At 42.3% G+C, this 144,179-nt stretch overlaps 5 protein-coding genes and 1 pseudogene across 5 annotated transcripts in view; 3 read left to right on the forward strand and 3 right to left on the reverse strand.

Annotated features, from left to right (window-relative positions):
* Positions 1 to 1,900: 1,900 nt before the first annotated feature.
* Positions 1,901 to 21,692, reverse strand: LOC134387656 (cytochrome P450 4F2-like; annotated as a pseudogene).
* A 17,299-nt stretch (positions 21,693 to 38,991) lies between these two features.
* LOC134387657 (olfactory receptor 1361-like) lies at positions 38,992 to 42,051 on the forward strand. Its single transcript, XM_063110057.1, has 2 exons — positions 38,992 to 39,015; positions 41,104 to 42,051. The coding sequence occupies exons 1-2, from the start codon at positions 38,992 to 38,994 to the stop codon at positions 42,049 to 42,051; spliced, it is 972 nt and encodes a 323-aa protein (XP_062966127.1).
* A 17,099-nt stretch (positions 42,052 to 59,150) lies between these two features.
* Positions 59,151 to 61,209, forward strand: LOC134387658 (olfactory receptor 1361-like). The gene is made up of 2 exons (XM_063110058.1): positions 59,151 to 59,156; positions 60,262 to 61,209. Exons 1-2 carry the CDS (start codon positions 59,151 to 59,153, stop codon positions 61,207 to 61,209), a joined length of 954 nt encoding a protein of 317 aa, XP_062966128.1.
* Positions 61,210 to 82,743: 21,534 nt separating this feature from the next.
* Positions 82,744 to 83,691, forward strand: LOC134389290 (olfactory receptor 10H1). Its single transcript, XM_063112827.1, has one exon. It carries the CDS (start codon positions 82,744 to 82,746, stop codon positions 83,689 to 83,691), a length of 948 nt encoding a protein of 315 aa, XP_062968897.1.
* An 8,921-nt stretch (positions 83,692 to 92,612) lies between these two features.
* LOC134389405 (olfactory receptor 10H5-like) lies at positions 92,613 to 93,563 on the reverse strand. Its single transcript, XM_063112973.1, has one exon. It carries the CDS (start codon positions 93,558 to 93,560, stop codon positions 92,613 to 92,615), a length of 948 nt encoding a protein of 315 aa, XP_062969043.1. The 5' UTR covers positions 93,561 to 93,563.
* Positions 93,564 to 133,390: 39,827 nt separating this feature from the next.
* LOC134387896 (zinc finger protein 709-like) overlaps positions 133,391 to 144,179 on the reverse strand; it is a 15,715-nt gene continuing 4,926 nt past the window's right edge. Inside the window, exons 2-4 of the mRNA XM_063110482.1 lie at positions 135,534 to 135,660; positions 135,272 to 135,332; positions 133,391 to 134,870 (exon numbers count right to left, since the gene is read on the reverse strand). Coding sequence (XP_062966552.1) covers positions 133,547 to 134,870; positions 135,272 to 135,332; positions 135,534 to 135,660 — 1,512 coding nt within the window. The 3' untranslated portion in view covers positions 133,391 to 133,546. The remainder of the gene's footprint in view (positions 134,871 to 135,271; positions 135,333 to 135,533; positions 135,661 to 144,179) is intronic.

Below are 144,179 nucleotides of genomic sequence, written 5' to 3' on the forward strand. Positions count from 1 at the left end.
CTCCATATTTCTTTCCAGAACTGCTTTTAATGTGTTGTTTCATGAAACACTGCAGGGGAGATTCTACTTTAGACACTTGTAAAATTTGTGTCTTGCACTGAATCTCTTAGTTGAGGTCCAAAAAAACCTTTGGGCCACTTATCCAGTTCTATGCATTGGGCCAGGTTAGCATCAAAGGTCCTTGCACATTCTCATCTTTGATACCATGGATATTTTAGTGTTAGTAAATATTCCACATGATCAACGAATAAACAAGATTATTTTCGATGATGGGACAACCTATAAAATGCAGTGTTGGGATAAAAATGAATGAGGATGGGTCGTACTTGTGTAGGAAAGAAAGAAGCTCTCTGAGGAGGTTACTTTTCAGCCAAGCCCTGAATGAGGAGACTCATGCACAAAAGAGTTGGAGAAGAGCATCCCAAGTACAAGAAAGAGCAAGTGCAAAGGCCCTGAGACATGAAAACAGAGTCTATTAGGAGATCAGAATCTAGGCACAGTGAGGGAAGGAGACCAGCTGGAGAGGAGATTGGAGGGGTCAGCCAGGGGCTCTGTGTTGCAGTCCCTTAGGCTATGAAAAGAGATCAGTGTTCACAGCAGGATATAATTTGAGACATTAACTGAGGATTCTCCTATCCCCTTGCACTTCTGGGTGCCCTCCTCCCCCACACTTTCAGAAACTACTGACTCCTATATGCACAGCTCAAGTGGGGAAGAGCTCACTCCATGAGCACAGAGATTACAATCGTTACCTTTGATTTCCAAGACATACTCTTAGCAGTCACAGCAGAAATAACTATTGAAGGGCAACATGCCTGAATAGCCAGACTTTATGTGAAAGGAAGTAACAATGGCCACATTTATTGTGCATTTACTATGCACAAGGCTCAGCTCTAAATCCTTTGCATGTAGCCCTTGGGACAACCCTGAAATAGGTAGGGCTGTTGTCCTCATATGGTTGAGGAAACTAAGGCACAGAGAGGGGAAGTAACTTACCCAAGTCACACAGCAGAGCTGAGATGAGCCCAAGTAGTCTGGCTCCAGATCTCATGCTGTTGAGGGTGACTTTTGTTTCCAATAGTGTGGCCTTGAATCTCAAGTGTCAAATAGGATGGTTCTACCCCCAACCCACCCTAAGATGGGATAGTGCGGCCTGTGATGGGAATGAACGAGGAACCTGGAGGTGATAGGGCAGGGATGAGGCCTCCCCCCAACACTCCTGTGAGGGTGCCTGGTGGACAGTGTGGGCTCAGCCAGTATTGATTGTCTACGCTGCCTGGGCAGCACCAGGGGGCCCAGAAGGGAAGAGGGAGGGGGCTCTCTGAAGGTAGGGGATGGAGGTCACAGGGAGACCTGACAGAGGCAAACAACTGACAGAGGTGGGACGTTGGCAAGAGCACGAAGGGAACTTGGAATCCTGGAGAGTCTGGCAGGGTGGAAGCTGCAGGCCTCCTCCCCTGTGTTCTGAGCTGTCCATGGGCCTTTGTTGGGAGACACCCACAGCACAGACGAATGGTTCTGTCTCCAGGGGTTCTCGTCCTTCACTCAAAGCCTCAGTCTTGCTCCTTAAATCCATCCTTAACCCTGGTCCCTTTCCTGCTCAAACACCTCCCATAGCTCCCTACTAACTACAGGATAAAGTCCACACGTGGAATCCGGGAGAACCTGCCATCAGGGTGGGGACCCTGTGGTCAGCCAGAGAGGCAGTCGGGGTCTTGGGCTCAGACACACCAGCCCCACATCCACCAACCCGTGCCTGCTGCCTGGATTCCCCGCGGTCCCCCAGCGCCCCCTGCTGGCTCTCGGTGAGGCTCAGGCAGCACAGTTTTATTCCTGGGAATCTGCAGAGGTAGGTGGGTGGGCTCGGTGTGGGTTCCCAGGCCAGGGGGCACTGGGTGCATCACTGCGGGCCCGCGCTCAGCGGCTCCACCCTCAGCCAGAGTCCGCCCTCCGCCCGCAGGATCAGCTCTGGTTTCCTGCGAGGCTCCTCGTCGTCGGGCGGGACACGGAAGCGCAGCAGCGTGAGCGCCAGGGCCACCTTCATCTCAGCCATAGCGAACGTCTGCCCGATGCAGTTCCTGGGGGCCGAGATGGGGACTCTGATTGCGCGAAGGACCCTCCCTCCGGGCCCATCATACCTGAAACCTGGACTAGGACCCCCACCCTGCTCACCCTGAGGGGCACAGAGGGGGGTTAACTGTGCCTGGGACCACGACGTGGGCTTGTGTATCTCCTGAGCCGGGCCCAGAATCCAGCCCCCAACTCAGAATAGCAGATATGGGGGGGGTGAAGCACACCACGGACCCCTCCTGGGCTTACCCAACCAAACTCTATCCCCAGGACTTTGCCCATGACCTCTGGAGGATGGGAGAGAAGGAGAGCTGGAACTCTGACCATCTACGACTTCACCCCTCCCCGTGCCCTTCTCCGCTGTCGTGCCCAGACCCCCACTTCCATCACCCCATCCCCGACAGAAGCTGGCTAGCCTCACCTGGGCCCCACCAACAAGGGTATAAAAGCCATTGGTGACCTCCCCTTGATGTTTTTGGGGTTGAAGTGGAAGGGGTCATCGACCTGGAGGGCAGACCAAGGTAGGGTCACTGAGTGAGGTCTCCCAGGGCAGGCAGCCATGGAGGGATAGATGTGTGTGGTGGGGGAGGTGATGTCTCATTTCCCAAGTTAAAACTCTGCCCCCTTCTCTAGGACCCCTGGAACTAACAAGGACTGGGAGGGGTAGACAGCACCTCAGGGTCTGGCCACACAGCTGGGTTGTGATGGGTCCGGAAAATACTGGGGAGGCAAGTGACACCTGTGGAACAGGAGGGAGCAGTCAGGACAAGGCCCCAGAGTGTGAAGGGCCCCTGTTCCAACCCAAGAGCCTCCTCCCCCTCGTGTTGTGGGCACCTTTGGGGATGACACAGCCTTCTGGGAGCACAAAGTCCTGGGTACAGGGGATGAAGGTGCAGACTCTCCTTGATGCACATGGTCAGGAAGGGCAGCTCCACAGGGTCATCCCTATGAAACTGTCCCAGCCCCCGAACAATTATCCAGAGATCAAAAATCGTCTTTCGGGCCCTCTGTTGCCCAGTGAACCTTTTCTACCTATAACAAAGTAAACTCCAGATGAATCAAATGTTTGAGAATAAAAATGCAGAAAAAAATCAGAAAAGCACAGAATTAGAAAAGTATCAGAGAAAATCTAGATCATTTTTTAAATAATTCTTTTCTGAGCAAAACATCATCGGAAGGAAAGTTAAACATCAACCAGGAAGAGTTAATAAATTTGCTTAAAAGCAAATATTCTTTATGGCCAGAAAGCAAAATCGAAATGTAAATGAGTAAGCAAAAAAATAAAGAAATTCAATGTTTTGCTCTTATTTATCATTGTAGTAGAGATACTACCAAATGCAATTAGACAAGGAAAACGAGGAGAGTAATGAAAGTTGAAATGTATGGGTAAATGTATTATTTGACAGTGATTTTATACTTAGAAAAAACCGGAGAATTCATTGCAAAACTCTTACAAATATTGAAGATACAGTAAGGTACTGAATTTGTTTCTTTAATCTTTATATGGGGTGGTGGCTGTTTAAATTTTAATAGCTGATATGGTTAACTGGTTCAAAATTTGAAAACTATAAAGCATCACCTACCCCTATGGCCCAATACTACCCACTTCCCCTCTCCACAGGTTGTCTAGGTTATGGCTATTTTTTAATGTACCTTTTTAGAGGTACTTTTGAAGTGATGCATATGCTAAATACCCTGATATCATCATTTCACACTGCATAAATGTATGCAAATATCATATTTTACTCCATAAATATCTACAATTAGTATGGGTTGATTAAGAAAATACTTGAAGTTGATACGACAAGCAAACAGAAAGGACATTGTTGGGTGGGAGGGAGGAGAGGGAGGAGGGAGGGAGGTTTTGGTAAGCGGCAACAATAATCAACCACAATGTATATCGACAAAATAAAATTTATAAAAAAAAAAAAAAGAATAGGAAGATAGTTCACAACAAAGGAAATAGGGATAGGTCTTAAGCATTTGAAAAGACACTTGACCTCACCCATAATAAGAAAAATGCAAAATAAAACTTCCTGATACACCATTTATGATCACAAAAAAAAAGAAAAAAAAATAAATTAAAATTTTTTAAAAATTCAGAGACAGAAGTAAATTAGAAGTTACTGGAAACAAGAGGGCTCAAGGAATAATGAGAAGTTATTGCTTAATGGGTACAGAGTTTATGTTTAGGATGATGAAAAAGTTATGTAAATAGGGGTGGTGGTTGCACAGCATTGTGAATATAATTAATTCCATGCAACGCATGCTTTAAAAGGCTTAAAATAGCAATCCTTATGTTATACATGTTTTAGCACAATAAAAAAAGTGGAAAAAAATTAAAAAGTCATAAAAATTATAAAGCAGCATACTATATACTACACACTGGTCTGTGTCTTTTTTCATTAAACACTATATCAATCTCTCCTCGTACATCTCCTGAGATTTGTGACAAAGTGGGTTTTTCCCTACTCTGGAGTTATAAAATAATTTCCCATGGTTTCTGCTACAGCTAAAAAGACTCTTTTAAAAAAAATTTAAATACTTGATTCGTGTTGATATTATCTTGTTATAAGATGTGAGAAGCCAGTTGAGTTCAATTTTTTACAGGCAACTTCCCAGTTGTTTAAAGAGGTTTTACAAAATGATCTATATGTTTTTCTTTTGATATAAGATGCCATCTTTAGCAGGTACTATGTCTATGGGGGAAAAATTTGTATCCATAAATCATTAGTTTTTCTACTTAGAAATAGAAAAGATAATGAAAAATAGATGCTAATAATAATGATATAAAACTCCTAGATTAAATTTAAGAAACATGAAATCTCTCTACTCCAAATGAATATGTACATTTCCCTCAATCCAAATCAAAGATACAATACACCACTGCAACAAAAGTAGCTAAGGGTTACTTGAACAGAACATGCACAACATCTCTAAGCAAATATTTAAACTCTATTAAAAGACAAAAGAGTATTTGAATAGATGGATATCCATTCCACACTCTGGGATAGTATGTGTCAATATTAAGAAGGAATCGGTTTCCCAGAAGTCAATCATATATTCAAATTCACCAAAAGAATATATTCACGTCTAATGAAAAGCTACCGGATTTTTTTTTTTTTTTTGAAACTTGACGGACTTATTCTAAAATATTTCTGGAAGAATAAAAGGTCTTGAAGAGTTGGGTTAATTTGAAAATAAAAGATTAAAGAGGCAGAGAACTCATTCTACCAGATATTAAGACCTGTTGCAAGGGTGCAGTCATACAAATCGTGTGCCACTGCTGCAAGAACAGGAAAAAAGACACACGGAACAGAAGAGAGAGCTCAGAGACAGACACGTGAATAAGTGAAAACCTCACATCTGCTAAAGTAAGCCACACAAAACCCTGAGAATTGTATAGTATGTAGATAGCATGGGGGTAAAAGAAAATGTGGACAAATTTGACTTAGTAAAAATTAACCAAAATTACCCAAAAGTCTAAAGGCAATCCTTAGCAATAAAAGACAGGAAAAAAGATGATTTTTAATACATGTTGTTATAAGTAAATATTTTTTAAAAGGGAAGGACCCCAGAAAAGAGCAAAGAATGTAAGATGAACACTCTCATAAAAAGAAAACCAGTGGTTTATTATCAACATGTGCAAGAGCTTCTTGATCTCACTCTTGTGGAGATACTAACATTAATAAACCAAATGTATTTCACAGGACCTAACTTTTAAAAAATACACATAGAAATGTTAAGCTTGCAAAAAACAGGAAACTTTCTCCAGGCTAAAGTCTCCATTGTAGATAAAGAATTGTAACACAGCAAAATTGCTGGCTCAAAGGGCAGACGTCCTTGGTGCAGGTTAACGTACTGATTGATATGTTGAGAAAGTTACTTCATTGTTACGTAAACATACCGAGGAAATTGCTGTAGGAAAAGAAAGTGTTTGCTAAGTACAAGCTTTTGTTGGTGGATCGACTTAACCTTTTGCAAATTGCCCTATGGAATTTCACTTTGTTTATTTCACTGATGTTATGAGTTTCCCTTGTTAAAACTATACTTAGCCGTAGTGCTGCCCATTTCCTTGTGTTCTTTGTAATGGTTAAATCAACTGAATTTTCTTGTGAAACTTCCTTGTCTTTCCAATAAAAGTGAGAAACTAACTTTGAATCGGGGCTGTCACATTTCAGCTTTCTCCTCCTAATGGGGAAATTATTGAAGTGGAGTTCTTCCAGGCTTCTCAATGCATTCATACTGCTTTGAGTAATCGAGTAGTTCTTTTTTACATCTCCATTACGCAGGGGAAAGTGTAACACACTCTTACTTAAGTAAATGTGTGTTAGAAGAAATATGAAGTTCAGTAAAGATTTAAAATTGAGTAACACAATAGTACTACTGAGAAAGTTATCTGAAGCTGTTGCTGTCAGACTCAGCTAACAAGAATGGATTTGCAGTCATTTTTAAAATTGTGTAATGCAATCAAAAATGGTCTTTGATTGAGCAGCTGCACTTCTGGGAATCTGTCCTGCAGAGATGCTCACACATGCATGTAAGTAACGGTCACCATACACACATGCTGACCAAGCCATGTTTAATTTAAGAAAAGTCTGGAAACAAACCAAATATAAATCTCTGGTAAGGTGTTTAGATAAATTAGGGTACATCCACATGATAGAATACCATACATCTGCCAAAGGGAGGAAATAGGGATCACTTTTCCCATCACACACTGAAGGCTGGAATGTAAATCAGTACAGACTCTGGAAGGTAAATTGACACTATCTATTATAATCAGACACATGTCTTCAACACGAGATGAGCTGGATAAAATATGGAATCCATGCAGCCTGTAAAAAAGAGTTCTGTAAGAAACACTGCTGAGTGGAAAAAATGTTATAAAATGTATGTATATGTCAATGCAAAAGGGCAAAGAGTATATGAACATGTATATGGAGATTAGATAGATTATAGATAGATAGGCAGATAGATAGATAGATGGCAAACTGATAGCTCTGGAGATCTCTTGGAAGGAAATGAGGAGATTAGGTTGGGGGGGAGGAATGTCAAGGATAACCCAAGTCTTCTCTGCAATGTCTCATTCAGTGCATAAAGACCTAGTTCTCATCACCGTTTTTGTAATTCAAAACTCATTTGTCATATGGTATTTATACGAATGGAATACTAAATACCCCTTAAAAAAAATAAAGAAAATTCTGTCATTTGCAGCAACAGGGATGAACCTGGAGATCATTATGCTAAGTGAACTAGGCCAGATATACCAGGACAAATACTGCATGATCTTACTCATCTGTGGCATATAAAATAGTCAAACTCGTAGAAACAGAGGGTAGAATGGTGGTTACAGCAGCTGGATATATAAGGGCAGGAAATGGGAAGATGATGGTCAATGGGTATAAGTTTCAGTTAGAGAAGAGAGGTAAGTTTTTTAGGTTTATTGCACAACATAGTGACCACAGGAAATAATAATCTTTCAAAACTGCTAAGACAGTAAATTTCAAATGTTCTCCCTACAAGAATTATAACTATATGAAGAGATATGTGCCTTTGCTTGATTTAATCATTCCATATTATAGACATATATCATCACATTGTATACCAGAAACATATATAATTAAAATTTCTTAACTAAAAATAAAAATCAAATTCAAAACAAACCCATTTTTCTATTTCTTTTTTTTTCTGTGCCTACATTTTTAAAAAAATTTTATTTTGTTCATATACAATGTGGTTGATTATTGTGGCCCATTACCGAAACCTCCCTCTCTCCTCACTCTCCCCCCTCCCACCCAACAATGTCCTTTCTGTTTGCTTGTCGTATCAACTTCAAGGAATTGTAGTTGTTATGTCTTCTCCCCCGCCCCCTGGTTTTTTTTTTTTGTGTGTGTGTGTGTGTGTGTGTGTGTGTGTGAATTTATTTATTTATTTTTAGCTCCCACCAATAAGTGAGAACATGTGGTATTTCTCTTTCTGTGCCTGACTTGTTTCACTTAATATAATTCTCTCTAGGTCCATCCATGTTGTTGCAAATAGCAGTATTTCATTCGTTTTTATAGCTGAGTAGTATTCCATTGTGTAGATGTACCACATTTTCCGTATCCACTCATCCGATGATGGACATTTAGGCTGATTCCAACTCTTGGCTATTGTAAAGAGTGCTGCAATGAACATTAAGGAACAGGTATACCTTCGACTTCATGATTTTCATTGCTTTAAATATATTCCCAGCAGTGGGATAGCTGGGTCATATGGTAGATCTATCTGCAATTGTTTGAGGAACCTCCATACCATTTTCATAGAGGCTGCACCATTTTGCAGTCCCACCAACAATGTATGAGAGTTCCTTTTTCTCCGCAACCTCGCCAGCATTTATCGTTCAGGGTCTTTTGGATTTTAGCCATCCTAACTGGGGTGAGATGGTATCTCAGTGTGGCTTTGATTTGCATTTCCCAAATGCTGAGTGATATTGAGCATTTTTTCATATGTCTGTTGGCCATTTGTATATCTTCCTTAGAGAAATGCCTACTTAGCTCTTTTGCCCATTTTTTAATTGGGATGCTTGTTTTCATCTTGTAAAGTTGTTTGAGTTCCTTGTATATTCTGGATATTAATCCTTTGTCAGATGTATATTTTGCAAATATTTTTTCCCACTCTGTTGGTTGCCTTTTAACTCTGTTAATTGTTTCTTTTGCAGTGCAGAAGCTCTTTAGTTTGATATAATCCCATTTGTTTATGTTTTCTTTGGTTGCCCGTGCTTTTGGGGTCATATTCATGAAGTCTGTGTCCAATCCTATTTCCTGAAGTGTTTCTACTATGTTTTCTTTAAGAAGTTTTATTGTTTCAGGGTGTATATTTAATTCTTTAATCCATTTTGAGTTGACTTTAGTGTATGGTGAAAGGTATGGGTCTAGTTTCGATCTCCTGCCTATGGATATCCAGTTCTCCCAGCACCATTTGCTAAAGAGACCGTCTCTTCCCCACTGTATAGGCTTGGTGCCTTTGTCAAAGATCAGATGGCTGTAGGTGTGTGGGTTGATTTCTGGATCCTCTATTCTATTCCATTGATCAGTGTGTCTGTTTTTATGCCAGTACCATACTGTTTTGGTTATTATAGCTTTGTAGTATAGTTAAAAGTCAGGTAGTGTTATGCTTCCAGCTTTATTTTTTTTGCTCAGCATTGCTTTGGCTATGTGTGGTCTTTTGTTATTCCATATAAATGTCTGGATAGTTCTTTCCATTTCTGAGAAAAGTGTCATTGGAATTTTGATGGGGATTGCACTGAATTTGTATATCACTTTGGGTAGTATGGACATTTTCACTATGTTGATTCCTCCAATCCAAGAGCATGTGATAACTTTCCATCTTCTGTATCCTCTCTAATTTCTCTCAGCAGTGGTTTGTAGTTCTCATTATAGAGATTTTTCACCTCCTTGGTTAACTCAATTCCTAAGTATTTTATCTTTTTGTGGCTATTGTAAATGGGCAGGCTTTCTTGATTACTCTTTCTGCTTGTTCACTACTTGAGAATAGAAATGCTACTGATTTTTGTATGTTGATTTTGTATCCTGCTACTGTGCTGAAATCGTTTATCAACCCCAAGAGTTTTTCTGTAGAGGCTTTAGGCTGATTGATATATAGGATCATGTCATCTGTAAACAGGGAGTTTAACTTCATCTTTTCCAATCTGGATGCCCTTTATTTCCTTCTCTTCTCTGATTGCTCTGGCTAGTACTTCCAACACTATGTTGAATAGGAGTGGTGAGAGTGGGCATCCTTGTCTAGTGCCTGTTCTTAAAGGAAAAGCTTTCAGCTTTTCCCCATTCAGGATGATATTGGCAGTGGGTTTCTCATATATGGATTTAATTATGTAGAGATACTTTCCATCTATACCTTACTTATAGAGGGTCTTTGTCATGAATGAATGTTGAATTTTATCAAATGCTTTTTCAGCATCTATAGAGATGATCATATGGTCCTTGTGTTTGAGTTTATTAATATGGTGTATCACATTTATTGATTTGCGTATGTTGAACCAACCTTGCACCCCTGGGATGAATCCCACTTGATCGTGGTGCATAATTTTACGTATGTGTTGCTGTATTCTGTTTGCTAGTATTTTAGTGAGGATTTTTGCATCTATATTCATCAAGGATATCAGCCTGTAGTTTTCTTTTTTGGTTATATCTTTACCTGGTTTTGGTATCAGGATGATGTTCACTTCATAGAATAAGTTTGGAAGATTTACATGTGTTTCAATCTTTTGGAATAGTTTGTAAAGAATCGGTGTCAATTCCTCTTTGAATGTTTGGTAAAATTCTGCTGTGAATCCATCCTGTCCTGGGCTTTTCTTTGTTGGGAGCCTTTGGATAACAGCTTCAATCTCCGTTATTGTTATTGGTCTGTTCAGATTTTCTACGTCTTCTTGGCTCAGTTTTGGTAGCTTGTGTGTGTCCAGAATTTTCGTTTGTTATTGATTTCTAGTTTTAATTCATTGTGGTCTGAGAAAATACATGGGATAATTCCAATTTTTTTGAATTTGTTGATTTATTCCTAGCATTTTATTGGTTGGTTGGTTGTCTTAGGTGTCTTTTGTTCCTTGCTTTCTGATTTACTGTTTGGTTTCTGTGTTTGTTGGTTCCTTAGGTTGTAGATAGCGTTTTTGTTTGTTTGTTTTCTCTTCATGAATGCCATTTTTATTATACTAGTGGGTTTTGATTTTTCTTGGGTTTTAATGGCAGTGGTAGTTATTTTTCAGGAACCAAACCCAGTACTCCCTTGAGGATTTCTTGTAAGGGTGGTCGTGTGGTGGTGAACTCCCATAGTTTTTGTTTGTCTGAGAAATATACTATTTGCCCTTCATTTTGGAAGGATAGCCTTGCAGGGTAGAGTATTCTTGGCTGGTAATCTCTGTCTTTCAGTATTTTGAATATATCATCCCAATCCTTTCTAGCTTTTAGGGTTTGTGATGAAAAGTCTGAATTTAGCCTGACTGGGGCTTCCTTATAGGTGATTTGACGCTTCTCTCTTGCAGCTTTTAAGATTCTCTCTTTGTCTTTGAGTTTTGCCAATTTGACTATAACATGTCTTGCAGAAGACCTTTTTGGGTTGAATACGTTTGGAGATCGTTGAGCTTCCTGGATCTGAAGATCTGTGATTTTTCCTATACCTGGGAAGTTTTCTGCCACTATTTTGTTGAATATGTTTTCAATGCAATCTCCTTTTTCCTCCCCTTCTGGAATACCCATGACTCGGATATTTGAGTGCTTAAGGTTGTCTGATATTTCTCTCAGATTTTCTTCAATGTCTTTTATTCTTTTTTCTTTCTTTCTTTCTTTCTTTTTTTTTTTTTTTTTGTCTGCTTGTGTTATTTCAAACAGCCCATCTTCAAGTTCAGAGGTTCTCTCTTCAACGTCCACAAGCCTGCTGGTTAAACTCTCCGTTGTGTTTTTTATCTCGCTGAAAAACTTCTTCAGTTTGGCAAGTTCTGCTACATTTTTTTTCAGGGCATTGATTTCCTTGTACATTTCCTCTTTCAGGTCCTGTATACTTTTCCTCGTTTCATCATGATGTCTAGCTGAGTTTTCTTGTATCTCATTCAGTTTCCTTAGAATTATCACTCGAAATTCTTTGTCAGTCATTTCAAGGGCTTCTTGTTCTATTGGATCTAGAGCTTGAGAGTTATTATCCTTTGGTGGTGTACTTTCTTGATTTTTCATATTTCTGGTATCTTTTCTTTGATTTTTATTCATTGTGGCAAGGGGTTTCACAGTCCACAGGTTTGATACTATTGCCTAACTTAGTTGTTGCTGTGGTTGCCAATTTGGTATGGCTACCTCAGTGTCTACTCAGTTGGCCACTAGTGCCTTCCGTGTGTGGTTGCCTCAGGTCTTGGGCCTCTCCGGGGAGCCACCTGTCTGGTCAGCTTGGACTCTGCCGGGCTGCTGGATCATGGGGCAGTACTGCAGGGTGTGTGTTGTCTGCTGAGCTTCCACCTCCCATGCTGGACTTCTCCCTGTTCCATGCACTCTGGCCCAGGCTGCTGGGATGCACTGAGGCACCACAGAGCGTGTGGTCTCTGCAGAGCTTTCCCTTCCCCTGCAGTATGTCTCCCTGCTCTGTGCGCACTAGGCCGGGCTTGGGATGGAGCTGGGTGGCGGCTGTGAAGCCTACCTGCTGCTGGATCCCATGGCGGTGGCCCCCCCACAGGGTGTGTGGACTCTATGGAGCTTCTATCTCCCTTGCTGGATGACTCTGTGCTCCATACACATTGGGCCAGGCTGCTGGATCGCGTGGCAGCAGTGTGGTCCCCATGGAGTTCCCGCACAAACCCATTTTTCAAAACTCCTGCTATGACAAACAAAAAAGAAAATATCTCAAAATTATATTGTTGGTGTGCAGACCTGTGTCTATTTTATGTACTCTCATTTGTGCAGAAAAAGAGTGTGTGTTTATATAAATGTGCACATGAGGATAGCCATTTTCTGGAAGGACACACAGCAAACCACTGACCTTAGTCCCTGCTAGGGAGGAGCTTAAGAAAGCTCATATTTGTCATAATTTTTTTTCCCACACTTCTTATTACAAGTGCATAATTTTACATGAAGTCTTGATTTTTCAAAGCATAAAAATGCATCTGCACTTAACAGGACTATTGTGCTGAGCAAAGGCTTGGAGGGGAGGACACTACACCCCAAATGCCTGTCCCATCCAAAGCCTCCTCTCTGTCCCCGAGCCTCTGCCTGGCTCAGTCCTCAGAATCCCCTCCCTGTGCGTTCCGTCTACAGCTTGTCCTCTCCAGTATGCCCTCCACACCAGTTCTAGGAAGGTCCTTCTACTACCCAGATCTGACCTGTCCCTCCCCTGCTCAAACACTGCCCATGGCTCCCATTTGCCGTAGGTTAAATCGAAGCCATTACTATTGCTTTGCAAGACTTCCTCAGCCAGCCTCTGCTGCCACCTCCAGTTTCATCATCTCATCATGACTCTGTCTCTCCCTCTTTGCCTCCTTTCTTCTCTCTCCCTCCTCGTTCCTCCCCCCTCTTTCTCTCTCTATGACCCTCTCCCCACTTTCACACAAGCCTCCCCCTCTCCTTTTCCCTCCATCTCTTTTGTTCTCTTCTCTTTTCTCTCCATCTTTGCCTAAACTCTCTTCCTGATCTACAGCACTGTCGTTCAACTGCCCCCAAATATCCATTGACCATCATTACGGGGTTCAACTGAGACACTTTTTTAAAAATTGTAACATAACTTCTTATACCTGTTTTTAGGAAACAGTGTTGACTGTCAGTGTTTGTGTACAATATGTGATGATCGAGTCAATAGTATTGGGATGTTCATTACAACAAATTGTAATTATTCTAACCTAGTTTCTCCCTAGCCCCTCTCCCACTCTGCCTTTGCCACCTCTTGTAACCATAGGTCTGTTCTGAGACACTTTTTTACCCCAGCCTTGCTTCTCTGGGAGCATCCTGACCTGGGACTTGTCCCCCACATGGCTGGGAGCTCCTGGAAGGCAGAGGCCCAGGCTGAGTCCTTTTCGTGTCTCCAGAGCACAGAAAGGGTCTGGGTAAATAATTGCAGATGGGAAGGCTGTGTGGGAGAGTTTGCTGCACAAAGACAGGATGGATGAATGATGCAGGTGTTGTGGACAAGACATGGATTAGTCTTTCTCCCAGGTGTCCCTGGTGAATCCCTTGACTGGTTAGTAGTGTAGGAATTAGGGCACAGAAGAGCAAACATTCAGAGAGTGAAGGTGTTTGAAAAAATTCTATTTTAGGGAGAAAGGGAAGGGACTGGAAGGGAGTTTATTTACTGAATATGTGCTGCATAGCATCATCTGCCCTCATGCATTGTCACTAATTCTCTCAGCAGCACCGACCTTGTGTCCCAAATACTTGCAATCTTTCGCCTCCTAACCAGGCCCTGACTCTGGGCTCTGCTTCTTTTCCCAATATGTCACAATGGCAGAATTAACAAAAACTTCTTCCCTCTTCCCCACCTAAGGAGCCGGGCCAATGAAAGGGGCTCAGGAATAGGCCACGAGGACCTAATTCACCATTCAATCTCTTTAGGCTCACAGTCCCTCAGGAGCTCTCTCACCTCCTGCCGGCAGCGCTCCTGGTATTCCGGGTGCTTTGCAAGGTTGTACAGGACCCAGGAGAGTCCACTGGCTGTGGTGTCATAACCTGAGGGGTAGCCAGGCAGGCCTGGGTCTCTGGGCTGCTTTGTCAATGGATCTGTGGACAGCACCCTTACATTAAGACCCTCAGGGAGGCTGGGGGAGGGGAAGATGGGCAGAATGGAGTGATTCAGGGTACATGCCACATCCCTGGGATGCAGAGACCCCTGTTCCCACTGTAGTCCCACACTGTGACCCTCACCCTCAAACATGAAGGTGTCAGCCTCTGCTCTGATGTCTTCATCTGACAACTCCTTCCCATCTTTACCCTGGAGAGATGACAATGTCCCCAAATCACACTAGCTCGGTGGGCTGCTGAGTCTAATCTGAGACAATCCATGGATATCCATCTTCTTTTCTGACCCCAAGCTCACTCTACACATAGACCTCTCCTGGTCACCATCACCAGAGCCCGACCCCATCGTCTTCCTCCCGGGGTCCCTTGCCTCCTGTTTTGTCCCTGGTGGGAGAAATCAGTGACCCATGAATATTTTCATGATTCTGCACGAAGAGAACTAGTATGAGAACTTACTGGCAACCTGGGTTACAAGATGGTGGAATGGCAATTTGTCTCAGAAGTTAGAGATTAAGTATTGCTCCAAAGATATTTGTGCATATTCTAGGTGGTAGATCCAGAATCTTATCTCCCCTGGAAATATTTGGGTTGTAAAGCTGTAGACATTGCCATCTCATTGGAGAGGATTTCAGAATAAATAAATAAATAAATAAATAAAGTGTTTCTCTCTCTCTCCTCTCTCTCTCTCTCTCTCTCTCTCTCTCTCTCTCTGTGTGTGTGTGTGTGTGTGTGTGTGTGTCTGTGTGTGTGTGTGTGTGTGTGTCTTTCTCTCCCTGAAAGGAAGAAAGGGTTTATGTGCCATCTGTTCTATATCATTTACAAGGCTCATCATGTGGGTGGCCTTCTTATGATGCAAACTCTGCCACACATATAGGAAATACGTTGTGCTGTCCTCAAAGAATTTGTAAATGGGAGCCATATTCCCTAAGCTTAGTGCTTCTCCCCTGTAATTCAATGCACTATATGAACAGACATCTATTGAAGCCCACCTGTATCAAGCCCTTGGGATTCAGTGACTTGGGTAGAGAATAGCTATCAACCAGAAGCCCAGGATGCTTGCCATGCTGTGGGTAAGAAACTGCTCTTTGTCTGTCATCCAGGGGTTTCATGTCTTCTGACAGACTCCACGAAAAATAACAAGCTAATTTTTCAGCTTGCGAGTAAGAAAGAATCCTGGGCACTTTATAAAACCCTTACTCTGAATTCTTCACTTCTCCTAGTTTTCACATTCATGCCAATGTGATTTTTCAGCCACATCCAGTAAGACATGGAGCCTGTTTAATCCCCTTTGATTCTGTGCTGACTTCTGAGTTTCTTTGGCCAACACAACGTGGTTTGAAGGATGAGGTAGTAACTCTAATAAACCTAAGACCCCAGAGGCACTGCAGGCTCCTCTCACTCCCTGGGTCCCTGGCTCTGCCATGTGAACATGCCCGGATGCCTTCTGGAAAAAGACAATCACAGGGAGACAAGTTCACTTGTCCCAGCTGATGCCATTCCTGATTCGCCTGAAACCAGACAAGCCCCAAACATGTGAGAGACCTGAGCCAGGATCAGCGAAGCTGCCTACCTGACCCACAGCTGATCATATACCATGAGTGACCCCATCCAGGACCAGAAGAACCAGTCACTGACCCCACAGATGTGTTGACAATCATAAACCCTTATCACTATAACCCAGTGAATTGTGGAGTAGTTTGTTACTCAGTAATAGCTACTATGCAATCTTCATCATTATCATCAACAGGGTTTCAAGATGCCAGGGATTTGGAGAAGTAAAGCTAGACATTGACAGCTTCTGTGCTCCTGCTATGTGCCCTGGACATGAATACATTACAGTGTCTTGACTGCTATTTAGGTAGGGATTATTATCCCCATTTTACAGATGAGAAACCAAGGCTTGGAAAGGAAGGAAAATGACCCCAAAGTCACCCAGCAGAGCCATAATTCCAGACTAACCCATCTGAGGCTCCTCTCCCTTCCCAAGGCTCCAGCTGGGACCCTGGGTTCATGTGACTCACGTGCATGACATTCACACTGTGGTTGAAAATCTTCACATAGGGCTTCAGGATGTTGAAGTGGAAGGCGGGTGTCAGCAGGCGGCGGTGGCGGCTCCACTTGTCACCAGCACTCAGCAGCAGCCCATCCTCTAGTTTGGTAGCCGTGGCCAGTGGGCAAAGGCATCACCTTCCCCTGGTCCCCCAAGGTTGTCCCCAAACCCCTTCACATGCAGTTACTCACCAAGCCACGGTTTCAGGAAGCCATAGTCATATCCTTGGGTGCGATGGCAGCTGACAGGAAAGAGGACAATCAGGGGTCATGGAGAGGGGGAGAGGAGCGACTTTGGGTGTTGGGTGGAGTATCCCAGCCAGGGGTCTGCACAATCCCCCTCCAAGCCCAGCATAGCAGGGCGGGGGCCGAGGGCAGTGCAAGGAGGTAGGATGGGGGAGTCTAGGGGGAACCAGACGAGGCTGCAGCAGCAGAGTAGAGCATAGGAACACCCTAACATGGCATGACACAGCCCAGCACACCTTGACATGGCTCCTACATGGTCCAACATGTTCAACAGTACTGGAGCACAGCACAGTGCTACAAGGTGCCTTTACAGGGACCTGGGACACCCTGCCTGCCTCAGTATGTCTGACATCACCTGACATGGACCTGGGACATATGACATGGACTAACACATGTTAACATGTCCTGACATGGCCACAACATGCTCTGACATGAACCCAAGATGGTGGAACATGACCTCAACCTGCCCACAGATGGGTTCCAGATGAGATTTAAATATGAACCCCTCAAGGTTTCAGAAGTGGTTCAGATGTGATGCAAACTGGGTCTTAGGTTTGACCAAAGCATACCTTAAGACCTGCCTCAGAAAGACTCAAGTAATGTCCCAGACAATTCACAAAGGAATGCTGAGTCCCAGACCTCAGACAACCCCAAACACGGCCCAGAGGAGAAAAGTTGCAGAACAAGGCAAGCTCAAACAGCACCTCAGAGGAGAACCAGACAGACCCTGACATGTCCCAAATGTCCTTGGCCTCAGCATAGCCCACACTTGACCATCTCCATGTGATCCCAGGAGTAACCCAGGTGTAACCAGGTATAATATGTGGCAGGTATAATGAAGACACAGGTGTAGATGCAAATGTGACAAGATGTGACACAGCAGGTGTCACATGGGCACATTCAGACATTGGTAGACATAAGCAGAGGTCAGACAGGTGGGAGACCGGGTGAGGCAGAGGCTGTGGCATCTCCACCACAGCCCCCACATCTGCACTCAAGTCATCGGACCAGCTGGACACATCACAGTGACTTCAACAGTGGGCAACCTGTAGCCAGTGCAGTGTCTACCTGGAGCAAAGAGCATGGGCTTGATGTAGGTGGGGTGGGAGATACGGACGACCATATGCCAGGGCCCCACCCACAACCAGTGCACACTCCAAAGGGCTTACCAAGCCCTGTGTATACAGGAGACCCTCCTCCCAGCTACAAATCTGGAGAAGAGCAAAGAGGGCCTAATTCATACTCTTCTAGGACAGTAGAGAGAAGGACCTGCAGGGCTGAGACCCCGACCCAGGCCCTGTGTTAAGTCTCCTCCTGGGCTCCCTCCCCACATCCTTGATACATGGCTGTTCAGGTCCCTCAGGAAAGGACAGGAAGGTCTTTGTCCATTTAGATCCACCATGTTCACCTGGGTTCTCCTTCATCGATTTTTCAGATAAAGAAACTAAGGCTCTGAGCAATGAGATACCCATGGTCTGTCAGATAGTAAGTGTCATGCCTCAGATATGAGCGCAGGTCTGTTTGAAGCCAGAGCCTGAGTCCCTAACCATTGACTTGTTTTGTTTCCTTAATACAATAGCTCTAGGATATCCATGTCCACTAAGACTGAGCAATCAGAGTCACTGAGATTAGATGAGGAATCTGTCCTTTGACCCAGGCTAAGATAATAAATTGAATCATAGGCGATTAATGAGAACTCTGGGGGAAAGGTGAGCTTTCCTATGGGTACTGAGCCTTTGGAAATCATCGTTGACACCATGAGGAAAGGGCTTCCTTGGAGGAAAAACAATACAGAGAAAAGTCAAAAGGGGAGAAGGATACAGTTTCCTAATGACACTGTTTGAGGCCTGGATCCAGCCGTGCCTGGAGGCCACAATCAATATATGTCGTTGGTTTGCTTAGACCACACGTGATTGAGCTTCCACCTCTTACAACTGAAGGGGACCTCAGCAGCCAGAGAGAGCTGGGGACCTGCCCAGCATCATCCAGCAGTTTGGTGTAAGAGCCATGCTCTCTGTGGGACATTGTCCCTTCCCCTGGCTTGTCCAATAATGGGAAGGTAAGAGGGCAGAGTAGGGGCACTAGGCTGGGTTGTGGTCTTCTATTGAAGATTCTGGGACCTGGAGCAGGTGGGCAATGAACACACAGTGGACAAGCTAAAGAATGAGGTAAAAGAAACTTACCCACCAGAGGTGGACATCATGGAACTAGCAGCCCAGATCATCCACCAGCTCCAAGCCCTCCTCATTTCTCACGGTCTGGGAATGCACAAGGCTGATGCCAGGCGTGGTGGGGGACCTCAGGTGCTTACAATGCCCCTGCATCCCCTGCCCTCTGCTTTGAAAATTTCTACTCATGCTTCCAACCCAGCTCACGTAACCCCGCCTCCAGGAAGCCTTCCAGCCTGCCCCATCATGAACCTTGTTTCTGCTCTTAGCTGTTGCGGTCCATCTTACTCTGACCCATTTCTGGACACATGACATTGGGGATGCCTGTCCAGGTTCATATCCTCAAGATCAGGGTTTCTCCTGTACAGGTTCTTAGGCTGATGTGTTTTGGTACCTCAGTGGTGCCCAGAACATCAGGGCAGGGAGGCAGAGGGAGATAGAGAGATGAGACACTGAGATGGGGACTGGTGAATACATGTAAGAAAGAGGAAGATGGCTGAGAGAGGAGAGAAAAGGAGGGACCAGGGTCCTGCAGAGGCTGCACAGAATCTTGGGGGTGGAAGCCATCGGGTGTGCCATGGCATCCACCACCACAAGCTCCAATGGCTACCTGAGGCAGTGATGACAAGCCGCATGATGTCAGGGTGGCACAAACTGATGATGGGGAAGATAGGGTCCATCCAGCCCATAAACCCCTGAGGGTAGGTTGACACAAGGTGAGTCAAGTCTCTCATGCCCTGCCCTGTGGGGGTGACCTACAAGCAAGACAAGATGGTCACCTCCTGTGATGGTTCATTGTAGGAGACAACTTGACTGGGCTATGGGATGCCCTGATGACTTTAAAACATTATTTCTTTCTGTGTCTGTGGGGGTGTTTGTAGCAGAGGGTAGCATTTGAATCTGTAGACTGGGTAAGGAAGATCCACCCTGACCAGTGGAGTTGGGCATCATCCAATTCCTTGAGGACCCAGGTAGAAAAAAAAGGCAGAGAAAGAGAGAATTTTCTCTCTTCTGGAGCTGGGACATCCATCTCCTACTACTCTCAGACATCAGAACTCCAGGTTCTGGAGCATCTGGATGCCAGGACTTATACCAGCAGCCCCAGGTTCTCAGTCTTTTCGACGCACAATGAGACACATCACCAGCTTCTCTGGTTGTCAGCATGGCGTGGGACGTCTCAGCCTCCATAATCATGTGAACCAATTGTCATAAAAAATCCCCTCTTCTGTCTGTCTCTCTCTCTCTCTGTACACACACACACACACAAACACACACACACATGCACGCACAATGAACTCTTCAAAAAGTTCAAGGAAAGATTCCTATTACCTTTCAATTCTATTTTTCTTTGAACTTTTTGAAGTATCATTGTGTGTGTGTGTGTGTGTGTGTGTGTGTGTGTGTGTGTGTGTGTGTGTGTGTGTGTGTGTGTGTGTATACATATATGATGACGCACCTGCATTCAGGCTAGCACACCTCCTCAGAAGAGGACAAAGAGTGAACCCCGGAGCCTCTATAATTGGAGCAGCCTCTGCAGTGAACTCCTGTATGGATTCTGCACAGATGGAGGGAATCTCTGCTTCCTGCTGCTCCTTCCCTCCTGGGGCCATCACTAAGTACCAAGGGTGCAGCCCCAGGCAGAGGAGAAGACACCTTGTCTCGAGAGAATGGGTTTTCTCTACTCATGCCTGAGTAGTTCCAGCCTGGGGGCAGCTACAGAGGGGGATGGTGGGCAGCAGTGTGGTCTCCAGACTTGTCCCTGAGGCTGATGCACACATCCTGTCATGTCCTGTATAGCCCAAATGACCTCCAGTTCCTCCCATGGAAAAGGTCTGCACACCAGAGACCTTCCAGCCTTGGCAGAACCTGGGGAGCAGAGGTGAGCTCTGACTGTCCATCAGGATGGTGGCTCCCACCTATCTTCTGCACACCTGGTTCTGGGCACAGGTCGTCTGTGAACAGTCTCCCTGATCATGTGCACACTCATCAATCATGCCTTTTACAATGAGAGCAGGTTAACATCGTAGGTCAAAGTCAGGAGGACAGGGAATCATAAACATCTTCTGGAAGGGGAAATGAGTGGACACCTTTTGTCAGGTTGGGCAACAGGGTGCTATGGTACATCTTAGAGAGGAAGAGTAAGATAAGAGGAAGGTGCCCTATAAAGGGGAGGGGATGGGAAACTGGCCACAGCTCTGTTTTGGCTGGTGTGTGTGTGTGTGTGTGTGTGTGTGTGTGTGTGTGTGTGTGTGTGTGTGTGTGTGTGTGTGTGTGTGTGTGTGTGTGGTCATAGCTAATTTCTGAGGGAACGCGGCAGCCCAGATATGGGCAGACAAGGAGATGGGCAAGGCAAGGGGGCATACTCTGGACACTGCCCCATAGGAGGCCTCAAGTCCAGCAGTGGAGAATGTGGGAACACAAGAGGGTCCCTGCTCTGTGCAGCAGGCCCATGAGCCCTCAGAGGTGCACTAATGTAGGGAAGACAGAAAGCAAATGGATCCAGAGCAGGCTGGAGAGGGGGAGAGCTGGTGAGAAGACTTGGGATGGCACCGCAGAGGTCAGAGTGAGCCACCTCCCTCCCTTCTCTGCTGCCCGAACCCCAGACAACCCCCTGACTCCCAGACTCCTGAGCCCCATTTTTGGTCCCTTGGGAAATCTATGCACCCTGACACCCCAGACCCATCCAGCTCCCTCACTCACTAGGCCCAGGTGACCCCAAAAAACCTCCGTTTTGGAGGCTGTGGGAAACATTGAGGCAGTGAGAGTTGTCATAGAATGTGTAGGTCCAGGACAGGACACGAGCCAGGAGCCAGGTGGCTCCAACCAGCAGCAGTAGCAGCCATGGGGAGGCTGCCATTGGCCCCAGGCCCAGCCAGGACAGGCTCAGCTGCAGCATCCTGCAGGCAGATGGGACAGAGGTGAGGGCCCAAGGCCAAGGCAGGGCCACGGGAGCTCCCGGGACAGTGGAGAGGGGCAGGGAAGGTGGGTGCTGGGGGCAGGGCAGGGAGGGCTCAGAGATGGGAAAACAAGGACTGAGAACAGGGAGGGAGATCCAGGGAGAACCAGGGGAGGAGGCAGAGTGAGCTGGGAGAGAAGGAGAGAGAGAGAGAGAGAGGGAGGGAGGGAGGGAGGGGGAGAGAGAGAGGGGGAGAGAGAGAGAGAGAGAGAGAGAGAGAGAGAGAGAGAGAGAGAGAGAGAGAGAGAGACTGATTAGAGTTCAGAAAGGCCCAGCCTGAATCACTGGGAGGTTGCCAGAAGCTTAGTTACCCAGAAATCACCAGTCTCCTGGGCTTGCTCACTTCCTGTGACCATCCCAGCTTAGGGCAGTGCCCCTCCCCATCTGGGGCTAGGACTCCCCAGTCCCACCTCTCCCAGCCTGGCACTTTCTGTCAGGAGCAGCTTCTCACAAAACCTCCTCTCTCTGTCCTGGGAGGTTCGCCTCTGTCCTCTGATCTAGGGAAGGCTACGGGAGGTTGGGGTGGGCTGGCTGGGCTGGGCTAGCCAATACACAAAGGCCTGGCTGCCTGATCCCTGCCTGGGCAGTTGGCCAAAGCATGGGGTGGGACCTGCTGTGTACAGAGGAACCAACTCAGGGTGACACAGCTTGAGCACTGAACCGTCAGGGCTTAGCACCTCCCGTGTAGGGTGGGGGTAAGTTGTTCAAAGGTGAATCTAGGCTCCAAAGATTACAATGGCCCCTGCCCTTCCAAGGCCAGGGTGCAACAGGTAAAACCATGAACTTGTAAGTTCTGTTGCCAGTTGAGCAGGGCCAGGTCATGACTTGTCCCAGAACAACTCCCGAGCTCCTCTCCATGCATGTGCCAGCAGGATGTCATGCACCATTTCTCAGTGCAGAATTCGGAGGCTGGGAGAAGGAAGCCTCTGGGCTCCAGATGCACAGCCTGGCAGGAGTTCAAGTCCTGTCTCTGGGTGTTGAAGGGCACAGTTGGAGACACAACTGCTAGGGGCAGGGACAAAGAACCCAGCCTCTCTAATGATTACTCAGATCAGATTCTAGGAATACAAAGGCCAGTTGGAAGAGTAAACCTGGAGGATGGTCTCAGCGTCAGAGTTTACAGGACAGATGGGAGGTGCAGGGGGTAAGGGGGAGAGGGGCTATGAGCAGACAGGGTCCAGGCAGGAGAGGGAAGAGCCGGGTGACCCTGAGTGGAATCCTCCTTCTGCCCCATCCTTGCTCTGACTATGGGCAGTGCCAGCCCTTCTGGGCCCAAATTTCCAGTTTGGGATATGGGATGTTGGATGAAGGCCTTAGGGGGAAGAAAGGAGGGAGCCCCAAAAAGAGGGAATAAAAGGAAGGGGCAGGCCACTCGTACTTGCACTGCTGTGTGCCAGGACTCTACGCTGTGCAAAAAACTATGTCAACTACTTCTATTATGTGTTGGGTACTCTGTATAAAGCACACCTGCCATGTGCTGGGCAACTATATAAAGCATATCTACTCTGTACCAGCTACTCTCCATAAAGTGCCAGATACTCTATATAAATCCTGTCTACTGTGTGCCTAGTGTTCTGCATAAAGTAAACTTTGTGCAGAGTACTTCACATAAAGCATACCTATTCGGTGCTAGGCACTCTATAGAAAGCATGCCTACTTTGTGTCTGATGCTCTACATACAGCATGTCTACTCTGTGCTTGGTGACCCACATAAACTGCAGCTACTTCATGCCAAGTACTCTACATAAAGTGCACCTGCTTTGTGTCAGATGCTCACCTGCAGCACAGTGCACATGGCTGCTCTCCCCTCAACTGTTTGGTTCAGAGCCACATGTAACAGCAGACAGAAGAAGGAAGAAGCCCATTTAACAGGATGGCAAACTGAGCCTCAGAGAGGGCAAACCTCTAGCCCCAATTGCAGAGCTCAAAGGAACCCAGTATTGTCAGACCCTCAAGCCCAAACCCTTTTTCTCTGCCTCACTGCTCCACCTCCATTCGGTGGGGACAATGCCTTATTAATCCAGAAACATTTATAATGGTGGAATCTCAAACAACATGGTGGCCCCAGAGGGCAAATATCTTGAAAACTTTCTCTCAGCACCTGGCTCCTCCTCCCATACCCAGGATGCTCCACACATCAGATGTAGTGCTCCCCTCCTGGTCCTCCCTAGATCCTTCCAGAGTTTCCCTGTGGGGTGGTCTCAGGTGAGGGCTTGTAGGATGGGGATCCTTGCAAAACTACTGAGCAGGAGGGTGGGGGAAAGAGTGTACTCCTGACACTGGTAGGATGTCGGGGAGACCCCAAACCTCCCTCTAGCCCCTCCTACTACCGCTTGCAGCCCTATCAGCCAGGAAATTCAGGTGACTGGTCCTAGAGCTCTCAGTAGGGTGGGGTGCACACTCCCCAGAATCTCCTCCCCTCTGTGGGGAGAGACTTCACCTGCTAGCAGGTGCATCCACGTCGGGGTCAGAGGCAAGGCCAGAGTTTGATACATCAGGCAGGGTCCTGGACACTCAGGAGAAAGAGCCCCCAGTGATTAGAGCCACTCACCTCACTGCAGACCTACTATGTGCCAGAGATGGATAGGCAGCCTAGAGCAGAAATTATGGTCACCACCCACGTTTGCCTACACATGTCAATGAACATCTTTACGTCCCTTATGTTTATTCACCTTTTTTTCCATTTTAGGAATGAGGAAACTGAAGCTGAAAGACACTGAAGTGACTGCCCAAAGTCACACAGCTGGTGGAACTGGCTGTGCACCCAGGCTGCCCAACTTCACCTTGTGTGTCCTTAACCACTAAGCTGTGCTCCTTTGCATCTGTAAATGGTCATTTCTGGATCACTCACCTCAGACGACTGTGGTAATAGCTGAAAGAGACAAGACATGTAAAATGCAGAACACAGTAAGAACTCAATAAATGTTACTACTTTTTAGTTATGGTTGTGTGATTACCCAACAGCCCTGCAGTATCACATGGTGGAAGTGGTGAACCAGCTCTCTGGGGTGTCTATTATAAAGGGCACCAACCCCATTTTTCAGGGCTCCCACCTCACGACCTTTTACCTCCTTCAGGCCCCACCTCCTGAAACCATCGCACTGAGTGTTAGGATTTCAACATATGGATTTTGGAGTTACACAAATATTCAATTGATAGCAAATTCAAATCTCTGAACCTGATTTTTTTTCTGCAGATGGTAGTTAGCACTTCCCTACCAGGATGGTTCTGACACAGTTGGCTATGTTCATATGAACACAGTACATGCCACTTCCTGTGCACTCAGAAAATCTGCATGTGGGTTTGTTATTAAAGAACATTGAACACCAGTTTTCACCAGGCTTGAGAGGCTGGACACTGGACAGTAGGAGAAGCTCTGCCATTGAACTCCATATATGAGGCATGTGTTGAGTGGCTACTGTGTGCCCAGCACTATTCTAGGACCTGGAGACACAAATAAATCATATCCAGTCCCAGATCCAAGATCCAGCAGCCACCATGCAATTTAAAGGGCTGTGATGGAGACATTTCTGTATGCTGGGCCTTATGGGAAAACGTAGACAAAGGAGTGTTTGTTTACTTTGAGTTTTAAAGGATCAGTAGGAGTTCTTTGGGCAGATAACAGGTGAAAGGGAATTCCAGGCACAGAGGCTGAAATCAATAAAAGTATAGAGTAGGTAAATGCATGGTTGGGTCCTGTTCACATGGTAGGGCTGTGGGAAAGGGAGAGATTAGCCATAAATGAAGGCTAGACTGTGGGGTTTGTACTGGATCCTATATGGGGTACGGACAAGCTCTTGCACTCTCTTGGAGAAGGGACTTAGAGGTCCCTCCTGTCCATCTGCTCTGTTTGGCTGTAGACAGTGACTAGATGAGCCCCTCTTAAGGACAGGGAAACTTGGTCTGAACCTGGTAGAGTTTTCCGTGGAGATGTAGTAACAGGAACCCTTGAACACCTTCTAGGATTCTGGGGAAAGAGGTCAGCTGTTCTGGTCTGGGAGCTGGATGATCCATGGTGTCCCCTCCCACTCAGTGAAGGGTGAGCCATGAACCACCCCGCTACTGCATCCCTGACAGTCTCTGCTTGAATATGCCCCAGGCAAGGAGAACTCATCACACACACACACACACACACACACACACACACACACACACACACACACACACACACACACACACACACACACACACACACACACACGGCCTTTTTTTTTTTTCTCTTACAGAACAGTAGAAGTTAGATACTCTAATACAGCCTCAAACTTAGTTGTTAAATCAATGACGAGGGGGATTGTTTGAAATGCATCGTCCTCTCTCTCTGTGCTCACGTTAAGGGAGTCAACATACGACATTTGGAAAAACAGCAAGGTACAGAACAGCAGGCATTGTCTGCAACGTTTTCTCTGAAATGGGGTGTAGAGTGAGCAAATACAGACATATACACTCATATTTGTCACATTTGTATAAATAAACTCTGGCAAGAAAAAAAACTTTAGCTTAGAATATATAAAATGTTTATTTTACTCGTTTTTCCTTCGTTTTTGCAACCAACAGGCCTCCTGGGTCTCCACTCCATGGGACCTTGCAAGGCGCTGAGGCCTTGGACTCTTTGCTCCAGAAATGTGCGGGATGCACCTGGGCTAGCACACCCTGCAGCCCAGGAGGTAGAGGATTCTCGGGGTGGCCGCTGTCCCTGGTGCTGAAGGGAGCGGAGCCTCTCCTGTCCAGTCCACCCTCCTCACTGTAGCGGTCTCCTGCGGCCTCCACTTCCCAGCACATGGGTCAGAATGAATTCCTGGCCGCGCTTCCTTTCGGCCAGTTCCTGGGTCACTGGCAGACGCATGGAGGTGTTTCAGGGCCCATAAGGGGTGCTCTTGAAAACTTGGCAAAGTGTCCACTGACTCTCCCCATTTCTGCTCACTTTTGCTGCTCAGAAAGGTGGAGAAGCACCTACCTCAACATTTTCAAAGTCCCCTCTAGTGCCTGACATTTGCCAGGGACATCTTTTTTCCCTGTATCCGGAACCTTTAGGGTTCTGTTCACACTCAAACCTACCCACGGTGTTGACCAGAAAACTTAGAGGGTTGAGCTTTGCACCTGTGCCCTGTTGACAGGCCATTTATTTTATGTGAATAACTGGGATTTGGCAGCTAGGCAGTGCTGATGTTCTATTTGAAGGTCACTCTTCATAGATCTACGCTGAGTTCATGGCGCTAGGAAAGAGATGGATTAACAACAATCCTTTGGTGTGAATTTCTGTGCATCTGTGCCTCTGTTTTTGTGTGTTCATTTTCAGGTGTTGTCTCTGGTCTGTTGTATCCACAAGAGTAGGGATGGCAACAGGAGTCCTTTCTCTTGTATGCCTCCTGCTCTTGGTTCCCAGTGCAACAACTTCAGGGTCTGCACCACTTATCTTCCCATCCTTGAAATGTGGCCACCCCTCTCTTCTCCAAGTTTTTTTGACACTGTCATTTGGCAATTTCAGTAGATCCTTCCATAGCATGTACTCACTTGTCTCCAACCGATGATGAATTTCTGTTGCTCTGGTTTGGTCTTTGGCTTTGTCAGATAAGGAATGGTTACTCCTTTGACAGTGGGACTGCTCTTCTGCTGCTGCTCATGGATCCTTCACCTGTGCTTCTTGCTGGTGCTGATGTGTGGAATGTCGTCACTGAAAGAGATCACATTTTAGTAAAGCAGAGATTACAGCCTTAAAAAGTCAGAAGATGCAGAAGATGGCATGGTTGGAAGATGTTTTATCATATGTTTATGTAAAAGATGTTTTATCATATGCTATAAAATCCCAAACAAAAAACAAATTAGGGGTTACTCGATTGTTTACAGCACAGCATTATAAAACCAGGGTCATGGGTTTGGATCCCCATAACAGCCACTAAACAGGCAAAAATCAAATTATTTTCCACATTGTTATCTAAGACTTACATGGGTGGTCATCATTACTGAATAATCGTAGCAACCACTGAGGAAGCCTCTGAGAATTATGATCACAGGTGATAAAGTGTCATGAGGGATGATGTAACCAGCATTAAATAAATCCTAGTGAAGAACTGCAGGTGCAGAATTTCCTATAAAAACAAACCAAAGAGGTTCCCATGAGGCAAGGTATTGTGAGTATTAACCACTTTGCTACCTTTTTCTCATAGGGGGAGAAATGAAATTTGCCAGGAACCAAATGCTTGTTCAGTAAAGAACCTGTAAGTCCCAAACAATCTTCACATGTACTGGTTGGACTAGAAATAAGCCCCCAAATTCCATTCTGTACCAGTTATGTGTGTTTCATCAATACATGACTAAAGGCTCATGAAATGTCAATACAATTATGATCACGCTGTACATATTGTATATATTTTTCATGCTTCTCCATAATCTTTATATTGGTTAAGAATGCATAATATTCCACAATTATTGTACTGCCATTCACAAATGAATTGTCTCTCCCTGTCCAATGGAAAGAGAGGCAAGAGGGAAAAGAAAAAAAAATTGGGTAAAGCATATAGAAGATGTAACATGATAATGAAATAATTCCTATATGAATAGTAATTACAATAAATGTTAATGGGTTAACTTACCATTTTTTCTGCACATCTTCATGGTCTCCATACATTTATTCAAGGTTCTTACTTTCCTCAGTGTTCTCTAATATGCCTCCCTTACTTTTGAGACAATCCTATTTCATAATTTCTCTTTTGATTCTCTGTTTTGTTCCATGAATCTACTTTTCTGTCTTTATGTGATAAACTACTCTCACAGTTTCCATAATATTGTAAGTCTTGACAGCTGACCCAGGTGTCCTTCTGTCTTCTTCATGTTCAAGAGGCCTTGACTATTCATGAAACTTAGATGTCACAGTGTACATATTTTCATTTTGAGTATCTGTTAACAAGTTAATGTAGCTGTAGTTATTTTTAATACTTTAATACTGTAGTTTTTTAACCTTTATACTATAATTATACAAGAATTTCATACCACAATTATGGTAATAAAATAATCTGAATTTGGCTATATATTTACCTTTACCAGAGGATTTTATACTTGCATATGTTTCTATATTACTACTTAGGAGCAATTTATTTCAACTTGAAACACTCCTTTTGCCATTTCTAGTAAGGCAGATCCAGTGGTGATGATCTATCTCAGTTTTTGCCTTTCTGAGAATGTCTTTACCTCTCCTTCATTTTTGAAGGACATCTTTGCTGGTTAAAGTATTCTAGGATGGTAGATTTTTCTCCCAGCACTTTAAATGTATAATCTCACTCCCTCCTGGACTCAAAGATTTATTGTGAGAAATCCACTGATTGGTTGTTGGTAGTTCCCTTGTATGTGATGTTTCCTTATTTTTGCTGCTTTCAAGATTCTCTCTTTGTCTTTGAATATTGACATTTTTATTATAATGTCTCAGAGTATTCTTCTCTGGTCAATCTTTCTTAGTGTTCTTTGAGTTTCATAGACCTGAGTGTCCATACAACTCCCTATACTTGAGAAGTGTTCAGCTACTATTTCTTTAAATATACTTTCTGCTCCTTTGTCTCTCTCATTTCCTTCTGTTACCCCATAATTTATTTGTTCTTATGCTTCATGGTGTGCCATAGGTCCCTTATGCTTTCTTCACTGTTTTTCATTTTGTTTTATCTTATTATTTTTCTTCGGATAACCATCATTCTATTCTTTACTATGAGATTGACATTTTAAGATTCCACATGTAGGTGAGGTCATGCAATATTTGTCTTTCTGTGCTTGGTTTATTTCACTGAGCATTATATCCTCCACCTTTATCCATGTTGTCACAAATGACAGGATCTCTTTTTTTTAAAGCTGTATAATATTTCATTGTGTATATATACCACATTTTCTTTATCCATTCATCTGTTGATGGACAGATTGTTTCTATAATTTGGCTATTGTGAATAATGCTGCAATGAACATGGGAGTGCAGCCTTCTCTATGACATTTTGAAATCTTCTGATTTAAATTCCTTTGGGTATATACCCAAAAGTGGGGTTTCTGGATCACACAATAATTCTATTTTTAGCTTTTTGAGGAAACTGCAATTACAAAAATTGCTGTGCTAATTTACAATAGCACTAATACTGTACAAGGGTTTCCTTTTCTCCATATTCTACCCTACATTTGTTATCTTTCATCTTTTTGATAATAGCCCATCTAACTGGTGTGAGGTGATATCTCATTCCTCACTTTTGGTCAGGAAGGTCCCTGACCAAAGCCCACCTCAAAGAACTATTATAATCAATTCCTAATGGATAAGACTGCTTAAAATACACTAATGCCAATCACAACTTTTGACAAACAACTGTTGTGATTGTCCCCATTTCAGGATCTGTTTCCTTTAAATGCCCAGAGTCTTCTTTGTTCCCAGGAACATTTTTCATAGCCTCTTGAATCTGTGTATCCCAGGCTGCAGTTCTAACAAGCTCTCACATAAACACTCTTTGTTTTAAATTTCAACCACGTGGTCCTTTTACTTTGGTTGACACCTGGTATTCTGGTAGGGATTGCATTGAATGTGTAGATCACTTTGGGGAATGTTACCATCTTTATAATATAAAGCTTTGTGATCCATGAACATGGGATGATTTTCATCAATTTAGATTTTTAGCTTATTTCAACAAGATTTGTAGTTTTCAGAGAATAAGTTTTGGACTTTCTAAAAATTTATTTCTATGGATTTTATTCTTTTGGATGTTATTGCAAATGAACTTGTTTTCTTCATTGCATTGCCAAATATTTTATTGCAAGTGTATAGAAATGCCATTGATTTATGTAATTTAATTTTGTACTTCCAAACTTGAGGAAATCATTGATACTTTTCAAAGTTTTTTACTGGATTTATTAGGATTTTACATATGTAGTATCATGTGATCTGTAAATAGAGAGTATTTTCCTTCTTCCATTCCAATTGGATACCCATTTTTCTTTCTAGCCTGATTGCTCTGGGTAGAACATCTGATGTCATGTTGAATATAAGTAGCAAATGTGGATATGTTTGTTTTGATTCTGACATGGGGAGAAAGCATTCTGTTTAACACCATTATGTATGATCTCAGCTGTGCATATTTCATAGATGCTCTTTGTCAACATGAGCAATTTACCTTCTGTTAATCATTTGTTGCATGTTTTCATCAAGAAAATGTGTTACATTTTGTCAAATGCCTTTTTGTGCCTATGTAGATGATCCAGTGATTTTTATTTGTTATTCAAATCATGAAATGATTACAAACCTGGATGAAAACCTGCCTGGTCAGTGGCCAGCCACAAAAGCAAAATCAACACAAACAAACAAAAAAACTCAAAAGAGAAAACTCCTAAAACTTACTTGGTCATGATGTAGAATTCTTTTATATGTCTCTGACTTTGTTTTCTAGCACTTAGCTGAAGATTTTTGAATCCAGGTTTAAAGGATATTTGTAGTTTTTGTTTTGTTGGTGTTTTGTTCAGTTTTGTGTGTGTGTGTGTGTATGTGTGTGTGTGTGTGTGTGTGTGTGTGTGTGTGTGTGTGTGTGTGTGTGTGTGTTACATTAGACTTAATGTCTTCCATGTAATACTGGCCTTGTCAAACAAGCTGGGAAGTGTTCGTTTCTATCTCTTGGAAGAGTTTGTGAAGAATTTGCATTAATTCTTTAATGTTTGATAGAATTCCATAGTGAAGCTATCTGGGCCTTTGCTTCTCTTTTTAATAGAGTTGAATGTTTAGAATTTCAAGTTCACAACATAATTCAGCAGATGGGACAGAGTTCCCATGTGCCCCCTGTTCCTGCACATGCACAACCTCCCCTACTGGCAACATCCTCACCAAAGTAGTACATTTGTTACTATGGATCAACCTACCTGAGCCGTCCTTGCTGTTTACTAAAAAAAAAAAAAAAAAAAAAAATTAACATAGTGATCAAACTAAATAGCATTTATATAGGAAACAAAGAATTGCTATTCAGATACACTGAACAGTGCTCCCTAAGGCAAACACAGGAAGGTTTCTGGGTTTTTTTGGCAGCTGGTCAGTCAGGAATCCAAACCCCTGACCTTGATTTTGTAACACTACAGTCATTCTAGCCAACTGAGCAAACCAACTAGCCCCAGGAAAGATTTTCCATTGGGGATTTCCACAAAATGTTGTTCTTGGGGGCAGTCCAACATTGCAAAACCATTCTGGCTGGTTAGTCAATTAATGTACTTCCAGCTGAGAGATGTTGAAGGTGGGTGGATACTGTCTTCAGTCATTATCCAAGTCTATGAAACATCCTGTGGTTGGACCTTCAACAGGTGTGAGTACAATCCTTTCACAATCTCCCAACTCCACTTTAAGCCTTAGCCTTAATTACTTCATTTTCTTTTCACCTTGTAATCTAACATCTTGCTTACATCAGAATTCATCCTTGTTGTTGTACATTCTAAGGATTTGGCAAATATATTTTGAAAGGCTTTCACTATTATGGTGTCAAACAGAATAGTCTCACTGCCCTAAAACCCTCCTGTTCTCTGCCTGTTCATCCCTCCCTCCCCCAACCCCTGGCAACCACTGATCTTTTTACTGTCTCTTGGTTTTGTCTTTTCCAGAAGGTCACAGAGTTAGAATCAAATTGTATGTAGTCCTTTCAGATTCACTTTTTTCACTTAGAAATATGCATTTAAGTTTCCTTCCTGTCTTTATAGCTCATTTCTTTTAAGTGCTGCATAATATTCCATTTTCTGAATGTGCCAGTTTATGTATTTATTTCTCTATTGTATAGCATCATGGTTGCTCCAAAGTTTTAAAAATTATGAATAATGCTACTGTAAACATCCATGTGCAGGTTTTTGCTTGTGATATATCACATCAACAAATTCAAGGACAAAAACCATATGATTATATCAATAGACACTGAAAAAGCATTTGAAAAAATTCAACATCCCTTCATGATAAAGATTCTCAACAACTTAGGTATAGAAGGAAAGTATCTCAAACAATAAAAGCCATCTATGACAAGCCCACCACCAGTATCATTCTGAATGGGAAAAACTGAGGGCTCCTCCCTTAAGAACAGGAACAACACAAGGATGTCCACTCTCAGAAGTTCTATTTAACATAGTACTGGAGGTACTAGCCAGAGCAATCAGGCAACAGAAAGAAATAAAGGGAATCCAGATTGGAAAAGAAGAAAGCAAACTGTCCCTATTTGTAGATGAGATGATACTATATATAGAAAAACCTAAGGACTCTATCAAAAGTTCCTAGGGCTGGTTAATAATTTTGGTAACATCACAGGATAAAAGGAAATGTCCACAAATCAGTTACATTTATATTTTCCAATAATGAGTTAACAGAAACAGAATTCAGGAAAGTAAGCCGACTTACAACAGTCACACACACACACACAAAACCCACCTAGGAATCAATTTAACCAAGGAGGTAAAAGATCTGTACAATGAGAACTACAAACCACTATTGAAAGAAATTAAAGAAGACACAAAAAAACGGAAAGCAATTCCATGCTCTTGGATTGGAAGAATTAACATTGTGAAAATGTCTATACTACCCAAAGCAATCTACAGATTCAAAGGAACCCCCACCAAAAAGCCAATGACATTCTTCACCGAATTGGAAAAAGCAATCTCAACATTCATGCAGGACAAAAAAAAGACCCCAAATAGCCAGAGCAATCCTTAGCAAAAAAATAAAATAAAATAAAGCCAGAGGTATAACACTACCTGACTCCAAATTATACTACAAAGCTATTGTAACCAAAACAGCATGGTACTGGTATAAAAATAGATATTCAGATCAGTGGAGTAGAATTGAGAACACAGAAATCACTCCTCAGGCTCACAGCCACCTGATATTAGAAAAAGGCAACAAAAATCTACATTGGGGAAAAGAATGCCTCTTCAACAAGTGGTGCTGGGAAAACTGGATATCCATATGCAGAAGAATGAAACTAGATATGCATCTCTCACTATACAGTAAAATCAACTCAAAATGGATTAAAGACTTAAGAATAAGACCTGAAACTTACAATTACTAAGAGAAAATATAGATGAAACACTTCAGCAACTAGATCCGGGCACAGGCTTTATGAACATGAACCCAAAAGCACAAGCAGCAAAAGAAAAAAATAAACAAATGGGATTATATCAACCTAAAAAGCTTCTGCAAAGCAAAGGAAACAATAAACAGAGTGAAACAATAACCTACAGAGTGGGAGAAAATTTTTGCTAACTATGCACCTGACAAGGGATTAATATCCGTATTATACAAGGAACTTAAGCAATTACACAGTAAAAAATCAAATAACCCAATTAAAAAATGGGCAAAAGAGCTGAATAGACATTTTTCAAAGGAAGATATGCAAATGGCCAACAGATAGATGAAAAATGCTCAAAATCTCTAGTCATCAGTGAAACACAAATTAAAACCACATTGAGATACCATCTCACCCCAGTTAAATTGGCTATAATGAAAATATGATGAATAACAAATGCTGGCAAGGGTGTGGAGAGAAGGGAACACTCTTACATTGTTGGTGGGACTGTAAATTAGTACAACCACTTTGGAAAACAATTTGAATTTTTCTCAAATTATGGATAGATCTTCCATATGATCCAGGAATCCCTCTTCTGGGTATATATCCAGAAGAATGGAAATCATCATGTTGAAAGGATACCTGCACTCCCATGTTCATTGCAGCTCCATTTACAATAGCCAAGATATGGAATCAACCTAAATGTCCATTGATGGATGATTGCATAAGGAAACTGTGGTATATATACACTATGGAATACTACTCTGCCCTAAAATAGAATGAAATACTCCCATTTGCAACAACATGGATGAGCCTGGAGAAACTTATGTTGTGTGAAATAAGCAAAGCACAGAGGGATAAATACCAAATGTACTCACTCATATGTGGGAGCTAAAAGAGAAATAAGGAAGGAAAGAAAGACCATACTAGTGCATTGGTCTTGCAGAGGGAGAGAACATTCCTTTGGCTACAAAGTGGAGTGGGGCTTAAAGGCAGAGGAGGAGGGAGGTTGGGATAATTAGGTGGGGACACAGGGCACAAAAGCAATCTGTGGTAATGGGTATGCTGCCAGTTTGGATCTGGCCCCTACATCATGGACATGAGGGGTAACAATCAGCTTTGTATCTCATAAATATTCAAAATAAAAAATAAAAGATAAATAAAACAAAACAAACAAAAAAAGAACAACAGAGATACTGAGTTTCCTTGGCTTGTTTCTCACCCTAAAATAACGCACCTGAAGTTTTCCATTTAGCAGACTATGTGCTAGTTTTTTGATACATATTCTTGATCTAGCTAAGGAAAGTCCACTTCAACTTTGTTTTCTGAAGAGGCTTTATAAAAAAAAATCATGAGTAGAGGTTGAATTGAGAAAATGTATTTCTATCTTGATTTAAATAACTGTACATTTCTTCTTTTTTAGTTGATTCATGTGATGAATCACATGATACATTTTCTGATGCTGAACTGTCCTTGTCATTCATGAGATAAACCAGTGCCACTTGATCATGAATCATGATAAATTATTTTTAATATACCATTGGATTTGACTAGGTTGTATTTTATTCTGGATTTTAAAATCTGCATGAATAGGTAAAGTGGACCTGTAATTGTCTTTCCTTGTAAATGTTCTTACCTGCTTCTATATCAAGATTGCATTAAACTGATGAAGTTAGTTGGGCAGATTTCATGATTGTATTTTTGTTTTTATGAAGACCATATATAATATACTAATCAACTGTTCCTTAAAAGTTTGGTAGAACTCACTCATAAATCCACTGGGTGATGAATTTTAGGAAAGAAGGTCTTTGACTACCATTTCAACTTCTTTAAGACTTAATTTGAGTATCTAGAGTCCTTTTTTGCTTTTACCAGTATGGAATTTTGTATTTTTCTAAAAATGTATTCATCTCATCTACAGTTTCAAATTTATTAACTCATAATTTTCTTGCAATTTTTATTCTAAAATATTCACTGTCTTTGTAATTTTTTCCCCATCGTTAATGTTGGGTTTTGCTATTGGCACCTTCTCCTTGTTTCTATTTTGTTAATATTTTCCAATAACTTGATTTGGTTTTATTAAATGTCAGCATTAAGATGTCTTAGCATCTTATTCACAGAGGAGTGCCAGAGTCCAGCTCCAGCTGGTTCTTGGCACCCGAGAAGGATGTGTGGAGTCGACGAAAAAAGAAAGAAAGAAGACGGACCAATGATGTCTACTGCATCAGTGGACGACTGACAAAAGCCGTTCTCCTTTATTTATACCATGTCTATCCTTTGATTACATAAAGCAAACATTTTTCATCATGTTAATATTAAACTATGAACATAAAATAAATCAATACAATATTTAAATCACTCCTTTTTGATTATACTGAATCATAACTTTCTAAAGAATTACATATCATTTTTTACAGATCATATTCTTTTAGGAAAGTACATATCATTCTTCAAAAATTGACGAAAGTAGTGAGTTATCCCAACCGATTGTTCTCAGTCAGTCACAGATCATAACCTCCCGGAAAAGTACATAACATTCTTCAAAGTGAAACAAACTTAACCAGCAAGCAAGAGTTTTAAACTGAGGTCTGTGGCCAGTGGCCAGAGCTCTCACGGTTGGCAGCACAAGCGGTTTTTAAGTAAAACATTTAACCCTTACAACATATGATTTACATATCCATCACCTATTTTGATTTTAATTTTTTATCTTAATCAACTAAAGGCAACCATTATTTAAAAAGCACATCTTTTTATAATATGATTTAACTATTTGTGTAAAACGATTCTTTGTTTAAAATTTTTTGAACAACTTAAAAGCCCAGACCTGATTTTTTCATAAACAAAACTTTAAATTTTTGCTCATATTTAATCTTATCATATCATATATTTATCCTCTATATATGGCTCTGTATAAGAAAGAGGGGGTCTATCAGCTCCTACATGTAGCATGCCATTTTTTCCTCCAAGAGCCCACCAGACTTTTAATATTTAACCAACACAATTGTCATCTCTGACAGTGAAAACCAACCCTCTGTGCACAGAATATTCTGTGGTAGAATAATGACTCGGACAACTTGTACCTTGGGTAAATTTACAGGAAAACTTATTGTGATTTTACTTTGTTCCACTGCCCCATCCACCCATCTGTAGAGGAAGGCCTCTTGGCTTCTTTGTACCTTCTTTTTGGAACAATGTTTAGAACAAATCATGAACCCAGGTGTCCTTTTCAACATTTTTACCTGGGTTTCATTAATCAAATCAAACTTGTTTTTATTAATTGAGAGGTTTCCCAAAAGGCCAGTTTTCTTAACCAAGAAAAATGTAATTTCATTTGTATCATTATTAAAAGGTAAAACTGCCACCTCACACCAGATGCACAAGAGCATAAACATTCCCAGAAAACATCCAATTATTTCCAGGGGGGTTGACAAGTACATGCAACGCAGAGAATACCAGAATAGGGATTTTTGGGAAAACCTCTACGGGGCCCCTTACCACACACATGGAGATACTCTGCAGCTCTGCTGAACGTAGAACCGTCCTCCTTACATTCCCACACCGGAGTCCACGAACACATGACTTTGGACAGAGGAGAGCATTGCAAATTCCTTTCAGAAGCTGGGGCAGGTCCTAATGGATATGATCAGTCCTCTGTGCTCCACAAGACACTGGAAGGGGCTGTGATTGAGATATCCAAGATCCAAGAATATGCTTCTTCAACAAGAGGGGAGACAAAGTTCACTGACCAATTGCCCTCCCCAAAGGACTGTACAAACTGATGTTCCTACTAGCAATGCCTGAGCATGTTCGCTTCCTCATACACTTGCCAGTACTGAAAGTTGTGCATGCTGTGCATTTATGTGTGTTTTCCAGGCTAAAATTTATATTTTGTTGTTACTGCTGGCATTTCTTTAAAAATGTAGGATGTTGAACACCCTATTTTGTATGTTGAAGTGAAATTCACATAACATAAAATTAACCATTTAAAGTGAACAACTTAGAGGCATTTAGTGCATTCAAAATGTTGTATCTACCTGTATCTAGTCCCAACAACCATCACCTGTATCTAGTCCCAACACATTTTCATCTCCCCCAAAAAGGCCCCATATGCATGAAACAGTCCCTTCCCATTTCCCCCCCCCTCCATCTTCCAGCCCCTGGCAACCGCTAATTTATATTCTGTCTCTGTGGATTTGCCTATTTGGGGAGTTTCCAAAACTTTAATCATATAATGTGTGACCCTTTGTGTCTGGCTGATTTCATTCACCATGATGTTTCTGAGGTTCATCCACGTCGTAACACATCATCCCATGAACACATGCTCAACATCACTAGCCATGAGGGAAATGCAAATCAATACTCCATCTATATCACCTCACATCCATTATGATGGTTCTAATTTAAACACACACCATGCACACGCACACAAACACACACACATACACACATGCACATGGAGAAAATATCACAGTTTGGCAAATACGTGGAGAAATTGGAACCCTCACGCATTGCCAGTAGGAATGGGAAATGGCATAACCACTATGGAAAACAGCTTCTCAGTTCCTTGAAAATGACACATAGAATTACTATGTGACCCAGCAATTCCACTCCTAGCTATATATTCACAAAACAATTTAAAACGGGGACTCAAACAGATACATGTATGTGAATATTCACAGCAGCACTATTCATAACAGCCAAAAGGTGGAAACAACCCAAATGTTCATCCGCAGAGGACTGGATAAACAAACTGGTAGATCCCTACAATGCAATAATAGTCATCCAAAGAAAGGAGTGAATGTCGTTTTCCATGTGCTTAGGGCCATTTGTGTTCATTAGTTTGGCCTCGAGCCAGAAGACCTAGATCTAAATCCTACATCTGCCACTTCAAGCTGTGTGATGATGTTCAAGTGAGATTCTTAGATTTCTTCCTCATTGGGTTTTGGTGATAATTATAAGACCTTACATGCTTAGTACGGCTCCAGCCACAGAACAAATACAACATCATAAACAATATTCCTAATAATATATTTAAAGCTACTACACGAGAATAATTGGGTACTATGCTATTCCTTGTCGATCAAAATAGATTTGAATTAATCCAGTGCTCTTGGGAACAAATTCATTCTCATAGGGGTGATAAGCTCAAGTCTCCACCAGGGAAGACAAGCTAATTGTACTTACTCCATCAAGGTTCTCTGGGGATCATGCCCCGGAGGCCACAGAGTCAGGTAAAAACCTGCCTGTGGTGGTTCTGTCGCATGCTGCCTGAGAAAACACGCTCCTCCCCCACAGTCCCAGGGCAAAAATGAGGCAGCAGGAAGCCTAAGATCCCTGGAAACATGATGAGCCCTGGGATCTGATGGAGGCTCAGTAGCAACTGGTCAAGTAAGTATCAGGAAGACTAGCTGCAGGGGAGCTGGTCTCAGGGAAGATCCCCTGGAACTGCACCCTCTGAGGCTGGGGAGGTGTCTGCTCAGTTAGCCTACAAGGAGTGTGGGTACCCAGCCTCAGAGACTCTTGGACAGGTAGCGTATCATGTACTAGTCAAGAGAGTGGTGCTGGAACACAGCCTGGGTCAAATCCTAGTTCCATGCAGGAGTTAGGTTTTTGAGCCTCAGCTGGCTGCCTCGTGGGGCTGATGAGGGTTAAGTAGAATGTGTAAGCGATTGGCTCAAAGGCTGGTGTGTGCTTTCATCAGATCATGTCACTGTCTTGCTCAAATTTAGAGGATGTGTGCAGGTGCTGAGGGAGAGGAGCAGGGAGATATAACCTAGATCCGTGGTTCTCAAATAGGGGTGATTTTAACATCCCTAGACCAGACCATCAGAATGGTGTTCTTTGTCCCAACTGGAGCAGTAGGGTTGCTCCTGGCATCTAGTGGGTACAGATCAGGGGTGCTGCTCACCATGCTACACTGTGCAGGACAGCCGCCAGCACAAAAACGGATCTGGCCCCAAGTGTCAGTAGCTCCAGAGATTAGAACCCTCAGCTGGATCCAATAGTGGGGAATCGAGGAAGATGTCCCTGCAGCCATGAAGAAAACCCGAAGATGAGGTACAGCTGAGGGGAGAGAGTTTTCCAGGCAGAAGAACAGCAGGTGCAAAGGCCCTAAGCAGGAAACAAAACCAGGAAGGCTGCAGCCAAGTGTACAAAGGGGAAGGGACAACAGAAGCTGAAGATGTCTGGGGGCAAGAGGAACCATGGTGAGCCATGGAGGCGAAGTTGAGTGAGATCTCATCAGCATTTTCACAACGTCACTCTGGCTGCAATATGGGTAATGGACAGCAGGGGATGAGAGTGGACATGAGGAGGCATTGAAGGGTGGATCACCGAGGAGGGACATAATGGTGGCCTGGACTGGGCTCCTAACTGTGGAGATGAAGTTTCTACTTCTCTCCAAGAGAATTTCTTAAATCCACCCATTAGGAATCAATGGGATGTGAGAGCTGAGAGAGGAGTTGAGTACACAATCTGAGACTTGATTGTGCAGGCTGGGGCTGTGCAGGTCGTCATCTATGAGAAGGGAGCCCTGTGGAATACTGCAGTGCACCACTCATGTGGCCATACCCAGCAGCCCTATTAGCAAAAGGAAAATCAAGTGGGATTTTGAAGAGAGGTGGGTACTGACAGCTGAACTTCAGAGCCATTGATTGAAAAGTGTCAGGATGTATGAAGGAGGATGGTCTCCCTGAATCCAGACACTTGTCACCTGCAGTATATGTATGTTCACACACAGATGTACCCTGAGCATACAGTGGCATACCCTGAGTATATGACTGAGAGCCTGTGCTCTCAGTCCCTACGTTCCTAACCCTCAGAACTATGAGCAAGGTTCAGCACTTTACATGTGAACCCATATCCTCTTTATAACAACTCTATGGTACAGATGCTAATTGTCCCCACGGGGGACTTAATGTTATTATGCCCATTTTACAGATGCAAAAATAGAGGCACATAGAGGTTAGGGAACTTGACCAAAGTCACACAGCTTGCAAGTGGTAGAGCTGGGATTTGAACCCATGCTCTTAATGACTCTTTCTTCTGATGGTATCACTTAAGGGTTCCTACACTACCTAATATAAGTAGTTGTTGTATTCAATGGCAGGGATGGATTTAAGCCCTTTTAAACACATTTTCTGACTTAATCTTTAAACTGACCCTAGGAGGTTGGGATCATGAATTCCCCATGTGAGAGATGAGGACACTGGGACAGAGAGTTTAAGTGAGTTGAGTCTTGATGGGGGAAGGACAGCAACTAGGTGACCTGTTCTGTCCTCAGGACCCTGCACTGTTGATGACCTCGGTTCTGTCTTCAGAACTGCCTGGACATGGACAACAGGACCCGCATCTCTGAGTTTGTTCTCCTTGGCCTCTCTGAGCAGCCCCAGAAGCAGCAGGTGTTCTTAGGTCTGTCCTTCAGCCTGTATCTGATCGGGGGCCTGGGGAACCTGCTCACCATCCTGGCCATCGTCTCAGACCCTCACCTGCACAGTCCCATGTACTTCTTCCTCAGCAACTTGTCCCTTCTGGACATCTGCTTCACCTCCACCACAGTCCCCAGCATGCTTGCGAGCCACCTGTGTGGACGCACCACCATGTCCTCCTCTGCCTGCCTGGCCCAGATGTATTTCTTCATCACCTTTGGGGGAGCCGACAGCATCCTCCTGTCAGTCATGGCTTATGACCGCTACATGGCCATCTGCTCTCCCCTGCACTATGTGACAGTCATGAGTTTCCTTCGCTGTGCCTTGCTGGTGGCTGTTCCGTGGACTTCAGCCAACCTCATTTCCATGGTCCACACTCTCCTGATGACCCGCTTGTCCTTTTGCACCAATAGGATCCCACACTTCTTCTGTGACCTCAACGCCTTGATCAAACTCTCCTGCTCTGACACCCAAGTCAACGAGATGCTGGTGTTGGTCCTCGGGGGCTCAGTGGTTTTGATCCCATTTGTGTGCATCATAGCCTCTTACACACCTATTGCCATGGCCGTGTGGAAGGTGCCCTCTGCCTGGGGGAAGTGGAAAGCATTCTCCACCTGCAGCTCTCACCTCTGTGTTGTCTCTCTCTTTTATGGGACGATCATTGGGGTCTACTTCAACCCTGTATCCACACACACCACCCAGAGGGACCTGTTAGCCACAGTGATGTACACTCTGGTTGCACCCATGCTGAATCCCTTCATCTACAGCCTGCGGAACCGAGAGCTGAAGGGCGCCCTCTGGAAACTTCTCAGTGGGAACCGCTTTGCTAATTTTCTTTGAGAACTCTCTTCAGATCCAGTTGTTTTGGAATAAACTCACACTTCTCAATGTTAAAATTTGTGGTAGTTTTTCTTGGTCCACAGACACAACATTAAGCAGCTCTAAAAATTTACTGCCTTTTAAATTTGTTTCATCGTTCTGAGTACACCCAGAGCACATCTCACTGTGGTGCTGCTGTGTCCTTAACATTTTTTACGTAACATCCCTTTAGAAAATGTGAAGGTGGGTTTGGGGCACAGAGCCTTCAGCAGGCAACAGAAGGTAGGTAGAATTCCAGGAACATTCTTTTATTTTTATGATACTCTCTTTTTACTTTTATCTTCTGTATCAGTAGGGGTTCACGTGGGAAAATAGGAGGATGTTGGACTGGCTCACTTATTTCAAGTGGTTCTGGTTTTTATTTATAGGAGTGATCTATTTAAAATGAAGAACATTATAGACTTGAAAAAATATCAGTTGAATTAAAACTACAGCAATTCTTTGGGATCCATGGGGATGTGGTTCCAGGACTCCTGAGAATGTAAAAATCCATGGATGCTCAAGCCCCTGATATTTGTATATAAATTATGCACTTATTCCTATGTACTTTAAATCATCTCTAGATTACTTAAAATATGGAATACAACATAAATGCCATGTAAATAGTTCTTACACTGTATTGTTTACAGAATAATTAGAAGAAGAAAAAATGTCTGTACATATTCAGCACAGACTCAATTTTTCTCCAAACATTTTCCATCCATGGTTGGTCGTATCCCCCGATGCAAAACCTCAGATGGAGAAGGCTGACTGTATTGAGCAAAGTATAGCATTCTTGGTCCCCGGGGCAAAATTTGCTTCAAATAAAAAAGGAATTGGTGATCCCAGATCAAGCAGATTGCCAGTGCTGAGTAGAGAAGAAAGACTGGAATTTCATCATGGTTTTGGGGAACTGGCTTTAAAATCTGGCATACTTGTATTCAGATTCTCTCTTTGCCCACTAACAGGCCACAGCATGTCTCTTATCTGCCACTTTCCCTTTGTGAATTTTCTTCTCCATAAAATGGACTCTGCTTGCCTCTTGCTGAAAGTAAATTAACTTCACGTATCAGTCATATTTTATCTCTGAACTGGAGTTTGTAATGGTACCAATCTCGCAGGTGGTTAATCCCATATCGATGGACTTGTTACATCGTAAGCATTTGATAAATCAGACTTCTATGTTTCATGAAAGGTAAACACCCCAATTTCAGAAACCTAAAGATGCCTTTTAAATGAAATAAGCTTGATCATCCTTAATAACATAGTATTTTTTTCCAAACAAGAGATGCAAAGTTATTTGTTGAACTGATTGTTAAACATTTTCAACTCTCTCTCTCTTTGACAAATGGAGCCACAAGGCACTGAAAAGAACCTCCTGAATTTGAAATTTTATCTGTTCACAAGAGGTAGCAGGATTTTGGACAGAACAAAGCATCGACATTGCAAAAACAAACATCATACTATGCTTCTGAGAATTCATGCCAACTTTTGCTTCAATTAGAGATATAAAGTGCTTATTTTTAAAGAGAGGGCTTAGAAAAAAGAAATAATTAAGAAAGCTCAAACTCATTGAATGTAACTTTTGATATAAGAAACTCTGTCTGTTTTTACTTTTGAGGTAGTCCTGTTCTGCATCTGCTGATGTTTTGTTTTTTTCTGTCTTCCTAGACTTTGGAAATCATAAAGTTTTTCCTTAACTGAACTTGGGTGATGAAATGCTGTTCTGTATAATTCCTAGATCTCTCCACAGGAATAGTTTACCTCCTTTCCATGCCTTCCTTTCTCTAATAGAGCCTCTGCCCTAGCCTCTCTGCCACCAGAGTCACCTCCATTGGTAATGCTAGCATTTGCCAGTTTCCATGGTGTAAATACTCTCCCCACGGCTGAAGGTACTGAGTGATGTGTGGTAGCCCACCATTATAGAGGATTTTCATAGTGCACATGCAATAGTCATAAACAACCTCAATAGCATAGACAATCATAAAATATACATAATTGGGAAGTGATGAATTTTGAGACTATGTTACCATTTTGGGGGGTTCTATTACATTCTTACTTACTCTTTAAGCAAATACTCATCCCTAAGAACTTACTTTTGAGATTTTCAGTTATAAGAATCAGTCTCTTTATTATCCATATTTGTATAAGACCTGTCGTTCATGGACAGGTACTAAGAACAACAAATTAACCTTCTCAATAATGAAAGAAGTGAGAAGAAAACAGCTCATTCCTGGTCCGGGGCCACGGCTCTTGTCCCTACTGGGCTATTTTGGCAGAACAACCCTATTATGTGGGTTCATTTACCTTCATCACCAAAAAAAACCTTGCTTCCTTACTTTGATGCTGTTGCAGATTTAATTACATTAGGTCGAGAAAATAGTAGAAAGTACTTTGGGCTTGAACCACACAAATTAATCCAGCCCTACACCCAACAACAGGTCCACTGGCTTTTACAAAATTCTGATACTTGGGTAGTGGCTTGTGCCTCTTATGAAGGCACAATAGATAATCATTATCCATCCAATAAACTTATTTAGTTTTGTAACTTACACACTTTTGTTTTTCCCTGAGTTACTCGTAACTCGCCGGTAACTAATGCCCTTTTGGTTTTTACTGATGGTTCATCCACAGGGACTGCAGCTTATACCATTAATAACCACACAGTCCGCTTTCCTACTTGTTATACTTCTGCCCAACTTGTGGAGTTACAAGCTGTTAATCAGGGTTTTTTTAACCTTTCCAAATCAGGCCCTCAATCTTTATACTGATAGTGCCTATTTAGCCAATTCTATCCCCCTTTTAGAAACAGTTCCCCAAATCAAACATACCTCCACTGCCACTGAGCTTTTTTTGTGATGCCAAAAACTGATTCAACAAAGACGTTTGCCCTTTTTTATGTCATGTTAGAGCACAATCCAACCTCCAAGGCCCTCTCACCATGGGAAACAAACTGGCTGATGCAGCCACTAAAACAGTGGCCACCATTACCGCTGATCCTGTTACACAGGCACAAACTACTCACTCCCTTCATCATATTAATGCTCACACACTTAGGTTAATGTTTCAAATCACTAGAGAACAAGCTAGACAGATAGTTAAACAGTGTCCTTCCTGTGTTACCCTCTTGCCTGTTCCCCATTTGGGAGTTAATCCTCGAGGACTTGTCCCAAATATGCTTTGGCAAATGGATGTTACTCATTTATCAGAATTTGGTAATCTAAAATATGTTCATGTGTCCATTGACACCTACAGTGGGTTTTTGCTCACCACTTTACAGAAAGGGGAAGCAACCAAACATGTTATTGCTCATTTGCTACATTGTTTTTCAATCCTGGGAATCCCAAAACAGATTAAAATGGACAATAGCCCTGGCTATACCTCCAAGGCTTTCCAAGATTTTTGTGCTAGATTACAAATTCAACATATTACAGGCATTCCCTATAACCCTCAAGGCCAAGGAATTGTCGAAAGAGCCCACTTATCTCTAAAAACTTGCCTTGAAAAAATAAAAAAGGGGGAATGGTACCCCACAAGAGGCTCCCTTAGGAATTTACTAAGTCATGCCCTTTTCATCCTTAATTTTTTAAATCTTGATGTCAAGGGCAAATCAGCAGCTGACCGTTTTTGGCATTCCGAGTCCCAATCACAATTTGCCATGGTCAAATGGAAGGACCCCCTATATAACTCCTGGAATGGCCCAGATCCAGTTTTGATCTGGGGTAGAGGTCCAGTCTGTGTTCTTTCTCGCACTCATAACTCGGCCAGATGGCTGCCAGAACGGCTGGTTAAACAAGTTGATCACAACCTCTCAGCCAGGGATTCAGTAGATCCCTGAGAATGTCTTTTTCTTTTCTTTTCCACAGGGGTCATGGCAACCAGCATTTTCTTCCTGATTGTTGGTTTGTCTGGTCTACTGCCCAAGGTCCAGTCCAGCTTTGGAGATCCTGGACTCGCTCGCCAATTGGTGAACAAACAGTATGGAAACCATGTGATTGCAAGGGTGGGACCGTTTCTAGTCCTCCTACATCATACATATCTGTTGTAGATTGTGATACCCATTCAGCTTATTTGTCCCCATCATCTCCTGCTTATAGTTGTGTTGAAAAACCTAAGTTCATAGCTAGCAGTGGTGGTAGCCTTAAGCCATGTCCTTGCAGCACGTTTGCTGAATCTATGCATAGCACTTGTTATTCTTCATACCAATTGTGCACTTCTGGAAACCAAACATACTTCACAGCCACCCTGATTAAAAATTATGTGGGGACTTTTGGAGGGGATCTTGCAGGTCCCCCTTCTGCTGTTGGGCTTGCCTTGAATAAGTATGCCCAAGCCTCTTGTACAGGTTCAGTAGGTCAACCTGTTTGTTGGTCCACCACTCCCCTCATTCACATATCTGATGGAGGAGGCCCTCAAGACCAAACTAGAATTCTAAAAGTGGAAACAAAAATTCAAGAAATGCATGACATTTTGTTTCCTCAACTTACCTATCACCCCCTGGCCCTGCCCAAGAACAGGGGTGATTTAGGGCTTGATCCTCAGACCTCCAACCTTCTTTATGTAACTCATAAGTTGCTTAATGCCACCAATCCCGATCTTCCTAAAAATTGTTGGCTCTGTCTGATAGTAGGACGGCTTGTCCCTGTTGCTTTTCCCGCTTAGTCTTTTAATTATTCTGATGGTCATCAGTGTTCATTAACTTTCCCTTTGTAGGTACAAACTTTCCAGTTTTATAATGCTACTTGTTTCATTTCCCCTTCAGTTAATAATAGTTTTGAGGTCGATGTTGGGTTTGCTACGTTTGCAAATTGTCAGTCGTTTATCAGCATTTCTACTTCCTTGTGTTCCCATAACAGTTCGGTTTTTGTCTGCGGTAGCAATAAAGCTTATACCCAATTACCCACTAACTGGACAGGGTTATGTGTTTTGGCTCTCCTTCTGCCCGATGTAGATGTTATATCTGGGAATGAACCCGTCCCTGTCCCTACTTTTGACCATATAGCTGGAAGATCGAAAAGGGCTGTACAGCTTATTCCTTTACTTGCTGGTTTGGGAATTTCTGCAGCAGTTGCTACTGGAACTGCCGGTCTCACCCATTCTCTATCTCAATATACAAAATTGTCTACCCAGCTGATTTTGGACGTACAAGCCCTTTCCCAAACTATACAGGACCTCCAAAACCAATTAGATTCCCTCGCAGAAGTAGTCTTACAAAACAGAAGAGGTCTTGATTTACTAACTGCAGAACAAGGAGGTGTTTGTTTAGCCCTACAGGAAAGATGCTGCTTCTATGCCAACAAATCTGGGATAGTTCGAGACCGTATCAAACAACTACAAGATGACTTAGAAAAGAGAAGAAAACAACTGGCAGAAAACCCCCTTTGGACTGGACTTAATGGATTCCTGCCTTATCTCTTACCCTTTTTAGGGCCGCTTGTAGGCTTGCTTCTTTTGCTTTCTTTGGGGCCCTTTTTACTTAATAAAGTCACAGCCTTTGTTAAACAACAAATTGAGGCTATTCAGGGAAGACCTACACAGATCCGTTATCAACGCCTTGAGATGCAAGAACAAAGTGGTGCCTATATACTACTACATTCACCTTAACAAATGCTGCCTCTGTGAGCTGAACTGGATAGCCAAAGACGGGTAAGAGGGTAAATCCCCTGCACCACCCTAAACAAAAGGCTGCCATTAATGGCAACCCATTTCTATGATGGGAACCATGCCTGGGATGGGTTACCCCAACCTAAGACAGGCACAGTTCCCAAGAGGTTCTCTTGGTTTGAAAAAGTAAAAAAGGGGGACCTGTCCGGGGCCAAAGAGCCTGGTCATAGCCTGCCCAGGGTCATGAAGCCCTGCCAATAGCCCTCTGACACTTAAGATATAAATGCTGTGACCTTTCCGCCCTTTTCTTCTTCTTACTGCTTGCACAGCCCTAGGCGTAGATCACCGCTGCTTTGCTTTAGATAGCTGAGAAATGTTCCATTTCCTGGAATGATTTGCCCTGTGATTTTTCCCAGAAAACATCTGCATACTTCCTTATCTGCTGATTCCCTCCTGCTGTCTATATAAGCTGTGACCTTCTGGCTAATAAATGAGACTTGATCAGAATACTGTCTTGTCTCCATTTCTCGCATCTCTTGTCCCATCCAATTCCCACTCCCCCCTCCACTGTCTGCGTTGAATATCCCGCGGGTCAGGACAATTCCTAGATTCCCTAATTTATTCCATTGTAATTTTATACAATTTACTTTTAGTAGTAGCTGTGTTTAACAACCAGTTTGCAAAATGTTGGATGAGGGCCTTAGGGGGAAGAGAGGAGGGAGCCCCAAACAAGGAGTGAAAAGAAGGGGCTGGTCACTCATACTTGCACTGCTGTGTGCCAGGACTCTACGCCGTGCAAAAAACTATGTCAACTACTTCTATTATGTGTTGGGTACTCTGTATAAAGCACACCTGCTGTGTGCTGGGCAACTATATAAAGCATATCTACTCTGTACCAGCTACTCTCCATAAAGTGCCAGATACTCTATATAAATCCTGTCTACTGTGTGCCTAGTGCTCTGCATAAAGTAAACTTTGTGCAGAGTACTTCACATAAAGTGTACCTACTCTGTGCCAGGTGCTCTATAGAAAGCATGCCTACTTTGTGTCTGATGCTCTACATACAGCATGTCTACTCTGTGCTTGGTGACCCACATAAACTGCAGCTACTTCATGCCAAGTACTCTACGTAAATACTGTCTACTGTGTGCTGGGTGTTCTACATAAAGAGTGTCTACTCTGTGCCAGGTACTCCACATAAAGTCCACCTGCTTTGTGTCAGATGCTCACCTGCAACACGGTGCACATGGCTGCCCTCCCCTCAACTCTTTTATTCAGAGCCCTATGTGACAGCAGACAGAAGAAGAAAGAAGCCCATTTAACAGGATGGCAAACTGAGCCTCAGAGAGGGCAAACCTCTAGCCCCAATTGCAGAGCTCAAAAGAACCCAGTTTTGTCAGACCCTCAAGCCCAAACCCTTTTTCTCTGCCTCACTGCTCCACCGCATTTGGTGGGGTCAATGCCCTATTAATCCAGAGACATAGAGGGCAAATATCTTGAAACCTTTGTTTCAGCACCTAGCTCCTCCTCCCATACCCAGGATGCTCCACACATCTGATCTAGTGCCGCCCTCCTGAACCTCCCTAGATCCTTCCAGAATTGCCCTGTGGGGTGGTCTCAGGTGAGAGCTTGTAGGATGGGGACCCTTGCAGAGCTTCTGAGCAGGAGGGTGGGGGAAAGAGTGTACTCTTTGGGGGAGGCCCCATGTTGGGGAGACCCCAAATCTCCCTCTAGCCCCCCCACTACCACTTCCAGCCCAGTTGGCTAGTAAATTCAGGCAACTGTTCCTAGAGCTCTCAGTAGGGTGGAGTGCACAACCCGCAGAATCTCCTCCCCTCTGTGGGGAGAGACTTCACCTGCTGGCAGGTGCATTCACATCTGGGTCAGAGGCAAGTCCAGAGTTTGATAAACCTGGCAGGATCCTGGACACTCAGGAAAAAGAGCCCCCAGAGATTAGAGCCAATCAGCTCACTGCAGACCTACTATGTGCCAGAGATGGGCAGGCAGCCTAGAGCAGAAATTGTGGTCACCACCCACGTTTGCCTACACATGTCAATGAACATCTTTACGTCCCTTATGTTTATTCACCTTTTTTTCCATTTTAGGAATGAGGAAAGTGAAGCTGAAAGATACTGAAGTGACTGCCCAAAGTCACACAGCTGGTGGAACTGGCTGTGCACCAAGGCTGCCCAACTTCACCTTGTGTGTCCTTAACCACTAAGCTGTGCTCCTTTCCATCTGTAAATGGTCATTTCTGGATCACTCACCTCAGATGACTGTGGTAATAACTGAAAGAGACAAGACATGTAAAATGCAGAACACAGTAAGAGCACAATATATGCTACTAACACTTAACTATTGTTGTGTAATCATCCAACAGCCCTGCAGTATCACATGGTGGAAGTGGTGAACCAGCTCTCTGCAGTCTCTTTTATAAGGGCACCAACCCCATTCATGAAAGCTTCCACATCATGACCTTTCACTTCCCTAAGGACCCACCTCCTGAAACCATCACATTGAGTGTTAGGATTTCGACATACGGATTTTGGAGTTAACACAAATATTCAGTTGATAGCAGACTCAAATCCCTGAACCTGAATCCCTTTTCTGCAGATGGCGGTTAGTAGCAGCACTGCCCCAGCAGGGTGGTTCTGACAGAGTTGACTACATTCACATGAACACAGTACATGCCACTTACTGTGCACTCAGAAAATCTGCATGTGGGTGTGTTATTAAAGGACATTGAACACCAGGTTTCACCAGGCTTGAGAGGCTGGATTCCAGACAGTAGGAGAGGCTCTGCCATTGAACTCCTTATATGAGGCATGTATTTAGTGACTACTGTGTGCGCAGCACTATTCTAGGACCTGGAGACACACACCAATCATAGCCAGTCCCAGATCCAAGATCCAGCAGCCTCCATGCAATTTAAAGGTCTGTGATGGACACATTACACATGCTGGGCCTTAGGGGAAAATGTGGACAAAGGAGTGTTTGTTTACTTTGAGTTTTAAAGGATCAGTAGGAGTTCTCTTGGCAGATAACAAGTGGAAATGAATTCCAGGCACAGGGACTGAAACCAACAAATTATAGATTTGGTAAATGCATGGTTGGGTCATGTTCACATGGTAGGGCAGTGGGGTGGGAGAGATTAGCCATGAATGGAGGCTGGACTGTGGGGTTTGTACTGGATCCTATATGGGGCAGACAAGACCTTGCACTGTCTTGCAGAAGGGCTGTAAAGTTCCCTCCTGTCCTTACCATCTGCTTTATTTGGCTGTAGACAATGACTAGATGAGCTTGTCTTAAGCACCAGGTAATTTGGTCTGAACTCAGAAGAGTTTTCAGTGCAGAAGTAGGAACAGGAACCTTTGAACACTTGGTAGAATTCTGAAAGAAAAGGTCAGCTGTTCCAGTCTGGGAACTGGATGATCCATGGTGACCACCCACCCAATGGTAATCCATGAACCACCCAGCTACTGCTCCCTGGCAGTGTCTGTGTGAATATGCCCCAAGCAAGAGGAGTTCATCTCTCTCCCTCTCTCTCTCATACACACACACACACACACACACACACACACACACACACAAACACGCTTTTTTTTCTTACAGAGCAGTAGAAGTTAGATACTTTAATACCACCTCAAACTTAGTTCTAAAATCAATGAGAAAGATGATAATTTGTAATGCAGTCATCTCTTTATGTGCATACATGTTAAGGGAGCCAACATTTATTTGGAGAAAAAGCAAGGTGCAGAACAGTAGGTATAGTCTGCTATGTTTTCTCTAAAATTAGGTATAGAGTGAACAAATACATACATATACACTCATATTTGTCATATGACAAATGGCATGAAAAAACAAAAAAATTTTTTACTTGTTTATTTTGGACTTCAGGCTCTGCACCACCTATTGGGCCATCCTTGAAAGGCGGCCACCCCTCTCTTCTCCAAGTGCTTTTGACACTGTTGCTTGGCAATTTAAGGGATTCCTTCTACAGCATGTATTCGCTTGTCTCCACTGGATGTGGTGAATTTCTGTTGTTCTGGTTTGGTCTTTGGCTCTGCCAGATAAGAAATGTTCATTCCTTTGACCCTCAGCTATGCTTCCTGCTGGTGCAGAGTGTAAAAGTCAACACTGAAAGAGATCATGTTGTAAGAATGCAGATACTACACCCTTAATAAATGAGAAGAGCCTGGCCCACACCAAGGTGAGCCCTACAGCAGAACTATGTGGCTAGAGGTGGTCCCTCCCCCCTCCTTGGACCCGGAGGAGAACAACAGCCCATGGGGTCTGACCCACCAAGGTGAGCATAGCAGAACTGTGTGGCACTAGGGGCTCATTCTACAACCACACATTCTGGAATAGGACCCAAGTTGGTTTAACATAACCACCACCACATCTACTGTCAATCAAAGACAATTCACTACCACAGTAGCAACCAGGGCCACTCCACAGCCAGCCTGAGGGTAATAGAAGAAAACCCTCTACCAAATGACCAAACATCAACAAAAAAGTACTAGACGTAAAAAAATAAGAGAGAGAGAGAGAGAACAAATGACACCACCAAAACAATAAAGTAATGCTCCAAAGTCAGACTCCATGGAACAGGAAACCCTTGAAATGTCTGAAAAAGAATTTCGAGCAATTATCTTAAGAAAACTTGAAGAAATAAAGGAAGACTCAATCAGAGAACATGATGAAACAAGAAAAACTCTCCAGAATATGAAGAAGGAAATCTACAAAAAGATGAATACCTTAAAAATGAGTGCAGCAGGGGCCAACCCCATGGCGCACTCTGGAGAGTGCGGCACTGGGAGCGCAGTGGTGCTCCCGCTGTGGGTTCAGATCCTATATAAGGATGGCCGGTGTGCTCACTGGCTGAGCACTGGTGAAGGCAGTCACAAAAAGACAAAAAAAAAAAAAAAGAGTGCAGCAGAACTTCTAGAAGTGAAAGACTCAGTCAATGAAATAAAAAACACAACTGGGAGCTTGAGCAGCATCGTAGAGCAAGCAGAAGAAAGAATTTCAGAGCTTGAAGATGGTCTTTTTAAAATAAGTCAGGCAGACAAAAAAGGAAAAAAGAACTAAAAATAATGAGGAAAATCCAAGAGAGATAGTAGACAACCTCAACTGCTCTAACATTTCAGTCATGGGTATTCCTGAAGGGGAAGAGAAAGAAAAAAGTATTGAAAATCTATTCAAGGAAACAGTAACAGAAAACTTCCCAGGCGTAGGGCAAGATACAGACCTTCATATCCAGGAAGTTCAAAGGTCCCCAAACAGATTCAATCCAAAAAGATCCTCCCCAAGACATATTATAGTTAAATTTGCAAAGGTCAAAGACAAAGAGAGAATTCTACTAGCAGCAAGAGAAAATCATCAGGTCCCTTATAGGGGAGCCCCCATCAAACTAACAGCAGACTTCTCAGCCAAACACTACAGGCCAGAAGAAAGTAGAATGATATATCCAAAATTCTAAAAGAAAAAAACTGCCAGCCAAGAATTCTTTACCCAGCAAGGCTCTCCTTCAGAAATAAGGGAGAAATAGTGTATTTTCCAGACAAACAAAAGTTGTGGGAGTTCACCACCACACGACCAGCCATGCAAGAAATTCTCAAGGGAATCATTCATGTGGAAGCTGAATAACGGTGACCACCATCACAAATACACAAGAAAGAGCAAAACCCACTGTTAAAACAAAAATGCTAGTGAGAAAGAGAAAGAAGTTAAATCATCCCACCTTAAATTCACAACTAACATTGAAGAAGAGAAATAAAAGGGGAAATGATGATCAAAAGATATTTAAACAATCTAAATGAGAAGCAATTAAATGACAGGAATTAAACAATCCTTCTCAATAACTACTCTAAAGGTGAATGGACTAAACTCCCCATTCAAAAGACACAGACTGACTGACTGATTGGATTAAAAAGACAGACCCATCTATATGCTGCCTTCAGGAGACCCACCTCACCTGTAGAGACACACATAGACTGAAAGTGAAGGGATGGCAAAAGGTATACCATGCAAATGGAAACCAAAAGTGAGCAGGAGTAGCTATTCTTGTATCAGACAAAATAGACTTTATACCAAAAAACATAAGGAGAGACAAAAAAGACCACTATATAATGATAAAGGGATCAATCCAGTTAGAAGACATACCAATCATGAACATGTATGCACCCAATACTGGAACACTGAGATATATAAAGCAAACACTCTTAGACCTAAAGAAAGAAATAGGACCTAATACATTAATAGTGGGTGATATGAACACCCCTCTCTCACAATGGGACAGATCTTCCAGGCAACAAGTCCATAAAGAGACACAGGATTTTATCCACATCCTAGACCAATTGGACTTGGCAGATTTATACAGAACATTTCACCCAACAAATAAAGAATACACTTTCTTCCCATCAACTCATGGTACATTCTCCAGGATAGGCCACATATTAGGTCACAAATCTAGTTTCAGCAAATTTTTAAAAACTGAAATCATTGCAATGATCTTTTCAGACCACAATGGACTAAACTTGGAAATAAACAATAAGCAAAACTCCAGAAGCTATACAAATACATGGAAACTTAACAATAGGCTCCCAAATGACCTATGGGTCCCAGAAGAAATTAAACAGGGAATCAAAAAATTTCTAGAAACTAATTAAAATAAAGATACATCATACTCAAACTTGTAGGATACTGCAAAAGCAGTACTAAGAGTTAAACTTATTGCAATAAATGCTTATATCAAAAGAACAGAAAGACTTCAAATAAATGACCTAACATGATGCCTCAAATAACTTGAAAGAAACAAAAATCTAAACCTTAAGGTAGTAGATGGAAAGAAATAATTAAGACTGGAGCAGACCTAAATGAAATAGAGATTCAAAAAACAATAGAAAAGATCAACAAAGCAAAAAGTTGTTTTTTCAAGAAGATAAATAGACAAACCATTAGCTAGGTTAACAGAAAAAAGAAGAGAGAAGACCCAAATAACAAAAATCAGAAATGAAAAGGGAGACATTACAAACAATACTACAGAAATACAAAGAATCAGTAGACACTATTCTAAACAACTCTATGACAACAAATATGAAAATCTGGAAGATATGGATAAGTTCCTATACACATACCAAGACTGAACCAAGAAGGGATATAAAACCTGAACAGACCAATAAAAAGCAATGAGATTGAAGCTATAATTAGCAATCTTCCAACAAAGAAAAGTTTGGGTCCAGATGGTTTTACAGCTGCATTCTAACAAACTTTTAAAGAGGAGTTAACACCAATTCTCCTGAAATCATTCCAAACAATTGAAAAAGACACTACTCTCCCAAACTCATTCTATGAGGCCAACATAACTCTGATACCAAAACCAGGAAAAGACACAACAAAAAAAGAAAATTATAGGCCAATATCCTTGATGAAACTCGATCTTAAAATCCTCAACAAATTATTAGCAATCAGGGTACAGCAACATACTTTTAAAAATTATACACTATCATCAAGTGGGATTCATCCCAGGGATGCAAGGAAGGTCCAACATACAAGAGTCAATAAATGTGATACATCACATCAACAAACTCAAGGAGAAAGACCATATGCTTACCTCAATAGATGGTGAAAAAGCATTTGACAAAATTCAACATCCCTTCATGATAAGACTCTCCAAATATTATGTATAGAAGGAAAATATCTCAACACAATAAAAGCCATTTACTGCAAACCACTGCCAGTATCATTCTGAATGAGGAAAAACTGAAGGCCTTTCCCTTAAGAATAGGAACAAGACAAGGATGCCCACTCTCACCATTTCTATTTAACATAGTACTTGAGGTACTAGCCAGAACGATCAGGCAAGAAAAAGAAATAAAGGGAATCCAGATTGGAAAAGATGAAGTCAAATTCTCTCTATTTGCAGATGACATGATTCTGTATATAGAAAAATCTAAAGACTCTATCAAAAAACTCCTAGAGCTGGTTAATAACTTCAGTAATGCTGCATGATAAAAAATAAATGCCCCCGAATCAGTAGCATTTATATAGTCAAATAATGAATTAACAGAAAGAGAAATAAAGAAAGTAAGCCCATTTACAATTGTCATGAAAATAATAAGATACCTAGGGATCAATTTAACCAAGGAGGTGAAAGACCTCTACAATAAGAACTACAAACCACTTCTGAAAGAAATTAAAGAAGGCACAAAAAGATGGAAAGATATTACATGCTCTTGGATTGGAAAAATTAACATTGTGAAAATGTCTATACTACCCAAAGTGATCTACAAATTCAATGCGATCACCATCAAAATACCAATGACATTCTTCACAGAAATGGAAAAACAATATTACCTTTCATATGGAAAAACAAGACCCCAAATAGGCAAAGCAATCCTGTACAAAAAAAAAAAAAAAAAAAGCTGGAGGCATAACACTACTTGACCTCAAATTATATTACCAAGTCATTGTAACCAAAACAGCATGGTACTGATATAAAAATAGACTTTCAGACCAGTGGAGTAGAATTCAGAACCCAGAAATCACTCCTCAGGCTTATAGCCATCTGATGATATTGGACAAAGGCAACAAAATTCTACATTAAGGAAAAGACTGCCTCTTCAACAAGTGGTGCTGGGAAAACTGGATATCCATATGCAGAGGAATGAAACTAGACATGCATCTCTCACCATACACTAAAATCAACTCAAAATGGATTAAAGACTTAACTATAAGACCTGAAACTGTAAAATTACTAAGGGAAAATATAGGTGAAACACTTCAGCAATTATATCTGGGCACAGGCTTTATGAACATGAGCCCAAAAGCACAAGCAACAAAAGAAAAAATAAACAAATGGGATTATATCAAACTAAAAAGCTTCTGCACAGCAAAGGAACCAATCAGCAGAGTGAAATGACAACCTACAGAGTGGGAGAAAATTTTTGCTAGCTATGCATCTGACAAAGGTTTAATATCCAGAATATACATGGAACTCAACAATTATACAGTTAAAAAAACAAATAACCCAATTAAAAAGTGGACAAAAGAGCAGAATAGAAAATTTTCAAAGGAAGACATACAAATGACCAACAGATACATGAAAAAATGCTCAACATCACTAGTCATCATGGAAACACCAATTAAAACTACACTGAGATACCACCTCACCCCAGTTAGATTGGCTATAATCAAAAAGATGGTGAATAACAAATGCTGGCGAGGGTGTGGAGAGAAGGGAACACTCCTATGCTGCTGGTTGGACTGTAAATTAGTATAACCACTATGGAAAACAGTATGGAAGTTTCTCAAACAACTACAGATAGATCGCCCAACTGATCTAGCAATCTCTCTTCTGGGTATATACCTGGAGGAATGGAAATCATCATGTCAAAGGGATACCTGCACTCCCATGTTCATTGCAGCTCTGTTTATAGTAGCCAAGATATGGAACCAACCTAAATGTCCATCAATGGATGATTGGATAGAGAAAGTGTTCTGTATATACACCATGGAATACTACTGTACCTTAAAAAGAAACAAAATTTTCCCCTTTGCAACAACATGGGTGAACCTAGAGAAACATCTTAAGTGAAATAAGCAAAGCACAGAAGGATAAATACCACATGAGCACAAGGGCTGACAATCCGCTTTGTAGCTCACAAATGTTCATAACAAACAAACAAACAAGTAAATAAATAATAAACACACAGACACACACACACGGAGAAAATAGCATGTTTGGAGAAATACACAGGGAAATTGGAATCCTCATGCATTGCTGGTAGGAATGGGAAATAGTGTAACCACTATGGAAAGCAGCTTGTCATTTTCTCAAAAGTGACACATAGAATTACTATGTGACTGTGTAATTCTATTCCTACATATATATCCCCAAAAGAATTTTTAAAAGGGACTCAGACAGATACTTGCATGTGAGTATTCACAGCAGCACTATTCATAACAGCCAAAAGGTAGAAACAACCCAAATGTTCATCCTCAGATGACTGGATAAACAAACTGGTAGATCCCTACAATGCAATAATAGTCATCCAAAGAAAGGAGTGAATGTCGTTTTCCATGTGCTTAGGGCCATTTGTGTTCATTAGTTTGGCCTCCAGCCAGAAGACCTAGATCTAAATACCAGATCTTCCACTTCAAGTTGTGTGATGATGCCCAAGTGGGATGCTTAGTTTTCTTCCTCATTGGGTTTTTGTGATAATTATAACACCTTACATGCTCAGTACAGCTCCAGCCACAGAAAAATACAACAACATAAACAATATTCCTAATGATATACTTAAAGCTACTACATGAAATTGAGTACTATGCTATTCCTTATCAAAATAGATTTGAATTAATCCAGTGCTCTTGGGAACAAATTCATTCTCAGAGGAGTGATAAGCTCAAGTCTCCACCAGGGAAGACAAGCTAATTGTACTTACTCCAACAAGGTTCTCTGGGGATCATGCCCCAGAGGCCACAGAGTCAAGTAAAAACCTGCCTGTGGTGGTTCTGTCGCATGCTGCCTGAGAAAACATGCTCCTCCCCCACAGTCCCAAGGCTAAAACGAGGCAGCAGGAAGCCCAAGATCCCTGGAAACAGGATGAGCCCTGGGATCTGATGGAGGCTCAATAGTAAGTGGTCAAGTAAGTATCAGGAAGACTAGCTGCAGGGGAGCTGGTCTCAGGAAAGATCCCCTGGAACTGCACCCTCTGAGGTTGGGGAGGTCTCTGCTCAGTTAGCCTACAAGGAGTGTGAGTACCCAGCCTCAGAGACTCTTGGACGGGTAGCGTACCACGCACTAGTCAAGAGAGTGGGTGCTGGAACACAGCCTGGGTCAAATCCTAGTTCCATGCAGGACTTAGGTTTTGAGCCTCAGCTGGCTGCCTCGTGGGGCTGATGAGGGTTAAGTGGAATGTGTAAGTGATTGGCTCAAAGGCTGGTGTGTGCTTTCATTAGATCATATCATTGTCTTGCTCAAAGTTAGAGGATGTGTGCGATTGCTGAGGGAGGGGAGCAGGGAGACTTAACCTAGATCTGTGGCTCTCAAATAGGGGTGATTTTAACATCCCTAGACCAGACCATCAGAATGGTTTTCTTTGTCCCAACTGGAGTAGAAGGGTTGCTCCTGGCATCTAGTGGGTAGAGACCAGGGGTGCTGCGCAGCATGCTACAATGTGCAGGACAGCCACCAGCACAAAAACGGATCTGGCCCCAAGTGTCAGTAGTGCCAGAGATTAGAACCCTCAGCTGGATCCAATAGTGGGGAATCGAGGAAGATGTCCCTGCAGCCATGAAGAAAACCTGAAGATGAGGTACAGCTGAGGGGAGAGAGTTTTCCAGGCAGAAGAACAGCAGGTGCAAAGGCCCTAAGCAGGAAACAAAACCAGGAAGGCTGCAGCCAAGTGTACAAAGGGGAAGGGATAACAGAAGCCTAAGATGTCTGGGGGCAAGAGGAACCACGGTGAGCCATGGAGGTGAAGTTGAGTGAGATCTCATCAGCATTTTCACAACGTCACTCTGGCTGCAATATGGGTAATGGACAGCAGGGGATGAGAGTGGACATGAGGAGGCATTGAAGGGTGGATCACCGAGGAGGGACATAATGGTGGCCTGGACTGGGCTCCTAACTGTGGAGATGAAGTTTCTACTTCTCTCCAAGAGAATTTCTTAAATCCACCCATTAGGAATCAATGGGATGTGAGAGCTGAGAGAGGAGTTGAGTACACTTCCCAGTCTGAGACTTGGTTGTGCAGGCTGGGGCTGTGCAGGTCGTCATCTATGAGAAGGGAGCCCTGTGGAATACTGCAGTGCACCACTCATGTGGCCATACCCAGCAGCCCTGTTAGCAAAAAGAAAATCAAGTGGGATTTTGAAGAGAGGTGGGTACTGACAGCTGAACTTCAGAGCCATTGATTGAAAAGTGTCAGGATGTATGAAGGAGGATGGTCTTCCTGAATCCAGACACTTGTCACCTGCAGTATATGTATGTTCACACACAGATGTACATTGTGCATACAGTGGCATATCCTGAGTATATGACTGAGAGCCTGTGCTCTCAGTCCCTACGTTCCTAACCCTCAGTACTATGAGCAAGGTTCAGCACTTTACATGTGAACCCATATCCTCTTTACAACAACTCTATGGTATAGATGCTAATTGTCCCCACGGGGGACTTAATGTTATTATGCCCATTTTACAGATGCAAAAATAGAGGCACATAGAGGTTAGGGAACTTGACCAAAGTCACACAGCTTGCAAGTGGTAGAGCTGGGATTTGAATCCATGCTCTTAATGACTCTTTCTTCTGACGGTATCACTTAAGGGTTCCTACACTACCTAATGTAAGTATTTGGTGTATTCAATGGCAGGGATGGATTTAAGCCCTTTTAAACATATTTTCTGACTTAATCTTTAAACTGACCCTAGGAGGCTGGGATCATGAATTCCCCATGTGAGAGACGAGGACACTGGGACAGAGAGTTTAAGTGAGTTGAGTCTTGATGGGGGAAGGACAGCAACTAGGTGACCTGTTCTGTCCTCAGGACCCTGCACTGTTGACGACCTCAGTTCTGTCTTCAGAACTGCCTGGACATGGACAACAGGACCCGCATCTCTGAGTTCGTCCTCCTCGGCCTCTCTGAGCAGCCCCAGAAGCAGCAGGTGTTCTTAGGTCTGTCCTTCAGCCTGTATCTGATCGGGGGCCTGGGGAACCTGCTCACCATCCTGGCCATCGTCTCAGACCCTCACCTGCACAGTCCCATGTACTTCTTCCTCAGCAACTTGTCCCTTCTGGATGTCTGCTTCACCTCCACCACAGTCCCCAACATGCTTGCGAGCCACCTGTGTGGGCACACCACCATGTCCTCCTCTGCCTGCCTGGCCCAGATGTATTTCTTCATCACCTTTGGGGGAGCCGATAGCATCCTCCTGTCAGTCATGGCTTATGACCGCTACATGGCCATCTGCTGTCCCCTGCACTATGTGACTGTCATGAGCAGCCTTCGCTGTGCTGTGCTGGTGGCCATTCCGTGGACTTCAGCCAACCTCATCTCCATGGTCCACACTCTCCTGATGACCCGCTTGTCCTTTTGCACCAATAGGATCCCACACTTCTTCTGTGACATCAATGCCTTGATCAAACTCTCCTGCTCTGACACCCAAATCAATGAGATGCTGATGTTGGTCCTCGGGGGCTCAGTGGTTTTGATCCCATTTGTGTGCATCATAGCCTCTTACACACCTATTGCCATGGCCGTGTGGAAGGTGCCCTCTGCCTGGGGGAAGTGGAAAGCATTCTCCACCTGCAGCTCTCACCTCTGTGTTGTCTCTCTCTTTTATGGGACGATCATTGGGGTCTACTTCAACCCTGTATCCACCCACACCACCCAGAGGGACCTGGCAGCCACAGTGATGTACACTCTGGTTGCACCCATGCTGAATCCCTTCATCTACAGCCTGCGGAACCGAGAGCTGAAGGGCGCCCTCTGGAAACTTCTCAGTGGGAACCGCTTTGCTAATCCTCTTTGACAACTGTCTTCAGATCCAATTGTTTTGGAATAAACGAACACTTCTCAACGTTAAAATTTGTGGTAGTTTTTCTTGGTCCACTAACACATTAAACAGCTCTAAAAATTTACTACCTTTTAAATTTGTTTCATCGTTCTGAGTACACCCAGAGCACATCTCACCGTGGTGCTGCTATGTCCTTAACATTTTTTGCATAACATCTCTTTATATGAAGGTGGGTTTGGGGGTCAGAGCCTTCAGCTGGCAACAGAAGCTAGCTAGAATTTAAACAACATTCTTTTATTTTCATGATATTCTGTTTTTTACTCTTATCTTCTGTATCAGTTGGGGTTCACGTGGGAAAATGGGAGCTTCTTGGGCTGGCTCACTTATGTCAAGTTGTTCTGGTTTTTATTTATTGGAGTGATCTATTTCTAAAGAAGAACATCGTAGACCTGAAAAAACACCAGTTGAATTAAAGCTACAGTCATCCCTTGGTATCCATGGGGGTTTGGTTCCAGGACCTCCCCCTGCCCCCCGAGGATATAAAAATCGCATAGTATTTGCATATAAACTATGCACATCTTCCTGTATACTTTAAATCATCTCTAGATTACTTACAATATGTAATACAGTGTAAATGCCATGTAAATAGTTCTTATGCTCTATTTTTTATGGAATAACTACAAGAAGAAAAATGTCTGTACGTGTTCAGTACAGACACAATTTTTTCCCAAATATTTTCGATCCTTTGTTGGTTGAATCCCCAGATGCAAAATCCTGATGAAGAAGCCTGACTGTATTGAGCAAATTGTAGCATTGTTTGTACTCAGGGGAAAATCTGCCTCAAATGAATGAGGAATTGGTGATCCTGGATCAAGCAGGTTGCCAGTGCTGAGTAGAGAAGAAAGACTGGAATCTCATCATGGTTTTGGGGAACTGGCTTTAAAATCTGACATACTTGTATTCAGATTCTCTCTTTGTCCACTAACAGGCCACAGCATGTCTCTTATCTGCCACTTTCCCTTTGCAAATTTTCTTCTCCATAAAGTGGATTCTGCTTGCCTCTTGCTGAAAGTAAATTAACTTCACGTATCAGTCATATTTTATCTCTGAACTGGAGTTTGTAATGGTACCAATCTCCCCAGGTGGTTAATCCCTTGTAAAAGAAGTTGCTACATCATAAGCACTTGATAAATCAGACTTCTATGCTTCACGAAAGGTAGTCACCCCAATTTCAGGAACCTAAAGATGCCTTTTAAATGAAATAATCTTGATCATCCTTAATAACATAGTATTTTTTCCCAAACAAGAGATGCAAAGTTATTTGTTGAACTGATTGTTAAATATTTTCAACTCTCTCTCTCTCTTTTGACAAATGGAGCCACAAGGCACTGAAAAGAACTTTTAGAATTTGAAGTTTTATCTATTCATGAGATGTAGCAGGATTTTGGACAGAACAAAACATCAACATTGCAAAAACAAATATCGTATTGTGCTTCTGAGAATTCATGCCAGCCTTTGCTCCAAGTAGAGATATAAAGTGCTTAGTTTTAAAGAGAGGGCTTAGAAAAAAGAAATAATTAAGAAAGCTCAAACTCATTGAATGTAACTTTTGATATAAGAAACTCTGTCTGTTTTTACTTTTGAGGTAGTCCTGTTCTGCATCTGCTGATGTTTTGTTTTTTTCTGTCTTCCTAGACTTTGGAAATCATAAAGTTTTTCCTTAACTGAACTTGGGTGATGAAATGCTGTTCTGTATAATTCCTAGATCTCTCCACAGGAATAGTTTACCTCCTTTCCATGCCTTCCTTTCTCTGATAGAGCCTCTGCCCTAGCCTCTCTGCCACCAGAGTCACCTCCATTGGTAATGCTAGCATTTGCCAATTTCCACGGTGTAAATACTCTCCCCACAGTTGAAGGTACTAAGCGATGTGTGGTAGCCCACTATTTCAGAGGATTTTCGTGGTGCATGTGTAATAGTTGTAAACAACCTCAACAGCATAGACAATCATAAAATATATATAGTTGGGAAGTGACAATTTTTGAGCCTTTATTACCATTTGGGGGGGTTCTAGATTTTATTACATTCTTACTCTTTAAGCAGATATTCATCTCTAAGAACTTACTTTTGAGACTTTCAATTAGAAGAATCAGTCTCTTTATTATCCATATTTGCATAAGACCTGTCATTCATGAACAGGTGCTAAGAACAACAAATTAACCTTCTCAATAATGACAGAAGAGAGAAGACAACAGCTCATTCCTAGATTCCCTAATTTATTCCATTGTAATTTTATACAATTTACTTTTAGTCATAGCATGTGTTTAAAAACTGGTTTGCAAAATGCCTGAAAATTTAACAACTGGCTCTTGTGAGTTGGTTGGAGCTGTTCACTCATCACCTCCCTCTAATCCATTCTCCCCTAGGTATCTGATCACATCACCCCTAGGAATTAAACCTTCCACAAACTCACCAGACTTCCAGAGGAAGACATAGCTCTTTAGACCACTATGCCAGCTTCTTAACCTGAACTTGACCACTTCTCCAGCTCATCTTCTGTCTTTGTCCTGCCCCCTGCTCCATGTCCCTGGCTTACCAGACTACATTCAGGTCCCCATCTCCACCATATTCCATCTCAAGCCACTCTTAGGGCTTTGGTATGTCTTCCTGTAACACCTTCCCTACCAACATCTGCTTGGCTGAATTCTACTCCTCCTTTAAGACACTTATTACCAATTTTGATGAATCTTTCCCAGTCCCATTCCCTCACCCCATGCTAGCTCAGCATCTATCACACCATACTATAACTCTAGCTGTAATATATATTTGTGTCTGCCCTACTGCTGTGTACTCCATATGAGAAGGTGTGCAGCTTCATTCATCTTTGCACCTTGGTGCCAGGCATACAGTTGACACTCAGTAAATGTTTGCATATTACTTCCTTACTGTGAATGTGTCTCTAAATCCAGATTAGATTTCTAATGTGCTCCTGGAGCAAATAAGATGCAAATTTGTCAGTTCAAAGTTATTTCTTCCTTCTATATGATTGCCAATTTTAAAAATTTCTTTCACCAACAATGTATGAGAGTTCCTTTTTCTCCGCAGCCTCGCCAGCATTTATCGTTCATAGTCTTTTGGATTTTAGCCATCCTAACTGGGGTTAGATGGTATCTCAATGTGGTTTTGATTTGCATTTCCCGGATGCTGAGTGATGTTGAGCATTTTTTCATATGTCTGTTGGCCATTTGTATATCTTCCTTAGAGAAATGCCTACTTAGCTCTTTTGCCCATTTTTTAATTGGGTTCCTTGTTTTCTTCTTGTAAAGTTGTTTGAGTTCCTTATATATTCTGGATATTAATCCTTTGTCAGATGTATATTTTGCAAATATTTTCTCCCACTCTGTTGGTTGTCTTTTAACTCTTTTAATTGTTTCTTTTGCTGTGCAGAAGCTTTTTAGTTTGATATAATCCCATTTGTTTATTTTTCCTTTGGTTGCCCGTGCTTTTGGGGTCGTATTCATGAAGTCTGTGCCCAGTCCTATTTCCTGAAGTGTTTCCCCTATGTTTTCTTTAAGAAGTTTTATTGTATCAGGGTGTATATTTAAATCCTTAATCCATTTTGAGTTGATTTTAGTATACGGCGAGAGGTATGGATCTAGTTTCATTCTCCTGCATATCGATATCCAGTTATCCCAGCACCACTTGCTGAAGAGGCAGTCCCTTCCCCAGTGAATAGGCTTGGTGCCTTTGTCAAAGATCAGATGGCAGTAAGTGTGTGGGTTGATTTCTGGATTCTCTATTCTATTCCATTGGTCAGTGTGTCTGTTTTTATGCCAGTACCATACTGTTTTGGTTATTATAGCTTTGTAGTATAGCTTAAAGTCAGGTAGTGTTATGCCTCCAGCTTTATTTTTTTTGCTGAGCATTGCTTTGCCTATTCGTGGTCTTTTATTGTTCCATATAAATGTCTGAATAGTTTTTTCCATTTCTGAGAAAAATGTCTTTGGAATTTTGATGGGGATTGCATTGAATTTGTATATCACTTTGGGTAGTACGGACATTTTCACTATGTTGATTCTTCCAATCCAAGAGCATGGAATATCTTTCCATCTTCTTGTATCCTCTCTAATTTCTCTCAGCAGTGGTTTGTAGTTCTCATTATAGAGATTTTTCACCTCCTTGGTTAACTCAACTCCTAAGTATTTTATTTTTTTGGTGGCTATTGTAAATGGGCAGGCTCTCTTGATTTCTCCTTCTGCATGTTCACTATTGGAGAAAAGAAATGCTACTGATTTTTGTGTGTTGATTTTGTATCCTGCTACTGTGCTGAAATCATTTATCAATTCCAAGAGTTTTTTTGTAGAGGTTTTAGGCTGTTCGATATATAGGATCATGTCATCTGCAAACAGGGACAGTTTGACTTCATCTTTTCCAATCTGGATGCCCTTTATTTCCTTCTCTTCTCTGATTGCTCTGGCTAGTACTTCCAACACTATGTTGAATAGGAGTGGTGAGAGTGGGCATCCTTGTCTAGTCAGACTGCAAAATGGTGCAGCCTCTATGGAAAATGGTATGGAGGTTCCTTAAACAATTGCAAATAGATCTACCATATGACCCAGCCATCCCACTGTTGGGAATATACCCAGAGGAATGGAAATCATCAAGTCGAAGGTATACCTGTTCCCCAATGTTCATCGCGGCACTCTTTACAATAGCCAAGAGTTGGAACCAGCCCAAATGCCCATCATCAGATGAGTGGATACGGAAAATGTGGTACATCTACACAATGGAATACTACTCAGCTATAAAAACGAATGAAATACTGCCATTTGCAACAACATGGATGGACCTTGAGAGAATTATGTTGGGTGAGGCAAGTCAGGCACAGAGGGAGAAATACCACATGTTCTCACTTATTGGAGGGAGCTAAAAATTAATATATAAATTCACACACACACATACACACACACACACACACAAACCGGGGGGGGGGAGAAGATATAACAACCACAATTATTTGAAGTTGATACAACAAACAAACAGAAAGGACATTGTTGGGGGGGAGGGGGGAGGGAGAAGGGAGGGAGGTTTTGGAGATGGGGAGCATTAATCAGCTACAATGTATATCGACAAAATAAAATTTAAAAATAAATAAATAAAAATTAAAAAAATAAAAATAAAAAAAATTAAAATTAAAATAAAAATTAAAAAATCACCTCTGTTAATAAACTACCTAAAAAATCAAAAAAATAAATAAATAAATAAAATAAAAAATAAATAAATAAATAAAATAAAAATTTCTTTCAAAAGCTGCAAGGCTTTAATTTGTACAACTACTCCCATATCTTATTTCTGCAGCTCCTTCCTGTGGGTTTAAAGTTTCCCTAAAACTCATTCCTTTAATTAAAGTATTAATATCCCCTGATAAATGCATGTGCCAAAGACAACCATTCACACTTCAGTGTGAATTGTTATAATGAAAAAGCCACAGCTTTGAGGAACCAGGACAGCAAACAAGAAGTCCTGGTGGGGAGAGAAGATTGGGGAGTGTTAGCATTAGATGTCCTGGATGGAGGGAGCACTGATCTGCTCAAACTGCCCCAGTTGTGCGGACAGGTGCTCAGGGCTGGCTGGTCCTGTTGGGCTTTTATGAAGGTAAGAGTTGAGATCTGGAAGTTCCGCAAAAGAGAAGACAAGGCCAGGGATGAGCAGAAAAGGACCAAAGCATGACCTAGAACCATTTTCTTTGCTCCTAGCTCACTTCTGTGCCAGTGGTGTGGTAAAAACATGTGCCAGACAGATTCAAATGTGTAAGAACAAAGAGGTAACAAATGCAAGTGGAACATTTATCCCCTAAATTGTTCTGCTGAGGTTCATCCCTGAGTGCAGCCTCTGCTGTGGACTATGGCAGGCATTTACTGAGTGCTTACTGGGCTGCATTATGGCGGTGACCAAGGCAGATCCATTCCTGTGTGTAGAGGAGGTTATAAATTTACAGCATTTGTGACTACAGAGATATCAGCAATAGGAAAAGAATGGGGGTGTTCTGGGATCTCAGAGGGGACACCAGACCCATCCCAGAGAGTGCAGAAAGCTTCCAGGGGATGGCAACATCTGAAATAGACCTAAAATATGAATAGAGTGAGGTAGGCAAGGGAGGGATAGGAAAGAAAAATGCCCGTCCTCTCTTTCTTCTCATGACAGTAAAGACCCCCTTTGCTGAGGACCTGCTGTGCATCATATGTCATGCTTAGAGCTTTATAGGCAGAGCTCATTGAATGCCCCTACCAGAGAGTAGGATTTTATAATCCTGATGTCACAGATGGGGAGACATTAAGGCCCAAAGAAGCTGAGATACTTACCCAAGATTCATATTCAGCCTCCAACTGGACAATCCCAAATGAAGTCCCCAAGGTGACTGACCCAAACAAGCTTTTCTCCTCCAAAGTATGAAACACTGGATCTCTTGAGCATGGCCAGTCCTACAAGTGGGACCATAGTCCTTAAATTCCTGTCTTCTCCAGTAATACAGGGCACGGGACCTGTGCCCAGATGCTCTGGAATCACAGTATTTCTCCAGTCCTGCATTTGGACACTGGTGTGAGAAGGAGACTGGGGTATGACAGAGTTCACCCTCCTGCTGGGCTGGGAGGAGGTTGCAGGTACTGTAAATGGTGCACCACACTCTGTGCCACCTCCAGGGCCCTTATCTGGTCCGGGTCTGCTTTACTTCTCTGGCTTGGTGCAATGGCCTCCTCTCTGCTCTCCCTGATCCTGCCCTCAAACCATAAGTCTGCCTCCCACACACCAGACAAAGGAGCCTATTGTTTTTTTTTTTTTTTGACTGGTAAGGGGATCGCAAACCTCAGCATGGTGTGGTCTGCACCACGCTCAGCCAGCAAGCACACCGGCAATCCCTATATAGGATCCGAACCCACAGCCTCAGTGCTACTAGCACCACACTCTCCCAAGTGAGCCATGGGGTCAGCCCAAAGGGAGCCTTTTAAGAAGTCAGGACTCATCTCTCCTCTGCTTAAAACCCTCTCATGCCTCTCATCTTACTCAGAAGAAAACTAAGTTATTGTATTGATGTACAAGGCTCTGTGCACTCTGGGCTCCCATTACTTTCCTATACCTACCTCCTGCTCTCTCCCCTTTATTTACTTACCTTTGCCTGCACCAGTCTCTTCACTGTTTCTCAACCACACCAGACATACCCTGCCTCAGGACCTTTGCACTAGATGTGTCCCCTGCCTGAATCACACAAAGCTCATTGCCCCACCTCCTTTATAGCTTTGCTCAAATTTCTCCTCCTTCAGGAGGCCTACTTGGACTCCCCCATCCAATTGCAACCACTGTCCCACCCCGGCACACTCCATCCTTTTTAACTGACTCTACTTTCCCCCCAGCACATACCACATAAATAGTTCAAACATTTAGCATGTGATTTTTATTTCTAGTCTGTTCCACCTCCTAAAACATCAGCTCCCTGAAGTAAGTTGTCTTTTGTTTGTTCATGGCAATATTTACAGTATCTGGAATACAACCTGACACAGGACAGACAATAAACAAGTTGAATGAATTAAAACTTGTGACCACCTATCACTCTAATTGCAATTCCTGCCTCTTGATGCTGTAAGGGAGAGTTTGAGTCTGCCTAGAAGGGAGTAGAGGATATTAAAAGATCAGACTTGCTACATAAAAATGTGGAGAGTGGAAAGAAGCAAGCAATATATCTAATGGTGAAACACAGACATATTCCCCTTAGCATCAGGAATGGATGAGAATGCCCACTCTCATTGCTTCTCTTCTGCATTGTACTTGAGTGCCTAGACAATGCACTAAGATAAGAAAACAAAAAAGAGATATAAAAACTAGACAGGAAGAAGGAATGCTGTCAATAATTGCAGATAACAACTGTCTACCTAGGAAAGCTTTGAGGATGAACCAACTATATATCTTTCCTATATAAGTATCCTAATGAACAGCAAATAATAGAAGAAATATCCCACTCATGAAAACAACAAACATGTGTAACGTACTTGATTATAATTCTCACAAGTAATGCAAGAGCATTGCTGAGGGTCCACTGTAAAATTGCTTTGATGATATAAAAGAATTTCTAAATAAGTTGAGAAAGATGCTGTATTCCTAAACAAAAAGATATAAAAATGTGAAAAAAAGTTCTCCTTAAATGAATACATAAATTGATGTAAACCCAACAAAATTGTTAATAAAATATTTGAAAAGCTGATTCAAATTCACATGAATATGTAGATACAGAAAAATGCTTGATACAAATATGAAAAAGAATGAGGAAATGATGATGATAAAATTAGAGATGAGAATAATGTGGAATGTATCTACTTCTTCAAATATCTGCTTTGTCATGGATGAAGACCTTTGGCAAGTTAAATAACCCCTTTATGCCTTCATGTCTTAAATTTGGAAAATGGGAATGCTATGAGTACTTAGCTCATAGAGTTGTTGTGTGAATTAATGGCCCAAATATATGCATATTTATGTAGCTTACTATTAGTACCAGGACCAGAATAAGTACTGAATAAATCTTAGGCATTATTAACTACTATGACTACTATTATTGTTATAATGTAAATAGTAAACTATGAATATATTATTACCACTAAAATTATCTTAGAAAACTAAAACAATTTTTTAAAAACAACATTATATTGCACAGTACTAGATATATAAATCAGTGGAACCCATGTATAACAAAATTTATTACATTAAGAAAATATGGCATTTCCAATCAGTAGAGAAAGCTTGGAATATATATTAGATCAAGTTTGGACAATTAGCTAGCCATTAAAAAATAATTTAAGAAACCCGAAATGCTCACACATTTAGGTTAAAGCTTGAGGAGTTGGCAAATTATTTTCCTGTACATGGACAGAGAGTAAATATTTCCAGCTTTGTAGACCATACCTTCTCTGTCATAACTACTCAACTGTGCCATTGCAGCACAAAAGCAGACAGAGATACTATGTCAACAAATGAGTGTCGATGTGTACCTATAAAACTTTATTCATAAAATCAGCAGTGGACCAGCCTTGGTGTAGTTTTGACCCCAAAACTTATAGTACAAAAATACTAGAAGAAACCAAGGAGAATGTTTCTGGCAGTAAGAGTGTAAAGGCACAAGAATCAAAAGGCAAAAGAAAAAATATTGGTGGGTAAAATTAGTATTTAGACTCTCTAAAACGTGCCTGCCAATCAACAAGAACAAAACACACCAATAGAAAAATGAGGAAAGGCTTTGGAACAGGAAGGTTGCAAATAGGAAACCCATATGGCTAATAATCAAAAGTAACAATAATTACCCCACTAGAAATTAGGGGAATGCATATTAAAGCAACAACTGGAGACCAGTGGCAATCATATTGTCAAAATTAGTTTCACACTGTCAAGCATTAGTGGGGTTTGTGTAAATAGGTCCTCTGATACATAGGTGCTGGGAGTGCAGATTACTGCAGCCAGTTGGGAGTTAATTTGGCAATTCTCAAACTAAAGAATCGCATTTGCTACAATCTGACCATCTCACTGCCGAATTTGTATTTGAGTCAGACAGTGCCTGTGTGCAGTAAAAGATATAGGGGATCTGTATTGCATTATTCTTATTCACAGTGAAAAATTGGAAACAACTAGTGCAGCAGGGAGACATCCAGCAGGGGAGGCAGAAGCTCAACAGAGACCACATGCCCTGCAGGGCTGGCCCGTGACCCAGCAGGTAGGCCTCACATCTGTTACCCGATTCCACCCCCGGCCCAGCCGAGTGCATGTGGAACAGGGAGATGTCCATCAGGAGAGGAGGAAGCTCCACAGAGACCACATCCTCCGTGGTGCCAGCACATGACCCTGCAGCCCAGCCAAGTGCATGCTGACCAGAGAGGCGGATTTCTGGAGAGGTCCAAGACCCAAGGCAACCATGCACACAAGGCACTAGTGGCCAACCGAGCAGACACTGAGATAGCCATACCAAATTGGCAACCCCAGCAGAACCTATCCAGACAATCGTGTCAAACCAGTAAACTGTGACACGCCCTGCCAGAATGACTAAACACTAAAGGAAAGATACCAGAAATATGAAAAATCAAGAAAGGACAACACCAAAGGGTAGTAGCTCTCAAGCTCTAGATCCTATAGAACAAAAGCCCTTGAAATGTTGGACAAGAAATTTTGAGTGATAATTCTAAGGAAATTCAATAAGACACAAGAAAATTCAGCTAGACAACATGATGAAATGAGGAAAAGTATACAGGATCTGAAAGAAGAAATGTACAAGGAAATCAATGCCCTGAAAAAGAATGTAGCAGAGCTTGCCAAGATGAAGAATTCATTCAAAGAAATAAAAAACACAACAGAGAGTTTAACCAGCAGGCTCACAGAAGAAGAAGAGAGAACTTTGGACCTTGAAGATGGGCTGTTTGAATAACACAGGCAGACAAAAAAAAAAAAAAGAAAGAAAAGGAAAAAGAATTAAAAACATTGAAGAAAATCTAAGAGAGATATCAGACAACATTAAGTGCTCAAATATCCGAGTCAGGTTATTCCAGAAGGGGAGGAAAAAGGAGATTGCAATGAAAACATATTCAACAACATAGTGGCAGAAAACTTCCCAGTTATTGGAAAAGACACAGATCTTCAGATTCAGGAAGCTCAAAGATCTCCAAACGTATTCAACCCAAAAGGTCTTCTCCAAGACATGTTATAGTCAAATTGGCAAAACTCAAAGACAAAGAGAGAATCTTAAATTCTGCAAGAGAGAAGCATCTAATCACCTATAAGGGAGCCCCAATCAGACTAACATCAGACTTTTCATCACAAACCCTAAAAGCCAGAAAGGAATGGGATGATATATAAAAAATACTAAAAGACATAGATTGCCAGCCAAGAATACTCTACCCCACAAGGCTATCCTTCCAAAATGAAGGGCAAATAGTATATTTCTCAGACAAACAAAAACTGCAGGAGTTCACTACCACATGACCAGCCTTACAAGAAATTCTCAAGGGAGTACTGGGTTTGCTACCTGAAAAACATCTACCACTGCCATAAAAACTCAAGAAAAAATCAAAACCAACTAGTATAATAAAAATGACATCCAGGAAGAGAAAAGAAACAAACAAAAAGGCTATCTACAAACCAAGGAACCAACAAATACAGAAAACAAAGAGTAAATCAGAAAGAAAGGAACAGAAGACATTCAAGACATCCAAACAAAAATCAATAAAATGCTAGGAGTAAATCAACACTTCTCAATAACAACTATTAATGTAAAAGGATTAAAACCCCCAATCAAAAGACACAGACTGGCTGACTGGATTAAAAAAGAGGGCCCAACTATATGCTGCATTCAAGAGACCCACTTTACCCATAAAGATTCACATAGACTAAGAGTGAAAGGATGGAAAAAGATTTACCATGCAAACAGAAATGAAAAACAAGCTGGAGTAGCTATTCTTATATCAGGTAAAATAGACTTTAAACTAGAAAACCATAAAGAGAGATAATGAGGGCCAATACATTATGATAAAAGGATCGATCCATCAAGAAGATATAACAATCATAAATATATATGCACCCAATATTGGAGCAGCCAGGTTTACAAAACAAACTCTATTAGACCTAAAGAAGGAAATAGACACTAATACCATAATAGCAGGGGACCCGAACACCCCACTGTCAATATTGAACAGAACATCTAGGCAAAGAATCAGCAAAGAAACACAAGATCTAAATAACACTCTAGACCAATTGGACTTGGCAGATATCTACAGAACATTCCATCCAACAACCTCAGAATATTCATTCTTCTCATCAGCACATGGATCATTCTCCAGGACAGATCACATGTTAGGTCACAAATCAAGTCTCAACAAATTCAAAAAAATTGGGATTATCCCATGTATTTTTTCAGACCACAATGGATTAGAATTAGAAATCAATAGCAAATGAAATTCTGGAAACTATACAAATACATGGAAATTAAACAGCATTCTACTTAATGTCATAGGGGTCCAAGAAGAAATCAAACAGGAAATCAAAAAATCTATTGAAACTAATGAAAATAATGATACACCATACCAAAACCTGTGGGATACTGCAAAAGCAGTAGTAAGGGGGAAATTTATTACATTAAATGCTTACTTCAAAAGAATGGAAAGATGGCAAGTGAACAACCTAACACTTCACCTTAAAGAACTAGAAAAACAAGAACAATCAGAATCCAAAGTTAGCAGACGGAAAGAAATCATTAAGATCAGAGCTGAACTTAATAAAATTGAAACCCAAAAAACAATACAAAAGAACAATGATCAGAGCTGAACTTAATGAAATTGAAACCCAAAAAACAATACAAAAGAACAATGAATCAAAAAGTTAGTTTTTTGAAAAGAAAAATAAAATTGACAAACCATTACCATGACTAACAAAACTAAGAAGAGAGAAGATCCAAATAACAAAAATTAGAAATGAAAAAGGTAATATTACAAGTGATACATCTTAAATATAAGGAATCATTCGAGATTACTATAAACAACTATATGCCAACACATTTGAAAATCTGGAGGAAATGGATAAATTTCTGGACACACACAAGTTACCAAAACTGAGCCAAGAAGATGTAGAAAATCTGAACAGACTAATAACAATAAAGGAGACTGAAGGTGTTATCCGAAGGCTCCCAACAAAGAAAAGGCCAGGACCAGATGGATTCACAGGAGAATTTTACCAAACATTCAAAGAGTAATTGACACTGATTCTTTACAAACTATTCCAAAACACTGAAACAGGGGCAATTCTCCCAAACTCATTTTATGAAGCAAACATCACTCTGATACCAAACCCACGTAAAGAGACAACAGAAAAAGAAAATTACAGGCCAATATACTTGATGAATATAGATGCAAAAATTCTCAAAAAATACTAGCTAACAGAATACAGCAACACATACATAAAATTATACACCACGATCAAGTGGGATTCATCCCAGGGATGCAAGGTTGGTTCCACATATGCAAATCAATAAATGTGATACACCATATTAATAAAATCAAACACAAGGACCATATAATCATCTCTATAGATGCTGAAAAGGCATTTGATAAAATTCAACATTCATTCATGACATAAACCCTCTATAAGTTAGGTGTACATGGAAAGTATCTCAATATAATTAAAGCCATATATGATAAGCCCACTGCCAATATCATCCTGAATGGGGAAAAGCTGAAAGCTTTTCCTTTAAGAACAGGAACCAGACAAGGATGCCCACTCTCACCACTCCTATTCAACATAGTGTTGGAAGTACTAGCCAGAGAAATCACAGAAGAGAAGGAAATAAAGGGCATCCAGATTGGAAAAGATGAAGTCAAACTGTCCCTGTTTGCAGATGACATGATCCTATATATTGAACAGCCTAAAGCCTCTGAAAAAAAACTCTTGGGGTTGATAAATGATTTCAGCAAAGTTGCAGGATACAAAATTAACCCACATAAATTAGTAGCATTTCTATTCTCCAATAGTGAACATGCAGAATGAGAAATCAAGAAAGCTTGCCCATTTACAATAGCCACCAAAAAAATTAAATACTTAGGAATTGAGTTAACCAAGTATGTGAAAAATCTGTATAATGAGAACTACAAACCACTGCGGAGAGAAATTAGAGAGGATACAAGAAGATGAAAAGATATCCCATGCTCTTGGATTGGAAGAATCAACATTGTGAAAATGTCCATACTACCCAAGGTGATATACAAATTCAACGCAATCCCTACCAAAATTCCAATGACATTTTTCTCAGAAATGGAAAAAACTATTCAGACATTTATATGGAATAACAAAAGACCACACATAGCCAAAGCAATTCCGAGCAAAAAAAAATAAAGCTGGAGGCTTAACACTACCTGACTTTAAGCTATACTACAAAGCTATAATAACCAAAACAGCATGGTACTGGCATAAAAACAGACACACTGATCAATGGAACAGAATAGAGAATCCAGAAATCAACCTACACACCTACAGCCATCTGATCTTTGACAAAGGCACCAAGCCTATACACTGGGGAAGAGACTGCTTCTTCAGCAAATGGTCCCGGGATAACTGGATATCAATATGCAGGAGAATGAAACTAGACCAATACCTCTCAGCATATATTAAAATCAATTCAAAATGAATTAAAGAATTAAATATAAACCCTGAAACAATAAAACTTCTTAAAGAAAACATAGGAGAAACACTTCAGGGAGTAGGACTGGACACAGACTTCATGAATATGACCCCAAAAGCACGGGCAACCAAAGGAAAAATAAACAAATGGGATTATATCAAACTAAAAAGTTTCTGCACAGCAAAAGAAACAATTAACAGAGTTAAAAGACAACCAACAGAGTGGGAGAAAACATTTTCAAAATATACATCTGACAAAGGATTAATTTCCAGAATATACAAGGAACTGAAACAATTTTACAAGAAAAAAACAAGCAACCCAATTTAAAAATGGGCAAAAGAGCTAAATAGGCATTTCTCAAAGGAAGATATACAAATGGGCAACAGACACATGAAAAAATGCTCAACGTCACTCAGCATTCGGGAAATGCAAATCAAAACCACACTGAGATACCATCTAACCCCAGTTAGGATGGCTAATATCCAAAAGACTGTGAATGACAAATGCTGGCGACGTTGCAGAGAAAAAGGAACTCTCATACATTCCTGGTGGGACTGCAAAATGGTGCAGCCTCTATGGAAAATGGTATGAACGTTCCTCAAACAATTGCAGATAGATCTACCATATGACCCAGCTATCCCACTGCTGGGAATATACCCAGAGGAATGGAAATCATTAAGTCAAAGGTATACCTGTTCTCCAATGTTCATCGCAGCACTCTTTACAATAGCTAAGTAAGAACCAGCCCAGATGTCCATCGTCAGATGAGTGAATATGGAAAATGTGGTATATCTATACAATGGAATACTACTCTGCTATGAAAAAGAATGAAATACTGCCATTTGCAACAACATGGATGGACCTAGAGAGAATTTTATTAAGTGAAACAAGTCAGGCACAGAAAGAGAAATATAACATGTTCTCACTTATTTGTGGGAGCTAAAAATAAATAAATAAATACACACACACAAAAAAACGTGGGGGTAGGGGCGGAGGGAAGAAGACATAGCAATAACAATTCCTTGAAGTTGATATGACAAGGGAACAGAAAGGACGTTGTTGGGAGCGAGGGGGAGCAGGAGGAGGGAGGGAGGTTTCAGTAATGGCCACAATAATCAACCACATTGTATGTTCACAAAATAAAAAAACAAAAATTGGAAACAACTAAGGTGTTTATCAGTAGGGGAACAGCAAGATACACATTGAGGATATTCATAAAATGAATATTAAATGTGTTTTATAAAAATGCGGTGGCTCTATAGCAATAGGTGGTTTTGCCTCCCAGGGGATATTTGGCCATGTCTGGTGACATTTTTGTCATGGCCGGTTTGGGGAGGCTGCTACTGGCACCTAGTGGGTAGAGACCAGGGTTACTGCTGTTAAATATTCTACAATGCACAGGATGACCCCCACCACAAAGAATGATTCAGCCCCAGGATGTTAACACTGCCATGGTTGAGAAACCTTGGTCTAGTCTATATAAACTAATATGAAGTTTACTCCAATATACCGAGTGAAAAGGCCAAGTTATAGAAAAATGACTATGGCACAATCAGATCTGTGTTCAAGACACAAGAAAACAGTTTGACAGTTTGTCAAAAAGTTAGTGCAGAATTACCATAAGACCTCCTCATAGGTACTCAAAGTAATCGAAAATAATTCACACAAATTCTTGCATGTCAATATTCTTAGGAGCACTATTCACATCAGCCAAAAAGTAAAAATGACCCAAATATCTATCAATAGATGAATGGATAAACAAAATGGATCACATTCAGCCACAAAATAAGGAAATGAAGTTCTGATCCAGGCTACACCACGTATGAACCGTGTAAACATGATACTGGCTTCCTAATATAAACCTGTGTATTTTGAATAAAAGAAAAGTATTATTTCAAAAAAAAGAAAAGGAAAGAAGCCAGACACAAAAGGCCATACAGTGTATGATTCTATTCATATGAAATGTGCAGGACAGGCACATCTACAGGGACAGACAGCAGACTGGTGGTTGCCAGGGGCTGGGGGAGGGGTGTGGGGAGTGACTGCGGATAGGGACGGGGGCTCCTTGTGGGGAATGAAAATATTCTGACACTAGGTAGAGGTGATGGTTTTACAACATTATGAATGCAGTAAGTCTCACTGAATTGTATACTCTAAAGTGGTTATGTTCTATGAATTTCACCTCAAAAACAAAAACGGAAAACAATACTTCACAACAGAACTCTGATTTTAAAGGTGTGCATTTGTCCAGACACCACATGCACATGAAGGTCTAAAATGATGCCCGTGGGCTTCATCACCATGGCTGCACGGTGGGCCACTGTAGAGCCTTTAGTCTCACTTGTAGCATTTCCATGACTTAAGAAATAAACCTATGTGTGTTCTTTGATTTTCACAATCTTTAAAAAGACATTTAATTGGGCAAGTGACCCAGATGGGGAAGGATGAGGTGAAGGGGCACGTCAGGCAGCCTCCTCAGCCCCCACAGGTGAAGTCGGGGCTGTCCTCCTGTCAACATAAAAAGCCAGGGCTCCAAATCACAAATTTGGAGAGCATCTGCCTCTGCTTAGCCCTTGAGAAGCTCAGGGAATTGACTCACTCCTGGCAAGCAGGAAGGGAGGGAAAGGCAGGACACAGATTCCCTAAGGTTGCCTCTTCCCTGGCAGGGTCTCCAGGGGTCCCAGCATCCCTGTAGCAGAGGCACAGGCAGAGAAGGCAGTGGGCAGGAAGTTGGGGACAGATAAAAGATGTCAGTCAGGCTCAGTCAAGCCCCTGGCTCAGCTGGCGTGGCGGCTCCCTGGCCCAGCCCATACCTGTGCGGCTCCCACGTGCAGGGAATCTAAACCAGGGCCTCCTGCTGGCGTGAGGCAGAAGCAGGTGCAGGGCCTGGATCCCCAGGTGAGTCCCATCTCCTCCCATCCACCTGACCAGGAGACACCTGGGGAACCAGCATCTGCCAGAGACTTGGAGAAGCCACCTGCTTAGACAACAATTCAGGCAATTCAAGTCTATGCAGCAAAGGGCAGCAGGCAGACCTCACTTATCAGATTCACACAGTGTGATGATCACTTAGACTTTACCTTTATGGAAGCTCCTGCTACCCTATGAGGTAGGTTCCTGGGACAGGTGAGAAAACAGATGCAGGGAGAAGGGAGCCATTGCTCAAAGTTACCCAGGGTGTCTGTCTGATTTTAACCTCTCTTTTCAGTCTGTCCAGGCAAAGGAACAATGGAAAAAAGGTTCAGGAGAGGCAGAGAAAAGAGACAGCAAAGAGGACTCAGGATTGAGAGGCACCAACCACCATCCTAGGGTGTAAAGAATCAGGGAGGCACCAGTGGGGACAGGTGAGGTGAGGATAAGGAGTTAAGGGTGCAAAGAGAGGAGAAAAGGGAGGCAGGGGAGGCTAAGATGTGAGAGAGGATCAGAGAGGGGAGACCAGACGGCTTCACTAAGAAGAGACTGCCAGGATGGAAGAGACAGCTGGAAGCAGGGTGGGATCTGAGAAAGAAGACAGACCTCACTTGTGGTTCTCAACTGGGGGTTATAGTGCCCCCCAGGAGACATTTGACAATGCGTGAGGACACTCCTGGTTGTCATGATGGGGGGATGCTCCTGGCATCTGCTGGGTTGAATCCTGGGATGCTGCCCAACACCCTACAGTGCCCAGGACAGGCCCCAGCCCAAAGAATGATCCAGCCTCAAATATCCCTAATGCAGAAGCTGGAAAACCTGCTCTAAAAATGCATGTGAGCTGGGCTTGTTCATGGCCAGGCTTAGCCCCCAAGTCTCTGGGCCAGGAGCTGGCCCCCAGTGGGATCCCCTAAGAGCCAGACAGCTCGCTGTCTCTGTCTCTCTGTCTCTGTCTCTCCCTCTCTCTAGCTGTTTGGTTTAATCACAGAGGAACCTGCTGGGTGCTCTGCTGGTGGCCCCAGGCCTGGAAGCTTTAAACCTTCCCCCTCTCCCATCCTGGTCCCATGCGCAACATTTTCTTTTCTTTTAAAATACAATTAACAGACTTTATTTTTAAGAGCAGTTTTAGGATTACAAAAAATCATTGAGCAGACAGTGCAGAGAATCCCCATATACCGTCTATCCCCTTAGCACACAGTTTCCCCTGTTATTACCAACTTGAATTATGGCCATACATCTGTTACGACTGATGAACTGATACTGACGCACTGTTGTTGACAAGACCCACAGTTTACCACAGGGCTCTCTCGGTGTTGTACATTCTCTGGGTTTTGACAAGGGCACAATGTTACTCACCCATCATTGCAGTATCCTACAGCATCGTCTCACCACCTTAACAATTCTCTGGGCCCCACCTATTCATCCCTCCTCTCTCCCCCTGAGCTCCTGGAAGCCACTGGTCTTGTACTGTCTGTATAGTTTTGCCTTTTCCAGAGTAAATAAGTTCTCCTGTTAGCTGTATCCTGAACCCCCATCATTCCAGAGGGTGGTATATGCAGCCCTCGGCCAACTCCCTTACATGTGATTGGATCTCATAGTTCTTTCTTTCTCCACGGCTATGGATTTTTGTGATGTTGATTGATAACAGTGAGAGTGTGTCAGCCATGGGGAAGTGACATCTCCTTGACGGGGGGTGGCCTCTGACATTTATTAACAGCCACTAGTAAGTGGTGAGTGTAACAAGAGTTTAGGAAAAAACAAGCTTTGGGGTCAATCATCCCTAAGTCCAGATCCTGACCCTCTATCCCCGCCCCCACCACCTGCCATGCTCTGGGGCTGTGGTAACTTGGGTAAGTGATGTGTCTTTGGTGGGATTCAGCTTTTCCATTAGTAAAATGGGATCCTAGCAGATGACTTCAAACGAGGGGTAAAGATTTAATAAGAATGACCTGAGGGATGCCAAGCACAGTGCCTGGTCCATGTGACACGTCCAATAAAGGGTAGCTATCTTCACTGATGGTGTTGATCTCAAGTGCACAGAACTGGTGCTACAGACACCACAGTCCCTGACTTGCAGAACTCACAATCCAATGCTGGGGCCAGACACAGCTCCACCATGACACATCATGATAAACATCATGACAAAGTCATCGTCAAGAAGTTTTAGAACTTCAGGAATCATTTTGGAAGGACCCAAGAATGAGTGACTAAATCTGCCTTGGAAAGGGAATGTCCAGGGGGCTTCAAGAAGGAAGTAACACTTCAGCTGACTCTTAAAGATACACAGGGTTTTGCCAGGTAGAGAAGGAGAGGAAGAGGGATCTGAGTAAATGGAGGGAACCAAGGGCATGCAAGTGCACTCTCCGGATCAGTGGCTCTCAACTGGGGGTGACTTTACCCCTGTGGGGACATCGGTGCTGTCTGGAGACATGTTTCATTGTCACGACTGAGTAAGGGCTACTGGCGTCTTGGTGATAAGGACCAGGGATGCTCCTACACATCCTACAAGACACAGTCCAGCCACCCACAGAAAGAATGATCTGGCCTCAAAGGTCAATAGCCCTGAGGCTGAGAAACCCTGCCCTGGACGTTGGGGAGCCATGGAAGGTTTATGAACACAACTCCCATGACTCTAATCTCACCCATCCTCTTCTTGGAGGATCTTTTCCCCAAGTCATTCAGTCCTCTAAAGTCTCAGCATGGCAGGACTGTGTGAGGCCCTTGGGGCCACCACCTGGGGAGATATGGGCAGGTGCTGACCCAAAGTGGGGAGTGATCCCAGGGACAGAGGCCAAGAAACTCTGGAAACCAGTGATGTTAGGGGACTGCTGGCTCCACTCCCCAAGGCAGCTGGTTCCCCTTTCATTTCTCATTATAAATATGTGAGAATTTGATCAAGAATCTGAGCCCATTGAGAGGATATTTACTACCTTTTTTACTGATATTTTTATTGTGGTAATATACACATAACATAAAATTTACCATTTTAAAGTATAAAATCCAGTGGCATTAAGTACATTTATGATGCTGTGCAAACACCATCTCTACCTAGTACCAGAAAATTTTTATCACCCCAGAAGGAAACTCTGTACCCATTAGCAGTCACTCCCATGATCCCCTCATCCAAGCCCCTGGAAATCACTGATGTGCTTTAAACTTCTCCAAGCATGTTCATTGCAGCACCATTCACAAAGGCCAAAAGGTGGGAACACTCCAAATGTCAACTGATAAAACACATCCATGTAATGCGATGTTGTTTGGACATAAAAAGGAATACAGTTCTGACACATGCTATGGTGAAGATGAACCTTGAAACACCATGCTCAGTGAAAGAGATCAGACACAAGAGGTTACATAATGTGTGATTCCATTTACATGAAATGTCCAGAAGAGGCAAATTCAGAGACAGAAAGCAGAGCAGTGATTTACTCTTTTAAACTTCACATTGCTTAATAAAAAATAATAATTTAGCTGGACACAGTGGCAAATGCCTTTAGTCCCAGTGACTTGCGTAGCTGAGACTGGAGGATCAAAAAGCTGAAAGATAAAAATAAAAAATAAAGAAAGATAATTTAAATATAGTTAAGTGATCCATAAAGACACGTTGAAATCTCATTAAAGTTATTTATTCTGAGCACAGACCATGTAAATTTGTTCGTTTACTGTATTGAAGTAATTGTCATATGTAGCACCTACTGTGTGCCAGGTTACATTCCCAAAATAATTCATTTATTTCTCACCACGGTCTTCTGCTTCTGATTTCCCGCATGGATAGATAACCTCATAGGAAAAATCTGTTGGATGCACATTAACTTAGAGTTGCACTCTGGTCCAAGGAGTTGTACCCATGGATTGGGACATCTCGTGGTCCCTGAAGCTGTGGATGAACAGGATTTTTCATAAATCCTGTATGAGCAGGTGAGCAGAGAAGTGATAGTTGAAAGCTCCAGTAAAGAAACATTTTCATTTGGGGAAGAAATATCACAATATAATATATATCTATAAAATCGCTATATAATGTATACCTATAAATATCTCTATGTAATGTATATCTATAAATATCTCTATTAATATATATCTTTAAATATCTCTATGTACTTTATATCTATAAATATCTCTATAAAATATATCTCAGACCACCCATGGGTTCAAGTATTGAATTTACCGTTTGTTCACCTGGAACAAGTTGCTTAGTCCTTCCGCACCCCAATATTACCAATGACTATGCCCAAGGCACTTCAAATGGGGGCAAAGATGGATATTTCTCACCAGGTTGGTGAGAGCATTCTATTACAGGAGGCACAGAGTAGGAACTGAACCGACGCCAGCTGTTATCATTTCTCTGGAGCAGCCCCTCGGGTGTATCAAGGTGTGGTGGAAGCTGGTGACCTTCCTCCCTGCAACAGCTGATCTCTCTCTGTCACACTTCAGCCCAGGCACAGCTTCCATGCAGGGAGCCAATCGTTCGGCAGTGTCTGAGTTCATCCTCGTCGGCTTCTCCGCCTTCCCCCACCTTCAGCTGACGTTTCTCCTGCTCTTCCTGCTCATGTACCTGTCCACGCTGCTGGGAAACCTGCTCATCACGGCCACCGTGTGCAGCGAGCGCGGCCTGCACACGCCCATGTACCTCTTCCTGTGCGTCCTGTCCATCTCCGAGGTCCTCTACACCTTGGCCGTCATCCCGCGCATGCTGGCCGACCTGCTCTCCGCCCACCGCTCCATCGCCTTCCCGGCCTGTGCCGCCCAGATGTTCTTCTCCTTCTCCTTTGGCTTCACCCACTCTTTCCTGCTCACCGTCATGGGCTACGACCGCTACGTGGCCATCTGCCACCCCCTGCGCTACAACGTGCTCATGAGTCCCCGGGGCTGTGCCTGCCTGGTGGCCTGCTCCTGGGCTGGGGGCTCCATCATGGGGACGGTGGTCACGACAGCCGTTTTCCACCTCACCTTCTGTGGACCCAATGAGATCCACCATTTTGCTTGCCACGTGCCACCTCTGCTGAAGTTGGCCTGTGGGGATGATGTAGTGGTGGTGGCCCTGGGCGTGGGCTTGGTGTGCATCGTGGCCCTGCTGGGCTGCTGTCTGCTCATCCTCCTCTCCTACGCCTTCATCGTGGCCACCATACTGAAGATCCCCTCAGCTGAGGGTCGGCACAAAGCCTTCTCCACCTGTGCGTCCCACCTCACTGTGGTGGTCGTGCACTACGGCTTCGCCTCTGTCATTTACCTCAAGCCCAAGGGTCCTCAGTCTCTGGAAGGGGACACCCTGATGGGCATCACCTACACGGTGCTCACGCCCTTCCTCAGCCCCATCATCTTCAGCCTCAGGAACAAGGAGCTAAAGATCGCCATGAAGAAGACGTTCTTGAGCAAACTCTACCCAGAAAAAATGTGACCATCTTGGAGAAAATCCTTAGGGACAACTAAATTGTATTACCAACAGCGACTGTTAAAAACATCATTCCATGAACATGTAATAACCTGTGTTTGTCTGATGCTTTATGGCTTACAAGGACCCTTGCTGGCAACATCCACATGTACATGTTAGGGTTAATAAGCTTCAGGGATGTATTTGGGTGGAAGGTGTGTGAGATAGCACAGAGAAAATTAGATTCAATGATTCCTACCCTGTGCAGGATACTGCATCAGATAGCATTAAACTTGGAATCTACTCTCCTACTGCAAAAGTCCAGGGACCCAGCACCACAAACCCATGCTCAAAGAGCAATGGAAGATATCACACATGCCCCTCTACTAGGCAGCACAACATAACCACAGTTCAGATTTTTAAGGCCACTAAAAGACTACCCCAGATGACAGCAGAGAAGCACAAAGCACTCTAAATCTCAGCATTGCACAGATCTGTGCAATAGCAGTTAGAAACAGCAATAGGCAGACTCTCAGAAAAAGTTGAGGAGACCTCCATATTTCAAGTGGGAATCTTGACTGGTTGTGAAGAGACAGAGATATCTTTACAGTTGGCCCAAAGAAAGAAGTTCCACCATGAGACAGTGCCTGCTATGTTAGAGAGTGACACTGCACACGGGGTGGTTGGGAACTCTCTGTTGAACTGTGGTGCTGAGTGCAGAGCTCAGCATAAGTGTATTCCATGGTCACATGAGCTTAACACACTTGCTGTTCTGGATGGGGTGAGATTTAAGGGTGAGCCTAATTCACAGTATTTATAATGTGTTCAAAACAGGGGTTTTCATGTGTGAGTTGAATCATCAGCTATACATCATTTGTCCTGAATGTGAATTCAGTCTTTATCTCTTGAGTGGTAAAAACATCTCATGTTAACATGAAGGCAAATGATGTGAAAAACCATTTTAGTCAAACCTGGAGAGCCCAGAGAAGTCTCCTTTGCAGAATATACACCATACTTCATGTTTCTTGTTACCCCTCAGACACTTTGTGTCATTACAGCCTCTGCAGGTTGGGTGAGGGAAGATACAAGCATACCCCTGGCATTTGACAAGGGGAAACTGAGGCTCCAAGGGCTCCTTTAAGATCACACAACTGAAGGAACCATGCTTCCAATGTAGGTCTTTTCTGATTCCAAGTCCTCTCTATTCAACACTTCTCTCAGTATCTTCCTACAGTGGCTTTTGTGGGTCCTAATTCTGAGGGGACTTGTCTTTCTCCAAATCAAAAAATAAACATCTCTGGTGTCTTTTATGGCATAGGAGGGAAATGACAACCTGCCATGCACTGGAGCATGCATCCTTGGGATGTTGATGGAACACTTCTATAAACTCAGGAATTTTTACGATTTCAAAATAAGTTTTAGCCTTGTAGAAATTCCTAACTCCTACACGTTGAGCTAAGATGCCTACTTCTCTCCCACAAACAAAGCCAATCTTGGTAAGAATATAAATCAGACACTTTTATTTTCATGATGAAAGACCCACTTGACCTCTGATGCTACTGGTATCCAAATGAATAGAGAACCTGGAAAGTGGCTGGGCGGGAGGGTGGTATGCAGTATGAGTTGGGCACCGGATGTCTTATGCTAACTTATTGTGATCCCCTAAGCTACCAATTTCATGAGGTCAGGACATTTGACCAGCTTGCTTATCACTGCACCCAGTACCAGGATGGTGCTTGGAAAATGTAATTGATTTTTTATGACTATTTCTAGGGTGGACTCACAATCCCCACAATATTGAACACACCACATGTCAGTTTATGTGTTTATTTTCAGAAACCTCATTGCCCTCCAGAGAACTGGGAAAGGCTATGTGGGAATTGTGTTTCAGTCACACTGACCTGGGTTTAAATCCTGTCACTACCATTTCCCACTGATTAGATCGACAAATTCCACATCTGTATAAACAAAAGGATGTTTAGAGCAGTGACAGGTAAAATTGGGAAACATTAGATGTATTCATTAATAAAGGACTGTGAACACATATTGGTTCATTCATACGGTGGGACACAAGACAGCCGTGAAAACCATTCGAATCCTGTACTTCAGAAGAGCCCCTCCCTCTCTGGGGGTCTCATCCAGTATCATGGATTTATGTGCTACATGCACAAGATGTTCCAAATCCTTACCTTTATCTCTTTCCAACACCCTACTCAACATCTCCACATGGGTGTGTATTAGGCATTTGAAACTTCACGCATCCAAATCTCTAGCTATTGGACTTCTCATTACTGTGGTCATTCTCTCTTTTTCACAGACACCCGGCCACACACTCCTTCCTTCCTCAGTCTTTCCTACATCAGAAAACAGCAATTCAATTTCAGTTCCTTAGAGACAGTCTCAACTCCTGTTTCTCACACCCCATGTCCAATCCATCAGCAAATCAGAGTTGGTTCTTGCTTCAAAATACATCCGGAGACTGGCCCCTTCTCACCACCTCTGTTGCTACCACCCTGGTTCAGGTCACCATCTTCTCTCACCTGGCTTGCTTTCATAGCTTCTGAGCTGATCTTCCTGCCTCCACTCTTCTCCCTCTCTACCCACATTCTCAATAAAGTGGGAGATTGAGCCTTTCAGACATACGTTGCATTATATCTCCTCAACTCAGAACCAAATCCAAAATTCTTGCAATGCCCACATACATACCTGGACCCTGCTGCTTCTATGACCTCACCTACCCCATCTCTTTCCCTCAACCACTCTGTTCCAGCCTCCTTGCTGTTTCTTGAACATATCAAACACACCCTGCCTCAGGACCTTTGCATGTGCTATACTCTTTGCCTGGAATGCTCTCCCCCCAGATGTCCACACGGTTCTCCCTCACTGCCTAAAACTTTCCACTTGAATATCAGAGAGCCCTGCCCTAACCCCACTACACAAAGTAGCAACACCCCTGGCCATGTGCTGTCTCTCCTGATCTGCTTTACTTCTCTCCATGTGCTTATTACCACCAGGCATTTCTCTGCTTATTGGACGTTATCTGTCTCTGACCACTAGACTGTTGCTTTATGGAAGTCGAACACCTGGTCTATTTCGTCCACTGCTGTATGTCTAGATGGCATACGGTGGGCTCTCAAATATTTTTTGAATACATTAATTTAGAAGAATGAGGACAAATACAGGTAACCATGAGGTACAACTTTTGTGCCTCGAATTGGAAAAAAAATTCAACTTTGTTCACACTGTCGGAGTGGGGGTGGGGAAGTTTGCTTTCTCATACACTGCCGTCTGTCCTTAAGCAGGTCACATCCCCACTGTAAGTCTACCCTGTTAGAAGGGTAAAAGGTCCTACCTTCTAAGGCAGTTGTGAGACTAAAGGGAGATAATGTCTGTGAATGGCTTAGCACGGTGCCTGGCACATGGATACTCTCAATAAACGGTAGTTAGGATGGTATTATAATTTCAAGTTCTCTTGATGAGTTTGGGATCAGAGGGAAAGGGGTGAGTTGAGGAAATGTTCAGCAGAAGCCACCAGTCTTTGATGTCTTCATCTCTGTAGTCAGTGAGGCAGAGGGTATGGGACCTCAGCAGAAAGGCTATGGGTCCAGCAGGAGGCACCATTGGGAATAGTGATACTCCACCTGAGCTTCATGACCTGCCCGTCGTCTCCCAGAATCTCCTTCTCCAGGAAGCCCCTCCTCTCTGTGGCTCCAGGTACCCATGACCATCACCATGGTAACAGCTGATAGATGATGCCTTGCTCTCAAGAGATAAAGAGAAATTCTCAGCTGTGGGTAAGTCTGTGCACTGGTTAAGTGATGTAGTAAACGAGCCATGGGCAAATCATATCCCATCTCTTAGCTCAGTTTCCCATCATTAAAATGGATTCATGTATCCACATCCTAGGATGGTTCAGAGAATTAAATAGCATCATCTATGTAGGGCACTTGACAGTGTATGGTACACAGAAAGCACTCAATGAATGCCAGCATTTTAAGATCGATGTAATAATTATTTGTGGTCTTCTGTGTCTCAAGACCTGTGCTAGTTTTAGGAGTACAGAGAGGGGTCTGTTGCTGTTTCCTATCTTTGAGGTGTCTTCATGATACTTGGTGAAATGACACACCGAGAAATATCATGGTTCTAAAGAGATGTGGGCTGTATTGGGGTTCTCCAGAGAAACAGAACCAATAGGAGATATATAGATACATGATAGATAGATAGATAGATAGATAGATAGATAGATAGATAGATAGATAGATAGATAGACAGACAGACAGACAGACAGACAGACAGACAGACAGACAGATAGATAGATAGATAGATAGATAGATAGATGATAGATAGATAGGTAGATGATATAGGTAGATATTATAAGGAATCGGCTCATGAAATTATGAAGACTGAGAAGTTCCATAATATACCATCTGCAAGATGGAGACCCAGGAAAACCAGTGGCGCAATTGGAAGGCTCAGAGCAAGAGAGCTCATGCTGTAGATTGCAATCTAGGTCTGAAGACCTGAAAACGAGGAGCACCAAGGGCAGGAGAAGACTGATGTCCCAGCTGAGGCCGTCAAGCAGAAGGAGCATGAATCCAACCTTCTCTGCTTTTTTATTCTATTCAGGCCCTTAACAGATTGGTTGATGCCCACCCACACTGTAGAGGGCCATCTGCTTCACTCAGTCCACTAATTCAGATGCTGATTGCTCCCAAAAACACCCTCACAAACCTACCCAGAAGTCATGTTTAATCAGATATCTGGGTATCCCATGACCCGGCCAAGTTGACACATAAAGTTAGCCATCACATGGACCAAGTTCTAAGAGTTGCAACAGGGGAAAGACAATTGCAGGTTGAGATCTATCAGCCGGGTCTTCCCTCATTTCTTTATTCCAGTGGTTCTCTCTGGAATTTTCCCTCCTTCTCAGGGAGCATTTGGAAATTTTTTTTTATTGTTACAACTGAGGGAGTGGGAGGTATGCTACAGACCCTAGTGGGTAGGGACAAGGGATGCTGTTCAACATCCTCCAGTGTACATAACAGGACCCACCACCAGCCCCAAATGTCAGCAGGGCCAAGGATGGCAAACCCTGCTGTGTTCATGCAAGAAACATTTATTAAGCACGTACTGTATACCAGACACTTTTCTGGGGATGCGGCATTACACCAGTAAGACAACTCCCCTCATCTCAGCGTTTGCACTTGAGAGGAGAATATGTAGACATTAAATAACCACACTTATTAATATGTATGATACATTGCAATAAACATCTGAGGGAATAAAATGAGTTGCTAAAAAATGAGCACTTGTCCACCACTGGAAGCCCCCTGATCTCCTCTGTGGGAATGAGGGGGGTGCCACAGGCTTCAATCCCGTCTCTGCTCCTTCCTCCTTCTTCCATCCCATTTCCTTCCTCTTTCCCCTCTCCCCCTCCCTCCCACCTGCTCTGCAACAACATCCTACAATGTAAAAAAATAATACTAATTTAAAAATGAGCACTTGTAATAGGGGTAATGACCCAATGTGTGGAGGTCAGAGAGGAGCTTTCTGAGGTAGCGACTCTTAGTTCAGACCTAAGAAAGTACTAGGCAGGCGAAGGCGTAGCAGGTAGCAGCAAAAGCATGGGCAGAGCTGCTGAGGTTCGAGTGTGCTTGGATTATTGCAGGAATAGTGAGGAGGCTGTTTGGGGTAGAGAGCTGGGAAGAGCCAGGGGATGAATTTGGAGATGAAGACCAGACCCAACCATGCAGCCTCCGTGACCACACTAGAGTTTGTACCATATCCTAAGAGAAGTGGAACGTGTAAGCAGAGGGGTGACTTTTCAGAATTTCCCTTCAGGAATATGCGTCAACCTAGGGGAAGATTCTAACAAGAAAAATAAAGGCAGGAAATCTCTTCTGTGAAGCTGGCCTTGGCCTGTAGTCATTAGCATTGCAACACTGGGCTCCAATTAGCACAAGGAGGGGATCCCCTAGAGTCTGAGGACCTCACCATCAACAGCCGGTCTCTGGGCTCCTGACCCTTAATCACCTCTCTGGGCTCTGGCCCTGCCTTGGGAATACCAAAGAATGTGGCACACAGGGGACCATTAGCTAGAACAGCAAACAGCTAGCACTGCAGGGGGTGGGGGACTTCAGAAGGTAGAAGCTGGTTAATGGAAGGAGATGAGGGCAGAGCCCTTGGGTGGGGGACTAGCCAACACTAGTGGGCAGAGATAGGGCTGCAAGACCTGGCTGCATTCACACTGATCTTTTGGCATTTATCTTCATTTTAATTTAGCTAAAATGGCTTCTATTTTTTGGTCTTTGGAGATTTTTTTTTCCCTTGTGGGGAGGTGAGGTATGTGAGACAGTTACCTTGAGTATCCAATACGACAGGCCACACAAAAATTCAGTAATCATGATAACTAATATTTAATACATTATTTTTAAAAATTCAAGTTAACTGCAAAAATTCATGATGAACAAAATATAAACATTTTAAATAAAGACAAAATGCAACCCCGCACTTTCAGGATTTCACCCGTCTCACCCTGACCCAGCCCTCGGGGTCTGGAATATGCCATGAGTAAAAACAACAGACATTTACTAAGTTCAACTTATTTGGTTGTTTTAAATTGGCACAACTAATACTAAATAAAGTGAAGAAGTAAAAATAAGGTTTATTTTAATTGCAGCATGCGTTGACACTGGTCAACCAACCTCGAGTAAGTTGGGTTTTGCTCTGATGACCATAGGGAACCACAGTGAGATTCTTGGACATAAGGCAGAAGCCACCTTTGTGGTCACTCTTTCAAATCCACACAGTCTGATTCTTACTTGTTTCCCAGTATATTCCAAGTTGTCTTCAGAACTGTGATCAGCTACAGAGCACCAGGTACATCCCACGACTTGTGCTGGTCACGTCAACATTCCCTCATCCAAGACAACTCCCAGGGTGGCAGGTAGTTTACCATCTGGGACTCCTTCACATTTTATAGGGGAGGCAAAGGATACCTCCAGTTATGATTAGTTAAATACCCTGGAACGGCTAACAGAACCCTGGAATCTGGCTTTAAAAGGGCTCAGGATATTTTTAGGACAATTTAATACTTAAACATAACACTCTTTTCTGTATTAATACATCTACTAACAAAAACCAAGCACAGAAACACTACAGCCAGTCTGACCAAACTCACAAGGTGTCTCCCCGGTTCTCTTACAGGAGTTTTGCTTTCTAACCTCAAGAGAACAGTGTATTTCTAGTTCTGGGCTCATTTCACTGGTGCTGGCTAAAATTTATCTCTTATTTCCAATCGAGGTCTTCCTCCGTTTCTGGAACAGACTGTTTTTCCCTATTCATAATCCCTGAGAAATGTGTGCTTTTGTTTCCCAGCTCTGACTTAAAGAATAGGTTCAATTCTAGCTTTTCCACTTCAGACTAAAGACCTTTAGCTACCTGATGTAATCATTTTACTGCTCGGTTTCCTTATCTTCAAAACAGAACTAATAATCCTTTCTTTCTGGTGAAGTAAAATAATCCATGTGTGTTAAGCACTGAAGACCTATCATTAGTCATGAGGGGAACGCAAATTAAAACCACAATAAGATACCACTAGGATGACTCTAATGAAAAAGTCAGGTAATATTACAGTGTCAGCGAGGATGTGGGGAGATCAGAGAACTGCTGGTGGGAATATAAAATGGAGCAGTCACTTTGGAAAACACTCTGGCAGTTCCTCAAATTATTAAGCATGTCATCCATCAATTCCACTCCTAGGTATCTACAAAAAGAAATGAAGATACATGTACACTCAAAAATTCAAACATGATTATTTATAGCAGCATTACTAATAATAGTCAAAACATGAGGATAACCCACATATCCATAAATGGATGGATAAACAAAATGTGATATATTTAAATGATGGAATATTATTTAGCTATGAAAATTATTGACACACTGATCCATGCTACAACATGGGTAAACCTTGAAAGCATTCTGCTCAGTGAAATAAGCCAGACATTAAAGAACACATATTGTGTCATTCCATCTGTATGAAATGTCCAGAATAGGCCAATCTATAGAGACAGAGAGACTAATGGTTGCCTGGGGCCTAGAGGTAAGAGGGAAAAGTGAATGTAGCTGAAGGAATCAGAGTTTCTTTTGGAGATGATGATAATGTTCTAAATTGACTGGTCATGATTACACATATCCTTCAAAGGGTAAATACTACGGTATATTAACTATATCTCTATAAAGCTGCCAAAAATAGATCATATCTAGCTGATAATAAATGCTCAAAAAAATTTGAAATCATTATTAGTGTTATTATTAACAAGGGAGGAAGAGAAAGGGTAGAGAGACAAAGAGATATAAAGACAGATAAAAAGAGAGAGAAGGGAAGGATGGAGGGAGGGAAGGAAGGATGGAAGGAAAGAAGGAGGGAAGGAAGGAAGGAAGGAAGGAGGGAAGGAGGGAAGGAGGGAAGGAAGGAAGGAAGGAAGGAAGGAAGGAAGGAAGGAAGGAAGGAAGGAAGGAAGGGAGGGAGGGATGGAGGGAGGGAGGGAGGGAGGGAGGGAGGGAGGGAGGGAGGAAGGGAGGGAGGGAGGGAGGGAGGAAGGGAGGGAGGAAGGAAGGAAGGAAGGAAAGAACGAGGGAAGGAAGGAAGGAAGGATGGAAGGAAAGAAGGAAGGAAGGAAGGGAGGGAGGGAGGGAGGGAGGGAGGAAGGAAAGAAGGAAGGAGAGAAGGAAGGAAAGAAGGAGGGAGGGAAGGAAGGAAGGAAGGAAGGAAAGAAGGAGGGAGGGAAGGAAGGAAAGAAGAAAGGAAGGAAAGAAGGAGGGAAGGAAGGGAGGAAGGGAGGAAAGGAGGAAAGAAGGAAGGAAAGAAGGAAGGAAAGAAGGAAAGAAAGAAGAAAACCGACGTGTCCCCATCCACCACATCCCCTGCCAGAAAACCAGCCACTTCAGGAGTTCTGGGAAAGGACTTTGATGAAGAACGTCTTCTTCATGGCGATCTTTAGCTCCTTGTTCCTGAGGCTGAAGATGATGGGGCTGAGGAAGGGCGTGAGCACCGTGTAGGTGATGCCCATCAGGGTGTCCCCTTCCAGAGACTGAGGACCCTTGGGCTTGAGGTAAATGACAGAGGCGAAGCCGTAGTGCACGACCACCACAGTGAGGTGGGACGCACAGGTGGAGAAGGCTTTGTGCCGACCCTCAGCTGAAGGGATCTTCAGTATGGTGGCCACGATGAAGGCGTAGGAGAGGAGGATGAGCAGACAGCAGCCCAGCAGGGCCACGATGCACACCAAGCCCACGCCCAGGGCCACCACCACTACGTCATCCCCACAGGCCAACTTCAGCAGAGGTGGCACGTGGCAGAAGAAATGGTGGATCTCATTGGGTCCACAGAAGGTGAGGTGGAAAACGGCTGTCGTGACCACCGTCCCCATGATGGAGCCCCCAGCCCAGGAGCAGGCCACCAGGCAGGCACAGCCCCGGGGACTCACGAGCACGTTGTAGCGCAGGGGGTGGCAGATGGCCACGTAGCGGTCGTAGCCCATGACGGTGAGCAGGAAAGAGTGGGTGAAGCCAAAGGAGAAGGAGAAGAACATCTGGGCGGCACAGGCCGGGAAGGCGATGGAGCGGTGGGCGGAGAGCAGGTCGGCCAGCATGCGCGGGATGACGGCCAAGGTGTAGAGGACCTCGGAGATGGACAGGACGCACAGGAAGAGGTACATGGGCGTGTGCAGGCCGCGCTCGCTGCACACGGTGGCCGTGATGAGCAGGTTTCCCAGCAGCGTGGACAGGTACATGAGCAGGAAGAGCAGGAGAAACGTCAGCTGAAGGTGGGGGAAGGCGGAGAAGCCGACGAGGATGAACTCAGACACGGAGGTGTAGTTTCGCCCCAGCATGGTGGCCACACCTGGTGGGGCAGAGAGAGAAGACCCAGTGGTTAGGAGCACAAGGTCCCTGGCTAGCCCCACCTGGGAGAACACCTGAAGGGCTCCTTTAATCTGTTCAAGCTATTGTTAGTCCATCTGCAAAAAGGTGTTAATAATAACGTGTGAGATTAATCGTGCATTTTAAGTGCTTAGCACGGGTCCTGGCACACAGTAAGAATCCCATAAGTGTTCATACTAATATTACTATTATAATACTTAAAATAATATTTTCAATTCCCAGTGGTAAGAACTCAGGGTCTCTGTTCAGCCACACCTGGCTTGAATCCCCACTTTAGAGCTTCGTGACCTTGGGTTCGTACCTCGGTCTTTTGTGAACCCTAGTGTTCTCATCTCTAAAAGGAAGTTGATAATCATAATCTCAAACCGACAGACTTGTTATGAGGATTAAATAAGATTATGCTCATAATGTGGCTACCACAGGGCCTGGAGTGGAATGGTCACTTAGGAATCTAAGACTGAGCACGGGCATGGGCAGCTGAAATCAGATTCTCTTAAATTGTAGCAACTCATGATTGTATCTTTCTTTTTATTTGTGGGTTTAATCCATTCACATTTTGGTGATTACTGTTGTTTTGGGACTTGATTCTGGTATTTTATTCAGTACTTGAGATACAGCATGTGAGTGTGTACATATATGCACATACACACAAAATCGCTAATATAGACATATACTAATTGGTGTCTATTTTTTGACAGTTATTTTTTATTGAAACGTAATTGATTATACATAACTGTGGGGTACAGATTTGGATATCAATACCTGTGTACAATACGTGGTGACCAAATCAGGATAATTAGTATACTCATGTTTACAAAGTGTAATCAATCTTTGTGACTCAGCCAGTTTCTCACTAACTCCCCTCCCCCTCCGCCTTTCCCTCCACTAGTAAACTTTCTGTTCTCTCTTTTTTTGAAAGTCCAACGTATTACTGTGATTGCTGTTTCCTTCTTTCCTTCCTTCTTTCCTTCCTTCCTTCCTTCCTTCTTTCCTTCCTTCTTTCTTTCTTTCTTTCTTTCAATTGGTATGTATTTTGGCTATACAATTCTGAGGGTACTTCAAAAGCTTGTGGAAATATTCCTATTACTTTTCAATTCTGTTTTTCTATGAACTGTTTGAAGTATCCTCATATACACAAACACAAACAAAAGGGTACATATTCCTTTTCACTACACCAAAAAAACAAACAAACAATATTTAAGAAAATGGAATTGTCACAAAAAGGACCATGTATTCCATAAAGAAGGTCTAAGTAAATCACTAAGGGCCAATATCAGAAACACCCAGGTTTTTTGACCATTCTGCAATAAAATTGGAAATTAATAAAAAGAAGATACCTCAAATTTCCCATATATTTGGGACATAAATATAAGGTTGAACCACGTGACACTACCATAGTAACATATAACTGAATAATCTTTGGGATAAAAGAAAAATTAAGAAATAGTGAGAAACAAGTGATAATGAAACATTGAAATAACAACTAAATAAAATGGATTGTATCCTGGAACATAAAATGTATATTAATATTAACAGAAAAACTGGTTTAAGTAGTATCTGTAGTTTGCTTAAAAGCATTGTACCAGTGTTAATTTCTTGATAATTGTAGTAGGGTTATGTACGATACAAGAGGGGGAGGTGGGTGAGGGGAATATGAGAAATTTCTGTATTCTTCTTGCGAATTTTTTCTTTAAGTTTAAAGTTAATTAAAAATAAAGTTTTTTAAAAACCAAGGTGCAACTCAAAGTAGCAACAAATCTATCAAGTATTTAGAAATTCATTTAACCAATAACACACAAGACCTCCATGGAGATGAATTAAACCTTTCATTAATGGAAATATGGCAGATGATTTAAATAAATGGAGAAATGGAAAAACAGTATTAGAAAGATGTTAATTCTCCTCCTAATGTAATCTATATATTCAACGGATCCCTCTCAAGTGATAATAAAAAAAAAAAATCAATTGGATTTTTCTGAGAAAAGATCGTATACTTACTTTAAAACTTCTAGGAATGAATAAAGATCAATCCATAACTAAGTCAACCTCGAACATGAAGAATGAAAGGAAAAGGAGGAAATAGCCTTCTCAGATATTGAGAAAGTCTACGAAGTCTTGGCAATAAAGGATTGTAGGATTAATGCAAGGACAGACAAACAGACCAGTGGTTCATAATGGAAACCCCCAAAATAGAGCCATACATATGTGATTAAGTCAATAAGTAAAGGATGAATTGTCTAGGGGATGCTGTTGAGGAAAGTATCTCTTACGGAGATAAAAATACAACTGAATCTTCCATTAATACCCCATTTAAAGAGAGAATCAAGATGGATTAAAGGCCTAACTGGAATATAAAAATATAGCTAATAAAAGACAGTGTAGAATGAATGATCTTTGTGATCCCTGGACAGAAAATGACTTCTTCAAAAAGCAAAACAAAATATAAAACAAACAAAAAGCCACAAACCATAAAAGAAATAAAATGATCAATTCCATTACATCAAAATCATGGATCATATCCACAAAGAATATTGTGGATAAAGCGAATAGATGACAAATAACAAAAAGAAATTTCCAATATTAAAAACAAACAGAAGACTAATATCTAGAATCTCCAAGGAACATCTATGAACCAACAAGAAAGGACAGAAATCATGACAGAAAGTAGGCAAAGAGTACGCATAGGAGATCTGCAGAAAAGGAAACTGAATAGGCTATTACTAAATTAAAACATGCTGAAGTTCATTAGCAATTAGAAGGCAATTTGAAAGAATAAGGCAGTATCACTTTACACCTGTTACTGGAGCAAAATTTAGAAAGATGGATGCTGCTACACATTGGCCCATACGTGAAGATAGGTGGAATGCACCCATTGTAGCAGGTACCTGGTGGATCACAGCCAAATTAAGGCACACTCACCCTAAGTCCCAGAAACACTGCTCCTGGATCTCCCCATGAATGGACTTCTCACACAGGTCAGAGAGGGGACATGAATGGGCACGCTCATTGCAGCATTGTCTGGGACAGCAGAGAACTGGGGGCAGCCTGAGTGACCCCCACTCACCGGGGGAGTGGAAGAGTAAATTGAGGTGGATGCACATCAGGAAGCTCTAGACATTTGGGAACAACAAACTTGATATCACCATAGCAACATATATCACTTAAAAATAGTGCTGGGTGGAAAAAAAAAAAAAAGAAAAAAATAAGAGACCTCCAGCAAAGAGCAAGGCATTACAGTAGAAGTGTGTACATGCAACAGGACACATTTCATAAGAATTCATGCAAACAGGACACACTTTGAACAAATTAGAATGGCTGACTGTGGGAGGGGAGAAGAGGAGTGGGACATGATGAGAAATGGGAATAAATGAAACAGGACTGCAGCTGCTGTGCAGATCAACGATGATAAAATACCATCAACTGAGAGGTACAACAAACCCAAATGTCTGCAGTTTATGTCCAGCACAAATTTGTGAATACATGTGTGCACGTATGAGTACACACACACACACACACACACACACACACACACACACACACACACACACACACACACACACAATGTATCTTTGAATACCTAAACCTACTGCTTTAATAACAGGTTTTCAGATACTCGTCCCGGGACAGAGTTCACTCCAATATCATCCCTCTCCCTAACCCCACCTAGAGGATTCTCATTAAGTATTCTCTCAGAGCCAAGGTCAGTCTATACTTGGAGGACTCAGAATCCCACCTGGAAAATGGACAATTTGGTTTGACTCAGGAAGGGTCATTCCACACAGGAGGGTAGCATTTGTGGGCTAGAGGGGACCCAGACAGCCAAGCTGATAACCAGAACACCAGCCTCGACTCCCTCCTCTTCTTTATCCCTCCCACCCCTGAGCCCCCATCCCTGGACCTCACTCCCTGCCTCCCCAGCACGTGCACCCAGCCCCAGCTCTGGCTTCGTGCCCTGTCTCCTGGACCACAGTGCCTGCTGATCCCTCCTGTGCTCCACCTCTCTTCTGACTACCAGAAGTGATTCTCTAAGACAATCACAGGTTGTGGAGTCATACAGACCCAGGACTCAAATCCTGGGTTCTCACCATGTGTTGGGATAACCAGAGATCTGCCCTCGTGGGTCCCCTGTGTGGATATGATACGAAGTACTCAGCACCAAGTCCTCCAGGCTGGTAGCAGGCTTGATGTCAGCTCTGTTGTCATTGCTGTTGCTGTCTGATGAGCTGGTTGTCACTCATCCATCCCTGCAAGGTGACCTGTACTGGCACTGTGGTAGTCCAAGCCTTCCATCCCATTCCCAACCCATTCCTGTGACACTGCAAATGCCCCCAACCCCAGACACCTGCTCCCTTGGGAAACCCACTTCTTTCTCTCTCTCCTGGCTACAAATAGGCTTTAGGGTCCCTGCTCTTAAATGCACAAATATTACTAAAAATTACAAAAAGGGCTCTCTCCACTCTCTGCCTCCCTCTGGCACTTGCTGCATTCCACCCATTCTCAGAACAACCCCTTGGCAGACTCTCCAAAAGGACTCTTCAAGTTCCCTGCAGGAACCTGGACCTACAAGAGGAGCAAGGCCAGGACCCTCCTCCCAACTGAGAGCTCCCGGGCAGAGCCCTAAGCAGGGGCACATGCAGGCTGGCTCTCAGATTTTGCCACAGTGCCCTCTCTCCTCAAAGGGACACTATTCAACTTGGCCAGCCCTCTCTGCTTACTCACTTACTCACCTGTGTGACAGACCTAGGACTGTGCACACAGGTGCAAAGGTGGACAAAGCTGAGCAATGGCAGAGTCACACTGGTTCTGAAATACAAACTGGCAGTGGTACCCAGGAAACACTCAGCCAGAAACAGAGACAAGTTCACTCATTCTGTACATACCTACTGAGCATTTATCAGGTGCCCAACACTCACCTGGGATTGGGGTAAAGTGGAGACAAACAGGGCTACATGTGCAAGGACACTGCGTTGGGTTGAATAGTGTCCCTCCAGAATTCATGCACATAAACCCAGAACCTCAGAATGTGATCCAATTTGGAAATAGGGTTTTTGCAGATGTAACTAAGGGAAGGATCTCAAGATGAGATCATCCTGGATTAGGGAGGGTCCTGAATCCAATGACCAGTGTCCGCTCTAAGAACAGGAGAGGACACACAGAAAGGAAAAGGCCATGTGAAGGTGGAGGCAGAGATTAGAGCGAAGCAGCCACAGGCCAGTCAATGCCTGCAGCCACCAGAAGCTGGAGGAGGCAGGGAAGGATTCTCACTTAGACTATCAGGAAGGAGCATGGCCCTGCAGACACCTTGATTTCAGACTTCTAACCTCCAGAGCTGTGAGAGAATCCCTTTCTCTTCTTTTAAGCCACCGAGTTTGTGGTACTTTGCAGTGGCAGCTACAAGAAACTAGTACAGGCACACACAACTACACATAACACACATACGCAGTGCAGGCAATAGCACACATGGGTGATGCATAAACGCACACAGGTGCATGGTGACACACTCACTGTCACCCTTCTGACTCAGAACGGTGACACTACCCAACCTGGTACAGTGACAACTCCCTGTCCCGGAATGGACCCTGGTGACCATGTCTGCTGTGGAAAGGTGGCATCTGGGCAGTCAGTGGACTCTGTAGGGGACCAGGAGCCAGGACAGTCTGAACCTACCTGGAGTCAGATGCTGGGACTGTAGATCCTCTACTCCACATCATCCCACTCTCCACCCCCGCCCCCTAACCAGAGCCTCCCTCTGCTCCAGTCTTCTCCTGTCCTCACACTTTTTCCCTCCCAGTCCCCTTGGTTCTTGGCACTGCACCCTGGAAAACAGGCCTAGGAACAGAGCTCCATTTACCTTCTTTGAAGATGTTTGAGGATGCCCTGCAGCCCGGCCTCAGGCGGCCCTGTGTGCAGTGCACCAGAGCCATGGGGAGCAGGGCAGAAGCTTTATCTCCACAGGCCTCTTCCCCAGTGAGGGCTCCCAGCAGCCTCTCCAGTAAGTCTGCCTAGGGATGTGGGATGTGCTGTCCTCAAAGTCTAAGGAGGGTGGCTGGAGTCCTGGGAATACTCTCACTCCCGCTCTCCCTTTCTTTCTTCATCCCTTCCTTTCTTCCTCCCTTCCTCCATTCCTTCCTCCTGCCCTCCTATTTTTCTTTCTTTCCTTCCTCCTTCCTTCTGCCTGGGACCCCCTTCCTCCCACCACTCACTCTCACCTGTCTCAGTCCTATTTTTCCTGTAGGTCTTAGTGTGGACATCACCTCCTCCCAAAAAATGTTATCATTAGTCTTACCACCTGCTGGGTAGCCAGACTGGGCTGCCTCAAGTCTAAGCAATTTGGAACTCCAGGACTTTTTCCAGGATGTTTCCTTCTCTCAGCAGATATCAGGAAAGGAGTCTGGAGAGGTGTAAATGCCTGGTCCTCAGAAGAAACATTCTCTATTATTGCCTGTGGGGACCTGAAGCCCACAAAGGACAGGAAATAAATCCAAAGGCACAGAACAGGTTCCTGCAGCAAGCCCAGGAATGGAGTGAAGGGGCCAAGATCTCCAGCTCTGCCTCTCCCACCCCATAAATTTGACAGGGTGCAGCACCTTAAAAATCATCTAGTTCCCCATGGCTCCAAAGATAGTCTGACAAAGGCTTTAGATATTGAAATTATTGTGGAAGGACTATGAAACCATGGTGCTTACTAGGCTTAAAGTATGAAATGCCATTTTAAATATCTTCAGGGAATAAGGGATGATAAAGAGAGGGAGAGCTAATTTTAAAAAGAATGAAAATGTCATATTTACAACTGAAAATATAATACCAATATCAGTGGAGAAGTTTAATACAGGTCAGACACAACTGGAGAAAGAATGAGTGAATTGTAACAGGGGTGAGAAAAATTATGAAAAATGAAGTACAGAGAGGCTATAAATGATGAAGGATATAGAAGAGAGGGAAGGAAACAGGAGTGAGAATAAGAATGTCTAATATTTGTTTAATCAGAATCTCAGAAATAAAAGAGAGAAATAATAGGGCACATGCATCATTTGAAGAAATCATGATCAAGATTTTTCTACAATGGATGAAAACATCTACATATAGATTTAAGAACCCCAATGAACCCCAATGAACCCAAAGCAGAATAAATAAGAGGAATCCACACCTTGACATATTGTAGTAAAACTGCAGGAAAACTAAGGACAAAATAAAAAATTTCAAAGCAGCCAAGACAAGCAGAGTGAAGGAAGAGAGATTATATTCAAAGAAGGGACAGGTGGACTGATAGCTAACTTCTCAACACGAAAATTAAATCCAGAAGACTATGAATTTTATTTTCCATGTGCTGGAAAAAGTAACTGCAATCTAGATTTTTACATTCAACTAACATATCCTTCAAAAATGAAGGCAAAATAAAGAGATTTTCCAAAAAACAAAAAGAGAGAATGTTTAACACCACAAGAGTCAAACTATTAAAAATACTAAGAGGTATACTTTAGACACCCTTGATGTGAAAAATGCCAAGAAAAATGACCATTGGAAGTAGTATAAGAGACACAGCCAGTCAGAGGAACTTCCAGGGCTTCTCCTGGACTTCTGTCATGTCCATTATTTTGTATCAGTATCTCTAGGTGTTTGTAGGCATGAGTTAGCAGGAGTATTTTCAGATAGTTTGGTGTTTCATATCATATTCAAGGCTTTGGACATCTTTAAGAATCTTGCTATACATTGCCTAATTTTTACTGAGAAGAGCTGTGTCAACTTGAATGCATGAGAATCACAATTTCAAAGCCATTATGCCAGGAATGGAAATGATTACTTTTATTTATGAATAATTTCACAGGTTTTTAAAATAGTGTTTCATGGTTGTGCTAATTCGCATCTTGGATCATTTGCTAAAATAAGTAGTTTTCAAAGGTTTTCTATTTTTTTCCTTACACCATATAGGCTTTCTCTATGGCCCTTTATCAATTTCTCCCTAACTCCCCACCCCCTCCCCCTTTCCCACCTCTGGTCACCTCAGTTCCATTCTCTCCTTTTGAAAGCTCAAGGAATTATTATAATTGTTGTATCTTTCTTTCTTTGTTTATTTATTGTTTTCAGCTCCCATTTATAAGTAAGGACATGCGCTATTTTTCTTTATTGTTTGCATTTTTGTTTTACTGGTGGGTTTTGTTCTTTCTTGAGTATTCATGGTAGTGACGGTTGTGTTTCAGGTACCAGACACAATACTCCCTTGAGAATTTCTTGTAAGGTTTGTCATGTGTAGTGAACTCCTGCAGCTTTTGTTTGATGGGAAATATACTATTTGTCCTTCATTTTGGAAGGATAGCCTTGCTGGGTAAAGTATTCTTGGCTGGCAATTTTTGTTGTTTAGTATTTTGAGTATATCATTCCCATTCTCTTCTGGCTTTTAGGGTTTCTAATGAAAAGTCTGCTATTAGTCTGATAGGGGCTTATTTCACTTACATAATTTACTCTTAAGTTCGTCCATGTTCTGTGAATGGTAGAATTTCATTCCTTTTTGTGACAGAGTAGTATTCCATGGTGCAGATATACCAAAATTATATTATATTGATGAAGAAACTGAAGCTTAACAGGAACAGTGAATAGGACAAAACATACTGAAGTAATAGCTAAAAATTATTTATATGAAATAACCATATATAAATATATATATAAATTATTTATATAAAGTAAGTATAATTATGTATAATAATTTATATAAAGTAACGCCTAATTCAAAGTGAAAACATTTGCAGGAGAACAAAGATTGAAGAAGTTACCACCAATAGAAGTTCTAAAAGATGTACTTCAAGAAGGAAAATATCCCAGAAGAATACTCTAAAATGTAAGAAGAAAGTAAGAAAATAGGAAAAGGAAAGCAAATTCAGGTAATTATCTTATGTAAAGAAAAAATAATAATGGTGTCTAATTGTATATCTAAAACACAGAATAAAGAAACTGGTTCAGAGCATGGAGCAAGATGGCCAGCTAGAGATGTCTGGTGATCATACTCCCTCCACCTCACAAACAGAGACCAAAACAACAAACAAGCAACTATATTTTGACCTGAATGACTGAAGAAGTACACTGCAGAGCACCAGGGGTGGGATAAAATCCTTGTGGAGCATGGAAGACTTAGAGAGCCCACCAAATTTGGCCAAAATACCTTCACAGAGACTACACTATGGCATCTACCTGGATCCAATGCTAAAATATTCCATCCAACCATCATTATAAAACACACCTGCAAGAGGAAGTCCCTCTCTGTTAACCCCACTCCAGAGTACTAGAAGTAATTTCTCTACCAGATGACTAAACACCAATGGAGAGATACTAGAAATATGAAAAACAAAATGTGACACCACCAAAGGAATATAATAACTCTCAAGTACCAGATCCTATAGAAGTTCTTGAAATGACTGACAAGGAATTTTGAGCAACAATTCTAAGTAAACTCAATGTGATACAAGAAGACTAAGTTAGACAGCACAACAAATGAGAAAAAGTATACAGGACCTGAAGGAGGAAATATACAAAGAAATCAATGCCCCCAAATCTAGGAGAGATAGCAGACAATCGTAAGCACTCAAATATCTGAGTCATGGGTATTCCAGAAGGGGAGGAAAAAGGAAAAGGCCTTGAAAACATATTCAATGAAATTATAGCAGAAAATTTCCCAGGTATAGGGAGAGATAAAGACCTTCAGATTCAGGAGGCTCAAAGATCCCCAAACATATTCAACCCACAAAGGTCCTCTCTAAGACATATTATAGTCAAACTGGCAAAGCTCAAAGACAAAGAGAGAATCTTATAGACTGCAAGAGAGAAGCACCAAGTCACCTATAAGGGAGCCCCTATCAGACTAACATCAGACTTTTCATTAGAAACCCTAAAAGCCAGAAGAGAATGGGATGATATACTCAAAATACTAAACAACAAAAATTGCCAGCCAAGAATACTTTACCCAGCAAGGCTATCCTTCCAAAATGAAGGACAAATAGTATATTTCCCATCAAACAAAAGCTGCAGGAGTTCACTACCACATGACAAACCTTACAAGAAATTCTCAAGGGAGTATTGTGTCTGGTACCTGAAACACAACCGTCACTACCATGAATACTCAAGAAAGAACAAAACCTACCAGTAAAACAAAAATGCAAACAATAAAGAGAAAAGAAGTTAATCTACCATTTCAAGAAACCAACAAACACAGAAGACAAACAATAAATCAGAAAGAAAGGAACAAAAGATATTTAAAGCATCCAAACAAAAATAAAAAGACAGCAGTAAATCAACATCTTTCAATAATAATTCTTAATGTAAAAGGATTAATTCCCCACTCAAAAGACACAGACTGACTGATTGGATTAAAAAGATGGACCCAATATGCTGTGTTCAAGAGACTCACCTGTAAAGACACACATAGATGAGAGTGAAAGGATGGAAAAAGATTTACTATGCAAATAGTAATGAAAAATGAGCTAGAGTAGTTATTCTTATATCAGATAAAATAGACTTTAAACCAAAAACCATAAAAAGAGATAAAGAAGGCCACTATATAATGATAAAGGAATATATCCAGCAAGAAGACATAACAATCATAAATATATTTGCACCCAACATTGGAGCAGCCTTATATAAAGCAAACACTATTAGGCCTAAAGAAAGAGACACTAATACCATAAAAGTAGGGGACCTGAACACCCCATGCTCAACATTAAACATCATCTAGGCAAAAAATCATCAGAGAAACACAGGATTTAAACTATACTTTAGACCAATTGGATCTGGTAGATATCTATAGAATATTTCATCCAACAACTATAGAATATGCATTCTTCTCGTCAGCACATGGAACACTGTCCAGGATAGACCACATGTTAGGTCACAAATCAAGCCTCAACAAATTTTTAGAAATTGAAATTTTTTCAAGTATTTTTTCAGACTGCAATTGATTAAAACAGAAATCAATAACAAACGAAACTCTGGAAAATATACGAACACATGGAAATTAAATAACATGCTCCTGATGGAATTATATGTCCCAGAAGGAATTAGACAGGAAATAAAAAATTTCTTCAAACTAATGAAAATAGACACATGATATCAAAATCTGTGTTATATATCAAAAGCACTACTAAGAGAGAAGTTTATTGCAGTAAATACTTACATCAAAATAATAGAAACATTTCAAATAAACAACCTAATGCTACACCTCAAAGAATGAGAACAACAAGAACAATATAATCCCAATATTAGATGGAAAGAAATAACTAAGACCACAGCAGAGCTAAATGAAATAGAGACCCAAAAAACAATACAAACGATCAATGAAACAAAAAGTAGGTTTCTTGAGAAGATAAAGAAAATGCACAAACCATTAGCTGGGCTAACTGAAAAAAGAAGAGAGAAAACCCAAATAATAAAGTCAGATGAATAATAAGACACTACAACTAATACCATAAAAATACAAAGAACCATTACAGACTACTATAAACAACAGTATGTCAAAAAATTTGAAAACCTGGAGGAAATGGATAAATTTCTCGACACATACAAACTTCCACAACTGAACCAAGAAGACATTGAAAACCTGAACAAACCAATAGCAAGTAATGAGATTGAAGCAGTAATCAGCAGTCTCCCAACAAAGAAAAGCCCAGGACCAGATGGCTTTACTGATGAATTCTACCATACATTTAAAGATGAGATAATAACAATTCTCTTCAAACTATTCCAAAAAATTAAAGTAGAGGCTATTCTCCCAAGCTCACTCTATGAGGCCAGCATCACCCTGATACCAAAACCAGACAAAGATACCATAAGAAAGGAAAATCACAGGCCAATATCTTTGATAAACAAAGACACAAACACCCTCAACAAAGTATTAGCAAATGGAAGACAGGAAGACATCAAAAAAATTATACAACATGATTAAGTTGAATTCATCCCAGAGATGCAAGGATGGTCAACATACACAAGTCAATAAATGTGATACACCACATCAGCAAAATCAAGGACAAAACTCATGTGATAATCCCAATAGACACAAAAAATGCATTTGGCAAAATTCAACATTGCTTTATGATAAAGACCCTCAGCAAATTAGGTATGGAAGGAAAATATTTCAACACAATCTAAGCCATATATGACAAACCCACTGCCAAAATCATGCTAAATCAACAGGAACAAGGCAAGGATGCCTACTGTAACTACTCTTATTTAATGCAGAATTGGAAGTACTACACAGAATAATCAGAAAAGAGAAAGAAATAAAGGGCATCCAGATTGGAAAAGATGAAATCAAACTGTCTCTGTTTGCAGGCGACATGATACTACTTATAGAAAAACCTAAAGACTCTACAGAAAAACTCTTAGACGTCATAAACAATTTCACTAAAGGTACAGTATACAAAATCAACACAAAAATCAGTAGCATTTTTATACTCCAACAATGAACTTGCAGAAAAAGAAATCAAGAAAGCTAGCTTATTTAAAATAGTCACCAAAAAAGTAAAATGTCTAAAGATAAATTTAACAAAGAAGGTGAAAGATCTCTATAATGAGAACTACAATTCTCTGCTGAAAGAAATTAAAGAGGACATAGAAAGATGGAAAGACATTTCATGTTCATGGATTGGAAGAATTATCATTGTGAAAATGCCCATACCACCCACAATGACCTATAGATTCAACATAATACCCATCAAAATACCAATGACATTCTCCACAGAAGTAGAAAAAAAAATCCTAACATTCAAATGGAACAACAAAAGACCCCAAACAGCCAAAGCAATCCCGAGCAAAAAACCAAAAAGCCAGATGCATTACACTACCTGACTTCAAATTATACTACAAAGCTATAGTAATCAAAACAGCATGGTACTGGCATAAAAGCAGACACATGGACCAATGAAACAGAATAGAGAACCCAGAAGTGAATGAACACAATTATAGACAACTGATCTTCAAGAAAGGCAACAAGAATATACATTGGGGAAAAGACTGGCTCTGCAATAAATGGTGCTGGCAAAACTGGAGATCCATATGTAGAAGAATAAAACTAGGCCTACACTTCTCTACATACACCAAAATTAACTCCAGATCGATTAAAGACTTAAATATAAGAACTTAAACTATAAAACTTCTAAAAGAAAACATAGAGGAAACACTTGTGGATGTGGGACTGGGCAAAAAATTTACAAACAAGACCTCAAAAGCACAAGCAACAACAAAAAATAAATAAATGGGATTATATGAAACTAAAAAGCTTCCACACAGCAAAAGAAACAGTTAGCAGAGTAAAAACACAACCTACAGAATGGGAGAAAATATTTGCAAACTATGCATCTCAGAAGGAATTAATGTCCAGAATATACAAGGAGCTCAAACAACTTAACAGTAAAAGAAAAAGAAGGTAATCTGATTAAAAAATGGGCAAAGGAGCTGAACAGGAATTTCTCAAAAGAAGACACACTAATGGCAACAGCCACATGAAAAAATGCTCAACATCACTAATCATCAGGGAAATGCAAAAAAACAAAACAAACAAACAAAAAAACCCCACTGAATTATTATCTCATCTAGACTGGCTATTATCAAAAACCCAGAATAACAAATGCTGGTGAGGATGCAGAGAACAGGGAACCCTCCTACACTGTTGGTGGGACTGTAGATTAGTACAGCCATTATGGAAAATGGTATAGAGGTTGCTTAAAAAACTACACATAGAACTGCCATGTGGTCAAGCAATCCCACTGCTGGTATATACCCAAAGAAATGGAAATCATGTTGAAGGGATACCTGCACTCCCATGTTTATCACAGTTCTATGTATAACAGCCAAGAGTTGGAACCAACCTAAATGTCCATTGGTGAATGACTGGAGAAGCAAAATGTGGTATATACACTCAATGGAATACTGCATTAAAAAAGAATGCGATTCTGCCATTCACAGCAACATGAATGAACTTGGAGAAGATTATGTTACGTGAAATGGCCAGGCACAGAAAAAGAAATACCAAGTGCCCTCACACATAAGTGGGAGCAGGAGGTTATGTTGAGCTCCTGGAGTTAAAACCTTAGGTGTTCCTGACTCATCACTGGGGACTGATCCCATCTGGGACACAATTTTAATAGTCAGAGTCTGGCTCCCAAGCTTGGGAATATGTTTTACCTTCTAAATGTGGGCTTTCTTTGTTTACTGTGGATGCAGCAGGCTGCTTAGCTGAGTTACTTCAAATTACGGCTCTTTTCCCCTTTTGATTAGTTTGTGGGCTATTCTCACCATATAACTCCAGCTTTTCCATGCATTCAATAATTATATCCTCTTCTTAATGCGTTTCTATTTTCTTGGCTGACAATGAGTCGATTGAGAGATAAGGTGTGAGGAAGTCTTGGCCATGCCGCTGACAGCCTCATTCTAAATTTCTGACTTCTGGAGGGCATCAGGCCCTCCCTACTTTTCCAGCGTGGGCTGGCCAGGCCTGAAGACCACCCCTGCCCTGAGACCAGGGGTTGTCTCCTGAGTCTGGATTTCCCCATGCACACTTGTGACCCTGCCTCCAGATGGAAAGAGCAGGAATGGCCCACTGAGTATAGGAAGCAGCCAGTGTTAGCTCTGCAAAGCCTGAAGCAAGCTCTGCTTAGATGCAGGTATCCCCAGGCCAGGCCCAGGTGCTGGCACAAGGAGGAAGCCAGGCCTGCAAAGGATTCTGCCAAGAATCCAGCACTCCTGTTTCCCTCAGCCTCACATGCTATCATTTCTCCTGACCCTCAGACCCAATGTGGTGGGGCATGGAGCACTATTCAGTTAGGGACACTGGGCAGGGCTTTGCAAACTGCCCAATCACGAGCCATTGGAAGGAAAAAGCAACATTCAACCTTCTCGCTCAGTTTTCCTAATTGCTGCCCTGTGGAGCTTGGGATCTCTCTGGCTGTTCCCAGGCACCCCACATGGCTTGGCTGAAGCCCCTGTGCACTGTGACCTGCAGGAGCTGTAGGGGTTACGAAGGACACCTGGACAGCAGGAACCTGGGAAATGGTGAATGCATGAGGCCTGGCATCTCCAAACAGGGGCTGGTTGGAGTTGGCAGAAACCGGCTGTGGCCACAGGACCCACTGCCCACACAGCTCAGCCCTCAGTTCCCTTTGGCTGCAGGGTGGGGACAGGCCAGCAGCCAGGACCCCGGGCATCCTGTCTTGTGCCTGTGAGTGGCCAGCTCTGCCCCTGTGGGGAGCCCTCCTTTGGCAGCTCTGTGCCCCTTGCCTCACATCTCCCCATATTGTGTGGTGACAACAGGAGGGTCATCAGGGGAGAATCCCAACTAGGTCTATGGGATTATGGGGGAGACAAACTGTGATCGATGGGGTCCTGGGTCCCTCTATTGTCACCAGGGGCCATTTCCCCCTGAGTCTTCTAAATGTCTGGGAAGCAGAGTCTCAAATCCACAACCCTGTCCAGTGACCCTAGCTCTTCCTGGGGCTTGCACTATATCCCTAAATTTCCATTTCCCTCCCTGTATTCCCAAAGTCCAACTTAATAATTGAAAGAAAGTGAGCCAAAATGCCGGGTACCAATCAAGCTTTATTAAAGGAAAAGAATCTGCCAGGCTGCCCTCAAAATGGAGGATAGCACCAGATGTGGGGGTAGGAGAGCTTATATAGGGCACCAAGGCTGGCTGATACAATCAAGGAGGGGCATTATGCTAACGCAGAATCTATGTGACCAGGGTGGAGAATTGTGCCCTTGTGGAAGCAAATGAGTTTCTGTTTCTCAGAAATCATAGGATTTCTTACAAAGGGAGGGGCTGGCAACTATTTTGTGCTTATTGTGTGCAAAATGGTGCTGGTCACATCCAAGATCCATTATTCCCACCCTTTAAGGATAAGATGAAGGGGAAACGGGACGAAGGTCTCATTCTTCTGAAGCTACTTCCTGCTGGAGATGGGTGAAGATATGGAAAAAATAAAAGATTTATGTTGGTGGGTAAAACAATTAGGGGGTGGGGTGTTAGTTTCATGTGGGGAGGCTGTATTCTTCTGGGGAAGGGTTGCTGATTCTGAGGGCCTGATATCCTCACAGTGAAAGCCTGCATATGTTCCTGCAAGAAATTAGAGAAACACCAAAAGAGACAGGGGCCAAAAAGTACGATAAGTCCCAGCACAGTTAGGGGTCCTAGTCAGAGCATAAGCCAAGGTATCCAAGGGTTCAGTGACTGGGGCCACCCCCAAAGTGTGTTTGTGTTTTGTAACCCTTTGCATCAGTGATCAATGCTTGTTTTTAAATGGTTTATGTTGTTTTGGATCAACCTGGACTTATTTACATAATAACAGCATTCCTCCCCCAAGAAGAGGCAGGTGCCTCCCTTCTCAGCTGTAAGGAAGTCGAGGGCCCAACTGTTCTGTAAAGCAACTGTTGTGAGTGAGGTGACCTGTTGCTGAAGGGAGGAGATGCTGTCTATACTTAGTTCTTCTGAGAGTTTTTGATAGAATTGAGAGGCAGCAGCAAGGCCTGCTATGCCAGTCCCAGTTGCAGGAAGGATCCCTGCCCCAATTTAAAAAGGTACAGTTAGCACCCTATGGGAGCAGGGGCACTTCCCAAGAGGGGGGGCCAAAGTTAGTCTCTGTCCCATCTCCATCCCTCCATCTGTCTGGACAGTGATGTCAGGGATGAGCCAAATGAATATGCAAGAAATTGCATTAGGGGGCAGGCAACTGGATAATGTGGTTTTACAAAGGAAATATATTCCAGTTTTAGGGCATGGATGAGGAGGGTGTAAGTGAATGGTAGCATTTGATGGTGTTAGTAAGGCAGAGTGTGGGCAGGCCCTGCACAACACTGACGGTCCCCACTGAGGTGAGATTAGAGGAAAGTGAAGAGACGTTTTTGGAAACGTTGCAGGCTGCATCGACGGTGGGGAGGTGAATACAAAAAGTTTCTCGTGAAGTGAGAGACAAATGAGTTGCTCTGGGACCAGTCTGATTCATTGAGGACTGCATAATTCCTGTGGACCTGAAACCTCCATGTTCCAGGTAAGGGGGAGCATTGGGATAGCAGGAAAAACACAGGAAGGATGTAAAGGGTTAGGGAGCCAAAAGAATTTAAAGGGTACATTGCCACAATGAAATTGCTAAGAAGCAATAGGAGGTAAAGGAGTGCCAGGAGAAATCTTCCCATAATGTTACACTCCTTTGGGGCAGCACTGGCCAATCCTGTAGCAAGTACTAGAACAGGTAGTATAATAAAGGTTAGGGACATGGGGTGGCATATACTTATCATGTCCCACAATGGCAAACCTGCAATAGCAGGCCGGGACCAGTCTTGGAGTAGCTCTTGTGTGAGGGACATGAAGCAGGCCTGCAAGAGTGAGGATAATAACCAGTGGAAAGATCATCCTTCTTTTGGGATTGGGGGAAGAGTGGAGGTCCTGGAGATTTTCAGTTTTGTGGGTCCTAAAATGGATGAAGTGTAAGGAGATGTTGGGTTGGGAGTTGAGCAGAGGGACCCATCTGGCTTGGTGTTAACAGATTCTTTGGTTAAAGTCTCAGGTGCTAGTTTTACAAAGGATAAGTGATACCGAGGGGCCTTTCCTAGTACCTTTACTGCTGTGGGGGTGGTGAGAAGTACTGTATAAGGCCCTTCCCAGCATGGTGAGAGGGGCTTTGGGATTCGGGTTTTAATATACATTTGCTGTCCCTGGCTCAGTTTAAAGTCTGAGGGGGTGGTGGGGAAAGGATGAGGTAATAGAAGGTTGGCCTGTTCCCTAAGAAGATCCCTAATGAGTGAAAGAGTAGGAAGATACTGGCCTAAAGGTGATGAGCTGGAAGGGGGAGGTGTGAGAGTAAAGGGTCTACCATACATAAGTTCAAAGGGGCTGAGGCCAATGAATTTGTTGGGGGCAGCCTGCAGGTGAGTGAGTGACTGGTAGGTAGGCCAAGATGAGGGATGATTTCTGAGGTGAGAGTATGCATTACTGCTACAACATCCTCTGAAGTGCAGGGAAAGGACTCAACCCAACCTGAAAAATTATCTACTAGGGTTAGAAGATAGGATGTCCTTTTGTGGGACCTAAGGGAATGGCAGGATCCCCTCTGGCTGCCTCATAAAGTGGTTTTGCTAGCACTCCAAAGCTAGGAATCCATAAGCAAATATACCCTGCAAGCCTGAAGAAAGAAAGGATTTCACCCTTTGTGGTAGGAGTAGGGAGTTCAGAAATTAGATTCTAGTGATCCACCATTATTTCTCTGGTTTTGGGAGTGAAGTGGACTCCCAAATAGGTAACTAAAGGAGAAGAAATTTGGGCCTTGCTGGGGGACACTCGATACCCCCTGGAGGCCAAGAAATTAAGGAGAGCAACAATGTGGGCCTGTGAATCCTCATAGGAGGGGCTACTAGGAGGAGGTCATCCACATATTGTGCTAAAGTGCTAGAGGTTGGGGGAAGTTCAGATAAGTTTTGAGCTAAGGTCTGGCTGAAGAAGTGGGGACTAACCCAAAATCCCTGGGGCAAAACTGTCCAAGTAAGTTGTTGGGAACCTGCACGTGTCAGGATCAATCATGTACTAAATGGTATGAGCCATTAGGCTTTGTAACCAGAAAGATGGGTGTATTAAAAGGCAAATGGGTAGGCCTAAGAGATAAGAAAGAAGTTTATGTATGGTGGGTTTTAAGTCTATTAGATGTTTGTTAGTTTTAGGTTATTGTGGGACATTAGGAAACAAAGAGGGGTTCTGAAATTTAACAAGGATAGGGGAATGGTGCATAGCAATGGAGGGGGAAGAAGTGTCCCATACTACAGGATTAACCTTGTCCAAGGGGGAGGGAAAGGTGGAAGCCTCAGGGGGCAGGTCTGGGTGCAGCCTGTAACTGGAGTATTATAGCTGGTGTTAAAGAGTTTAGGGTAAGAGTGGCTTTGAATTTGAAAGGAATGTCCCATCCCAGTAAGGGGGTTGGGCATTGAGGCATTATTAAAACTTTGTGTGTGAATTGGGTGTGATGTGTGGTGCAGGAAAGGGGTTGAGTGATCCATGGGTGCTATTCTGATCCTGTGACCCCTACTATTGTGATAGATGATGGGTTTGTTGGTCCTGCATATTCAGGAAGGGTAGAGTAAGTGGTTCCTGTATCGATGACAAAAGAGATTGTCTTACCTGCTATAAGGTGAGTTACCCTGGGCTCATGTGTGGTGATCTCCTTGGGGGCCTCAGGCCCTGGGCATCATCAGTCCTCTTCCTGGGCAAAGACAAGCAGCTCCAGTAGGGATGGCCATGAAGCCAAAGGCTGTGGGTTGGGGACTGGGCTACTCCCTCTCTGGCAAGTGGAACAGTCAATCCCTCCAGTGACCTGGCTGTTTGTAGTGAGGACAGTGCTCAGGAGGGAGCCTGGATTTATGACAGGCTGGTGCCCAGTGGCCCGGTTGACTGCATTTGAAGTTTGTGGGTGGCTTGCCCCTAGAGGCAGCTGGCTTTGGAGTGTGTGAGCCTCAGATGGCATTAGCCAGGAGTTGGTATTTGGCCTGATCTCTTTTGTTATGATGCTTCCACTCCTCCTCCTCTCTATTGTTGAAAACCTTGAAAGCTCTGTTGAGGAGGTCTCATTGGGTCATAGTTGGGCAATGCTCAAGTTTTTAAATTTTTTTTTTCGAATATCACGGGCTGATTGAGTAATGAAATGAGAGTGTAAGAGGGCCATGCCTGCAGGGGAGTTTGGATCTCCATGTGTGTGTTTATGTAAAGCCTCAGAGAAGCAGGTTAGAAACTCACTGGGATTTTCAGTGGATCTCTGTGTGATTTCTTTAAGCTTGTCATAATTGACTGACTTGTGAGTAGCCTTTTGGAGGCCATAAATCAAGTGTGTGATCATGTTATCCCAGAGATCCCGATCCCCATGGCCAGCCTGGTAGTCCCAATTTGGGTCCATGTGAGGTATGGCAACAGCTCCCGCTGGCCACATATTATTTTGAGCATGTACCTTGTCTTTCTGTTCTTAGGCCATTATCCAGACCTGCTCCCTGTCTTCAGGAGATGGATATATGTGTGGGTGAGACTGGAAGGATCCCAGTCATTTTTCAATTTTGGAAAGGTCCCAAAGAGAAAAAGGGACATGGACTTGGACAATTTCCTCCATCCCAGCCACTTAACAGAGGGGGATATAAAGGAGCCAGATCTGAGGTGGGGTTGTACCTGATGAACGGGGGAGAGGGAAAGAGGTTAGGTGGCTGAGGGCAAGCATCTTGAGACCAGGTAGGGGGAAGAGAGGAAAAGGGTGAAGGGGCTGGTGAAGGATCTGGAGCATAAGGAAGTGGTCAGGGAGCAGAGTGGTCTGATGGATCAGAAGATTGATCCAAGTCTGGAAGGGTAGGCTGAGCATGAGCTAGGAGAATTTGAGATGTAGGACAGTTTTGACAGGGCAAGAAGGACATGATCATAGACAGAAGGAGGCTTGAACATAAGGAATCTCTCCAACTTTGCTGTTTTGGTGACAATAGCTGTCTAGGTCTCTGAGAATATCTAAATTGAGAGTGTCATCTTGTGGCCACTGGGATCCATTTTCTATTTTGTATTTAGGCCAGACATGATTGCAGTATAAAATGAGGTGTTCAAGTTTTAATGTCTCCCTGGAGACCAAGAGACTGGCCAGGAGACAGACAAAGGGCACAGAGCATGGAGGTTTGGATTGTGAGGATCCCGTGTGAAGGGTGAGAAAGGAAACGGGTGCCAACAGTGTCCTCTTTGCTGTGCACCTTCTTTTTGAGAGAAAAGCCACCAACTGGCTAGAGGAGCATCCTCCAATAGCTGGGGGGCATGAGAGGGGTTCCCTCAGCCAGGTGCCTGGGCTTTGTAGAGACAGTAGTCATAGAGAGTAGTCAGGGGAACCCGTAGAAGTAGGACAGACCCACTGACTCACTCTGAATTAAGGCCAATGTTAGATGCTTTGGTCTGAAACAGCAAAAGGAGAGAGTCCTGGAGGTACCCAGTTCAGCAGGTCCAGGAAGTGTTGCCAAGGGCCAGTCAACACAGGTGGGGATCATCCAAGAACATCAGCCAGAACCCTTCCCAGGTTTCAGCACCAAAATGAAAGAAAGCGAGCCAAAATGCTGGGTACCGATCAAGTTTTATTAAAGGAAAAGAATCTGCTGGGCTTTGCTCAAAGTGGAGGGCAGCCAGGGCTGCCCTCAGATGGAGGACAGCACCAGGTGTGGGGGTGGGAGAGCTTATATAGGGCACTAAGGGCTGCCTGATACAATCAAGGAGGGGCATTATGCTAATGCAGAAGCTATGCAACCAGGGTGGAGAAATGCACCCTTGCAGAAGTAAAAGGGTTTCTGTTTCTCAGAAATCATGAGGTTTCTTAAAAGGAGGGGCTGGCAACTATTTTGTGCTTATGGTGTGCAAAATGGCACTGATCACATCCAAGATCCATCAATAACATTCTCAAATATTTGTTCCCCCCCCCGTGTTATCTTTCCCTCAGCTTTAGTATTTTAATTTTAATTTTTCCATAGACCAAGAAATGTCTCCTATACTGGCCTCATAGAATGATTAGGAAGTGTTCACTCCTGTTCTATGTAATTCTTTACCATTTTTCCACAGACCAATAAAAATATGTATTAGTCAGTTTTTGTGTTGCTATAATAGAATACCTGAGATGAGTAATTTTTAAAGGAAAGAGGTTTATATGGGTCATGATTCTGTGGCAGGTGCATCTGGCTTGGGCCTCAGGCTGCTTCTACTCATGGCAGAAAGTGGCAGCCAGCCAGTTGGTGCAAGATCACATGGATAGAAAGTAAGCCAGAGAGAGTGAGGGGGGGGGTTCCAGGCTGCTTTTAAGCTGCTTCTTCAGGAATTAATCCATTCCAGGGGGTGATCGCCAGTTCTCCAGGAGGGGGATTAATCTATTGGTGAGGGATCTGCCCACCCCACACCCACACACCCAAACTGAAACCTCTACTCAGCCCACCTCCTTACACTGCCACATCGTGGATCAGACCACAACATGAGCTTTGGTAGGGACAAGCATCCAAACCACATCAAGGGCTCTATTTCAAACCTCTATTTCAAGGGCTCTATTTCATCAAAATTGGCAAAGCTCAAAGAGAAAGAGAATCTTAAAAGCAGCAAGAGAAAAGCACCAAGTCACCTATAAAGGAGCTTCTGTAAGACTAACAGCAGACTTCTCATCAGAAACCTTAAAAGCCAGAAGAGAATGGGATGACATACTCAAAATTCTAAGAAAAGCATGTCAATCAAGAATACTTTACCCAGCAAGCCTATCCTTTAGAAATGAGGGTGAAACAGTATATTTCCCAGATGAAACTGTGAGTTCACCACTACACGAACAGCCCTATAAGAAACCCTCATGAGAATACTGCATCTGGAATCTGAAAAAACAATAATCACTACCATGAATACACAAGAAATAACAAAACCCACGTAGAACAAAAATGAAAATTATAAACAGAAAGAAACTACCTAACCACCACAAAAAACCAACTAACACAGAAGACAAACAATAAAATGGGAAGAAAGGAACAAACAATATTTAAAACATCCTAAAAAAATGGATAAAATGTCAGGATTAAATCAACACCTTTCAATAATAACCCTTAATGTAAATGGATTAAATTCTTCACTCAAAAGACACAGACTGACTGATTGGATATAAAAAGATAGACCTACCATATGCTTTCTTCAAAAGACTCACTACACCTGTAAAGACACATAGAACTAAGAGTGAAAGGATGGAAAAAGATAAACCATGCAGATGGAGACCAAAAATGAGCAGTTGTAGCTATTCTTATATTGGATAAAATAGACTTTAAACCAAAAACTATAAAAGGAAACAGAGGCCACTATATAATGATAATGGGATCTTTTCAGAAAGATGGCATAAGAATCATAAATATGTATGTACCCACCATTGCAGCACACAGATATATAAAGCAAATACTATAAGATCTAAAGAAAGAGATAGACACAAATATGATAATAACTGAGGACCTGAACATCCCTGTCTCAACATTGGACAGAAAATCGAGGCAAAAAATTAATAGAGAAAAACAGGATTTAAACCACACTTTAGACCCGTTGGACTTAGTAGATATTTAAAGGACATTTCATCCACAACCACAGAATATACTTTCTTCTCATCAGCACATGTAACATTCTCCAGGATAGACCACATGTTAGGTCATGAATCAAGTCTCAACACATTTTTAAAAATTGAAATTATTTAAAGTATCTTTTCCTACCACAACAGATTAAAACTAGATATCAATAACAAACAAAACTCTGGAAACTACACAAACACATGGAAATTAAACATGCTCCTAAAAGACATGTGGGTCCAAGAAGAAATTAAACAGGAAATCAAAAAGTTTCTTGAAACTAGTGAAAATAAAGACACATCATACCAACACCTGTGGGACACTGCAAAAGCAGTACTAAGAGGGAATTTTATCAGAATAAATACTCACAAGAAAAGAATAGAAAGATTTCAAATAAACAAACATCTCAAAGAACTAGAAAACACTACATCTCAAAGAACTAGAAAAGCAAAAACAATCCAATCCCAAAGGTAGTAGACAGAAAGAAATAATTAAGATCAGAACAGAACTAAATGAAATAGAAACCCAAAAAATGATACAAAAGATCAAGGAGGGAAATGTTGGTTTTTTGAGAAGATAAAATAGACAAACCATTACCTAAGCTAATTGAAATAAGAAGACAGATGACTCAGAAAACAAAAAGTAGAAATGCAAAAGGAGACATTACAACTGATACCACAGAAATACAAATAATTATTAGAGACTATTATAAACAACTATATGCCAATAAATTTGAAAACCTGGAGGAAATGGACAAATTTCTGGACACATACAAACTACCAAGACTGAACAAAGAAGACATAGAGAACCCGAACAAACCAATATCAAGCAATGAGATTGAAGTAGTAATCAGTAGTCCCCCAACAAAGAAGGGTCAAGGACCAGAAGGCTTTACTGCTAAATTTTATTAAACATTTAAAGAAAAATTAATACCAATTCTCTTTAAACTATTCCAAAAATTTGAAACAGAGGCCATTCTCCCAAACTTATTCTATGAGGCCAACATCATCCTGATACTAAAACCAGACAAAGATAGAATGAAAAAAGAAAACTTTAGGCCAATATCTTTGATGAACATTGATGCAAAAATCCTCAATAAAATATCAATAAAATACAGCAATACATCAAAAAAAATTATACACCACAATCAAGTGGGATTTATCACAGGGATGCAAAGATGATTCAACATTCACAAGTCAATAAATGTAATACACCACATCAACAAAAATCAATGAAAAACCATGTAATTATTTCAAACAGACACTAAAAGAGCATTTGAAAAAATTCAACATTGCTTTATATAATGACTCTCAGCAAATTAGGTATAGAAGGAAAGAATCTAAAAACAATAGAAGCCATATTCAACAAACCTATTGCCAACATAATCCTGAATACAGAAAAGTTGAAAGCTTTTCCCTTAAGAATGGGAATAAGACAAGGATGCCCACCATCACCACTCCTATTTGACATACATTCTATTGGAAGTACTAGCCAGAACAACAGGCAAAAGAAAGAAAGAAAGGGCACGTGGATTGGAAAAGATGAAGCCAAATTGCCCCTGTTTGCACATGACATGATCGTATACATACAAAAAAAAACCTCATAGAGGTGATAAATGATTTTGCTAAAGTTACAGGATACAAAATTAATACACAAAATACTGTAACATTTTTATACTCCAACAACAAACTACCAGAAAAAGAAACCAAAAAAGTTAGCCCATTTACAATAGACACCAAAAATAAATACATACATACATACATACATACATAACCTAGGTATAAACTTAACCAGGGATGTGAATGCTCTCTACAATGAGAACTACCAATCACTGTTGAAAGAAATTAAAGACACACAAAACAATGGAAAGACAGTCCATGCTCTTGGACTGGAAGAATTAACATTGTGAAAATGTCCATAATACCTGAGTGACCTACAGATTCAATGCAATCCACATCAAAATACCAATGACATTCTTCACAGAAATAGAAAAAACAATCCTAACATTCTTATGGAACAATAAAACACTCGGAATTGCCAGAGAAATCCCAAGCAAAAGAAGAATAAATCCAGAGGCATAACACTACCTGACTTCAAATTATACTACAAAGCTATAGTAACCAAAACAGCATGGTACTGACAGAAAAGCAGACACATGGACCCAAAGATCAACCCATATACTTACAGCAAATTGATCTTCAAGAAAGGCACTGAGAACATACATTGGGGAAAAGACTGTCTCTTCAATAAATGGTGCTGGGAAAACTGGACATCCATATATAGAAGAATAAAATTAGACATGTACCTCTTGCCATGTACCAAAATCAACTCAGAATGGACTAAACACTTAAATATATGTTCTGAAACTATAAAACTCCTAAAAGAAAACATAGGGGAAACACTTCAGGAAGTAGGACTTGGCAAAGAATTTATGAATATGACCCCAAAACATAGGCAACAAAAGAAACAAATAACAGAGCAAAAAGACACCTAAAGAGTGGGAGAAAAGATTTGCAAACTATGCATCTGGCAAAGGATTAATATTCGGACTATACAAGTGTCAGGCTGGATCACAGATCCTCCTGCCCCTTCCTGGGCATGTTGCAAGTGAGGTAGTTGAAAGAAGATTCTGGCAGCCTTAGGCATGGAAGGCATGCTTTATTGCAAATGTGATCTCTACAGACATGTTTTATCCTCAGACATGAACTCTGCCGGCCAATGGTTCAGAGCCATTGTCTTTTATGATCTCAGTATAGAATAGTAGCCACAAACCAAGGATTACATAATGCACATGCGTAGTTACACTACTCATATAACTTGCTAACAGCAGACATGCTAAAATGTGTTGATTTATATCCTGTCAAATAGAAGGTGAGGGAGCCTGACTAAACTGTTTCTATTTCCTTTGCACACTGTTCTCATTGTCCTTACACTCCATCCCTTCAGGGTCCCTCACCATACAACCTACACATTTGAGATCTTCTGCTATGTTCCCTTAGCGAGGATAGATGCCCCTGTTATCCATAGACCACAGCAGCCATACAAGCTGCAGCAACATGCTACTAGAACACAGGTGCTTCCCCTCAGTACTGCTAATGTCCACCTCCAGGAAAATGACATATTAGCTCACCATTCCTCGAGAGGGTCTTCGGTCATCCTTTGTATAGCGTGAATTTCACTGGTTAACTGCTGTAGAGCCTGAGTAACATTACGATGATAGTCAGGGATATACGTACAACATTCTGTTCCAAGGAGGGCACACACCCCACCCTGGGAGGCCGTTATATCTAAGGCCAACCAGTTTTGTAAAAACACCTTTCTGATCTGATACAGTTCTTGATCTAAGAGAGTTAAGGCATGATGAGTTTGATTCAGAGCTCTAGCAACATAATCAGTTAATGCAGTTATTTACTATTCAGAAACTAAAGCAGCTCCTTGTGGCACAAACAAAGCCAATGGATAATACCACTGGGGAGTACTTTTTGCTCAGTACCTAGCCTTAACAGTTTCCAAGTTAGAGGGATGCTGACCTAATGTTGTATATACTGAGGCCGGCAGGTAAGGTGTACCCCAGGTGCACCTGCCTGTCCAATTTCGTGGGAGATATGGCCATCCATAGCTTCCATGTACTCACAATGTTCCTTGTGGTACTGGTATTACTTCAGCATTAGATCTATTTGTAGTATCATGAATTACTTCTTGACACTGTGGACTGGGAGTCCAGCCCATAACCTCTGTACCTATGGTACATACCACATACCTAAAGGCCTGACCTGGAACTTTCGGTTACCAATCACAAAAGTCCATCTTATACAGTATACCCTTCCCAAGGTCTACTAGTATTTAGGCAGGCTTTTACTTCTTTCAAAATACATTTTTTGGTGATATTCCAGATGGAGTCATGGGAGAAATTCTGATCAAACCCGGTCCAGTTAGCAGTCATCATCAGGATTTTTCACGGGAATCCTGCAGCCACACTGGTGGGAAATTTGGTGCATATCCAGCAAGCAGACACACTGGCCACATGTGCATGTGTGTGTGCCCAGTCGACTATGGTGTTAGCAGCCACAAGACTATGGGCAAAAAGACAAAAAGATTATTGGCATCAGTAGAGGGAGTTCTCACCCTTCTGGCAGAATATATGCCAGTTTACCATCTTGAGAAAGAATAGTTGCAGGAACAGGTGTCTTACCTGGTTTATGATACCATACATTATCAGCTAACACTGCTGGATCTGTAGGTTCTAAACGTAACAGTACAGGGGAATTCATGACTGGCCACAATAATAGTATAAATGTACCTTTTAAGATAGAGCATTTTACTTTTACTTGAGGAGGCCAGGTACTCATCACCCAAGGTGAAACTTGTAAATCTTCTTCTAATCTTCTCCCCCAAGGTCCAATTAGACCTACCCACCATACATAGGGGGTTTCTATTATCCTAGGCCATTCCCACTGTACTGTCTGTCCCTGTTGTAAACAGGTTGAGGCCGGTAAGAGAATATTTCCATTCTTACTGTATCCTGGTTTCAGGAGATCATACTTAGTAGTAACCTGTAATTTAATAGATGCTATGGCCCTATATAACAGAGCCTCCACTGGAGAGGGCCTGCCCTTGTGGGGTCTCTCATTCAGGATCCTGATTGTTGGCCACAACTGCCATGTCCACCCTTCAATAATGAAGGGCTGGCAGACAGTCTTAGTCCTCTTGTCAAAAGACCATTGTACTATTCAGTCATTCCCCTGCTTAGGAATGATATGGCATATGTAATTTCCACTAGATAGACAACTTGGAAGCCCACCTCTGTATTTCATATCCAGTGAAGTGGGTTCCATTATCACTCTCTATTACCAGAGGCCTATCATACATGGCTGTAAGGCTATTTGATGCCTTAATAGTGTTTACCTGGTCTGGAGCCTTACAAGCCCATACAAAAACAGAAGACCTATAGCTATGTCAATGGCTGTGAAGACATACCTGAAATTTTCCAGTTTGGGAAGTGGTCCCACAAAATCCACTAGCCTTTGAGTCAGAGGTATTTTTCTTCGGGTTATCTGCCCATCCGAATGTAACACCCATCACAGGTGTGGACTCTCTTGAGCACACACCGGACAGATGCAACATGCATTTACCACATTTTCCCATTTAATGGGCAGGTTCCACTTTTGAACCATCGGCCACATGGTCTTGTAGCCAGCATGCTGCATTCTTCTCTCTCCAGCCACCTCACCTTGGCTAGCACATCAGTTTCATCATTGTCTGGACTGGCCAAGGGAGAATGTCCTGCGACATGGAAATGAGTCACTTACTTTTCCTGTCCCAGTTCCCATAACTCTTGCCACGTCTTGTCCCCACAGGGGTCAGTAGCCTACCATCCACCACTGATATTTCTAAGTAGATATCCAAAGGGTTAGACCTTTGTACATAGCCCAGCTGTCAGTACAGATGATTAGTGGCCCAGGCTCATTTTTTATTACCATCCATACTGTTCTTAATTCAGCCCATTGGCTGCTTTGCCCTATATCATTTTCATACCACATGGTATTGGTTAAGGGCTGGACAGCAACAGCCATCCATGATGCTTATGGTCCCATGTTGGAGCCATCTGTATACCAAGTCTGCCCTACAATAGATCCCTGTCCTTCATGGAAAGATATGGCCTCCACCTCCGTGGGTAGGGGTTGTGTCAAAGTTTCCTCCACAACCTCCGCTGGTCCTAACACAGCAACTCATTAGACAAAGGACTAGTTGACACAGTACTTCTCTGTTGTATACATGCTTCCCACTTGGACAGAGCAGGAGTCTGAGCTACACCTGTTTTAGTGGTGGTTGCCCACGTTTGCAGCCAACTTAGAATGGGGTATGTTGCCCTCACTAGGACCTTGGCAGTTCTTGTAATAGCTTCAGTGGCCATCAGGGCAGAACACACAGCGGCTGTTTCTCTATCAGAGAACAACACACTTCAGTGCCCTTCCAGAGCTGATACCAGAATCCTATAGGCATTTGGAATTGGTCTTGTCTCTGCCACAAACCCCATTCTGACCCTTCTTGGGCTATATGCACGTCTAATTCAAAAGGTTTAGTGGGTTTAGCCACTTGTAAGGCTTGTACTTGCTGTATTGCCCTCTTTGTAGCATGGTAAGTGCATTCTACCTCCTCAGTCCAATCCAAAGGAGCTCCTTTTTTTTTGTTAGTGTATACAGTGGGTGCACCATTTGGGCCATATGGGGTACAAAAGCTCTACAATACCCCCAAAGTCCCAAAATATGTCTGTAACTGAGCTACAGTTGTGGGCCAGGGTATGCCTGTATCTGTCTATAATAGCTTTTGTGGTGACTCTTGTCTTACCTGACCAAACAACTCCCAAGAATTTGAAAGAGAGCTCAGGTCTTTGCACTTTCGTTGTGTTCACAACCCACCCACACTGTTCCAAATGGCCTGGCAGCATCAGAGCTTCCTTAGTTAAATCTGCAAGAGAATCAGAGGCTAAGACATCATCAATGTAATGAAACATTGTAACTGTGCTGGGCCTAGTCAACCTGACTAGGTCCCCAGCCATCAAATCATTACAAATGTTTGGGTTATGCAGATAGCCTTGGGGTAACACTTGAAAAGTCCATTGTCTTTCTTCCCAGGTGAAGGCAAATTTGATCTTGGCTCTCAGCTGAGATTGTGATGGAGAAAAAAACATTTGCAAGGTCCAGCACACAATGACAAGTTCCCAGCTGAACTGTCAGCTGATCCATTACTGAAGGCACAGCCACGTGCAAAGGAAGCACTACTTTGTTCGGTTCTCGATAGTCCACAGTCATTTTCCAGGTACCATCAGGTTTTTTCACTGGCCATACCAGGGCATTAAAGGGCTATATGCAGGATGAATGATGCCAACATTTTCTAACTCCAAGATTGTGGCGCCTATCTCCACATGTCCTCCCGGCAAGTGATACTACTTCACCTTGACTACACATGTTGGCTTTGATAATACCTGTGGGTCATGTTTAATATGTTCCTGCAATACAGGCTTTACTGTCCAGATCCACAACCAGAATTCTCCAACCATTGTTTGCAGATGCAAACCATAAAGCACATCTTATCCAAGATGTATTCAGCTATTGGAGATACATACACAGTATATACACAAGGGGGCAATCATCCTAAGCCCAGTGGCAAAGACAAAGCTTTGAGTTTAATACTCTGTCCTCCATAGCCATCAACATTCACTGTGGCCCCTGGAAATTTATCTGGGTTTCCATGCATTAGGCTACATTCTGCAGCAGTGTACACCAACACTAACACATGTCGCACATTTGTCTCAGACCAATGTATTGCCAGTTCAACATGAAGCCTCCGGTCCTCATCTGTCCCCACAAGGCAAGCACCTTGACCTGTTCCCTAGTCAAAGAATAGTCCATCTGCCTCCGTGGAAGTAGCCATGAAATCTTTCAGACTCACTGGGTGTGCCTTATTATTTGTCTCTTTTGGAAGTCTGGTGTTATGCTGTTCGGGGCGCAATTGTTGCCACAAGTCAAACAGGCCTGCATTTAGTTGTTGGTGAACTGTTTCTCTATCAACGCCCACTATGACCAAATCAGCCCACATCTGTTTATGGCTGATCTAGCTCGGTTCCTTCAGAATAACATCCAAATTATTTCTTGGGGGCTGGGTCTTTACCATTTTTCGGACCCCTTTTGTCTGTCTCCTCTCCTTTGCTTCACCTAGACTGGCCATCATGGTCATTACTTCATGTATAGGATGACCAACATATGGGTCCAATATGGCTACCAGTGACCCAAAGGACGTTGATGGAGCATTTTGTAACACTATGTCTGTCATGCGACCTGTAAAACATTCGTCATTTGGACCATTAGTGTTCACATTAAACATGGACTGTCACATCCACAGCTCCCAAGTTACCAGAAACAGTTCAGCATATGTTTGTCATTTACTCACAGTTTGGGGCAGTTCTCTGGCATTTGCCCACACAGTCTGGATGGCTGCATTCACCCATTCCATCAAAGAATGGTTAGCATGTCCCTGCATGTATCTGCAGCTATTTTGTAACCACTGTTGCAGAGACAGGTACATGCTGATAGAGGCTAACTTCTCTATCTCTTCACTAGAGCACATTATGCCATCCACTGCTAGGTCCCACAACTGTAGAAGCCAAGCAGCTAGGGGTTCACCCTTTTTCTGCCAAAACTGTCTCCTCAAGTCACCCAACTCAGCTTGAGTATAGGGGACATAGGTGATATATTGGATCACTTGTGGGTTGCCTACCAGTTGTCCACCCGGTCCTACAGGCTGCTCACGTTTCATTTTCTGATGAATAACAGGTCATACTAGGAGATGCATGGGTTCTCCCAACTCACCCTCAGGTTCATCACCATCCTCATCTTCAGAAGTGGGGGTGATCTGTTGCTGTACTTCACTCTCCAGCATGTCTGCTTTTTGCCATGCCACATCATAGACTGCATGATCCATACTGGCTCACATTGCAATGAGCCACAGCCAGCCACTCACTGGGAGTCCTCATCTTTCACCGTGGAGCCCAATACCCAGAGAGCTTTCTCTATGATCTTGGGGGACCCATCCACTTGGTCTCACATTTCCATTGGAGCCCAAGTCCAGAGGAATGCAGCCACTGGGTACCCTGGGCTTGAGGGCAGCCATATATCTTCCCACTCCCAAGGGGCTCATAGCTTCCTTACCTGCTCAGAATCCTGCTGACTATGCCAATTGTTGGGCTGGATCACAGATCCTTCTGCCCCTTCCTGTGCAGGTCATGAGTCAGGTGGTTGAAAGAAGATTCTGGCAGCCTTTGGCACAGTAGACATGCTTTATTGCAAATGTGAGCTCTACAGACATGCTTTATCCTCAGACATGAACTCTGCTGGCCAGAGGTTCACAGCAGTTGTCTTTTATGCTCTCAGTACAAAATAGTGGCCACAAGCCAAGGATTACGTAATGCACATCTGTAGTTACACTACTCATATAACTTGCTTACATCGGATGTACTAAAATGTGTTGAATCATGTCCTGTCGGAGAGGAGATGAGGGAGCCTGACTAAATTGTGTCTATTTCCTTTAAACACTGTTCTTATTGTCCATACAACAAGGATCACAAACTCAACAGTAAAAAACACAAATAACCCAATTTAAAAATGGGCAAAGGAGCTGAATAGGCATTTCTCAAAGGAAGGCCTACAAATGGCTAAGAGACACATGAAAAAATGTTCAACATCACTCAGCATCGGGGAAATGTAAATCAAAACCACATTGAGATATCATCTCACTCCAGTCAGACTAGCTATTATCAAAAAAGACAGAGAATAACAAATGTTGGCAAGGATAAGGAGAAAGGGGAACTCTCCTGTACTGCTGGTGGGACTGTAAAATGGTGCAGCCATAACGGAAAATGTTATGGGGGTTCCTCAAGCAAGTACAGATAGAACTGCCATATGATCCAGCAATCCCACTTCTGGCTATATACCCAAAGGAGTGGAAATCATCATGTTGAAGGGATACCTGTACTCCCATGTTTTATTGCAGCTGTATTTACAATAGCCAAGCATTGTAACCAACCTAAATATCCATTGTTCCATGACTGGATAAGGAAAATGATGTATATTAATACAATGGAATACTACTCTGCCATAAAAAAGAATGAAATACTGCCATTCACAGGAACATGAGTGAACTTAGAGAAAATTATGTTAAGTGAAATAAGCCAGGCACAGAAAGGGAAACACCACAGGTCCTCACTTATAAGTGGGAGCTAGAAAAATAAATAAGTAAGAACTGAGGTTACAAGAGGTGGGAAAGGGGGAGGTGAGGAAAGGGCAGAATTGGAAAAGGGCATTGAAAATCGATTACACCATATAATAATGTACTAATCTGATTTGAAGAGATATTTCACACAGGTATTGATATTCAATGCTGTACACAACAAATATTTACAATCAACTATGTTCCAATAAAAAAAAAAAGAAACCATCTATTTTTGGTCTTCAGGTTGTCCTCTCAAATTCTACTGCATCTGCTGAAGTTCTGTTTTTTCCATTTTCCTGGACTTGGGAAAACAAAAAGGATTTCCTGGACTCAACTTCAGTGATCAAATTATGTTCTGTTTACTCTCTAGATCTCTCTAGAGTAATAATTTTCCTTCTCTACATACATATTTCCCCTCTGTGGGGCCTCCTCTATAGCCTCCCTGCCTCCAGACTCACCTCCATTGGTGATCCTAGCATTTGCCAATTTCCATAGTGTAAATACTCTCTCCACAGCTGAAGTTACTAAGTGATGTGCAGTAGCCCATCACTATACAGGATTTCCATAATACAAATGCAATAGTCATAAACAACCTCAAGAGCATAGACAATGCTAAAATATATATAAAATAATTAAGTGATTAATTCTGAGCCTTTACTATCTAGATTTCTAGGTTCTAGATTTTAATGTTTTCTTGCTTGCTTAATCTTTAAGCAAATATTTGTCTCTAAGAATGTACTTTTGAGACTTTCATATCTCAAAGAGACTGAAGACTTTCAGTCTCTTTACAATCTGTATTTACATAAGAACTATCACCCGGGGGCAGGTGCTAAGAACAGTACTAACAACAACAAACGAACCTTCTCAATAATGACAGAAGTGAGAAGACCACGGCTCAGTCCTCAACTCCCCTAATTTATACCATTGCAATTTTATGCAATTTATATTTAGTAACAGCTGCATTTAACAGCCAGCTTTCAAAATTCCTGAAAATCTAATGACTGGCTCTTGTGAGTTGGTTTGAGATGGTCACTCATCTCCCTATAGGCCACCTGTCAAGGTATGTAATCACTCCTAAGAATCCCCTGGCTCTCCAGACTTCAAGTGGAAGCCATAGCTCCTTAGACCACCATGCACAGCTTCTTAAACTGGTCTTCACCATCTTCTTCTTCTTTCTTCTTCCTCCTCCTCCTCCTCCTTCCTCCTCTTCCTTCCTCCCACTCCTTCCTCATTCTTTTTTGGCATGTGGCACAAGTCATCTCCTATCTTTGCCCTACCACTATCCCCATATCTGTAGCTTACCAGACTACACTCAGGTCACCAATTCCACCACACCCCACCCCTCTCAGGCCATCTTCAAGGCTTTGTCTGCCTGCCTATGATCCTCTACCTGGCTGAATTCTACTCATCTTATTACCAATTTTAATGGATCTTTCCCAGTCCCATCCCCCCATCTCATGCTAGCTCAGCATCTCACACACCGTACTATAACTCTAGCTTTAATACATATTTGTGGCTACCCTATTGCTGTGTACTCCATATGAGAAGGTGTACAGCTTCATTCATCTTTGTACTTGGTGCCAGGCACACAATAGGTGCTCAATACATATTTGCATATTTCTGACAGTGTGTATTTAAACTCAAGACTAGTTTTTCTGTGTGTTCGGTTTTGTTTGTTTTTCAGGTGGTCTCCCATCTGAGTACTAAGGCCCAATCCCATTTGACTTCTGAGATCAGGTACATCCAGAGCGGTATGACTATAGACCAGACTAGTTCTTTCATGTACTGCTGGAACAGTAGAGAAAAAAATGTTTCAGGTCAAAGCTACATCTCCCATCAAAAACATCCTCGATTTTTAAAAAATTATTTCAAAAACTTTAACAGTTTAATTTGTAGGCCTACTCTCATATTTCTAAAGGTCTTTCAGTGTGTCTACAATACCCCCAAGACTCATTCCTTTGAGTTAAGGTATTAATATCCCCTGATAAGCACAAGTGCCAATGACAACCATTCATAACTATGAATTATCATGATTGAAAAGTATGGATTTGGAGGACCAGGACACCAGTCAAGAAGTCCTGATGAGGAGAGAAGAGTGGGAAGTAAAGCACTAGATGATGGTGGACGGAGGGAGCACTGATATGCTCAAATTGCCCCAATCGTGGGGACATGTGCTCAGGGTGGGTGGGCAGATTGGGCTTTCATGAAGGAGAGGATTGAGAGGCAGAAGTTCCACAAAGGAGAAAACAAGGCCAGATATAATAACTAAAGGGTCAAAGTATGGCTTAGAACCTTTTTTTTGGGGGGGGGGCCTCAGCTCACTTCTGTGCCAGCAGTGTGGTTCAAGGATGTACCAGACAGATTTAAAGGTGTAAGAAGAAAGAGGTGACAGAAGTGGAATATTTACTCCCTAAACAGTTTTGTTGAGCTCCATCCCTGAGTGCAGCCTTTGCCGTGGACCATGGCATGCATTTCTGAGTACTTACTGTGTGCAAACACCATGTTATAGGCTGTATTATGGCAAAGACCCAATCCTTTGTGTAGGGGAGATTATAAGTTGCATATGTGAATACAAAAATGTCAGCAAGTGGAAAAGTATGGGGGTGTCCTGAGATCTCAGAGGAGGCACCAGACTGAATCCAGAGTGTGTGGAAGGCTTCCAGGGGGTGGCGACATTTGAAATGGGCCTAAAAAATGTATAGAAGTGAGGTAGGCAAGGGAGTCATGGGAGACAAGTGCCCATTCCCTTCCACTGAAACGACCTTGTCTCTCTCCCAGCCTACTTCCTAGAAGTCTCCCTGAGTCACTCATCTCAGTTATTCTCTCAATGAAGACTTCCTTCCTTGCATACCTGCTGCGCATCATGTACCATGCTTACAGCTTTATAGGCAGAGCTCACTGAATTCCCTAACTAGGAGGTAGGTTTTTTATAAAATTGACTTCACAGATTGGGGAACTAAGGCACAGAGAGGCTGAGATACTTACCCAAGATTCATATCCAGTCCCAAACTGGACAAGCCCAAAAGAAGCCCCAAGATGACAGATTCAAAGGCTTTCTTCTCCACAGTATGAAGGAACTGAGTCTCTTGGGCATGGCCAGTCCAACAAGTGGGACCATATTCCCTGGATTCTTGTCTTCTCCATTCATACAGGACACTGGGGCTGAGCCCAGATGCTCCAGAATCAGTGTTACTCTAGTCTTGCATTTGGACACTGCTGTGAGAAGGGGACTGGGATATGACAGAGCTCACCCTCCTGTTGGCTGGTAAGAGGTACCATTTACTGTAAATTATGCACCTCACTCTGTGCCACCTCCAGGGCTGAGACCTCTTCCAGGTCTCCACCTCTCACCTGGCTTGGTGCAATGGCCTCCTCCCTGGATCTTCCTGCTTCTGTCCTCACGTCTTAAGTCTGATACCTACACAGCAGCTAAAGGGAACACTTTAACAAGTCAGATCTCTTCCTGTCTCTGTTTAAACCCCCTCATGGCTCCCTTCTCACTCAGAGTAAAAACCAAGTCATCATAATAAAGTACAAGGCTCTGTATAGTCTAGGCTCCTGCTACTTTCCTATCCTTATGGCTTACTCTTGTCTCCTTTATTCACTTAGCTTTACACACACCAGTTACCTCCCTGTCTCTCAACCACACCAAACATACCCTGCCACAGGACATTTGCACTGGCTGTGCCCTCTGCCTGAATCATACACAGCTCATTGTCCGGCCTCCTTTGCATCTTTGCTCAAATGTCTCCTCCTCCAACAGATCTACCCGGACTACTCCATTGACAACTGCAGGCACACGCCTACCTTGGCACAGTTCATCTTTCTTAACTGGCCTTATTCATTCCTCCCAGCCCCAGCACATATTATATAAATAGTTCAATCATTTAATGTAATATTTGCTTCTAGTCTGTCTCCACCTACTAAAATGTCAACTCCCCAAACGCAGGGGTCTTTGGTTTCTTCACTGTCATATTTCCATCACTTGCTGTAGGGTCTGCCATAGGACAGACAATAAATAAATAAATTGAATGTATTAAAATTTGTGACCAGCTGACACCATAATTGCAATTCCTTCCCCTTGATGATGTAGAGTTTTAGTCTGCCTAGAAGAGGGTAGAGGACATGAAAATGAGATTTGCTACTCCCAAATGTACAGAACTGAAAGAAGCAAATCAATGATAAAGTCAAATACAAAAACAGATATCATACAAAGTATGTCCTCTGACCAGAAGAGGATAAATGTTGAAATGTATTATAAGATAAAAAAGAAAACCCTGAAAATTCATATATTTGTAGAAACTAAAAATCACTTGCTGGAACAACAGAGGGAATAAAGAAGAATTAACCACAAAAATGAGAAAATACTGATGAATGAAAATGAAAACACAACGTATTAACACTTATAGGACGCAACAGAATACTGCTAAGGAGGAAACTTAGCCCTGGGACAGTTTTCAGTAGTGAGGTTTTAGTGACTGCCTGTGGCTGCTGAGCTGATGATAATGTGGTCGGCACTGCAGGGGATAGTCATGAGGCTGTGGGTTTTGCCACTGTTCCCTCCACCATCTCACTTCACAGCCACCTGTGGTAGCTCCAGAGAAGTGTTCCAAAGAAAGAGGGTGGGTGTGGAATCCCGAAGACATTTTCCAGCAAGAAGGCACAGAGAAGGATGTTTAGATGGAAAACTTAGAGCAAGAAATAGCCAAAGTCTGGCCTTGGAAAGACATGATGCTTGTGCCCCAGGACTGGAACACCCCTGAGGGGATCTCACTTGGTGAAAACTACTGAAGTGTCTATACTTGAGAAATACAGAAACCCCAAAGACCTGACCAGAGACACCTGGTGAACACAGAGACAGAGTACAGGAGACCCCTATTTCTATTTAGGTGTTTGGGATATATGGGCGGGTGTGGTCACACAGGGTGTTCCTAACATGAGAAGGGTTTTCCAGAGAAGTTATGTCAGACCCTGAGTTCCTTCTTTCCTACTTTCACAACTCTTCCTAAAAAGGATCCCATGGTGGCAGAAAGGAGTGTTGCAAATGTAAAAACCAAGGCTCCAGAGAGATTAACATTCTCCTAGCACATGAAAACATCTTGTTTTCAATTATTTTCAATGTTACACTTATTAAGTGTAGTTGTGAGTCTTCACAGGTGTATAGTTATGTCACCACCAAGTTGAAGAACAATGAATCACACCCACAGAAGACTCTTGTGATGCCCTTTTTTTTTTTTTTTTTTTTTGTCGTTTTTCCGTGACCAGCACTCAGCCAGTGAGTGCAGCGGTCAGTCCTATATAGGATCCGAACCCACGGCAGGAGCGTCGCCGCGCTGCCAGCGCAGCACTCTACCAAGTGCGCCACGGGCTCGGCCCTGATGCCCCTTTTTATCGAACTCTTCCATTCCTTAACCACTGATGTATGTTGTCTCTGTACCCTTGCATTTAGTAGGATCTTAGATAAAATACCATATTGCCTTACGACTCTCATTTGTCAAATTTGATGTCATATTTGTTAAATTATATAATTACACAAAACTCGCAATGACCTTCTGAGCTTGATATGGTGGAACGTCACAGTACACGTAGTGATCCATCTGGCCAGCACATGGAGACTCATTATGAATCATGTGAGACTGGGTCCATCCCTGCTCTCCCTGTGCTTTACCTTCTTCCTTTTAAGATGGAAGACATGACTTGGAAGAAGGATCAAAAGAGGTACGAATAACCATGAAATCGCCTAATCTCTATAGAGGAAAGAAAACATAAATTAGAACTAAAAAAAAAAAAAAAATGAACAAAGCCTGGATTTCCTTTGTTCTTTAATAAAAACACAAAGCTGTTAATTCCTCCCCAACCTTCATAACATGTGCTGAAATCTAAGACACCAGTGAACAGAAAAATGGACATGGGGCTTTGTGGATCACTGAAACACAAAGCTTCCAACTGCTCCTCTTCTGAAAAGACATCAAAAATTTCTCACTTTGAAGATGTCAAATATACTTCATTTTCACTCATTTAGGACATTACTTAAAATAATAAGTACTGTCTGCCATTCACCTTAATTCTTCCTTGGATAACTGACCTCTAAACACTCACAGCTCATTTGGTGTTTCAACTGGGAAACCACAGTGGAGTTGCACAGACATCACAGTAATTACGGGAAAAACCCATGATGGGCTAGCACTGCGCAGGTGACCATAACCTTTTCTCAAATAGGAGGAACACCATGTCATGTGATATGTGACATATTGTGTCATTCAAACTCCACAACATGAAAACAATAATGCCAAATATAAAAGGTAATTTTAAATCCTCTGAAGATGTTAAACAGACACCCCACAAAACACCTGTGGCCTAAAGTAATGAGAAGTCGCAAGCCCCAGAATCTCATGTCCAAACAGCACTTACAGAATTGTCAGCTCAATGTTTGTTTTTAAGAGGAAGAACAAGTAATCCAGAGTCCAGAGAGCTACTTAAGGAGCGACTGATAAAGACAATATGTTTATCAGTTTCAGTACACTTCCTTCAGACTGTATATTTTCTGGAGCTGTCTACACCTATTAGGTTGCATCAGGATCTTCTCATTACTTATATTCATAGGATTTGTCTACATTGGGAGTCATCACATGACATACAAGTATTTATTAGAAACTAAAAACATTCTTGTATTTTTCCCATTTACAGGGTTTGACCCAGTGTGCATTCTTACATATGGGCCCACTGAAGACTTCTGCACATTGCTCATATTCAACAGGTCTCTCCTGAGTGTTCTTTTATGGCTTTGAATTGAACTGCCATGAATAAAGGCTTTCCCACACACTTCACATTTATACCAGTTCTCTCCACAATGCATTCTTATGTGTGCTAGAAAGGTTGTATGATAATGAAAGCTTTCTCACATTCATTATTTAGGGTTTCTCTCCAGTGTGTGTACTTTCATGTATTTGAAATGAACTGCAATGAGCAAAGGCTTTCCCACACATCTTTGGTTCATAAGGTCCATCTCTAGTATGCAGTATCATGTTTTTGACTGCTTGAACATGAATTGAAGGCTTCCTCACATTCCTTAAATTCACAGGGTTTTTCTCCAGTGAGTTCTTTCATGTTTTCGAACAGAACTGGAACAACTGAAAGCTTTCCCACATTGTTTACATGCATAGGGTTTCTCTCCAGTGTGAGTCCGTTCATGACTTTGAAATGCACTACGAAAACCAAAGGCTTTCCCGCACACCTTACATTTATATGGTCCATCTCCAGTGTGCAGTATCATGTGTCTTTGAATACTTGTGAAAGCAATGAAGGTTTTTCCACATTCCTTACATTCATAGGGTTTCTCTCCGATGTGAGTTCTTTGATGTATACGAACAGAACTGGAACAACTGAAAGCTTTCCCACATTCCTTACATTCATAGAGTTTCTCTCCACCATTAGTCCTTTCATGATATCGTAGAGAACTAGAACACCTGAAAGCTTTACCACACCGCTTACACTCATAAGGTTTCTCTCCAGTGTGTGTTCTTTTATGTGTTCGAAATGCACTGGGAAAACCAAAGACTTTCCCACACACCTCACATTTATAAGGGCCATCTCTAGTGTGTGTTATCATGTGTCTTCGAACACTTTTGGGACAAATAAATGCTTTCCCACATTCCTTACATTCATAGGGCTTCTCTCCAGTGTGAGTCCTTTCATGAATTTGAAATGCACTGGGAAAACCAAAGGCTTTCCCACACACCTTACATTTATAAGGGCCATCTCTAGTGTGTATCATCATATGTCTTTGAACACTTTTGAGAGAAATGAAGGTTTTCCCACATTCCTTACATTCAAAGGGATTCCCTCCACTGTGAGTGCTTTCATGATATCGTAGAGATCTAGAACAACTGAAGGCTTTACCACACTGCTTACACTCATAGGGTTTCTCCCCAGTGTGTGTTCTTTTATGTCTTTGAAATGCACTGGGAAAACCAAAGGCTTTCCCACACACCATACATTTATATGGTCCATCTCCAGTGTGCAGTATCATGTGTCTTTGAATGCTTCTAAGAGAAATGAAGGTTTTCCCACATTCTTTACATTCATAGGGTTTTTCTCCAGTTTGAGTTCTTTCATGTATTTGAACAGAACTGGAACAACTGAAAGCTTTACTACGTTCCTTACATTTATATAGATTCTCACCATATTCTTGACACTCATATGGTTTGTGTCCCGTGTGAACTGTGATGTGCCCATTAAGGGATAAAGGACACATGAAGATATCTCTGCACACACTGCTTTCAGTTGGTTTTACTCCAGGAGGCGTTTTCTTGTTCAGATGACAATCTGGAACCTGGCTTAAGGTTCCTCCACACTGACTACCTTCTGCATTTTCACAGGCTCTCTCTACCACAAAACTGCTGTAAAATATGAGAAGCACATTATTAAACATTTGTTTATTATGATTTTATACTTACTTAATAAGTATATTGGGCTTACATTTTTAACATCATCAGAGAAATTGTAGGCTTTATGCCCTGGCTGAATTCTCTGAACACGAATGGACTGAATGCTCTGCAAGGTGACTCTGTAGTCAAATTAGTGATATTCACATGGGGTTTCTTAATACTGTCTTCAAGGAAACTATTTTGCTACAACTGACTATATATGTCACAGTTTAGTATATTATTTCCTGGGAAATTTTTCTAAAAATAGATTTATTGCTGGGCTTATTTATTTGTTCGTTTGTTTGTTTTCAAAATTTCCTGTCATACCAAGAGTTTCTCCAGGGACACTGCTTTCTCTTGTGAGTGCAAATTACCTTAGGTTCATCCTGGGATTATTGTACTGATCTTCAATGTTCTGGTCTCCCCATTCTTTTCCTAAAATGTAGACCCAGAAAAACGATTACAAATTATTACACAATTAAAGAAAAATTATTAGATTTTAACTTCATGGTACACTGTGACCATGCCTGATTTATTCAACAAAGTATTCCCTATGTTGCAAATCATACAACAGCACTGAAGAGAAAGAAACATTTTTCTCTCATTGGTTAAGTGAAAGAATGTTGTCATCCTTACCTACAGAAAGCAGGTTCCTGAAGGTTTCCAGCATCACATCTCTGTAGAGATTCTTCTGGGAAGGATCCAACAAAGCCCATTCCTCCAGAGTAAAGTTCACAGCCACATCCTCAAAGGTCACTGAGTCCTGAAACACCCCACATGTATAGAGGAAGTTAGAGACTGACAGCACTGGGGATCTACTCTCAATGCCTAAGAAGTTCACATGATGCGATCTCCAAACATTTATTCCATGACTTGGACATCAGACTATTACTCTCTGTCTATCATCACTTCCTCCCACAAAGCAATCCTGATGCTAGAACTGAACTATGGGGTAAAGCAACAGCAGAACAGGAACATGCCTCTCATTTTTGAGTCTACAGTTACATGTACTGCTGAGTCACCCCTACTGTCTCTTTGTACAGTAGGTCTACACCACCTGTCATAAAGTCCTTTTACCTAGTGTGCAGAAGAGAGTTAACATTAGCAGTCCTGAGGCTACATATCCTTAGAAATGCTTGTTCACAAAGTTTGATCATTGATGGTATCTGGGATCTGCATGTTGGGAGGGACCCTACCAATATAACTGATAAGATAATCATTACTCATTGGAACAGAAACCCATGAGCACAAACCTTTGTGAGAAGCAGGACCAGGGTAGGAAAACCTAACCTGTAATTGATGAATTACTGAAGAGAGTGTGAACAAGTTAGAGAGGTAAAAACTCCAGGGGGCTCAAACTTAGGGGCTGCCCATTAATTTCAGAGATTTACCTCCAGGAACCCCACCAGTTCTCACAAGAAAGCTTCCAGCAGGAGAAGGAAAAAAGTAGCCATTTTGACATGTGCACAGAAATCTGTTCTTCTCAACATAAGTAAGTGGTGAGAATGAGAAGTACTCATGAAAGCCACAACCCAGAGACACAGGCTTCTTAAAAGAGACCAAGTCATAGCAACACCCCTTTGTCCCACACCTCACTGCCACATCAATAGGGCTCATATATAACGATGGCAGAACATGAATGAATGTGCTGCATGCCTCACAACTTAAGAGTTCTCTAGTAGCCCACCAACAAATTGAATAACACCGATGAAGTTAATAAATTCCTAGAAACACATCATCTACCAAGACTGAGTCATGAACAGAAAACCTGTGCAGACTTACGATAAATGTCCCTTATGAACTTCTGTTGATTGAATGTACCCGCAAAACTCACTGAAGCTTAATCCCACTGTAACTGTTAAGAAGTTGGGAAATCAATTATCTTAATTGAAAGGTGGGGTCTTGAAGAGGTAATAGGATTGTGAGGACTATGCCTTTGTAAATTGATTGATCCATTCATGGAGTAATGAGTGGTTCTGATAGCTTTAAAAGGAGAGCAACTGAGAAACTTAGCTCTCTCTCTTGCTCAGCCATTTTTCCTTGTGCTGCAGCACTATGGAGTCAACAGCAGGAAAAGGCCCTCACCAGCACTATGGAGTCACCAGCAGGAAAAGTTCCCTGGACTTTGGACTTTCCAGCATCCAGAAGGGTATGCAATAAATGCACTTCTTGATAAAGTACCCACTTTCAGGTATTCTGTGATAAACAGTAGAGATGGACTAATGCATGAATATTGATGCAAAAACCCTCAGATGAATACTTGAAGGTATGGTAACCAAAACAGTGTGGCACTGGCACAAAGACAGAAATACACCACTGAAATAGAATACAGAACCTAGAACGGTAGCCACACATTAATGGTAAAATGACTTTTGATAAGAGTGCCCAGATTATTCAATGAGAAAAAGGACACCTTGAAAAATGGTGCAGGGACAACTGGATATCCACATGTGAAAGAATGAAGTTGGACCCCTAATTTACACCATATACAAAAGTGAAATAAAAATGGGTCAAATACCTGAAGGTAATGGCTACAACTAAATAACTCTTAGAGGAAAATGTTAAACAATGATTAAGGCAGACCATTGGTTTGGATTGAGCTCCTGCAGTATGCCCCAACAGATCAGAACAAACCAAAATGTAGGCACTCATACTAGGTGCCAAATAATCAAACTGAAATTTTAAGAAAGTGCATAGATCCCCAAATACACCAGTTTTTCCTGAAAACACGAGAATCACAGCAACCCAGGGAAAAAGGCCCAGTCAACCTGAGCTGATGTAATAAGAAAGTCCCCTCTGCTTAAAACCTTAAAATAAAAGCAAGCAGATATTAACCAATCTGTTGCTTTTAAAAAAAAATTTTTTTAATTGTTCTGTTTCCTTGCTTCTTCCTTATAAAAGCCAACTCTTCTGTCATGCAAGTAGGAGGTCTTATTCTATTTTACAGAGTGAAATCTGCCTGAATTCATGATTTCCACATAAAAGCCAATTCAATCTTTCAATTTGTCATAATGTTTGTTTTCTTTGTTGCTGTTAACAAAAGCATGGCAAAAGTTTTATGACACTGGATTTTGCAATGATTTCTTGGATATGTCACCAAAAGCATGGTCAACAAAAGGAAAGAAAAAGACAAATGTGACTTCATCAAAATTAAAAACTTTTGTGCATTTGGGTACACTATCAACTCAGAGGAAAGGTAAACTGGAAGTGTAGAAAATATTTGCAAGTTATACATCTGGCAAGGTGTTAATATCAAGAACATATAACGAATTCCTATGACTCAAAAACAACAAAAATCAAACAGCCCAAATGATAAGTGTTGGCAAAAGGTCGAGAAATTAGAAACACTGGGCACTGTTGGAGGGATTGTAAATGGTACAGACCATATGAAAAACAGCATGAAGTTTACTCAAAATATTAAAAATACAATTCCCATATGTCCCAGCAGTCACAATTCTGAAAACACACACACACACACACACACACACACACACATTCTCTTTCTCTCTCTATATATATATGTATGTAATAACAGTAAGGAGGATCACAAAGAGATATCTGCACACCCATTCCTTTCATCACTATTCACAATATTCAAGAACTGGAACAACCCAAATGCCCATCAACAGATAAATGGATGTACGAAATGTAGCATCAGCCATCAGAAAAAAATTTCAACGAACTGGGTTTCATGATCTAATTGACTTTTATTAATGATTCATGAGTCAGGCAATATCCCATTTCTAAAACAGAAAGGCCGTCCAATGAGCTGAGCAGAGGAGGTTGGCTTTCAATGCAGAAAATGGCTGAAGAAAGCAGAAATAAGGAACAAAAAGCAGAGTGGTAAATTCAAAGTTACCTTCTATTTAGAATTAAGTAGAGAGGACTTCCTTATCATGCTGGTCCAGGTTAACAGGGAACCTTCTGATTGGCTGATATGAATCTCTTATTTTTGGAAAACTGGCCCATTTTAAAGTTCAGTTTGATTATGTGGTACCCAGAATGAGTGCCTCCTCTCTGCTTTAGTTTGATCTGTTGTGGCTTAGTGCAAAAGCTTAGTATAAAGCAGTAGCTTCTCATAAATTTTATTTAATAATACACACAATGGGATATTGTTTTACCTTTAAAAAGTACATCCTGTCACATGCTACAAAATGGATGCACCTTTAGGACATTATGCTATTAGATGTAAGCCAAAAAAAAAAGTAAAATACTGTAAGGTTCTTAGATGAGTCCTGCAACGCTGTCAAACTCATAGTAACAGAAAGTGAATGGTAGTTGTCAAGGGCTGTGGGGAGGGGAAATGGAGAGCTGGTGTTCAATGGCTATCCCACTTTCACTTTGCAAGGTGAAAAATTTTGGGTGACCAGTTGTACAAGATGAGTACTATTAACACTACTGAACTGTACAACTAAAAAAAGGTTTAGATGGTAACTTTTGTTATGTACTTTTTGTCAAAATTAAAAATAAATTATTTTCAAAAACATGGATTAAAAAATTGGCAAAGAAAAGGAATTGATGTTTCTCAAAAGTATATACAAATCACCAATAAGCACATGAAAAGATGTTCAACAGCACCAATCATTAGGGTCAAGGATTTTATACAATATAGTACTGGGTGATTATTCACTGCTTGCCTCTCATGAAAAGTACTCACAAACAAAAACAAATGTTTGAAATAGAGCCATTGATGTCGTATGGATATTGGTCCCAACCAAAGTTCATGTTTAGATTTGATCCCCAATGTGCCAGTGTAGGGAGATGAGGCCTAGTGGGAGATGTTTGGGTAACAGGGGAAGATCCCCCATGAATATATTAATGCCTTCCCTGGGGGAGTAAGGGAGTTCTCCCTGGTATGGATAGGTCCCCAAGCGAGCTGGCTTTTAAAAGGAATCTGGCACCTTCCCTTCCTCTCTCACCATGCGATATTCTTTCATCCATAGAATGCCACTTGCCACCATGAGTGGAAGCAGCCTGAGTCCCATGTCTGTTGCAGATGCCCCAGAATCATGAGCCAAATGAACCTTTTTTCTTTATAAATCACCCAAGTCTCAGGTATTCTGTTTTAGAACACAAAATACAGAATTTATTGGTCTGTGGAAAACTGAAAAAGAATTAAAATGTAGGAAGCACTTTCAAACCACACAAACAAGAAAACAAAACCATGGCCTATACACCTTCACTGCTTAATTCTGTCACACTGAATGAATTAATACTAGTTCCTCACAAACTCTTCCAAATCACAGAACGTGAGTGAACACTTTCCAATTCATTCTATGAAGCCAGTTTTAGATTGATAACAAAATCAGACTGAGATCACAATTAAAAAAAATACATAGCAATTTCTAATAAATATGGATGTAAAAATCCTCAACAGACTAGCAAAAAACTGGTATCAGACACATATGTAAAAGTATCATACATTATCACCAGGTAGGTTTTATTCCAGGTATAAAAGGTTGTTTTAACACTCCCAAAGTCAATTAGTGTAATACATCATATCATTAGAATAAGAACCAAAAATCACAATCTCCACAGGTACAAAAGACATGACAAAATTCAACAATGTGTCAAAGAAAAATACATGAAGCAAATTATGAACAAAAGGGAACTTCCTCAAACTGACAAAGGTCATTTATGAAAAATGCACAGCTCAGAGCATATGTAATGGTGATAGACAGGATTCTTTCCCCAACCAGAAGGCAGAAGAACCAAAGCAAGAATGAATGAACATTCTTCCTAGTTTTAATGAATGGTGTATCAAATATACTAACCAAGGCAACTGGGATAGGAAAAAATAAAAGACATCCACATCGGACAGGAAGAAAAACTATCTCAATTTACAGATGATATGATATTGAATATAGAAAATCCTAAGGAATCCACTAAAAATCTATTAGAACTATTATATCAATTTAACCAAGTTTGGAGGTACAAAATTAGTACAGTAGCCCCCCCACCCCCACTTATCCCTTGGGGATACATTCCAAGGTCCCCAGTAAATTGATGATAGTACCAAATGCTATATATACCATATTTTTTCTATACATGCATACCTATGATGAGGTTTAATTTATAAGGTAGGCACAATAAGAGATTAACAATAATAACATAATAAAATAGAACAAATTTAACAATATAATATAATAAAAGCAATGTGATATGCTCTCTCTGTCAAAATATCTTATGGTACTGTAGATCTTAACAACCTCAGCATATAGTTTTATTTCTTTCCTTATTAGGTGAGAACTTTCACCTTTTCACTTAAACAAAGCATTTTACTGCTTCTCTTTGACATATTCAAATTACCAGCATCACTGCTCTTATACTTTGAGACTGTTATTAAGTAATATTAGCGTTCCTTGAGCACAGTCACTGCCACACTGCAACAGTCAATCTGAGAACTGAGACAACTTCTAAGTGACTAAAAGGTGGGTAGTGCATACAGTGTGTATGTGCTGGACAAAGGGATGATTAACTGCCCTGGCAGGATCAAGTGGAATGGCTGGAGATTTCATCATGCTAAGCTGAATGGCACATAACTTAAAATTTATATGTTGTTTATTTCTGGAAATTTTCCATTTACTATTTTCAGACCATGGTTGACTACAGGTAACTGAAACTGCACAAAGTCAAACTTTGAATAAGGGAAAATTACTGTATACAAAACCAATTCTATGTATATACACTTGAAATGAAATATTTGAAAATGCAGTTAAGAAAACAAATACATTTACAATAGCATCCAAAATATAGTCATGTGTGGCTTAATGGAAGGGAGACAGCCTGAGAAATGCATCATTAGGTGATTTCGCAGTTGGACGAAAATCAGAGTGTACTTACAGAAATTTATGGGACCACCATTAAATATGCCATCCATTGTTGATCCAAAGATCCTCATGCAGCACATGACTACATACAGAAATAAAATTTTAAAAAGAAGCATAAAACTTATACTCTGAAAATTATACAAGTTATTGAAAGAAACTGGAAAAAAAACCTAAATAAATGGAAAAATTATGCCATTTTCATGGATCAGATGGCTTAATATTATGAGGATGGCAATTCTCCTCTGATATTCAATGCAATCCCTATCAGAATAAGGGGTGACTACCTAGTAGTAATGGAAAAGTTGATTCTAAAATTCATATGGAACTGGAAGAGACTCAGAATACCAGAACTATCTTGAAAGATAGCAAAGTAGGGCTCACAGTTCATCATTTCAAAATTTTCTACAAAGCAGCAACAATCAAGTGTAACAATGACACAAAGATTTGTGAAATATAACTGAGAGTCCAGGGGGAGAAAGGTCAGCAAAATAGCAGAGTAGGTCACTCCAAACACTCAAGCCTCTGAACACTCAACCCTCAACAGAAACATAGACAAACAAGCAGAATTATCAGAAGTACTTTGTCAAAATTCTGAGAAACTGTCAAAAGTTAACAGCCAGCATGTAAATGCAGAGTCAAGAAAAAGGTAAGTAAAAAATGGTAGGAAAGGTCTGGGAAGTTTTTACTTTAATTGCCCCAGTCCCTCTACAACTCAGTGCCAGACTTGAAGAGAGCAGCCCATGTTCTCAGTATGGGACACTCGTCATTGGTTCCAGAGGGAGCAGAGCAGATCTTATTTGCAAATTACTGCTTTTGTATGTTTCAGTCTGTCTGGGGGCTATCAGAAAGTCTGACACAAGTCTCTCTTCTCCATTTTGTCTAAAGCAGAAGTCAATCAGGGTGGAAAATTGGCAGGAACTGCATGAAAATATTGTAAAGTAGGGGAATTTTTAGGCCTTCCAGTCAAGGTGGCAGAATAGACAGCCCCCGGCATCACTCTCTCCCACAAATTAATGAATTTACAACTAGAAAAATGTAACATCAGCCAAACTGGGGCCGCTGGACCTCAGGGGAAGAGGAGGAGAGACCTATGGAACTCATGAAGGCAGGAGAAACCATGATGAGAGAAAGAAAAAACTACTCTCAGTGTTTCGGGCTGCAGCTGCTTTAATGCTGGAGCACATGGAGCAGGGGCCAGCAGAAGCTACAGCTGTGCCCTTTATATGGAATTACTTGGAGGCAGAAGGGGAGAAGAGGACTTTGGTGGCCCCCAGGACAGCAAGACCACTAACAGGGTTCCTGTGGACCTACGCAGGAGCAAGGAGCCAGAACAGCTGAAAAAGGGGAGCTGTTCGGAAGCCGGTGAGTCATCGCAAGGGACCAGTGCAGGGCCTTTCCCATGGGAAGTGTTTAGTGCACCAGCGGTGGGGGAGACAGGCCCACTGGCAGAAAACTGGTACACAGCAAGGACAGCTGATCTGCCCCTGAATCAGCACAGGACCACTCAGAGGAGACTGGTCGGGAATGCGGAATTACATGGGGTGCAATTTGATGAAAAAACTCAGGCTCAGGTCTGAGTTTCTACACAACCCACATGCACTGAGTACCTGGAGAGCCAGAAGTACCTACAAGGTCAACCATTAAACCCTGAGCTGCACAAAAAGCCTTCCCTAGGGAAACAGTAGCAAAGCAGCAATTTACTCAACCACACAGCTCAAGTACTGGTTCCCACAGGAAGTTCCCCCATGTTAGAAGTAAGAATAGGACAAAAAGTTGGTTCTGGCCCAGGCATGTCAGCAATGCCTTGGGCCCACCACGGGACATGAGGTATGGAGCCAGGTGCAGGACCCCCACCCACAACCACTCACATGACCAGCACCTCGGGGCCCTGCCCAGGAACCCAAGGATTAGAGCCAGGACCAGAGCCCATTCCCATATCCAGGCACACCACCAACACCTTGGGTCCCACCCAGAGACCCAGAGCTAGCAGCTGGGGACCAGACCCCTTCCCAGACCCACCATGACAGCACCTCAGGGCTCCACCAAGGGGCCCAAGACATGGAGAAGGGGACCAGACCCCCCTCCCACAACCAGGCACACTGCACCAGTGCCTCAGGGCCTGCCCAGGGACCTGGGGCTTGGAGAAGGGGACCAGACCCCCCCTTCCACAACCAGGCACATCTCGCCAGCATCTCAGGGCCCACCCAGGGACCCAGAGTATGGAGCCAGGGACCAGACCCCCCTTCCCACAACCAGGCTCACCATGCCAGTGCCTTGGGGCCTGCCTGGGGACCTGAGGCACAGAGAAGGAGACTGGACCCCCTCCCGCAACCAGGCACACCTCACAAGCGCCTCGGGTCCTGCCTAAGGACCTGGGGCAGGGAGAAGGGGACCAGACCCGCCTCCTGCAACCAGGAACACCACACCAGTGCCTTGGGGCCTGCTCAGGGAC

This window comes from Cynocephalus volans, chromosome 10, assembly GCF_027409185.1.
Source record: "Cynocephalus volans isolate mCynVol1 chromosome 10, mCynVol1.pri, whole genome shotgun sequence".
Taxonomy (NCBI): Eukaryota; Metazoa; Chordata; class Mammalia; order Dermoptera; family Cynocephalidae; genus Cynocephalus; species Cynocephalus volans.

What these genes read in the sequence shown, in the direction of transcription:
- LOC134389290 (XM_063112827.1), top strand. Translation starts at nt 82,744, where the DNA reads ATGCAGGGAGCCAATCGTTCGGCAGTGTCTGAGTTCATCCTCGTCGGC.
- LOC134389405 (XM_063112973.1), bottom strand. Translation starts at nt 93,560, where the DNA reads ATGCTGGGGCGAAACTACACCTCCGTGTCTGAGTTCATCCTCGTCGGC.
- LOC134387657 (XM_063110057.1), top strand. Translation starts at nt 38,992, where the DNA reads ATGCCCCGGAGGCCACAGAGTCAG. An exon ending in CCCGGAGGCCACAGAGTCAG is followed by an intron (nt 39,016 to 41,103) that starts GTAAAAACCTGC and finishes TTCTGTCTTCAG; the next exon opens with AACTGCCTGGACATGGACAA.